At 44.7% G+C, this 144,179-nt stretch overlaps 4 protein-coding genes and 1 long non-coding RNA gene across 5 annotated transcripts; 4 read left to right on the top strand and 1 right to left on the bottom strand.

Moving 5' to 3' along the window:
• The first annotated feature begins 14,934 nt into the window (after positions 1-14,934).
• On the top strand, positions 14,935-32,007 carry LOC128331051 (vomeronasal type-2 receptor 26-like). Its single transcript, XM_053264414.1, has 6 exons — positions 14,935-15,077; positions 16,240-16,531; positions 16,945-17,790; positions 25,468-25,695; positions 28,554-28,680; positions 31,103-32,007. The coding sequence occupies exons 1-6, from the start codon at positions 14,935-14,937 to the stop codon at positions 32,005-32,007; spliced, it is 2,541 nt and encodes an 846-aa protein (XP_053120389.1).
• A 26,818-nt stretch (positions 32,008-58,825) lies between these two features.
• Positions 58,826-59,513, bottom strand: LOC128330193 (uncharacterized). Its single transcript, XR_008310001.1, has 2 exons — positions 59,391-59,513; positions 58,826-59,298 (listed from the first exon to the last, which is right to left on the bottom strand). It is a non-coding gene; the product is annotated as an uncharacterized LOC128330193 (long non-coding RNA).
• Positions 59,514-59,970: 457 nt separating this feature from the next.
• Positions 59,971-68,430, top strand: LOC128331050 (vomeronasal type-2 receptor 26-like; the record flags this gene model as incomplete). Its single annotated transcript, XM_053264413.1, has 4 exons — positions 59,971-59,982; positions 62,315-62,441; positions 64,363-65,220; positions 68,414-68,430. Coding segments are annotated over exons 1-4 (1,014 nt in total), but the record flags the coding sequence as incomplete, so codon positions are not given.
• A 14,766-nt stretch (positions 68,431-83,196) lies between these two features.
• Positions 83,197-112,085, top strand: LOC128331049 (vomeronasal type-2 receptor 26-like). The gene is made up of 6 exons (XM_053264411.1): positions 83,197-83,333; positions 86,159-86,450; positions 93,400-94,257; positions 102,267-102,494; positions 108,881-109,007; positions 111,181-112,085. The coding sequence occupies exons 1-6, from the start codon at positions 83,197-83,199 to the stop codon at positions 112,083-112,085; spliced, it is 2,547 nt and encodes an 848-aa protein (XP_053120386.1).
• Positions 112,086-129,509: 17,424 nt separating this feature from the next.
• On the top strand, positions 129,510-144,074 carry LOC128331048 (vomeronasal type-2 receptor 26-like). Its single transcript, XM_053264410.1, has 6 exons — positions 129,510-130,019; positions 131,555-131,833; positions 133,991-134,854; positions 137,655-137,882; positions 140,677-140,803; positions 143,170-144,074. The coding sequence occupies exons 1-6, from the start codon at positions 129,510-129,512 to the stop codon at positions 144,072-144,074; spliced, it is 2,913 nt and encodes a 970-aa protein (XP_053120385.1).
• Positions 144,075-144,179: the final 105 nt, after the last annotated feature.

Genomic DNA, 144,179 nt, shown 5'->3' with positions numbered 1-144,179 from the left:
TGGAAATGTCTATTTGAAGTTTAAAGGATTGTGGGGTAAATTGGCCTTGGAGGCCAACTTGCCACCTTCCATTTCATTCTAATGAAATCATTTATCACCTCTCACCCAAAAAACCTACAGATGTCCTCTTATGGCACAGTGGGGAAGTAACTTGCCTAGGGAGCCAGAGGTTGCTGGTTTGAATCCCCACTGGTATGTTTCCCAGACTATGGTATGTTTCCCAGATTTATGAGACTATGGGAAACACCTATATCTGGCAGCAGCATGACAGGAAGATGCTGAAAGGCATAATCTCATACTGCATGGGAGAAGGCAATGGTAAACCACTCCTGAATTCTACCAAGTAAAACACATGGCTCTGTGGTCGCCAAGAGTCGACACCGACTTGACAGCACAACTTTAATTTACTTATATCTATATATTGACACAACACAGGCAGGCTACCATGCTATAACATTAACATATGCACTAGGCTTAGATCCATGTGCTTGGGCTAATTTTATATGTATTGAATCAGATCTAGGACTGACAAGGAGGCATGATATGACAGATGTAGGAAAACACTGATGTTCCCATCAAGAGTTTTGGAAGTTCAGGCTTCAGTTGCTTTTCTCCAAGATGTAGTTGAAGATCCGTGATGAGACCAAGAGCAGAAGCACTATTATGGAGCGGAGAATCCAGACATAGGCAGGAATTGCTAGGCAAAGATTAAAAATAAACCTATTGCATGTGTATGTATTTTGCAAATACATGATCAAACTATTTGATGAAATCAACACTGTTTTGATACAAAATTTGAACATTTGAATGTAATGTTTGAATTCCAATATTGTGATGCATGTATCTGAATGCAATTTGAATTTTCTCAGTGTTCCTATTTATTAAGGTAAATTTTGACAAAAATGAATGTCAAAATATGTTCAATCCTGGAATAGTCATGATTGAACCTTAGTGCTTGCATAGGTGTTTTTACAATTGGATGATATAAGACCACTTACTACACGGAGATCAGTTTTTCTTTCCAGTGCTTTTGGCATTAATAATTGAGTAAATATAGCTAATGTCCAGCCTCATATCTTTTGGTATATCACCATACCACTTATCAGATTCCTTTAGCTCATTCCTATAAACTAGCTCTTTTCCATTGGAATCTATGGACAATTATAGCAATTTTCACCATATCATGAAAAATGTTGTTGCATTTATGGAGCAGTTTGTGCAGGGTCTATAGATGTCTGTAAACTCTGAACAATACTCCAGGAGATTACAAACTTGGAGAAGAGCCATATTCTTAGATATAAAAGGGACTGTTCCTCTCACACACTCTAGGTAATGGGAGAAAAGCAAAGTGTGTTACAGTGGAACAGATTTCTCCTCCTCCTGCTGTACCTACCGAACTCGATCCATTTCTCCTCATCTTCCTCATTGTTCAATGGCCCAAGCTGTGAAGTTGTTCCTTTGGGCAGAGGGGATGCAACATCTGAAACCAAGAACAGCAAATGGGGGCCCCTTTTTCTGGTAGATCCACAAGCTTTGTTGAGCAGCAGGAGGAGTTGTTTACCCTTTTTCTTACTATAAATAAGCACTAAGAAGACACAATGATGAGACAGAGAGAAATGAAAATTCTACTCTAGTAATATACAAAATTTGACTCAAGGGTACAGACAAACAGTATAGGGAGGAGAAAGCCTTACCCTATACACACATCCTTACACTTAAAATGTACAGTCTTAGGTAGGAGCAGCTCAGGCTTGCTCTCCACTTTGACCATGAGAGAGTTCATTCAAAGACTAACAAAAATACTGGGTTTAATCTTGGGTTGTTCCCCCCCCCCCCAATGAACCTTGTTTGAAAGTTTCTAATGAAGCCGGCCCAGACCAGAACTAAATTCAAATTACTAGCTCAAAAGCAGAATTCAACTAAAATACTGGTGTGGTGGTACATTGATTAACCTCAAACAGAACAAACTGTGAGAATATAAAACATATATCAGGGCAGAATTGCACACACCCCTGAGTCTGTCTTCTTAAAAGACAGAACATGGACCTGCTGTTTTATGGATTAAATCCAATTTAATTGATTAGCCCACATTAAAACATGTTATACAATTACTATTGTATTCTAATTATTTTTATTCCTGCGTTCTTAATTATGCTTATGAATTACTGTTGACACTTACATATTAGACCCATGCGCTTGCTCTACCTGCTAAAGCAATCTGAGATCCAGAGTGATGCTGAAGAAAGTTACCAGACCTTTATCGCAGGGGCTCTCAAACTCAGGTCCTCAGATGCTGTTGAACATCCGAGGACCAACAGCCATCATCCACAATGGTCAAATGCCACTGTGGATGACAGGAGTTGTAGCTTTGTTTGAGAGCCCCTGCTTTTATTGGCTTGCAGCAAAAACAGACCAGGATCACTTTACTCACTGCTAAAACCAAAGTGAAACCAAATGGAAAAAAATGTTTTAGTTTGACTCCCTGCTTATTATCCAACAGTACAGCCAGACTGCAAGGAGAACTGAGAATTGATGTTTTCTTTTCTTCTGGTTATTGTCATACTTTTCCTCATATCCACAGGAATAGAGGACAGCTAGATTCAGGCTGATGATTTCTTCAAGAAAATGCCTCAGATATGTTCAATTATTCTACATGATTGTTTAAGGATTGTTATTAATAAATATTTGTTCAATAAACCTGAAGTATCCTGCTATGTTGAATGCTGACAACACTATAACATCAAGCAGTTAGACACTTGTTCATTATGCTACAGTCATCCTTGGGTCTGTCATTATGCACAGCATAAACAGCCTTCACCAAAGGAATTAGACAAAAACCTGTCCTTTCAATTTATGCACTGTGAAAGGCTTCAAAATGGAGAGAAGAGCTGTACGTGTGGAAAGTAATCTACCCTATGTTGCTAGCAAAGAGTTTCTCTAACAACTGGCATCTGAGAATGAGATATTTAACATACATATTTAAATATGTATTTTTATTTTATCTTTCTGGGATATGAATCTGGAAGAACTTTCTTCAGAGAGCAGGCTCGTCTTATGCATATATGCATATATCACCTCCTCTGATGCTCTTATTCATTTTCCCTTCTAGAATTGTGCCTGCCTTAGCCAGAATATGCATGTGTTCATTCTAAAATGGCTGCAGAAAACCAAGTATAGACATAGATAGTATAGACAAAACCAAGTATAGACCAAGTATAACTGGCTTCATGAAAATCACAATTCTCAGTGATATTAGCAAGAAATAGCAAACAGCAGTAGCAGCAGGAGATGGAGCCATTCTAATTACAGGACATGGACAAAAAGATACACAGCCTAAGCAACAAGAAAGGGACAGAGTTTCATCACTCAGTTATGGACCGTATACATTTTCACACATCTGTTCTGTCAGTGGAGGAATTCAGCACCATGAGATACCACCATGATGCTAAGAAGGCACTCCCCTGCTTACTCTGCCAAATAAATAATCCATGCACCCTCTAAAATGCCCAGTTCTATGAAATGGCAACTCATGATCCCTTCCCACTCTGATAATTTCTACAGACTTACTTGGCAGGACAATCAGTTTCTGAGCAGAACTGAGGGCAGAAGTCTTCTCTTGGTTATTTCCATACTTTTGTTGATATCCACATGAATATTGCCCTGAACTCTCCTGGGAGACATGGAATGTGTCCGTATAAGTATTGGATGTTGCTTTGTGAGATGAGATGGGATGTCCATTCTTACAGAGAAAAAATATGGTCACTAACAAGCCTCCGGGAGCTGTACATAGCACAGAGACTGATTCTTCCTCTTGAACAGAAGCTTTATTCAGGAAAATTGTAGGGGCAGGAAGTTCACCTAGAAATATACAAGGAGAGAATGTGAAGGTAGTGAGTACTTAAATATAGTGGAGAATTATAAGAAACTAGCTGGGCCAGGCGCAGAGCATGTGTGCTTCTAGTTCTCCCCGCCACCTTCTTCCCCCACCCGCCTACCATCATTTTCTCCCCCAGCCACCTGCCACACCACCATTTTCTTCCTTCCCCTACCCGCCTGCCCACCGCCGCTGTTTTCTTCCTCCCCACACCATCATTTCCTTCCTTCCCCGCTCACTGCCATCGCCATTGCCATTTTCTTCCTTGCCCGCCCACCCGCTACTGCTGCCATTTTCTTCCTTCTCCACCTGCCCAGCCGCCTGTCCAGTGCCACCACTTTCCTCTCCCCCCGCTGGCATCTCACTCGTGAACTCTCACAAGAGCTGCCACGCATGGGATTAGCGACAGGTACACCTAAGGGAAATATATAGAGAGATTATGGCCAAACCACCATGTTCTTTCCCCAAGTTCTATGGGAGCAGGATTAATTGTCATTATTAATTTTATCTCACTGGTTTGTTTGCATTTCTACTTGTTCTAAAGGTTTGTATATTGTTTTTATTGGTTATGCACCGAGTGATTTATTTTGGAAAATTGGTGAATAAATTATATTGACTAGTAATATTAATATTTTTTTTAAAACCCTAATATGTGCGGCTATTAATGCCAAGGTCTCAGAGGACTAGGCTGTGTACATGCACCACAGGAGCTATATCTACAAAAAGATAGCTGGGGAAGCAATTAATTGCTCATGTATTCATTTAATAAAACAATGTTAAACATTTATTCCCAAACTTCATCTTGAAACAGAAAATGGCTTGCTTTTAAATTGAGTATTGAGAAATGCTAAATTCTTAAGTGCATAAATTATTGTACATTTAAAAAATTACAGGGGCAATATGCTGCCTGGTGAAACTGACATTTGCCTACCCCATCTCTTATTCAGACTCACCTGCAGAGTTGCAGAATGCTGGGTTTGTGTCAGCTTTGCCCAAACTAGAGTGAGTTGCAAACAAAGCCCCTGCAATGACAAGGGACAGCACTGAAGTTTCTACAACTTACTGAAGAGGCAAACAGTATTTCTGGTTTTGCTTTAAAATGTATATGGTAAAGTAATTAGCTTCTGCAGCAGTACAAGCATTTGCAACAGAATATCAAAGATCTCTCCAGCTGTATGAATGGTTTTCAATATGAGAGCATATAGCTATGTGGAGTCCCTGTCACAGATGTAGCCTCTGGTGTTAGTTTTCCAGTTGGAAGACAATTCAAGAGTCTCCATATGCGTCTGTAAGACAAGTCAAAAGTCTGTAAAGAAAATGGTCCTCAACCCTACAATGTTAAATAGCACCTGCTCTGTTACACAGCAGGAAAAACATTGCAGGAAGAATCCCTTGTCCAAGTTCTAGCCCATCTTTCTAAGGGATTTAATTTCACCAGCGGCTACTGAAACAACATGGAAAAAGTTTGTGTATATATCAAAATTTCAATCTCGAAATTCATTCCTCTGCTACTTTTTAGGACAATATTCACATACACAGACACTTTCACACAATTAGAAAAAGAATGAATCTATGTGCTTTCCCCAGACCTTCCCAGACAGACTATCTTCACAAGTTGCTTTCACCCAGTACCCAGACTCACAGAAAAGGCAGAACGAGTTCATCAGGAAGTAAGTGTTGGTATGTCAGTGTGATATTCCTGCAGAAGCAGTTGATCTTCTCTTCCCCGCCACTCTCAGTTCCTTTCACCTTGCTGACAGAACTGCCAAAAATAATCAGGACTCTTGTAGCATGCGTGTCTCCATCCCCTCCCCCAACACAGCCATCATGTGGCTGTGGTTAGGAGACAGATGTAAAACGTTGACATGGTTCCTTCTAGTAAGCCATTCTGTGTATTTTGAGCTGCATTTTGGGTAAAAGGGAGACCATTTTAGTATCAAAGTGACAACCTTGCTTTCTCTTGCTCCCAAAACACCACCTCTTGAAAAATCAATGCTAAATCGATTGGGTGGCTGGGGGAAATCAGACATGAAAAACTATTTCTAATGATTTCTGGGAAAGAAATGACTAGACCTACTGTTTCATTTGGTTAATGCAAGCCCTTGGAGGGAGCAGGCAATGGGGGCAATTAGCCTCACACATGGAAGGGGTCACATCACCTGTGGCAAACAGTACCTTCCAACTGAGGGGGAGGGAGAAAGGGGGTTCCAATGACTATATAGCCCCTCGGCCTCCTAGAGTCTTTAAGAGGTCCTGGATTAATAGACCTATTCCTTCTTATTATTTATTTCTTTATTTATTTATCTTATTTCTATGCCTCCTGATTAGGGTTGTCAAGTCCAGGTGGTTAAAATAGTCTAAATCTGCCACCAAAAAAGTAGAAATAGTTGTTGCTGTTCACCAAAAAAGTCTCTTCAAAGTCTTCATTTTGCATTTAAACAATTGCATAACATTTACATATGCTTACATATTAATCCTGTGGGACGAATGGTGCATTTTCTTTTCATTTTCAAGGAGGAGGGAAACCACCACATAACCCTTTCAACACAGTTCAAACACCAGTAACCTCTGAATCACAGAATCCTATAGGGCAAATGGTGCATTTCCATTCCATGGGTGCATTTCAATTTCATTCACCTTCTCCACAGTTCAACATTAGCCTCCCTCCACAATGGTGCCATTCCCCAGATCCAACACCCAAAAGTTCCTTGTGCTGTACTCATGAATTACAGAAGGGCTTCCCCAGACACTGGAAGAGAAGGCACCTATGTCTACTATCCCCATGCAGAGAGACTTGCTGATCTGGAGCTTGCAAGAGAAAATGAATCTTCTAGCACTACTACAACAAATATTTATATAACGCTTTTCAACAAAAAATTTCCAAAGCGGTTTATAAAGAGAAATAATAATTACATTAAATTAAACAAGCAACGATGCATACCGGTCCCAAAAGGGCACACATTCTAAAAAAAACCCATAAGAGATCGGGCCCTCTCTGCAGCTGCTCCTTTGCTATGGGGTGCACTCCCAGCAAAAATTCATAGTTTGGACTCGTTGTTGGCCTTCAAGAGAGCTCTGAAAACCTGTTTGTTCAGTCTGACCTTCCTAGATTTTTAAATTGTTCTTAAATGTTTTTAACTGGTTTTAAACTGTAAATTTGTTTTTATATTGTTTAGACTGATGGTTTTAAGTGGTTGTTTGTTTGTTTTGTTTGTTGGCCCAGAAAAAGATAATACAAAAAGGGAAATAAGTAAACTTGGTACAGTCATTTTTCCCCTTGCAGCCATGTTTGTTAACACTTCAGAACTCTATTAAACATTTACTAATTGTACTAATTACGTTCCTTTCTAACCAGTTTGTCCCAGGAACTAATTGGTACATTTATGTTATTTGCAATTACATCAAATAAATAAAACATACAATTGTGATTAGCAAAATTACATTTATAACAAATAAGGGATGAAATATAAATTATGAATAAGCCTGATTCACAAATCTGACAACACCCTTTAGATTTTTATGTGGCAGAGGTCCAAATGCCAATCCTGGTGAATCAACATATGTTTGCAGATGGTGTTCCAAGATAAGGCCTGTAAGAGATGTAGCTCCACTGAAAGCTCTAATTTGGATGAAGCCCATAATTGGGAAAAGTGCAATGGTATTATCTTATTACAAGACATCTTTGCTATTTTTCAGCCAAACTCTTACAAAAACTGCACAATCAAATCAAATCAAATTAAAATCTCACTATGAAACTCCTGTGGCCAGTGAAGACATATCCATTTGGGGTCCTAAATATTTTCTAATAGATGTCAGCAATCCATTCACTTAAGCATACAGAATTTTTATTTGCATTGTTTATCTGCTATTATGATTTGATTTAGAACAATTTACACACTGCTTTTCAACAAGAAGTTCTAAAAGTAGTTTACATAGGGAAAGTAAAGTAAAGATGGTTTCCTGTCCCCACATGGCCACATTAAATAACATCTGCTTCATGTATGATTTTCAAAAATGGATCTTAATGTATGTATTTCTTCCAATTAATTTCTTAAAGTCACCTGCATTTAGTTGGGAAAGCAGAGGTAAGTACATGAAGTTCTCAAAAATGCCTTTTCAGGATATTATAGAGCTGGCAAAGATACAGAAAGTGGCAACTAAATGATCGGTGGGGGGGTAGAGGTGGTGGCAGGACTCGGTGGCAGGCCATATGGCAGGCCTCGGTGTTGCTCTGGTGGCGGCCCCTGCTGTGGGGACGAGTCCAGACTCCGGACTAAGTTGCTCCCGCCCCGCTCATGGCCATCCCTCTCACCCGCTCGCGGACAGGACAGCAGGTTCCAAGGGCGCACCGTGGCCCAGGGAAAGAGGAGGAGGAGGGGGGAGGGAAGCCGCCGCTCTCTGCCCGCCACTCTCTGCTCTCTGCCCACCGCCCATGCACGGCGCCACTACCGCTTTTTCGGGATGGAGTGGGAGGCCACCCGCACCCGCCACCCACCCTCCACCCAGCCGCTGCTGCCCACCCGCCACCCCCCCCCGGCCACTGCCGCCCATCCCCCGGGCCCCAGCCAGGAAGAAGCCAACTCTGTCTCTCTAAGCAAGCCCACCATGCCCCTATATTTTAAAAAATTCAAACATTAATTTAACAACAACAACAACACACACACACACACACATACCTTGATCCTCCTGTGTCTGATTCTATTGCACAATTTTTGATGAAGGTGGTGGTGGTGGTTTGAGGGAGTGAGTCCAAAGCAGATCCTAGGCGGGAGCCACACACAGCCAGCAGCAGCAACACCGATGCTCCTCGCTCCTCGTAGCCTCCCTCACTCTCAAAGGAGCACGTGCGTCAGCAGATCTACTCACGCATGCCCGCGAATTGGGGCTGGGAGTACAGAGGAGGTCATCATGCGGCCAACAATGCCGCAGGCAGCGAGGGGTGCCTGGCCCAGCCCAGGTCAGCTGGAGGGGGGGTGCTGCTCCGGTGCCGCTGCCAGTGTAAACTCATCTGCACCGACCCAGCCGGGCTAACAATGCTGCACGCAGTAGTACAGCAGCGAGAGGCGCCCAGTCTGCCATCCAGACTTGGAGCCAAGCGCTTGTGGGGGGGGGCCACGTTGGTGCAACAACTTGGCGGGGGTGGGGGGGTCATGGCAGTGAATTGCACCCCCTCCCAAGTGGCGCCCAGGGCACGTGCCCTGCCTCCCCCCCCCCCATCGTTATGCCTCTGTATGTAGCTTGGAAGAGCTCCTGGATCCAAAACTCTCTCTGGTTTCTCAGGTTGAGGCAGTGTTCAGGAGGGCTTTTTATCAGCTTCGGTTGATACATCAGCTATGCCCATATTTGGAGGTAAATAACTTTAAAAGTGTGGTACAAATGCTGGTAACCTCCAGGCTTGACTACTGTAATGCACCCTATGTGGAGCTGCTCTTGTATCTAGCCCAGAAACTACAATAGGTAGAAAATGTGGCAGCCAGACTGTTCTCTCGGACAACCCGAAGGAACTACATATCACCGATTTTAGAAAAACTGCACTGGTTGTCAATATGTTTCTGAGCCATATACAAAGTGCTGGTTGTTTCTTATAAAGCCCTCAATGGCCTGGGCCCAGGGTACTTAAGAGAGTGCCTTCTTTATCATGGACTCTGCCACCTATTAAGATTATCTGGAGAGATCACGTTACAGTTGCCATCGCCTCATTTGGTGGCTAGGCCTTCTCTGTGGCTGCCCTGGGGCTTTGGAATATGCTCCTTGTCGAAATAAGAGCATCTCCTTCTCTGAATGCTTCTAAAAATACCCTCAAGACACACCTGTTTTCTTGGGCTTTTAAATGAAATTAATTTTAACTTGTTTAATTGTTTTTATCCTGTGACATTTTTAAACTGTTTTTATTATGTGTAACTGTTTTAATCATTTTTATTCTGTTTTATATTTGTTGTATTTTAAACTGTGTACACCACCTAGAAATCTATATCAGACGGTACATAAATACGGTGAGAGAGACACGGAGTGGGCGCCGGGCGCCATGTTGGGCGGGTGGAGGAGAAGCGAAGCCGCGGGCCGAGGAGAAGTGGCCGACGCTGACGCCGGGCGGGGGGAGGAGCAGCGGCAGGCCGAGGAGAAGCGGCCGCCACCAGGCAGGCAGACCGAGGACAAGTGGCTGACGCCGATGCCAGACAGCCAGGCGAAGCTAGGAGACGGAAGCCGGGCGAGGCAGCAGCGGCCCCGGGTGGCACCGGCCCTGGCCGGAGGAGGCAGTGGGCCCGGGTGGGAGGAGGCGGCGGGAGAGGGCGGAAAAGGCGAAGGGCCCGGGGGAAACCGGAGCCCGGGGGAAGCGGGCCCGGGGGAAGCCGGAGGAGGCGGCGGGCTGGCGCCCAACACGGGCTCCGCGGCGGCGGTGGGGAGACCGGCCCGATGGCGGTGGCGGACGCACACGGCCCAGCGGAAGACAGGGGGGAAGAGATAAAGTTAGCTGGCCCCAACGGTCTACTACCACCCGTTAATTTAACGGGCTGAAAGTTACTAGCAAAATAATAAAAGCATTGGCTGCCACACAAAGCAAAGAAGCACTAAGGTAGTTAGACAGCAGCCTAACAGAACTTCCCCATTAACTACACTAGTACAATGGGGAACAGGGGTGTAGCTAGGGGAGAAGGGGCTCATGTGCACCCCTCTCTCTGGCGGCCCCTCAGAGTAAGGGAAAGAATGAAGAAAATAAGGCGAGGTAGAGCTGCGGGGCCCTCAGGAGGCAGGAGCTGGGGGGCTGGGTTCTTTGAAGTTTTTCACTCAATTACAGCAACACCCCTGATGGGGAAGTAGCAATTTTGACACTCTCCCCTTCTCCAAGAAGTCCTTTGTGTCACTTTAAAATGTGTCCCTCACAGCTGAGCAGCTCGTAGGGACATATTTTGGGGTGGCACAGAGGGATCCCTGGGGAAGCGGAGGGTGTCAAAACTGTGGCTTCCCCACTGCACTGGTGTACTTTGTTGGGAAGTTCTGTTAGGTTGCTCTTTCATTGCACCAGTACATCCTTGCTTTGCATGTCAGCCATTGCAAAAAAATGCAAAATACACCATTCTAAGCCAACAGTAAAATAAACAATAACAACAACAAACAGCAGATCAGCCCCTGACAAGATCAATCATCCAGCAAAGGGTGGGTTTTACCACCTTCCTGAAAGTCTCAAGGGATGAAGCCAGATGGACCTCCCAGGGAAGGGAGTCCCATAACCTGGGTGCAGCAATAGTGTTGTGCACGGAACCGCACCTCCGTGGTCCAGCACTGGGGAGGGGGACTCTTTAAGGGCAGAGGAGGGTGTATTTACCCCTCCCACCGCTTTTCCCCCTCCAGTGCTCTTGAATTTTAAGGTATTTGGGGTGGCAGAGTACCTCCCTGCCGCCCCTTCCCCTGTTCCTTTGCTAAAAGCTTCAAAGGGCGGACTGCGCGTGTGTACGCCGCACATGCGCGTCACATCCGTGCATCCTGTGCAGCGCGCACATGCACATGTCTGACACATGCATGCACGGGATGCACGGACATAGTGCACGTGCGGCATGCACACGCACAGTCCGCCCTTTGAAGCTTTTAGCCAAGGAACAGGAGAAGGGGTGGCAGGGAGGTACCCTGCTGCCCCAGATGCCTTAAAATCCGAGAGCACTGGAGAGGGAAAAGCAGCGGGAGGGATAAGTACACCCTCCCCCACCCTTAAAGGTCCACCACCACCACCACCCCGCCGGCGTCGAACCACCGAACCGGCCCCAGGTCCAGACCAATTCAGAGGCCCTTAGAATGAGCTCCAGACTGGTCCATGCACATTCCTAGGCAGCAACTGTTACCAAAACTGCACCAAAGCACTGGCTAGACGCTTCAGCTGCTTTTTGGTTACATGAGGAAATTAACTCAAATCGGGGTGCAGTTCTGATACAGTATCAGTTTAAGCAAGTCTGGTGTATTGGAAAGGATGAGGAGGCATATTCATGGCTTCAAAGATTTACAGGAGAAACCTCTTATACGTGTATTCTATAACTGTGGGTTTACATATTCACGGGTGTCTAATTGACACCTGATTTTAATATCCACGGGTATGGAAGGGTTAAAACCTACATATCCATGGATCCTAGAGGGCTGGAAGTGACTGCAGAGGTCACTTCTGGCTGCCATTTTGTCCACAGGAGCTATTTTATGGTTCATTTCTGCAATAAAATGGGGGAAATCCCCCATTTTGGGGACCATTTTGGACTGGGGGCATTTGGGGGTCATTGCTGGATGCCAGGGGACCCACGGAGCAGGGTAGGGCACTTTATTTGACCCATTTTGGTGGTGGTGGTGGTGGTGGTGTGCATGTGTGTGTGTGTTTGTCTGGGAACCGAACCCACGTGTTCCCATAGACTCGATTACTCATTATCAGCAGTTTCCTTACCCATGGTAATCTGCGGAAATGGAACCCCTGCGGATAATGAGGTCTACCTTTATTTAAGGTTAAAATGGGGAGTTACAGAAGGCAAAAGAGTTTGGTTAGGAAGTTCAATAACTTGGCTAGCATTTCTAAAAGAAGAGTCTACTTAGAGGTTTATAACACTGAAAAGTGCCTGGAGAGCAGGGAGGGAGGCAGGGAAAGTAGTGAGAGAGATAGCTTGAGGTGTGAGTGTTTACCTATCCTTCTGAGTGCATCTGTCGCTCGAAGGTTGGGTAGGATGCTTCCTGGGAGAAGGGAGTGAAGCAGAGTGGAGAAGGGAACAAGGGGGCAAGGGGCAGCAGCCGCAGCTCACTTTTGTTAGAGTCTGTGTTCAAGTGGAGTTCAGGACTATTGTAATTAGTCAGGAACAGCTTTTCCTTTTTCCCTAAAGAGGGAACCGGAAGTGAGCACTTTCCTGTCAGGCAGTGTCCTCTAGGGATCAGTCACTCAGCACACAGTGACCAGGACCTAGGAGGCCTTGAGGCAGGAAGTGAAGGGGTTATTTGTTGACTCAGAAAGAGCCAGGCAGGACAGGCAGAAGGCTTAGTGGGGAGCAAGGGAGTTTGCACCTCATGGTAAAAGCTAGCCTGAAGAACTTTCACATGGAAAGGACATCTGCAGATCCTTGGAAGACAAAATTATAGGACGCTTGAATTCACTCCTGGAGTTTGGAGTGAGTTTCAAAGGCGAAAGAAGCCAAGGCTTCTGAGGGGTTTAGCAAGGGAACAGTTTGTTTGCTTACTCACATTAGGTTTCATTTTGATTAGGAACATAGGAACATAGGAAACTGCCATATACTGTGCATTGCAAACCCTTACAACTGGTTTGTTGTATTTATGTTCTACGCAACTGAGTAGCCACGATTTTTAAAGTGTGCCACTCCAAACAAACCAGCTGGAGTGCTTTTTGGAAGTATTCTTGCAAGTACTGAGTGTCTCTGTTACCTGTAACTGAAGCTGCTAGAGCATGAGACTGAAGCAGTCTGTAGTCTTGAATAAAGCTGTCTCTTTTTATTCTTTTTAATTTCACCTGCCTCTGAGTGGATTTTTAACTCAGGGAAAGGGGGTCTTTTGAGGTGTGCATACACACTTCAAGGTTCATTGTTCAGCTACCTACCACGTTTTCTCCTCACGCATAGGCTACATGTAGGCTACACCCATGACAATTTCCTTTTGATGGGTCTACTAGCAGTTTGCCTCTGTAAAGGAGGGGCTGGGAGTTATTTGCACGGGGTAAACATTGAGCAAAGTCACTTTGATGTATACTTGCGACATTGGGGGAAGCAGCCCCCCCCGCCCCGTCCTCAGTTTTCTTTCAAAACAAGTCCACATGGCAAGTGTCAGTGTTTTCCTTCTACCCAAGGAGCGGCGGGGGGGGGGAGAGTTCCTTGAAGAGATAGATCTGCATTTCTGAAGGAAGCATGCTTCTTATCATGCTAATGATTCTATATCAGTTCCTCTCCCATTTGCTCCAGCATTTTCAGAAACAGTAGTTTAAAACCAGAATTTTAAAAACCCAGACATAAGTCGAGATAAGTTAGAGTTTGCATCACAAAGCCCAGTTTATGTGTGGAGTAGGTACAAAAATCTCGAAGGGACTTCGAGGTAAGTTTGGCTGGTGTGTGAACATACACACTCTCTTCTGAAGGAAATTTGGGGCAAAAGACCTGTGTGTAAAGCCTCCTGGCAACATCCTCTTACAACTCTTACAATCTTTTGAACCTCTAATCTGGAGGCGTGTTGCCGAACCCTTCCTGTCCTAATGGCCAACATGAGCCAAGTTGCTAGAGCTGCACAAGATGAAAAGTTCATTGAAGGCTTTTAGCCTGTTAACTATATCATATAAAGAGGGGTGCTTTTCTGTGTGACCCCAAAATACTGCCTCTGGCAACACACCCAAGAATGTCCTGTTCTCAAACAGTGTCGAGACCCAGAGTAGAGACTCCCCTGATGACCTCATGTATCAGCGGATTCATACAGGGCCTTTCCAACAAGCGAAACTCTTCTATCTGTAAAATGGGCAGCAAAATGTTTAAAGTAGAAATATTCACCGGTTCCTAGCAGACAGCATGAATTAACCAAACAATTCATCACCTGCTACCTGTTATTCCACAAAAAGATTGGGGAGGAGTCTGGTACAAGACATAAGAAAAACAGCATTCCTCACAACTCATTTTACTCTACATTGTCTATCAGTAAGATTATCTATATCAGGTGATAACTGGGATTGTGCATCAGGTGATTATCTTCCCCTATAATTTATGAAATCATTGATTCTCCAGAGCCCTCCAGTCTCTCTGGCTCTCCAGGCCCCTTATGCCATCTGTGAAAGGCCTATAAAGGACTCTTGGGCTTCTCAGATCTAGAAAAGCTAGGCTGCATTCTAGTCATCTGATCTCAGAGTTTCTCCTCATTGGACAGGCTTCAGACTGCTCTGTTATTATCCAGGGAAGGATGTGGTAACTAGGCAGATGTTCAGATCAATACTGGAAATGGAAATGGGAAGTTCTGCCATACAAGAAGGGTGGTGGTGGTGTCTCTTGATCTGTGCAAGGCATATACTATGGCCTCACGCTATGTGTATGGCAGTTTCCAGAAAGTGCACCATGGATACCTATCGTCCTTTTCTTCACAACTCTTATCAGCAAGGAGACATCATCATTGGTGGAATAACGTCTCAGGTGTACTCTGTGGCTGACACAGTTTCCTTCCGAGAGCACCCCACTGTGGAGCTGACTGAAAATCCTATGTATGCATGCAGTCACCTTGCCTCATAGGGCGCAATGGCAAATCTTGAAGTGCTGCAGGTGGAAGTGGTCCCCACTTCCATACCCTGCTTGTTAGCTTCCATGGACATCTTTGGTCTGATTCAGCAAATTGCATCTTATGGGAATAGACAATATCAGTTAACACATGTGATAGCTTCCTTTATAATGTGAAAATAAAGTGCCATAAGGCACTTTTGCTCCTTTAAAAGGGTATTTTACCTTGCCTTGTGTATGATATCCTTCTTTGATGTATTGTTTCTGCCCATTTTTCCAACATACTAATGGTAAAGCCCAACACTGAAAAGTTAGTGACCCTTCTCTGACCCTTTAATTCCATTTCTTATTTAATTAGAATGATACACAAATGTATTTATCACCATTATGGGTCATAAAACTGAATGTACAAGACTATTGCCTGAAGACAAGACTAAAAGATTTCCCGAGTTATTTGATGTTAGAAATTGCAGGAGGGTGGTGATCATCTGAAATACAGAGTGTTGTTCCTTTTGGATAAATACAGGTATAACCTGTATTTAATCTCTACTTTTAAGGGGAAGTGTCTTAAATTCAGGATCATCTTCTATTCAGGTTAATACGATAACATTTACTTTCTTCTTATATACTCACAATTTTACTGTCTGTAATAGATTTCCCAGGCAAATGAATGAAAAAACAGTCTGGTCTGCTTAATCTAAAGAACTCACCAGGTAGAGCTTGCCTTTCACAAGAGCACTATCCTGTGATGGTGTCTCCTGACCAAACTGCAATTAAAGGTGTGGGAACAGAGAGTGATTAATAATTTGGCAGGCTGTGTATCTTAACTGTCCATATTTATAACTTCACCTCCTTCACTTTCCATTCACAGGTGCCTTCCTTGGTGCTGGCATGTATATATTTTGCTTTTAAATTAAAGTGAATGTATTTAACCATATAAGCTGTGATGCCTCTTTATTATTTGTTTATTTATTTATTTATTCTATTTCTTTACCGCCCTTTCAAAAATGGCTCAGTGCGGTTTACACAGATAGATAGATAGATAGATAGATAGATAGATAGATAGATAGATAGATAGATAGATAGATATGGCTCTTAGGCTTGATCCAGGCAGGCAATTATGTTCTTAACCTGTAGCTCTTCTTGCAGTGCTGTGCTAAAGAATTACCAACATGCCCTGGCCTTGGAGTTTGCTGTAAAGGAAATCAATCAACATCCCAAGATCTTACCCAATATCACTTTGGGCTTCCATATCTATGATAGCTTCGATAATGCAAGAACTACCCATGAGAGCACTCTGAGAATGCTCTCCACACGGCATAGATTTATTCCCAACTACAGTTGTGGCATCCAAAGCAATCTGATATCGATCATTGGTGGACTTAGCTCTCAAACCTCCTTTTATATGTCTACCATCTTAGGTATCTACAAGATTCCACAGGTAAGATGCTCTGCAGGAGGGGTTTCCACACTCTGATGTACTACCATGGTTTTTCTTCTTTAATGGCTTTGTAGTTTAAAAAGAGAAGTTGATGCATAGTGGACATAAATAGAAAGGTTTTATCTATTGTTGAAGCCCAGGATAAAACAACAAAACAGTTTCCTCACTTCTGGAAAGTGAGCTGCCAGGCAGGCGTGTTCACAACCATAGACCTAAATTCTGAGAGAGGGAAAGGATATGAGTTTGGGTGAGACTGTGGCCAGAAAACAGGCAGAAGGACTGAACAGCCTTGGAATGGGAGCTGAATGAAGGGCCAGAGCAAACAAAGAGAAGGAGGAACAATACAAATCATACTGTGTTTTGTTGCAGGTTCCCACTTGTTGTTTCTAATGTGTTCATATCTTGACTTCTAGCTGACTTATGGTTCATTTATATCAATGCTGAATGAAAAAAGAGAATTCTCTTCCCTCTACTGGATGATCCCAAATGAAACCCATCAATATAAGGGGATTGCCAGCCTACTGCAGCATTTCAGATGGACGTGGGTCGGGCTTGCTGCTCTGGAGGATGACAATGGGGAAACCTTTTTGCAGATGTTAATTTCAATTATTTCCCAGAATAGCATCTGTGTTGCCTTTGCACAAAGAATCTTTCAGTCGAGTAATATAATTGACTACACTAGCATGATAGAAAAGTGGTATGAAGTATACATAGTTCTGATTCCTAGCAAAGCCAATGCAATAGTTGTCCATGGAGATCCTCAATGCATGCTATCACTGAGATGGGTACTATATACAGGAGAAGTGGAATCATCCACAAAGACTCTTGGAAAGGTGTGGATTGTGGCAGCCCAGTGGGATTTCTCATCTGTGACTTATCAAAAGGGATTAGATATACAAGTCTTCTATGGGACCTTTGCTTTCCCAGTTCAAACCAAAGAGATATTAGGATTCCGATATTTTCTCCAAAACAGGAATCCATCAGTGACACAAGGAGACGGTTTCATCCAGCACTTCTGGCAGCAAGCATTTGAGTGTTCATTTCCAAATTCTGATGCAGGTACAACAGGTGAAAAAATGTGCACTTTGGAGGAGAAGCTGGAGAGTCTTCCTGGGCCCCTATTTGAAATGAGCATGACTAGCCACAGCTATAGTATCTACAATGCTGCCTATGCTGTGGCACATGCTTTACATGCCATGGATGCATCCAGAGCCATGCACAGGGTCATGCCAAATGAAGGGAGGCTGCACTCATGGCAGGTAATTTTCCCCCAGATTCAGGCAATGCTGTCATAAACAGCCTGAGCAGAATATGCTACGATTACCTTACACTTTTGTTGATTTCAATTGTTGTTCATACCAGAAAGATATATCAGCATATAAATGTTCTGTTTCAGGAATTTGCAGGGTATTGCCTCCCATCAACAAATCTCAGTAAAGCATTGCAGCCCTCATCTTCTCTGGCTCATCTTTTCAAAGCCAATATTGTGTGAGTATTAGACTTGGACCTAAAGGAGCTCAGATAAACCCCCTCCTCAGCGAAGAGGCCCACTAACTAGTCTTGAGTGAGACACTTTTTTCAGTGTCAGCTACCTCAGAGGATGGTTGTGAAGACATAATGGGCTAACCATACAGGCCACATTGAAACATATACAATCTACCATGACAAGAGAGTCCAATTTCAAAACCTGACTTTTCCCTTCCAGTGTTCAATAGTTGTGCTGAGCTCATAGTTAGCTGATATCAGTTCATTTCTTCATAAACTGCCACTAGTTCAAGTTCCTCATCAGTCATGAAGTCCATTGACTGTCCTTGAGTAGGACAGTATTTAGCCATTTTGTCCAAAATAACATATTCCACAATTAAGATTTTTTAAAAATTCAGATCTACACACACACACACACACACACACATTCCGTCTTCCTTATTCATACAATGCGGTCATTCACACATTCAAAAACTGTGTTCTACCCAGGTTTGGGAGCTGTGCGTACTGCCAGTTTTCAGTTGTTTGGAAGCAAGGTAGGAGGAAAACATGCAGAGAAGTGATTGAGTGGAAGCAAGGTAGGAGGAAAACCTAGGTAGCTTTTTCCTCCTACCTTGTCTGCACACAATCACTCCTACCCAGGTTTTCCTCTTACCTTGCATCCACACCATTGAAAATTGGTAGCACATACTGCTCCCAAACCCAGGTAGTGCACAGTTTTTGATAGTGAGGATGACCTCATTATGCTCCATATGATCTATACACTGACATACTGGCCAAATTCACACGTACTGTGAAACCCGGAGTTGACTTGAATCACATTGAGGAGATTCTCACGATCGGGCAAAAGTGGGCTAAGGGAGCCTAGCTCGCTTTTGTCCAATCGTCTGCTGCCACGGGAACCGTGTGGCTCCTGGCAGCAAACCCTCCTAATTCCCCCTCCCCTTAGACAAGGTTAGCGGAGTGAGGGCTCCTCTAACCCCGTCTATTTGATTGTGTATTGCCACGGTGTGGCTCTGCACCACGGCAACCCATGAGGAGACTCCCGCTGGGATGCTTAAACAAGCCTCCCGGTCCTGGGGTTCTCTCCAGAATGCCCCCCGCGCTCACACGGGTCATCCTGGAACTTCCGGGGGACGTGCAGCCCCCAATCCCCACCAGCTCCATGACAAAGCCAGCAGTCGTGTGCGTGGCTGATCCAGCCACCCAGGGCTGCTGCCTCGATCGTCTGTGGGGAGAGTGGGCTAAGCCCGCTTTTCCTGCAAACCCCATGCAGGTGAGTCTCACTGATCGTGAGACTTGCCTCACTGTCATCCAAATATGGTTCAGCAGCCTCCTGTTTCAAGTCAGGGTGGCCCCTTCCTACTCCTCAGCTGCCAAGGCCATATCCCAGGCAACCCTGCACCGCTCATGTCGCCAGACTGAGGGCAGGGCGTCATAAAGGCATCTGGGTGTTTGGCATTGGCCATGATCCCCGAGAGGACATGTTGATAGCACTCGGCTCTCTCCAGCTTTGCCAGACCAATGACAGTTAAACCCCTTCCTCACTGTACTACCAGTTATGTTCTCTCAATAAAACTGCCACTGAACATTGAATCATTTTCTGATTACTTGACAGCAGAGAGGCACAGCCACTTGGGTGTGTGTTGAGGGGCACTCGTCTGGGTGGGGGTGCTTTATTCTTTGATACCCCTGGGTATTTTATTGGATATGGACAGCATTGGGATGGGTGGCCAGGGGAGGCCTGCTTGCCATTCCTCCCTCCATGGTTACAAAAAAACTTGACTTACCCTCCCACTTTGCTCCCTCCGCTCTCTGAACCCAAGGACTCAAGTATTGACACCTCACTAGCTTGAATACAGGAGAGCCATGTGCACACCATGTACCCCCAGGACAGTCTGTGCTGTACACGGTAAATCGTGGGGTGGGGATCCCATGTCCTTCCCTGCTCCATCCAAGCACCCAAACCAAACTGGCCCGGTGTAAAGGGGGAAATTTGCACTTACATTTTGAAAAAAACCCCACAGGTTTATTTGACTGCTTTCACTTTATTTGACAGCAATAGACTGGCAGCCTTTCCATTAGTGCAGCGGGGACAGGTGTTTCCCATCTCTGATCCTGCAGTTTCTGCAGGTGTGGCTAATGACTCTGTACTAACATCACCAGTTTAAAGGGCAGCACGCCCTCCCAACACCACACACTTGCCCACCTTGGCTGTGGGCCTGGAGAAGATGCTCCCATGCGTGTCTTGCAAAGGCAGCTCTCACCACCTGTGCCTCCCTGCTGTTGCCAGTGACCCTCAGGGCCATGGGGCCCACCAGCACAGTATCCCTGTCTCCACCAGCTGCCCCTTTGCCTCTGGATGTGCAGGTGGGTCCACAGGCTTCTCCATCAGGACATCCCCCCTGGACTCATAGATGCTTGGCATGATGCAGCAGGCCACAATCACCTTGGGCACTAGCTCCTCCTAGACATCAAACAAAATATAGAGGGTGGTGCACCACCTTCAGCCTCCCGAACACCTGCTCCACGACAATCCTCATGCTGCTATTCCTGAAGTTGAAGTTCCTCTCCAAGGCACCTCTGGGTACACGATAGGGAGTGACCATCCACTCCTGGAGGCTGTATCTCTGATCCCCAAATTTTACTGCCTTCACCCATCACCTACGTACAAGTGTAATATTCACTCAGGTCCTGCATGCAACTTCAAGGCGAGTGGGGAGGTCCAGAGAATGGGGGTGTCGTGGCTTCAGCCTGACATCCCAGGGTAGACATCCATGAAATGACCCGTCAAGTCCCCCACACCTTACAGGGTCATGGTGTAGTAGAGCTTCTGCCCAAAGTACTCATTGTGGCATCAGGGGTGGGCTCTAAAATCTCCATATGTGTGCCATCTATAAAGCCGAGGACACCTGGGAACCCCTTCTCCTGGATCCCCAGCATCACCTCCTGCGGGTCAACCATGCAGATCATGTCCTCTAGGATCATTTCCACCAGGAGGTATAGGGGAAGAATGGCAGTTCAGTCTCCATATAGCAAAGAAAAACCAGTTTGGTGAGAAAGCAGCAAAGCAAGAGGTCTTGAGACAGTTCTTTAGTATTGAAGAACTACAAGGATTTATTTATTTATTTAGTTTACAGAACAAATATGAAAGAATCTGCCGCTTATTTCAACTGTAGCTCATGCCTGAAGAGAGAGACCAAAACAAACAGCCATGTCTGGAGAGATAAAGTGGAGACTAACACTGGAAGAACAAAGTGGGGAGGAGTCCAGCAAATTTATCCATGACTCTAAAAAAAACCCAGTGGTCACTATGAGACATTGCAGCTGAGAGCTAATGCTTCCAGGGTCCTAGCCCCAACACTCCTTCTCATTGGCTCGTGCTGCTGTCTATAAGTCCCAATTTTTCTCTCAAGGTTTTGAAACGATCCCTGGGCAACAGCTTAGTTAGCACATTTGCTACCATTTTTTCACTTGTACAATACATCAATTTTACAGGTCCTTTTTTCTTGTGCATCCTGCATATAATGATATTTTGTTTCAATGTCTTTTTTTCTAAATTTAATTTTCTCCATTTATGAGATCTGGATGCAGCTTTGATTATCCTTGAACATCTCAGTGGGTTTTGGTTCATCTATGTTAAAATCCAACATTAGCTTGTGCAGCCACGCCACCTCTTGACCAGCTTGAGTGGCAGATACAAATTCTGCCTCAGTAGATGAGAGAGCAACTATTGATTGCTTGTGGCTACACCAACTGACTGCTCCACCACCATAAAAGAATACATGACACTGGTTGACTTCCGGTCTATTTGATCCTCAGCCCAGTCTGCATCCATATAGCCTACTAATTTGGGTCCACTACAAGCAAGCAACTAGTTTTAGATGGATTGTCCCTTTTAAGTACCTGCCTAGTCTCTTTACTGCAGTCCAGTCATCTTTGCTGGGTGTGCCTACTTTCCTACTCAAGATTCCCACAGTTGCAGCTATATCCGGTCTTGTTATCATAGCTACATATAAAAGTTTTCCAATTCCTGTCCTGTAGTCACTGTTGTCTGGCAGATGTTCACTCTACTCCTTCTGTTTTAGGTAACCTGTTTCCATAGGTGTAGTTGTTTCTTTGGCCTCTGTAAGTCCCAAATACTCTAGTAAATCATTTATTTTCTGTTTTTGGTTAAGCAAATAGCTTCCATCCTTCTCTCTCTGTGTGTGTACCCCAAGATAGCATGAAATAGGCCGAAGTTCATTTACTTCGGCTAGTGCACCAGCTGCGTCCCTTTCTTGAGAAGGCAGATCTGGCCACAGTTACCCATGCCTTAGTCACGTCAAGGCTGGATTACTACTGTAACACACTCTACATGGGGCTGCCCCTGAAGAACATCCGGAAACTGCAGCTAGTGCAAAATGCGGCACCTAGGGTTTTATACGGAGCTGCCCGGTGGGAGCACATCACACCCATTTTGAAAGAGCTGCACTGGCTACCAGTTTGTTTCCGGGTCCAATTCAAGGTGCTGGTTTTGACCTTTAAAGCCCTAAACGGTTTGGGCCCGGGATACCTGAGGGACCGCTTGCTCCCAAGGGTTGCTGCCCGCTTGGCAAGATCATCTGAGGGGGCTCTGCTCCGGGTGCCGACAATGGGAAAGGCTCGGTTGTCGTGCACATGGGACAGGGCCTTCTCTGTTGCTGCCCCCAGACTCTGGAATGCTCTCCCGGTGGCTATTCGCTCCTCAGTTTCCATCACAGCTTTTAGAAAAAAATGTAAAATCTTGGCTTTTTGCCCAGGCATTTATTTTATTCTCTGCTGCTGCTCTTTATAATCTTTATTGCTTTTATGCTTTTTGTTTTAAATTTTTAAATCAGATTTGTTTAATTTTTTTCCCCACTTAATATTTTAATTGTGTCTTTTTTACCATCTTGTGTTAAAAAAATTTTTGCTGTAAACTGCCTTGGGATTGCTTTAATGAAAGGCGGTATATAAATTTAACAACAACAACAACAACAATAATAATAATTTCACTGTTTAGATGCTTTATTAAGTATATAGGTCCATCTGTTGTCTTTGAGCCTCGAGTACAGGCAAGGATCAGCCATTCCTTGGGTAAATCTCTCATTGACTAGCAACTGGTTTAATTTGATGTTCCAGGCTCTTGCAGCCTGCTTAGTCCATAGATACTTTTCTGCAGTTTACATACAAGTTTTTCTTTACCAGGTTCTACAAATCCTGGAGGCTGTTCCATATCTTCTTTGATATGGAAGAAATGCAGTTTTCACGTCTATGTGATCCACTTGCATTTTCTGTGCTGCCACTGTGCTTAGGAGTGTCCTTACTGAGGTGTGTTTTACAACAGGAGTAAATGTTTCATCATAATCTTCCCCATAGATTTGCAAGAATCCCTTTGTCAACAGTCTCGCTTTGTAACACTGGACATCTCCTTCTGCATTTTGCTTAATTTTAAAAATCCACTTGCACCCCACAGTCTTTCTTCTCTCAGGTAGCTCTGTGAATAGGTCCAAGTGTTATTTTTGTGCAATGCATCCACAATGGCAGCCCACAGGAATTCAGCCTCACATTGGCATGGTGGCACTTTGACAGCAGAGAACTAATTCCTAGATGCTTCTGGGAGAGCACAGTATTGGCCTCCTATGTCCCCAGTTTTTGACAGCAGCAAAGTATTTGCTTCACCATCTGTTGAGTGCCCTTGCTGATGGAGCATTAGCACCCCACTTGTGCCACCTTACATCTGCCTGGGATCCTGACAATGGGAACTGGTGTTTCTCTTTTCCTATGCCAGGCTGCCTATGTTGGAGGTGCACAAGAAAATGGCACGGGTTACCCTACGAGGGGCATCATTGTGTTAGGGACACAAGCACACAGGAATTTCTGTCGAGCATGGTGATCCAAGAGAGGGGGTGCTGTGCTGCTGTGCTATGATGTGTTATGCGCACCCGTGCTTCTGGGCAGACAGCCTCCTCTATAGCTGGGATAGCGAGAGATTTGCAGCTGCGGGTGAGACTGCCTCTCCCCTTTTCACTGCCCCCATCTTTCCCACACACACATTGGGAGGGGCACATAGTCCCGCTTGACAGCAGCAGAAAGCTGGGAATACTTGAAAGGGTAATGTCCCTTTAAATTCTCCAGATGTATCACTGTTGCCAGGCAGAATGAGGAAGAGTAAGGAGAATGGCAGGGGCATGGTGCTTTGGCTGAGAGGCAGCCATTGAGAGCCATGGTGTGCATAGAGCTACCGCATCCCTGGGCAGGTCTGGGCTGCCCTCTCTATTATTGCACAGTTGTGGTGGCACCTGCATTCAGACGTAACGCTACAGCAGCCAAACCTCAGATTTTGGTGGCAAACCTTACTGCATACTGAAGGTTCAAATTGGAGTTTGGTGAGGCAAACCACAGGTTGCTTTGGGCTCAAAACTGTAGTTGTGTGCATTCAGATGTAATGGAGTTCCAACCTCTGCCTGTTTAACTCCAGTTTCATGTTACATCCAAATTACATCCATACAGTTATTCAAGCATTATGTTTGGCAAAGCAACAATAGTACACTTCTTATCTGTACATTCCATTTGAAAGAGCTTGTGCCCAGCTTCAGTTTTATAATGAATAAAGTTAATCACACAAATCCATGATATAGGCACCTGCATGCATGTTCAACATAATGGGCTCTTATGACCAGAAGTGGAGTCATTTGGGGTTGGGAAAGGTTCTTACCCTTGTAAGGCAGACAAGCAGCAGAGCCTCCAGTCAGCTCTGCAAGCCCCACTCCCAGACAAGCTGTGCAGCCATGTATTCCCTTGCTGTAGCCAGGAGTTATATTTTAAAGGAGCCTCCAAGCACAAGGGAAGCTGCCAGGTGAAGGGAAAACCTCCTGACATCATCATCTGCCCTCTGATTGGCCACGAGGGGGGGGAGGCAAGGCAAACCCCATTTTAAGCATGTGATCATAGAGTGGTCTATACAGAGCAGCACATTAACAGATCACATCCCCACCCCCACCCCCAGCCACAGCACTCTCTAACAAACATGATGGCCACCTTCCGGGACCTGCAAAATTCAGGTAAAGTGGGCAAACCTAGGTACCGAGGGCCCTGCTCTGCACTAACCTGGGTTAAGAGCAAAGGTTAGAAGTAGGGTTACCCAGATCAGGTACCCAGACTACCAGTGCTTGGGGGTTTCCCCTGATTCACAAAAGCATGCAGCCCTGGCATAGAGGAAGATAATCCAGGTGTCAGTGCTCATGTGAAGAGGCTTAATGACTAAATGAACTTTCTGTCCTCCTTAAATCTGATTTGGTGTGTGAGCTTCAGCATTAGTAAGGTATTTTGTACTTTTTTTTAACCATTCTGTGACAAAAAACCCATATCCATCAAGAAGAATTTGCTGTTCTCAGTGTGAAGAAGCTTACAAAGTCCTAATCTGGTCCTTTTGTCTATCCTCAATATAGCTCCACCCCTTTTTAAGGAGCATCTCATTCAACAACAGTGCTGGAGACACAGTCTCTTTTGACGAAAATGGAGAATTAACAACTGGGTTTGATATTACCAACCTGGTTACTTTTCCAAATAATTCCTTTGCTAGACTAAAGGTTGGGAGGCTGAATCCTCAGGCTCCTGCTGGCAAAGACTTTACCATTAAAGATGACAAAATCTTCTGGCATAGAAGTTTTAACCAGGTGAGTTACAACTACAGAACCTTGGTCTCATGATAGAATTGGGGTTTGGTTTGGTTTTTAGTGCCTTCAGGTTCATTTCCTGGCTTTTTAGTCATTAGTCATATCAAGTAAGATTAACAGTCATTTTTGTTTCATGTAAGCCTCTGTAAAGAGCAGGAAATATTTCAGGAGGTCCAAGGTGTTTTTCTTCATCTGAATTTCCCTGCTTTCATCCTTCATAAGACTGTATATGCATCAAGTTGCATTTTGGTTGATTTAGGATTCTGAGTTGCACTAGACATTGATTAATAGAGCTGGCCCTCTTTTCAGCCTACTTTCCAGTGGGCACATGAGATCACCTGGCATTCTATCCATGTGTCTGTCCATGTGTCTATCCCCCACACCCATTAACTTGGCAATGCCTGGACCAATATGATCCAAATTGTGTACAGTTGTAGGGAACACTTCAGTGGTGTAGCTTGTGATGATGTCATCCACCTTGATTCAAGATGGCAGATGTGTTAACATTTGGGGCACAAGTGGACTAACTTGTGGACTGCCTAACCGATAGGAACCAAATTTGCTACAGCTGTAGGGACACATAGAAACATCTCAATAGTGTAGTTTGTAATGATGTCATCCACCCCAATTCAAGGTGGTGGGCAAATGAAAACCCAAGGTACAAGTGGGAACCAATTTGGACCAATTTGGTACAGTTCTAGGGACACATAAGGGACACCTCAAACACTTAGTTTGTGATGATGTCATCCACCCCAATTCAAGATGGCAGATGCATGAACATTTGAGGCATAAGTTGTCACGCCCTCTATCTCAGACAGCGAAGAGGAAGGGGATGCTGTCAACTTTCCAACCGATGCAGGAGAGTCTGAGGGGCAGAGCCTGGCTGTCAGTGTTCACGAAACGGCTGTGGTAGATCCAGCTAATGATTCAGAGCAGGCACAACAACCTGAGACAGCAGAAATCGTGAAGGACCAATCCGAAGAGGAGCTCTGCAATCAACCTCCACTGACTCCACAACAGCAGCGTCTTATGAGACACAGGACTCAATTAGAGACTATTAGGAGGAGCAAACGCCTCTTGCAGAGGGCTGATAAGCCTTGAATTCCTGCCAGCTGGGAGCTCTCAGCTTGCACTATAAATTACATCACCAGCTTTCTACTCACTGCTGGAAAACAACATTTGTCAACTTCCGTGTCAACAGCGTGCAGCCAAGTCTGGTCAAGACGAACTTTCCGAGCCATATCCTGTTGCAGCAGCTCCATTTTGTCCCGTGATCTTCCCTGGCAGTCGGCCAGACCATGACATAAGTGAGCTAACTTGTGAACTGCTGAACCGATTTGGACCAAATTTAGTCCAGGGATAGGGAAAGGAACGTAGGCAGATTAGTTCTTACTAGAACAATTTGTTTCTCTTCTGTAACTATAATATAGATGACTTACTGGCTCTCTTTTGGCAGGTGAGACAGAAAATCTGAAAGGCATGCACTTAAAATATAGTTTTATATTTCAAATATATAATATAAAGTTTATATTTTATAATATTATATTATGTTTATATATAATACTAGCGGATCTGGTGCAGAGCATCTGTGCCCCTAATTCTCCCTGACTCTCCCCACTTCCCTTCAGTCATTCTCCCCTCTCAGCCCCAATTCATTCTACAGCCCTAGTTTGTTCTCCCCCCCCTTCACCCCCAGTTCATTCTCTCCCCCCCCCCCTTCAGCCCCAGTTCTCCCCACCAGGCCAGCTGCCAGGTAGTGAGAGGAAGCGGCTGCCGGGCAGGGAGAACAAACTGGGGCTTCCCCTCCCTGCCCACCTGCTGGCCAGCCTGGCTGCCGCTTCCTCTCACTGGCTGCTCGCCTTCCTCTCCCCCTCCCCTCACTCGTGAAATCTTGCGAGAGCTGCCACTCATGGGATAAATGATGGGTACGCTTTAGAGAAATAGACAGATAGATAGCCGTATATTTAAACATAAATATAATGCTAAAACTGAACTTGTGCTTGGATGCCTACTAGGTGTGTGAGAAGCTTTGGAAACCATTTTGATTTGGAGGACATGTGACCCAATTTGTCCATCAAAGCTTTGGTTCTGAACCAAACCACTGCACAGCTGGTTTCATCCAAATTTAGACCCTTGGAAAGCCTATTAGGAATGACAGAGTATGCCATGGATGTGCAGGAAGAAGTGGAGAAGGAGAAGGCAGCCAGGATGGCGGCAGCAGTAATGTGAAAGGCCCAGATTTATTTCATTTTTTAAATTATAATTTAGGCTTATATACACATAAAGGTGGCTTATATACTCTTGTCCTAACTCATGCTAAGTTCAGCCACTTTCCTCTGCAGTAAAGATGGCAGTCTGGAAAAACTACAAAGGAGGATATGAACTCATGAGAGGTCCTGTACCTATTTCCCCCCTTTTATTTCCAAGTTAAACACGACAACATACTGTAGAATAATCAAAAATAGCAGAAGAAAAAAAGGGGGGGAGGTAAACAAAACAAAACAAAAACGTAATGACTAATACATGTAAGATAATACATTGTTAAAATTTCTGCTAAGGATGGAATTCTTCATAATGCAAACCGTTCATTAAAGTTTGTTCAAATTGCTTTAAAAATCCTCTTCTTTGTAATTCCACTGAAAAAGAACCAGTTCAAAGATTTACATGGGTCACATGTCAGTTATCCACTGCAATCAGGTGTAAACTAAAACAAATTCAGGTCCTCTACAAAGAGCCCTCTGTGATCATAATGACAATATTATATTCCTTGCTATCTACCTCATATAACAGCAAATCAAACCAACATTCTAGAAGTCCATTTTCTATCCACCATTCACTCCTCTTATTCTTCTCAATAGGTGTTGCCCCTTTCTTTGTGTAATGAGAACTGCCTTCCGGGTTTCAGAAGGAAAAAGAAGGAAGGGGAGCCATTTTGCTGTTATGATTGTTATCCATGTCCAGAAGGGGAGATTTCAAGTCAAAATGGTAGGAGATATTGCTTGTTTACAAAGTATTACCACATCAAGGTCATTCACAAAAGCAATTATATACTGTACAGTCAAACCCTTAAATAAAAAGTGCATTTTATGGTCTTCTTAAAGGCTGAAATACTCCACATCTCAACAGCAGGGTTACAGCTACTGCTATTCCAATGTGTTCCAGGAACACAGGCCACTCCATCCCCTCTATTGTATCCCTCCCCCTCCAGCCCACTGACTGGTGTCACCTCCTGCTGCTCACCACCACCACTAGCATCCACCCACTTGTCCCACCCTCCAGTACTGCCTTCTCTTCTGGCCCACTGGTTGCTCTGGCCACCCACTCTTCCTGTTTCTGGCTCCCAGCCAGAAGCAAGAGGAGCAGGTGGGCAGCCAGAGCAACTGGTGAGCTGCCCAGCAGCCTGGTTCTACACTCGCCGCTGCTGCGCCTCCTCTTCTCCTCTATCCTGCCCTCCTCCTTCTCCTCTGAGAAGGAGCAGCGAGGGCTGGGGGCAGGAGGAGGAAAGGCTTTGTGGTGGTGGCCCCTACCACAAAAATAAAATGTAAATATAATAAAAGGGGGGGTTGTGGCACTGTTAAATTGAGGGGGGCCCTGTTCATTTATTGAACACTGGCCTCTTCCAACCTCATTATGCCACAGCTCAGTGTGGAGTCCTTTCCAGAGTTCAGGAAGAGCTATTGAAAAAGCCTGACTGAGTGGTTGCCAGTTGAACTGGCAGCAACTGTAGATGGACCTCTCCAGATGTCCTCAATAATTGGTGGGGTTTAAATAGTAGATGTACACTCTTGGGTATCTGGGACTAAAGTCATCTAGGACTTATATGATCACTAGCACTTTGTATTTCATCTGGAAACATATTGGTAGCCAGTGTAGCATTTTTAAAATCAGGGTGATGTGGTCTCTTCAAATTGTTCCAGAGACCAGCCTGACTGCCAAATTTCACATTAACTGAATTTTCCAGACTACGCACAAAGGTGAGGGAGCCCAAGATAGAGAGCATACCTAGAGGTCAACCCTAGAGGTCACTAGCATGTGCACTACTGTTTTTGAGGTCATGCTCTTGCACAAATGGATGCAGTTGCTATATCACCTGAAGATGATAAAAAGCATTCCTTGTTGTTGTCTCAGTCTGAGAAACCAGAGAGAAGTTTGCATCCAGAAGCACTCCAAAACTACATACTTGTTCCTTCTGGGGGAGTATAAACCCATCTAGGACAGGAAGTTCTATCATGTCTCCTGCATTACAACCCCTTACAATAAGCACCTCTGTCTTGTCTACATTTAGCTTCAATTTATTGTCCCTCATCTAGCCCATTACCACCTGTACACAGGCATTTAAGGAAGTTATGGCATTTCCTGATGAATAACATAGAGACTTGGATTTGGGTATCATCAAATATCTTGATGATCTCTCCAGTGGTTTCATGTAAATGTTAAAAAGCACTGGAGATAGAATGGTGTTCTGACAGATCCCATGCAGTAGATTCCACATTGAGAAACATCAATCTCCAAGTGACACTATCTGGAATCTGTCTAAGAGATACAGTAGGATCAGAACCATTGCAAAGCAGTGCCTACCACTCCTGACCCCTTCATGAACAGAGTCACACATATCAACAGATTTACACTTGACTGTCAGTTCCCAGGTGAAGATCATCAGGCTGACCCCATAGCCTGCCCTAATGCTAATTTGAAATGGGTCTAGATAATGATACTTGACAGGTCTTTTACTATATTAAGAACTCTTACGATTGAGGGGGTTTTGATCCAGTGATAACAAGTTTCATGTCCTGAAGTGTTTCTGGACTCAGCATTACCTCTCAGATATCACGATGTGGGAATGGCTATTGATATAGTTCATAATGTTTCCCACTCCAAGTCCAACACTCTAGAATGTGGGGAGAGAATGCTGGTGTGTGGTTGGTTGGTTTGACATGGAAAACAATGCTTGGCTATAGTTCTACATCCCTTGAACACCACATATTTCACTACATTTCTGAGCAATCTCTGCAATTCAAAGCATTATTTACAGTGCTATAAGCAGTTACAGTGTTATCTATCTCTTCTTAACAGTGAAATTTGCAGACGAATCTGAGCCTGTTTGTACAGAAGACCTCTAAGTGGCTCCTTCACAGTGATAGGACTCCCTTCCACAATACTTTTGCCATTGCATGTGAGAAATAACTAGTAATTGTCTGGCCTAAAAAGAGCTAACTTCATTAATTGTTAGATGCTAATGACTATAGTAAGTGTTCTGTATGGTAAAAGAGAAGCTCTGATAAAGGTTTGATAGACATGACCAGTATTATTAAGGCATCACTGTTAAGAAATTTAACCCTCTTCAGGTCAGACTAGTCCACATTCTGAGATATTCTTAAACAATATCTTCTTTTTTAATTTATGACAGACATGGATTTCTGCATCAAATGTCCAGAAGATCACTATCCAAACATGGACCAAGATAAATGTGTCCTCAAAGTTGTCACCTACCTATCTTACAAAGACATTTTGGGTGCAAGTCTTGCTTTTTCCTCCATTGCTCTCTGTCTGGTTACAACACTGATACTGAGAATGTTTGTTAAACACCGGAACACTCCCATAGTCAAAGCTAACAACCGGAATCTCACCTTCACTCTCCTCATCTCCCTCCTGCTCTGCTTCCTTTGTCCATTGCTGTTTATTGGCCAACCACAGAAGATGACCTGCCATCTTCGGCAAACTGCTTTTGGCATTGCCTTCTCAGTGGCCCTCTCCTGTGTATTGGCAAAAACCATCATTGTGGTCCTCGCTTTCATGGCCACTAAGCCAGGGAGCTGGGTGAGGAAATGGGTGGGGAAAAGACTGACCTACACCATCATCTTTAGCTGTTCCTTTATACAATTGGGCATTTCTGCTCTGTGGCTTGGCACCTCTCCTCCATTCCCACATTTGGACTTGCACTCCCTTTCAGAAGAAATCATAATGGAATGCAATGAAGGTTCCATCCTCATGTTTTACATTGCCTTGGGCTACTTGGGATTTCTGGCCATCCTGAGCTTCATTGTGGCTTTCTTGGCCAGGAAGTTGCCAGACACTTTCAACGAAGCCAAGTTCATTACCTTCAGCATGTTGGTGTTTTGCTGCGTCTGGCTGACTTTTGTCCCAACCTACCTGAGTACAAAAGGAAAGTATATGGTGGCTGTGGAGATCTTCTCCATCTTGGCATCCTCCACTGGGTTACTATGTTGTATCTTCTTCCCAAAATGCTACATTATTATACTGAGACGTGAAATGAATACTAGGGAGAGGCTTACAACAAGAAGGATTGTGTGAATTTTGAATGTTTGGATACAGTTCTCTAGTGCATGCTTTTGAGGAGCTTGGTTTTTATTTTATTTATACCTATGATTTCACAGTGGCTACAAAAATCTTCTGTATCTTGGCCTCACACAGATGGGTTACTATGTTGTATCTAACCAAACCAACCCCCCCGCCGCCCCCGCCCGATAAATGTTTGATATAGTTGTGAGGCCTGATCCAAACACATGGGGGAGCTAACCAATAATAATAATAAATAAATAACCAAAAAGGTCTGAATCTATGTCTCCCATTCACACAGTTTTTTTCTGGGCCAAGAGTACTATTCTCTAGTAGTGGTAAATAGAGCTTTAAAGCTCCCCTCTCTCATCCTGCTCTGAAAGGGAGGGGGCAATTCAGTTTGTTTATCTGCACTAAGCTCCACTCTCCTATTCAACTTTGCAAGCAAATGCTTGCAGAGCACATGAGCAGGATGTTTAACCCAATTGTGTTATGCTTGAATGTTATTCATTGTCCTTCGCTGCCTGGCACCATATTTGAGGATCACTGCCTAGAGTCAAGAGGTGTCTGGCAGAAATGCAGAAATTTAGCTTCTTGAAACTTGGGGATGTTGCCAAAGCCTGTGGAATGGCACCTGCAGGGTGAACAATCTGAACATTAAAATGTTATGTGCACTTTGTTTTAACTCATCTCCTCAAAAGGCCCCAAAGGGAGAAAATAAGGAGAGTGGTTTATCCAAGACAGGAACCAGAATATAGAGACTGTTCCATTTATATCAGGACAATTGGAGCATATGTTTCAAACTATTGATGTAGTCACTATGTAGGTTAGAATATTTATGATCCAATGTGTGTCTCAGTGTAACAGTCCAGATGCACCGGTATGATATTGCCCTCTAAAGGCTTGAATGAGAAATTCAAGTAGCAGATTCCTGCAGGACAATATCCCTTGAAGCCATTGGCATTGTTAGCACTGAACACAAGGAACATGTGCCCACATTATTTGTCTAGGTGCCCCAAATCTATTGGCTGCTTGCCCTCCCCCCCCCCCACGCCTCCACCACCTTCTACTAGGAATAAGCAGGAGCAGGGGCATGCTCTGGCTTGAACTGAAAATATTTGATCCAGCCAGTGTGTCCCATCAATACCTCATCTCCTCTGTCACCAAATCTCCATCCTCCCCACTCCATGTAATTGTAAGGGAAAGGGGATAGGACAGCATGGAACACTTTCTCCCAATTTCCTCTGCCTCTGTCCCTCTGTGGGCAGCCCTCTGTGGCACCCAGCTGTCATGCAACTGAAGACAACAGAGGATGGTCTGGCCTTTGTACCTAGTGGCAACCCAACTGCCAGGCACAATTGAGGAGACATCAGGGACAGTGCAGGGAGAAGCAGGGGTAGCAGTCTTCACATTTAGCAGCAACCAAGCTTTGTGGTGGGTGCATTGGGTAGCCATCACACCCAACAGCAACCCAGCTGCTGCAGTCAATGGAGGAGGAAGCAGAGGAGGAGCGGTGGGCAACATCATGCCTAGAGGCAACTCAGTTGCTAGGCTCAGTGGAGGGGGCAGCAAACAGTTCTTGTGCCCAGCACGCAGCAACCTACCTGATGTGCACGGTGGAGGGGGCGAGGTGGCCATTACATCCAGTAAGCAATCCAGCTGCTGGACCCAATGAAGGAAGTGGTGGCACTATCCCATGAGTAGGAGCTGGCTTATCTCCCCAAAAAGGACTGTTTACTCCCAAAAAAGCTTTTTTAACACACTGTGCGGCAGCAAAGCCAACACAAAGAAAACAAAATAAAGTATGAGAGGTAAGATAAAAATGCACAGTAAACTCCCCCCACCTCCCAAATTACATGTGGTGGGAAAGCTACTGTGGTTGCAAAAGGAAGTATTGTGGGCCCAGGACCCAATCCTAATACGACCTAGGAATGCCTCTGATCCAAACACACCAGATAAAACAAGAATGTCCTGGTGATTAATGGCTTCTAGACACAGCCTGTCACCTAGAGCACCAATTCTGGGTGGGGGAAACTACATGCCGCCCTCTCCCTCTTAATGCAAACACTGACATGTCTAACATGCTGTAACAGATTTACCCAGCCTTTGTCTGAGAGCGAGCTCACGTGAGGGGAAGAAAAATGCTGGATTATCCCCATGCTTTCCAAACAAAGAATGCTCCCAAAAACATTCCTGGTAGATAATACACTGCTACCACAGCCACTTATCAACAGAGTTTATCCCCCCGTCCTAGCTTGGGTGAATTTCCAAGAAAACGCTCCTTCTCTTACTATTGGAAAAATACAAAAACCTCCCATGTGCAAGCTTACACATGGTGAGAAAACGTGATAGCTGAATGACCAAATTGAGGCCTGTTGCACCAGGGTAGACCCCTTTCCAGCACCAGCACCCCCTTTCCTGGGTTAAAAATCCACTCAAAGAGGCTGGTTAAAATTGCAAAGAACAAAAAGAAAAATACACTTTATTCAAAATACTACAGACAGTTTCCATCTGAGGCTCTCTCAGCTTTTTGTTACAGGTAGAAGAAACACTCAATAATTGCAAGAATACTTCAAAAAGCAATTACTGGGTAAATAAATAAATAAATAGCACCCCAGATGATATTTGGGGTGGCACACTTTTAAATTCGTGATTACCCACTTGCAAAGAACTGGAATGTAAGGAAACACAAAATTACCTTTAAAAGCTTATAGAGTCTGCTACACCACCCTGGGTGGATGGGCGCAGGCTATTGTTCCTTAGCTTAGTTGCGTTACATTACATTACGTTACGTTATGTTACGTTACAAGTACTAGTTGCAAGGATATACAGGGCTCATGAAAGGAAAATAAAAGTCTAACGCAAACTGACTAACAAACTGTTCCCTATGATGAATCCCCTTTTCCTTGAAAACTCACCCATCACCTGATGAGAATCAAGCTTCCTGCAATCTTGTCTCTGAAAGATCTGCAGTTGCTCCTACAGCCAAACTCCATGGCCACACATCCTGTTGCAACCCCAGCCTAGCTTCAACTGCACAAAGAAACCCTTCTCTTTCTGCCACATGGCCCTCTAGGCCCTACTCATCTGGCTGATCCCTGGAGGTCACCAACATATCAGTCAGAACAGGGTTCATTTCCAGTTCACTCTTTAGGGGAGAGGAAAGGCTGTTACTTAGGGATGTGCAAAAAATTTTGGGCACAGATCGATCTGTGCCCAAAATGAGCAATTTTGGGTGATTCGGGGCTGAACCGAATCACCCCCAATGCCCCCCGATATTTTTCGGGGCTGAGCCAAATCACCCGAATTTTGGGGCCGAAAAATTCGGGTGATTCGGCTCATGACCGATTTTTGGGGGAATTTTTGAAGTTTTAGTGACTTTAGGGCAGTTTGGGGGCATAGCATGGGATCTGGGCAAAAAGAGTGGGGTGGGTTGTAGTAGTGCCTAATGGGTGCAGGCTACCACCCCAATTTCAGGGGGATTGGGCAAAGGGCTGATTTGGGGGGAATTTCTGAAGTTTTCGTGTCTTTGGGGCAGATTGGGGCAGAAAGTGGGGCCCGGGGCAGAAGAGTGGGGTGGGGTGGTAGTGCCCAATGGGTGGAGGCTACCACCCCAATTTCAGGGGGATTGGACAAAGGGCTGATTTTTTGGGAATTGATTATAGATGTCTGGCTGGTTGATTTTTCTGTATAGGATGTTTCCATTCATATGGAACTGCAACTCCCAGCATACCCCGCCAGAATAAATTATGGCTTGGGATGCTGGAAGTTGTAGTTCAGCAATTATTGCTGGTCTACGACCAAAATAAAGTTTTACAAGTAGTTCAGCAAAATCTGGAGGACTGCAGGTTGGGGAAGTTACCCCACAAGTTAGCCCACTTGCTCACAAGTTAGCCCACTTGCAGAGCACTTCAAACATTTATGCATCCACCATCTTGAACTGGGGTGGATGACATCATCACAAACTATGCCATTGAGGTGTCCCTGTGTGTCTCTACAACTATACCTGATTTGGTTCATATTGGTCCAGGCATTGTGAAGTTAATGGTGGGGTCAGACACACACACTGAATACTAGCTGATCTCATAAGTCTACTGGAAAGTAGGCTAAAATGCTACCATCTCTTATGGGGAGACACATTTTGGGGGTAGAGAAACATTTTCTTATATCTATGCAAACTGATGTGTGAACATTTTTGTTGAAAAGTGGTAAATCTACACATGTCAATAACAACAAAGCAAAGACACAAAAGGCAAAAACTCCAGTCAGACTAAGTTAAAACCAGCAAATAATTAATCAAGGATTGACTCCACCCCCATAGAAACCCATATGGTACGAAATGTAGGAGAGAGAGAATGCAATGGGGAGACCAATTTGGCACCAAGAAACCATTAATCTAGGATTGTGCACTTTCCCACCCTGAAGACAGAATTGTGAACCCAGATGAGCAGTCATCTTCTATGTGGCATGCAGCTCATGTGCCCACATGACCCGAGCTTCTCCAGAATAGCACAGATCTCTGGAGGCTGGGGAAATGAAGCCCCCAAGTATTTCTAAATGGGAGCTAGGTGTGTAGTGTCTTGAGGGATTTCCCCTCAAGCCAGATGCTCTAGGTGCCCAGTTCTGTGTCTGCTAGGACTGCGTGCAGCTCGAGCATACACACGACCCCCTGCCCCAGTACCTGAGCAAAAGGGCACTTTTCCCCAAGTAAAAGGGTGGGTAAAAATCCTGGGCTGTCTGAGAAAGCAGTGCCAAGATCAACCTCGATCCTGGCGTCTCACATGAGCAGCCCTACCCAGGTAGGGCTGTGAACAGCCTCTGTATCTGCTTGTTTGTGTACACATCCACACATTCACCTCTCTCTCTCATGAGATATTACAGGTGAAACTCGGAAAATTAGAATATCATGCAAAAGTCCATTAATTTCAGTAATGCAAATTAAAAGGTGAAACTGATATATGAGACAGACGCATTACATGCAAAGCGAGATAAGTCAAGCCTTAATTTGTTATCATTGTGATGATCATGGCATACAGCTCATGAAAACCCCAAATCCACAATCCCAGAAAATTAGAATATTACATGGAACCAAGAAGACAAGGATTGTAGAATAGAACAATATCGGACCTCTGAAAAGTATAAGCATGCATATGTATTCAGTACTTGGTTTGGGCCCCTTTTGCAGCAATTACTGCCTCAATGCGGCGTGGCATGGATGCTATCAGCCTGTGGCACTGATGCTTCATTAGCGGCCTTCAGCAATTCTGCATTGTTTGGTCTCATGTCTCTCATCCTTCTCTTGGCAATGCCCCATAGATTCTCTATGGGGTCAGGTCAGGCGAGTTTGCTGGCCAATCAAGCACAGTAATCCCATGGTCATTGAACCAGGTTTTGGTACTTTTGGCAGTGTGGGCAGGTGCCAGGTCCTGCTGGAAAATGAAGTCAGCATCCCCATACAGCTCATCTGTGGAAGGAAGCATGAAGTGCTCCAAAATCTCCTGATAGATGGCTGCGTTGACCCTGGACTTAATGAAGCACAGTGGACCAACACCAGCAGATGACATGGCTCCCCAAATCAACACAGACTGTGGCAACTTCACACTGGACTTCAAGCATCTTGCATTGTGTGCCTCTCCATTCTTCCTCCAGACTCTGGGTCCTTGGTTTCCAAATGAGATGCAAAAGTTGCTCTCATCAGAAAAGAGGACTTTGGACCATTGAGCAACAGACCAGTTCTTTTTTTCTTGAGCCCAGGTAAGACGCTTCTGATGTTGTTTGTTGTTCAGGAGCGGCTTGACAAGAGGAATACGACATTTGAAGCCCATGTCCAGGATCCGTCTGTGTGTGTTGAATGGCCTTTTCCTGACAATCCTCTCCAGGCTGCGGTCATCCCTGCTGCTTGTGCACCTTTTTCTTCCACATTTTTCCCTTCCACATAACTTTCTATTAATGTGCTTTGATACAGCACTTTGGGAACATCCAACTTCTTTTGCAATTACCTTTTGAGGCTTTCCCTCCTTATGGAGGGTGTCAATGATGGTTTTCTGCACAACTGTCAAGTCAGCAGTCTTTCCCATGATTGTGATTCCTAATGAACCAGACTGAGAGACCATTTAAAGGCTCAGGAACCCTTTGCAGGTGTTATGGATTGATTAGCTGATTGGAGTGGGACACCTGGAGCCTACTGTTGAACCTTTTCACAATATTCTAATTTTCTGGGATTGTGGATTTGGGGTTCTCATGAGCTGTACGCCATGATCATCACAGTTATAACAAATTAAGGCTTGACTTATCTCGCTTTGCATGTAATGCGTCTATCTCATATATCAGTTTCACCTTTTAATTTGCATTACTGAAATTAATGAACTTTTGCACGATATTCTAATTTTTTGAGTTTCACCTGTACATCAAAAACAATTAGCAGAAACATTTCATACATATTGCGAAGATATAAAACAATAACTCCATTTAACTATTTGACTTTCCAATTCTTTCTCACCCACAACAACAAGTGGCTGTCCAGAGACCTTCCTTCTCACTCAGTATTCGGAGTGAGGAGACCAGACTCTGGTCATAGTCTACCTTGAGCCCGACTCCACATAGGAAACACTTTTCCGTGCACAGTCTATACAAAAAGAAAAACTTAAACAAAGTCAGAGGAACCTAAGAGCCCCCTCCTTCCCCTTCAAAGAGATATACCAGCTTGTGTAGGTTAGAGTGTATACACATACACTCAAGCAATTTCATGCAATTACCATCAAGCAATATCATTACAACCATAGGCCATACAGAAAACATAAAGAACAGCACAAATATATCTTTATACTAAGCTTTTCCCCAATCTCCCATTGGCTCAAGAAAGTATTACAGGTTTGTATAAAGAAGTCACTAAAAGCCAATACCACCGTGTAAGATTACATCTGACAAAAACCATTGCATTCTGAGTGACAAGGAGGACACACGCAATCTGACATTGGGAGAATGGAGTAGACAGAACTCACCCTTTCTTCTGCATATACATTTGTATCCCAGCCATTTAGCAGCATTCCCCCCTCCTTGCAAAAGGAGGAAGACCCATAAGGAAGTAATACTGTCATTCAGAACCCGTTTCAAGACTGGGGTGCTGCGATAGTTCCTTCTGTTGCTAAGACCATGGCTACTAACTATACCATCAATCTCAATCAAAATCAATCTCAGGGCAAGTTTCCTCTGTAACAACTCTCTGCATTTTAACAAAATGTGGAATCCCACACAGAACATAATAGAAATAAGGTTCTCAGGAATGGAATCTTCACAGAAGCATATCTGGGCTCCCATATAAACATACACACACATATGCACACCCACAGCTTCCCTGGAATTAACATAAGACGCAGTTAACATTCAAACAAAGTTCTTGAAGGGAGGCAGATAAGTTCACATGTTAGTGATACAATCAAATACCATTTAGAAAACATAATAAAATGAACAGCTACATATTTCAAACTGCATTGAAACATAATAAAACCGCGGTATTACATTTAAGCATCTTTACCCATGAGCAAGTTAACCAGTTAAGCAGAACACACACAAAAAGTGTGTAAACACAGTCATTAGCAAAATAGTCTATAAATCAACATTCTTCTCCCAACCTATCTCAGATCGCATTCCTTCCACCTCACAACCCACACTACACACATTTCATTCTGTTCAAATAAAAACTTCCCTTTTGTCCTTCAAACTACAAACCACATAGCAATACATTCCATTCAAAATTCATTTTCTCACCTAGAAAAAGGACACCTTCCTCTCTCCTAGGCAGTGCGTGATGACAATCACAGCAGAATAAGCGAAGTTTTCATAGTATTCCAAACAGCTAATCAAGCAACTACAACAACAACAACAAAATCCGAGAGGGGTAGCATGCGCTTCCACCCTTGCTCCCCCCTTTTTCCCAGCTGACTGAGCTTGGAGACAAAACACAGACAGCCTAATTTCAACAAAACACAGTCATCGATTTCCTCTCTTAATTCCATTACATAAACCTTAGTAAAACATATGGAAATCCTTACAGTGGGCTGGCAGGTACCTTGCCAACAGCGACCAATGTGGTCTTCCAGAACCCACAACCCTTCATCAGCTTGTCTCGAGACCATAACTCCACAAAACCCCGAGCATATTGATGCCCCTCATATCTACCCGTCTAGGTACAAAACAAAAGCAGCTGCAAAATATTTTGGTAGTCCATGGACAAAAATTAATCATTTTCTTCTTCCCCAACGGGTCGCTGCCCGTAAGAACCTGCCAGTTCATTAAAACACATTCCAAAGGGGTGCATGACTCCACTCTCAATTTGTTCTGAGCTTTCCCCATCACTATGTGGGGCTTGGGACTTGAACCTCGTGGGCGGGACTAACCCAATGAGTGGGACTCAAACCAAGTGGGACTCTAAACCACCTTGTGCACCTGGACTATAGTGTCTAGGCTTGCACAACACTCACTCGCTCCTTGCAACCTTAATCCTTGCAACCTGGGATTCTAAACCTTGCACGCTTAAAACACATCCCACCGGCCGGACTGCACCCAGTGATCCGCCTCTCTGGACTCACACTTGTGGTGGCCACTCGGGGGCTGCTCTGCCTGTGAAAAAGGACCCGGGAAACTTCCCGGTAGCCGGCATGCCTTTTCACCCAGCGAGAGCCCCAGAGGGGACGCACCACCCAGTGGGGTCCCTAATTGCACCCCAAATCCGAGTCACGGCCCCACTTGATGTATTGGGGTAGCCTTGACCCAATAGGGGAGGTTCGTTCCTGAGCAGATGGAGCCCAATAGTCAATAGCCCCAAACCTAAGCCTTTATTGCTATGAATGGAAGATTGGGAATAGTGGGGGGAGATTTTTAAATAGTGGGAAAGGGAAAAGGTATCCTTTCCCCTTTCCATAATCCTCTTTCCTAAAATCTCTCCATAAATTCGGAGGAAGGGAGGTTTTTAACCTCCTGAAGCATATCTACTCAACCCCAATACCCCCACAGACACACCGGATCACTATAAATAATTTGGGGCGCTCAAGCAGAACAATGATCTCTCCTTCCCTCCCCTAGAATACTATTGCAGTGCAGGCAAAGCATTCTTTGCATACCTAATAACAGTCAAGCTGGGATCTGCTAACAGGGACATTGCGGGCCAAACTACATGCTATGCTCCATTTGCCCCCATTTGTCCTCAAAGCAAATGGGCGCTCCCCACCACCACTCCCATACACGATAATAAATTCTTCACATTTCTGTAATGGGTTCACATTGCTCAAGTTGAAGATGCACATAGAAAATGCTGTTCAGGACAGGAGGCTGAAACACATGCAAACACACGCCATTGAATTGGGAATCCTGACCAAGAGGTGACTTGGAGGCCAAAGCAGAGTTATGAAAAAGAAGACACATTCTGTCTATGAAAAATGTGACCAGGGTGAGGCCATTTATTTATTCATTCATTCATTCGATTTCTATACCGCCCTTCCAAAAATGGCTCAGGGTGTTTTTCACAGAAAAATAATAAATAAATTAGATGGCTCTAGTTATCTCTGGCTCTTAGTAGAGACACCATGAATTCAGAGTCATATATAATATATACTCATAATATATACTCAAAGGTCTCTTTGGCTGCATTATGCAACATGAAGGTTAGCGTACTGTGTCGATTATAATTAGCTTAACCTGCAATTTGTGAGATTGCAGAGGCTGACTCACTAGAGCCCTGCAAATCTCTGGACACTATAAAAGAGTTTTGTGCTATTAAGAGTTGAGAATTAGGGACTAGGAAAGGCAGGCAGGATTCTGTCCATCTGAGTTTCCCCTTTCCAGGCTAGGCTTCAAACCACTGTGTTGCCAGTCTCAGCCATCATTCAAGACAGGAGGTCGTAACTAGGCTGATGTTCACCATAAGATAAATAGTGATGGAAATATTTGTTTCTCAAGAGGAAGGTTTGTTATCAAGAGGGTGGTGTGTTTGGCACTGTTGCCTGTTGAGATATGCATGGAATGTTCTATGGCTTTCCTTTGTGAGTGAGGCATTTTCCAGAAAATGCATCATAGATACATCTCGCCCTTTTCCTTATGAGTATTATCAGCAAGGTGATGTCGTCGTTGGTGGAATGGCTTCTGAACTCTTCCCCATTAGGGACAGCGTTTTCTTCAGTGAACAGCCTTCCTTGGAGCTGACTGACTATCCTGTGTAAGCAGTTTCTTTCCCCCATAGTGTACAATTAGACAGGTGACAAAATGCTGAAGAAAGACAAAAAGGTGCTGGGAAGTGTATTTGGCCACCATCTTCATGTCCTGTTTGTTAGCTTCTAGATACATCTGGTCAGCGATTGGGAACAGAACACAGGACTAGCTAGCTGGACCTTTGGTCTGATACAGCAGGGCAATGCTCATGAGAACAGACCACCTTGTGCGGCTCCTGCTCCGGGCTGTCTTTATCCCTTAAAGATAAAGTGCTCCTCCTCTTCTTAGGGGCAGGGGAAACAACGCATCATTTTGGTGCAGGTACAATTTCTATATGCTCATAATGAATTCAAGTGGTTGTATGCCTATGAAACTGGAAGCAAAATGAGGCCACCTGAAAATAAGGTAGTGGTTTCTACCTACTCAGGGGTTTCCCTAGTTTGACAGAAGTAGGTACATTTTAAGTTAACAGGAGGAGGAGAACAGCCTGATGATGACTGGATTTGTTTGGTGGCCCTCAAGAGCCAGGGAATGTTGATGAATTCAGGGAGTGGGGAGAGAAGGGGCCGCATAAAATATTAAAGAACATTCATATTGAATAAAATGTTAAAGAATAAATGTTAAACAACTCTGCAAAAGAGAGTTGAGGCACTTACAATTTTCACTCATGATGCTTGTTGTGAGGATAAAAATAAGCATGTACACCACTCTGAGCTCCTCGGAAGAAGAACAGGATATAAATATTAATTTTTTTAAATGCATGGGCAGACATCCTGACTAATGAAGCACTTCTCAATGAGCAAATTTGCACTAGTGCAAGAAGATCATAGTTGCTCTAAAAAAACCCCAGGGATTTTCACAATTGTGCTAAAGTTCCTATGGAAACAAATGAGACATGCTGCAGTGTGCACTATTGTGCAAGCACATTTGCAGTGGCACCAAACTAGTCTGGAACACAAGTTTAAGATTTAATACATGTGGTACATGTAGCTACATGACTAGCAGGCAAAGATACACTTTCCATTCTGTTAGGTCAAAGTGCTTCCCTAGGAACAGAAGAAGCTGCTGCCTACTGAGTCAGACCATAGGTCCATGGCTGCCTACAGAGTCAGACCATAGGTCCATTGTATACTCTTACTGGCAGTGGCTCTCCAGGACTTCAGGCAGTATTTGGGTTCCTCCCTCAGGGTTCACAATGCCCCCCACTCTCCCACATATTGCAGGGGAGGGAGTTGCTTCACTCACTGGCTCCTCCTGATGGGCTGAACTTCTCTTGGTCTGGCCTCTCACCAGAGGACACAGACCCCACCTAACCACTGTGATGTGGGCAAGTAATATACTGGTTGTAGACTCCAGTTTGCCATTTCTGCTTGCCATCTAAGCCATTATCTTGGTACATTCACTGGCAGGTGAGTGAGGTTCAGCAAACAGTCCAGTTCCACACATCCCACCTCCACATCTTCTTGCTCTCTCCACCTGGTACCAAACTCCAAAAACCCCATTCTGGGCTGTATCCCAGGAGGAGAAATGGGGAAAGACCAGAGATGTACTGCAGATGGTTGAATCATTGATACCAGGCTTACTGGAGCAGACATGTTGTGGATGCTGCTGTTATGATCCCATTCTCTTTGTCCTTTGGGCTAAAATCCCTGCTTTTGCAAAGTCAGATGCCTCTGAATGATTAACTTGTACCAAACATTAGGTCTGACATTGTGGGAAGGGCTGGTTCCATCTGCCATAACTCAGGAGCACAGAACTATACAGAGGCTAGTTTTGAGATGCTATCATCATCTGGGGAGACAAGACTGAAGTTTCCCTAAACTGAAGAGAATGAAGGTGTCCTCCCCCATTCCAAAGAGCTTAAAAGGGGCAAAGCAGGACCATGATACAGCAAGGTTGTGGTCCAGCAAACAATTGTGAAGTTCTTAATCTGTAGCTCTTTTTGCAGTGTTGTGCTAAAGAACTACCAACATGTCCTGGCCTTGGTATTTGCTGTAAAAGAAATCAATGAACATCCCAAGATCTTACCCAATATCACTTTGGGCTTCCATATTTATGATAGTTTCCACAATGCAAGAATTACCTATGAGACCACCCTGAGAATGCTTTCCGCACAACACAGATTTGTTCCCAACTACAACTGTGTCATCCAGGACAAACTGATATCGGTCATTGGTGGACTTAGCTCTGAAATTTCTTTTTATATGTCTGTCATCTTAGATATCTACCACATCCCACAGGTAAGATGTATTTCAAGAGTGCAGTGTATTTCCAACTTATTTTTACTTTGCTTTACTTTTACTTACATTCTCCTGTGGTTGAAAGAGAAAGAACGGTGCATGTTAGACATCAACAGAAGGTCTTTGTCTACTTTTGAAGTCCAGATGGAAAAGTAAAGTAAAACACCACCATCACTCTTTGGAAAAATGATATCCTAGGTATATCTGTTCACACAACCATAGATCTGAATATTGAGGACAGGTGAAAAGAGCCAAATTGGGATAGACACATTTGGATGGACAGGTGAGAGCCAGCGTGGTATAGTGGTTAGAGTGCTGGACTAGGACCGGGAAGACCCAAGTTCAAATCCCCATTCGGCCATGATACTTGCTGGGTGACTCTGGGCCAGTCACTTCTCTCTCAGCCTAACCAACTTCACAGGGTTGTTGTGAGGAGAAACTAAAGTATGTAGTGCACCGCTCTGAGCTCCTTGGAGGGAGAGCGAGATATAAAATGTGAAATAAAAAAATAAATAAATTTGGGCATTAGGATGGTCAAAGAGCGAAGCAACAGCAGAAGGGGTTCTGGTTTGGAAGTTAAGAACATAAGAACATAAGAACAACCCTGCTGGATCAGGCCCAAGGTCCATCTAGTCCAGCATCCTGTTTCACACAATGGCCCACCAGATGCCACTGGAAGCCACAGGCAGGAGTTGAGGGCATGCCCTCTCTCCTGCTGTTACTCCCCTACAACTGGTACTCAGAGGCATCCTGCCTACTCAGTAGCCCTCCGACTAGTAGCCAGTGATAAACCTATCCTCCATAAAGTTATCCAAACCCCTCTTAAAGCTTTGGAAACTTATGCTGAAAAGCAATATATAAATATTTGTTGCTATTGTTGTGTTTAGATTAAGAGCCCTGTGGGAAGAGGGGGAGGAGGATAAGGTGAGGGTGGAAGAGGAGGGGAAGGGGGAGAGAGGAAAAGAGTTGAATGAAGTTGAATGAAGAGCAAGAACAAGATGAGAAAGATCAACTATTCAGATGAAGCAGGCTAGCCCAGTGATGGAATCACACTCAAAGCGCTCCAGACCTAAGTGATTGGTGAGGTAGCCAGCTGCCCTTTCCGGCTTCCTTTTACAGGAGATACTACGTGTCTGAGATGCAGCTCCAGTTTCATCATCTATTTGCACCTTCTATCCTAGCGACCACCAGGGGCATTAGGAGTAGAGACAGTGAACACAAGCAAATAATGTAATAGATAGCCCAAGAAATGGATAACCCAAGGCCTATCTGGTTCAGCATCCTGTTTCACACAGTGGCCCACCAGATGCCTCTGGGGAGCCCACAGGCAGAATGTATGTGCATGCGTCTCTCCGGCTGTTGCTTCCCAGCAACTGGTATTGAGAGGCATCATGCCTCTGAGGCTGGAGGTGGCCCAGAGCTACCAGACTAGTAGCCCTTGACAGACCTGACCTCCATGAATTTGTCTAAGCCCCTTTTAAAGCCATCCAAGCTGGTCACCATCACTGCATCCCGTGGCAAATAATTCCATACATTAATTATGCACTGTGTGAAAAGGTACTTCCTTTTCTCTGTCCTAAATTTCCCAACCTTCAGTTTAATGTGATGACCTCTGGTTCTAGTGTTGTGAAAGAGAGAGGGAGATTTCTCTCTGTCCACTTTCTCCATTGAGGATGGGACTTCTTTATGCCCCCTCTTATCTCTCCCACTGCTCCGGCTTTCTCTGATTGGTAGACTGATACTCTCAGGGTCTCTCACCTTCCCTTTCTTGCTCCCTGCTCCAATGCATTTTCTATTAGCCATGAGGCTTCTTTCTCTCCCTCTCTGCTCTTCACTATGAAGATAGAAAGCTCAGGGACTTTGGCTTTTCTATCCCCAATAAGCCTTACTTGCTTTGGAGCCTTAAATGTCTGTATCAAGATACTCTGTAATAGTCTTGCTCTTCTCACAAACACACACACACACGCTCTGCTGCATCCGAGGTGAACTAAACTTCTCCCTCCAACATTAAGAGACTGAAGCCCAAAAGAAGAGGGAATTTGGAGCTGATATAAATATTCACAAGTATTTAAAATTTGATGACTTCTCTCATGTTTCCATGTCAGTTGGGGGTAAGAAATTTACATGTTTTATATGGAGTCTTTATAAATGCTTTTGACTATGGCCTGAAGATACATATGCATCAACTCTGCTGAAACTAAGGAGGTCTGGGTCTGGGTCTGATGAGTGACCCCATGTACATTTGAGTTCTATGAAGTAAGGGGGGGATAAATGTGTGATATGTTTGTCTGTCTGTCTATCTATCTATCCATCTATCATATTTCTATACCACCTGATGTGCAACCCTAGGCCATGTACATAATTTAAAATACAACAAATATAAAAACAGGATAAACTGGTTAAAATGATTATGATATAAAACCAATTAAAATTAATTAAAAGCCTGAGAAAATAGATGCATCTTGAGGGTCTTTTTAAAATACCAAAATGTCAACAACAACAAAAAGGAGAGACTCTGATTTTAACAAGGAATGCATCCCAGAGCCCTTGGGCAGCCACAGAGAAGGCCCGGCCCCAAGTAGCCACTTAACAAGCCGGTGGTAGCTGTAACTGGACCTCCCCAGATGAACTTGGGAGGTTGGCTAGTTCATGGCGAAGGAGGCACTTTCTTAAATGCCCTGGACCCAAGTCATTAATGGCTTTATAGGTAATAACCAGCACTTTATATTTCACTTGGAAACATAGCAGCAGCCAGTGCAGTTATTTTAAGACTGGTGTTATATGGTCTCTTCAGGGTATCAAGGAAACCAGTCTGGCTTCTGCATTTTGCACCAATTGTAGTTTCTGAACTATGTACAAAGGCAGCCCCATGTAGAGTGCATTACAGTAGTCAAGCCTGGAGGTTACCAGCATATATACCACTATTTTAAAGTTATTTACCTCCAGAAATGGGTGTAGCTGACGTCTCATCCGAAGCTGATAAAAAGCACCCCTGGTCATCACAGCCTCAAACTGACAAGCCAGAAAGAGTTTTGGATCTAGGAGCATTCCAAAGCTACATACTTGTTCTTTCTGGGGGAGTGTAACCCCATCCTGAAAAGACAGATCTAAACCATCTCTTCAGTTCTGACCCTCCGTAGCTCCATCTTATTTGGATTCAATTTCAATTTGTTATCCCTCATCCATCCCATTACTGCCTCCAGGCAGTCATTTGGGAAAGTTATGCCATTACCTGATGAATTTGATATGAAGAACTAGATTTGGGTTTGATCTGCATATTGATAATACCCTGCACCAAATTTCCTGATGATCTCTTCCAGCAGTTCATTTAAATGCTAAAAAGCACTGGAGGCAGTATGGAGCCTTATGGAACTCTATACATTAACTCCCACTTTGCAGAGCAACAATCTCTAAGCGACACCATCTGGAATCTGCCAAGAGGTAGGAACTGAACCTCTGTAAAACAGTTCCACCCAATCCCACCTCCCTAGGCGACCCAGAAGGATACCATGGTTGATGATATCGAACGCCACCAAGACACCCAAAAGGATCAACAAAGTCACACTCCCTCTGTCAATACCCAATTGGAGATTATCCATCAGGCCGATCAAGACAGTCTTAACCCCATAATCTTGACATTTCTTGATTGTTTTGATTTTGGCAGGTTGCAACATTATGTGTCAAAAGCTATCATTTGTCTTATATTAATTGTCATAGCATGCCAAATGCTGTCCTATACTACATATAATTTCAGGTTATCTGTCAACTAAAACAAGAAGTTCTGGTAAGAACTACTCTGTTTACTTTCCTTTCATTATAATCTTAATTGATCATTACCATCTTCAAAGGTTAGCCCACTTCCACCACCACCTCTTGAATTGGTGTGGATGACATCATCACAAACTATGTGACTAAGGTGTCTCTATATATGAACCTATGTCTGTACCAAATTTGGTTCAAATCAGTGCAGGCATTGCAAAGTTTATGAGAGAGAAGGAGAGGGTGGGAGGGAGGGATGTAGAGATGGGTGATCTCATGAGTTTAGTTTCGTCAATGAAGGTATGCTGAAAATCCATTACAACAGGTATTAAATATGGTGAAATATTAAATACTATCTATCTGTCAAGGCACACTGCAACATTTTATCATGAGTCTTTCCATGTTTCTAAATGTTTGTTTCTAAAATGTCCATATCTGGATTTGTAGCTTTCCTGCGGTTCATTTGTCACAATACAGAGTGAAAAAAGAAAATTTCCCTCCCTATATTGGATGATCCCAGATGAAACCCATCAGCACAAGGGAATTGCCAGCTTGCTACTGCATTTCAGATGGTCATGGGTTGGGCTTATTGCTCTGAAAGATGACAATGGGGAAACCTTTCTGCAGAGCTTGATATCAACATTTTCTCAGAATGGAATCTGTGTTGCTTTCATACAAAGACACCCAGAAGTAAATATTATATCTGATATCACTGATGTGCTGGGAAAGTGGGTTGAAATGTATTTAGTCCTCCTTCAAAGCAAAGCCAATGTCATCATTGTCCATGGAGAGCCTCAAACCATGTTTTCACTGAGATGGGTACTGTATACAGGAGAACTGGAATCACTGGCAAAAGACTCTCATGGAAAAGTGTGGATTGTGGCAGCCCAGTGGGGTTTTGCATCTGTGACATTTCAAAGGACAAATGATATTCAAGAATTCTATGGGGCCATCACTCTCCCAGTTCATACAAAGGAGGTGCCAGGATTCCAAAAATTTCTACGAAACAGGAATCCGTCTGTGACAAAAGGAGATGGTTTCATCCAGCACTTCTGGCAGCAAGCATTTGAGTGTTCATTTCCAAATTCTGATCCAACTAATGAAAATATGTGTACTTGGGAGGAGAGGCTGGAGAGTCTTCCTGGGCCCATATTTGAGATGAGCATGACTGGCCACAGCTATAGTATCTACAATGCTGTCTATGCTGTGGCACATGCTTTGCATGCCATGCAAGTATCCAGAGGCAAGCACAGAGTCATACTTAATGAAGGGAGGCTGCTGAATCAGAAGGTGAAGTCATGGAAGGTAATTCCTCCCACTCCCAAAGTCAAGCAATACTATCATAAGCTGCCTGAGAGGAATGTGTTAACATTACGGTTGGCTTTTTAAATTCCCAGTATAGTTCCTACAAACAAAAATTTAAAAAGAGGTTTTCTGGATGTCAATTAATACCATCTTGACTGATGATTCCTGCAGGCATTGTTGCTGGATGGCCCTATGACATATTGCCCTTCCTACATTTGATCTTCACAGTTAGCCCTCTAATCCGTGAGACAGCTGTACTTTTTCAACAATACATTTCTACTGTCTTGAATGTGCATGGATCCTAAAGCTTCCTTGCTTCCAATTTCACTGCATCCAATGACGTCTCTATTGCAGTGATTGACAAGTCAGATAGTGGACAGTGTCTCACAATCCGTGAGACCCGGTTGGGGGTAGTGAGCGGGAAGAGCAAATTAAGCCTGCTCTCCCCACTCACGAGCAGGGAGGGAGCCCTGGGTGGCCGGATCAGCTGCCCACACAATTGCCAGCTCCAAGATGGAGCTGGCGGGGGCTGGTGAGCTGGAGGGCCACGCGGCCCCCAGAATCCAAATATGCCCTGCACGAGCGCGCCGGGCATACTGAGGAGACCCCTGGAGCTACTCCCGAGCAGTTAGGCCGGGTTTGCGGAGCACTCACTCTGCAAACCCAGGCTATGGGCAGGGGTTCTTGAGCAGGTTACTTGCTCTAGAACCACCAGGTTCACAGCTGAGCCCGGTGGTTCTGACGATCTCCTAGCCCGATTTTTGAAGATCATCATAATAGTCCCAGTGTGTGTTCACCAGAGTTAAAATGTTTGGCTATTGCTTAGTCTAAGTTTTGTGTTCTAATTGTAGACCTGTGATTATCAAAGTGTGTATGTAGGACATTTGTTGTCATCACTCATATGCCGAATATTGCATCCTGGTCATTTGCACTCAGTCATGTAGATCACATTACAGGGTCTGCAGCTGATGCTCTGTTTGATTTCATACGTTCTTCCAGTCATAGTACTCTTGAAAGTAGATGTATCACAGAGATAGATACAGGCAAGACATCACTTTAAATCACAGTGGTGTGACCCTGGATTCCTGACTGGTGGTTTAATTATAGTTCTCCCTAGCAATCTACACAGATTTGGTGGCTGACAAAATGCTGCAACAGGTGGTTTGCTGGTTGCTTTAGAAAGATGTTCAGAGTTGGCTAAAAATTGGTAGCTTTCTCTTAGTGCTCGGTAATAATCAGGAGCTGCAAGATGGAAATCGACCACAAATGGGATGCATTGGGCTTTGTTGGTGGTTATGTTGCCATTGTGGAGAAAAGTCTCTCTGGTTACAATGGATGCTCGGTGGATGTTCAAGGTGATGATATGTGCAGGATAGCCTCTTTGCAGAAGATGTCTTTTAAATTCTTTGGTTCTTTTTTCATAATCTTATTTGTAGTTACAGATTGATTCTTTGAGCCAAGCTGTAGATTTATTTTTATTATTAGTACTAAAATTAATACTTTTTAAAATTAAAATTAATTATAATTATTTGCTGTTTGGGATGACAGGATTTCCAGTTAAGGTACTTACAGATATCCATAGTTTTGTTGTGCAATCTCCCTGATTTAGTGCAAATGACTAGGATGCAATATTCAGTTTGTGGGTGAGACAACAAATGTCCTATGTACACACGTCTGTAATCACAAGTCTGTAATTATAACAAAAAAAAAAACCCACAAGTTGTTCTGGTAATAACTAATCTGCCTACTTTCCTTTCACTATAATCTTAATTGCTAATTGCTATCCTCACAAGTTAACTGACTTCACCCTTAAAACATTCACAAGTCTGCCATCTTGACTCGGGGTAGATGACATCATCACAAACTATGCCGTTGAGCCATCCTTATGGATGTCTCGATCTATAGCTGCGTCCCTACAGCTGTAGCAAATTTGGTTCAAATCAGGCATTTCACAAGTTAGCCCACTTGTGCCTCAAATGTTCATGCATCCACCATCTTGAATTGGGCTGGATGACATCATTGCAAACTATGCCATTGAGGTGTCCCTACAACTGTACCAAATTTGGCCCCAATCGGTTCCCACTTGCACCTCAAATGTTAACTTGTCCACCATCTTGAATTGGGGTGGATGACATCAGCACAAACTATGCCCTTGAAGTGTCCTTTTGTGTCACTCACTACAACTGCACCAAATTTGGTCCAAATCAGTTAGGTGGTCCATAAGTTAGCCCAATTACGCCTGAAATCTTCATGTACCTTGAATAGAGGCGGATAACATCATTACAAACTACACCAATGTGATGTCTCTGTGTGTCCTACAACTGTAGCAAATTTAGTTCCTATCAGTTAGACAGTCCACAAGATAGCCCACTTGTGCCCCAAATGTGCCCTCAATGCCATTGAGGTGTTCCTATGTGTCCCTACAACTGTACACAATTTGGTTTGTATTGGTCCAGGCATTGCAAAGTTGATGGGGGGGGAAGGCACACATATACATGGACATACAGACATACAGACTAAAAACAGAACAATCAGTGGCCAAACATTTTAACACTAGCAAACACACACTAAGGCTCTGCACACGAGCAGTGTGGCGAGCCAGAATGGGTTCTGCATGGAGAGCAGGCTTGACCCGCTCTCCCCACAGAAGAGCACAGAGGCCACCCACACAATTGCCAGCTCCGTTACGGAGCTAGTTGGGGCGGGAGGGATCAGGAACCTTCCGGCACCCTGCACCTGGAAGTCCCAGAATGCCCCATGCGAGTGGGGTCCCAGAACTCCCCTCGCTGGAAACCTTGTTGTATCCTCTCCTCATGAGTCAACTCATCATCAAGGAAATGGGCTCCCAATTTGGCACACAACTGCACAAAACAGGGCTGAGCTCCCTTAGTCCTGTTTTGTGCAGTTGTGAGACTAGCCTCACTATCTGACTGCAGTAGATACTCCATTAGATGCTGTGAAGTTCGAAACAAAAGAGAGGTTTTGCAACCACGGCCCCCGGACACTAGCCCCAGCAGGCCTCAACCTAGTAGACAGCACAATCTTAGACTGCTGAATCCTCCGTCATGGACATTATATTACCGTCACTGCAGCCACTGTACCTTTCATATAACATCAGAGCAACTGAAGAAGGTGGAAGTTGAAAATGTCTTGCACATTATATTTCTGTTTGTTAATCAACAACAAATTTATACTGTTCTTTTTGATTAACTGTATTGTTCTGGGATCCAGAAAATACTTGTATGGAGTTCTGTTTGCAGCTTTTAAAATCCTCTGTTTGTGTGTATGTTGGGGTGTGTGTGTGTGTATATATACACTAGTAAAAATGCTTGAAGTATGCAAGCCCATGAACATCTTATCTCTCTGTTAACTCTCGGCTTTACCTAGCTCTATGAGGTCTCATACCCCATGCTTGCCAATGGAGATGTTTTTGCACATTTTCTGGGAAAGAAATGGATTTTTCCAGAATTTGGGATTTCTCAAATTTAATTAATTAATTAGTCTGGGCAAGGTCTGGAACCTAACTGCAAATATGGCATGTTTCTGTCTTTCGTGGTTTGGTCTGGGAGTTTCATGTCAGTGAGTGAGACCCTCTGGCACCCACTTCAGTGGCTCGGCATTCTATAGCACGAAAATCTTGGGCTGCTATTTTGTTTGTTTTAGGCCTGGGGGTTTTTCCCACCAGTTGCTTTCCTTTGGGCTGATCAGAATTAGTTAGCAGTAGTTGCTATTAGCTTCTCCTATCTCTGCTTACCTCTCCACACACCTGCACGGACATCTTTGGAGCCCTTTGTTTTGTTCATTAGTTGCTCTTTGGTTGGGTTCCCTGACAATGGATACTGGAAGGAGGGATGGGAGGGTGGATCCGTAGTTGTACACATTCCTGAAATTTGCCCTGTGCATCATAATGGTCAGCCAGCTGTCCAAGCTCCCAAAGGGACCTCAGTGGGGATACACAGGGACACAATGGGGCTATTCTCACTATCTGCAAAAATTGGACTAGGAGAGCCTAGCACGATTTTTGCAGATCATAAGAACCACCGGGCTTGGCTGTGATCCCAGTGGTTCTAGAGTGGGTAACCTGCTCAAGAACCCCTGCCCTAATACCAGGTTTGCAGAGTGAGTGCTCTGCAAACCTGGTTTTGTAGATCATGAGTAGCCATGGCACGGCTTCACACTGCACCTACTTCGGAGGAGACCCCCAGAGCGGAGGCAAAAAGCCGCCTCCCCGCTCCAGGGGTCTTGCCAGAATGCCCATCATGGAGCTGGCAATCGTGTGGGCAGCTGATCCGGCTGCCCAGGGCTCCCTTCCCACTCGTGTGCAGGGATAGCAGACTTAGCCCACTCTCCCTGCGCACTCAAAGAAACCGGGTCTCACTGATTGTGAGACTCAGTCCAATGTATCATTCAGGTTGTATAATCAAGGGCTGTGTATACTGTACACTAAAGGAGTCAACATGCTGGATTCTTAAGTGTGTTGCTCAGCTACATAAGAGACACACCTCATCACATGTTGCCACTATGGCGGCAGAATCATCCTTATTGCCAGCGGATAGAACAAATTGCGTTCCCCACCCCTCCCATCTTCCCACTCCAGGGTACAACACCATGCTGTGGAGTGCATTATCACATGTGCATCCACAAGCAAAACAGCAGCAGATGCAATGCAGTGCTTGAGAACAGTGATAGAAGTGAGCAAGAATGCAGTGGAGTTGAACTTTTTGTTTAAATCTGAATGTTCTCATGTGGCTTGACAACACAATGTAACACAATCAATCAATCAATTTATTGTGGCCGTAGGCCATACAGAAAACATACAAGAATTAAAAGAAAATTAAAAACAGAATATGCCAGCAGTAGTATGGTACATAATAATGAACAGTAGCTCCTAAAATTTAGATCTTAAACAGGATCTTAGTCTAATAGCAACATAAAAGAATTTCGCCACCACCTTGGTAATTTCATTGTCTAGATCCTCAAGACAAAGATTCAAATAAAAGGGGTCAGCTCTTCCTGGAAAATGCTCCACTAGAGGGAATATGAGTTCTTTTCTGGTATCAGAATACAGGGATCAATAGAGCAGCAAAAGCGAAACAGTTTCAGGAAGGCCTGCACCACAGGGGCATAGGCCATAATCTGAAGATCCCTTGCGAAATCTTTTTTCCAGAAGGGCTGAAGGCAACACGTTCATGCGGGCCCTAGTAAAAGCTATCCTAAACTTAGGAAAGTGTAGGGAAGCTAAATACTTAGCACCTTTATTCCCCAAAGGGGGCATAATGCCAAAAAATAGGGGAGAACAGGTCCTGTTTCCCCCAGAAACAAGATTTTGGTGCTCAATATCATGAAGGCGTTGTATAAGTGTAACCTTCGCCTTCTCAATTCCCATGAGTAGAATTTCAGAGGGAGATAGGCCCATTTGCATTATTTTGTTGTTAACATATGACAACCAAGGGCTAGGAAAGGAGTCTCTCCATAGGAACAAAAAATAGGAGCGCTCCTGGGTATCCAAGCAGAGTTTGATCCATTTGGTAAAAGTAAGTTCCCATGCTTTAGCGAGAACAGTAAAAAGTCCAGATTCCAAACACAATGCAGAGTAAGGTACACACCTAGGAACCCCAAAGGTAGCCCTAAGAAATAATGACTGAACCGTTTCCATCTCTGATGTGACTCCCTGAATCCAAAGTGGGACGCCATAAAGTAATTGGGCTACAATCTTTGCTCGAAAAACTTGGATGGCCATAGGCATATACTGGCCTCCTTTAGAATAGTAAAATCGCAAAAAAGCGTTGAGGGTTTTACGGGCAATAGAGATAGAATACAATCTTTGAGATTTCCAGTTGAGATTGTGTTGGAAATGTATACCAAGATATTTAAATTTATAAACCTGCTCAATATTTTCCTTATTAATCACCCACTTATAAAGTTTCCTAGCTTTAGTAAAAACCAGGACCTTAGATTTCTCATAATTAATGGATAAATTGTTGTCATTGCAATATTGGGCAAAGGCTGTCAGCAATCTACCAAGACCGAGTCGAGTCTGGGATAATAGCACCGCGTCATCCACGTACAGCAACACTGGCACACGAATATCAGCCAGCTTTGGGGCGTGTGAATCTACCTTTTCTAAGCACTGCGCTAGATCATTGATGAAAAGATTGAACAAGGTAGGGGCCAGAACACAGCCCTGCCTAACCCCGCGAGTGACAGGGATTAAATCAGTTAGTGCCCCATTAGAAGCATATCTGACTCGGATAGAGGAGTTAGCATGAAGCTGCATAATCAAAAACAGCAGTCTTTTGTCCATCGAAGATTTTCCAAGCTTCTTAGATCATAATAATTCCCTAGAAATAAGGTCAAAAGCAGCTTTTAAATCCATGAAAGCTGCAAAAAGTCTACCCTTGGGCGCGCTAGAATATTTACAAGCAAGATGGTTCAGAATCATACAGTGGTCAAGTGTAGAGCGACCAGCTCTGAAGCCTGCCTGTTCGGTCCCTAGGATCTGCTGGTCAGAAATCCATGTTTCAAGTTTGGATAGCAAACAAAGGACATATACTTTGCCCACTACTGAAAGCAGGCTAATGGTTCTGTAATTAAACGGGTCAAGATGGGAACCCCATTTAAAAAACGGAACCACTATTGCTATTCTCCACTTAGCAGGGAAAATACCTGTAATGTTTATTGAGGTGAACAGATTGGCTAAGACAGGGGCCCACCATTCCACATTGGCTAGCAAGACCTCAGGAAGAATAGCGTCAGGGCCTGGGGCTTTACCAGATGGCTAAACAGATCAACTATTTCATCTGGCACAACCGGGGGCCATAAGGGTAACTTCTCAAATGAGGGTGACGCAGAAAGCTGCGTGGGTTGAGCATCATTATAAAGAGCATAAAAATGGGATTCCCAAGTTTCAGCTGGGATCCTACACAACATATTAGGATGGTTCATCATCGAAACAATATTCCAAAAAGCACGACTGTCTTTTTGGTTTGTAGCCAATATTAGCTTACCCCAGGTATTTTTTAATGCCTGAGTCTTGGCAGATCTAAGGCTCCTTTTGTAGGCCTTCTTAATCAAAAAATATGTTGGTGGGAGATTGTGATCTAAACTCAATCTATAATCTCGATAAATGCCTTTCAACTGATCACGCAGCCTCCTGCAATGCGAGTCATACCAGGTATTAGGTCGTTTTCCATTATACACATAAGAAGGGTGTGGGTATCTAGAAGACAAAATCTTTTGAAACACCATACCTTCTAGGTCCTCATATGCAGTAATTGCTTGTGGACCCGGTTGATCTAATACAATTAAGTTATACAAATTGCTTCCCTCAGGGGAATCATATAAGGTATTCAACTCGTTTTCAACTTTCTTAGACCACTTGATTTTACAACCCAGCTTAGCTGATCTTTGCTCATACAGGCAAGGGAAAGGGGTATCCCCCCTCACCTGAGGTAGAGCTAAACAAGTGAGCATCGGAAGATGGTCACTAAAGATTTGCTTGCCCACCTCAAAAGATGTAACCAGGGGGAGCAGGGAGCGAGAAAGCATAACATAGTCAACTACACTACTCCCACGCGAAGAAATGAATGTATATTCGCCTGGAATATCTGGCGAAGACAATGTAACACAATGAATGCCCCATGCATATGCACCCATCAAGATGTGAAAAGGAGAGAAAGTGTTACAGTACTGTGCTGGCAGTGCAATTATAAAATATAAATTTTATTTATATTTTATATTATATTTTATAAATATATAAAATATAATTGGAAATGGCAGGAATTCTGAAGGGGATAGATAATGATGAGTGAGGAAAGGGGAATGTATGATACCCACAGTATTTCCATGCAGAAAGGTTCCTATGTGGATAGAGCAAAGGGGGAGAAAAGCAGAGAAGCTGTGCAGTTACTCCTAGTATCATGAATCACTGATGCATGATAAAGTAAAGTTGTGCCATCGAGTCAGTGTCGACTCCTGGCGACCACAGAGCCATGTGAAAACCACCCTGCCTGGAAAACGTAAAAAAAAACCCCAAAACCCAGCATAGCACAGTAATAAGAAAAAGGACTTACAGATGCAGTAAAATATCCCAAGATCAATTTTGTCTATAATGCCACACATTCCAAAATAAAGATTCAAAAACATATTTCATAGGATCAAAGAATCCTATTCTCTCTCTCCTCCTTAAAACTAACTAGGTGTTTAAGCTTCAGTATTAGTAAAAGATTTCATGTTTCTCTTAACCATTCTGTGACAAAAAAAACCATATCCATCAAGAAGGAGAATTTGTCATTCTCATTGTCAAGAAGATTAAAAGGTCCTAATTTGGGGTTTTTTCCCCATAGCTGCATCCCTTTTTAAGAAGGATCACATTCAACAACAGTGCCGGAGATTCAGTGTCTTTTGATGAGAATCAAGAATTAGCAACCGGGTTTGATATAATCAATTTGGTCACTTTCCTGAACAACTCCTTTCTTAGAGTAAAAGTTGGGAAGCTCAGTCCTCAAGATCCTTCAGGCAAAGACATCACCATTCATGATGACAAAATCCTCTGGCACAGAAGCTTTAACCAGGTGGGTAAGATCTAGACTCTCAGGTTCATTTCTTCAGGGGATTGTTAAATAAGTTTCATTATGTACCTTTCAGGTTCATTCCTGGCCTTTACACATTAGTCATATGAAATAAGATATAACATTTTCAAAAATTCCCATTTCATACAAGCCTCTATAAAGAGCAGGAAAACTTTCATGAGATCCAAGGTGTTTTTCTTCCTCCCAATTGCCCTACTTTCCCAATTTCCTACTTTCATCCTGCATCAGACTGCATATAAATCAGGTTGCATTTATTTATTTATTTATTCTCTTACTTATTTGATTGATTGATTGGATTGATTGATTGATTGATTGATTGATTTCTATACCACCCTTCCAAAAAAGGCATCCTAAGTTTTGGTTGATTTAGGACTGAGTGGTACTAGAAATTATCCATGAATTGAGCTGGCCCCCTTTTGCCAACTGAGGCAGAAAATCTGAAAGGCATGCCCTTGGCATATATGGATTGTTATTATTTTAATATGAAACTCAAATGGTTGGGTGCCTAATAAGACTGTTAGAGCTTTGGTAGCTGATTCAGTTCAAAAGACTTACAGTCCAATTTGGACACCAAAACTTTGCTTCCAGACCATGACTGGTGTGGTCCAAATCAAAGTAACAATATTCAAATTTTACTGAAGTAATTTGGCTGCTTCAGCCACTCCCTGCCCCCTGCTCCATTTCCAGACATTCTCTCTCATTATTCAATGATGCTAGTCAGACATATCATCCAAATTGATTGAATATCATTAACTATATTTTGTTGGTGCATTAAATCTACATGAAAAAACAGGGTCACAGGCACAGAAACAAACAAATGAAGAGAACCCATGTGAAATAGGCAAGGTATTAAAAAAAAGCAAGGGCACAGTGTAGAATGAAGAAATACTGTATATATGATCTCAAAATAAAGGCATCCAGAGATAAGCAGCAACAAAATACAACAATGTAAACTATAACAAACCCTCCAATGGCAAAAACACACTCTCAGAGAAACAATGGTGCAATAGAGCAAACACTGGTAATATAAACAAACTAATATGAAGCTGCTGGTGCCAGTTTGCTGAAACCCCTGGAGTCTTAAAGTTTAAATGAAGACTTGAAGACTTTCTTGTAGCTTGATCAAAGACTGGAAACTGAAGAATTTGAAGAACTTGACAGACTCCCTAGATGATAGTCTGTTTCACATGTATCTTCATCAGAAGTTCCTAATGTCCATACATGAATGAACATAAAATATACCATCAACAGTGCTAAGAACATCATGACAAGTATATAATGCAAATGTAACCACACCAACCTTATTTGAGGAAAAGCCTTGTCATAAGAGCAGCACACAAGTGCCTGCAAAAACATGCTATGAACCTTCTCATTTGAGGGGAAAACCTTGTCATAAGAGCAGCACACAAGTGCTTACAAAAACATGCTATGAACCTTCATAGGTCAAACTCAAACTGGGAGTTAAATACTCTCTACAAAAACTCAAACGATCACATGAGGGATGAAACTAATTAGCCAGCTGGGCTCATCTTCATCCCATTGATCTTAAAGAAACAACCATTTCCAAAAAGCCATAAAAATGCATCTATTGGGCTCTTAAATACTATAAGGTACTCTTCAAAAGAAGATCCTACCACATATATAAAAGCCTTATCACTCAACGCAGCACCAAAGTGCCTGCTTAAACATGCTAGACCCTCTTAATAGACTTAACCAAGGAGTAAAATACTCTCCACATAAATAAGTAACTTAATGGGTGAAAATGTGAGGCCAGCTGGACTAATCTAGATACTCTCTGGTTATGAGCCAAACACCATCACAACACACCTCCCACAATGATACATGTAATGGGCCCATATGTAAAGTGAAAATACTCTCAAATGGAGAATCCTGTAAGTATCCCTTAAAACAGCACAGGGAGATCAAAGTTACATTGGAATAAAACCTAAGGTGAGAGGATTCTGCCACAAAAAATAGAACCAATAGGGCAGCCCAACTACTATATGAGGACCTGGAGCACCTGAACTACAAGATCTTTAGCACTAAATATACACCTCAATATGGGTGTAGCTAAATCAGGAACCAATGGCGGTGATTCTCCAGACAAAACTGCTTTTCATCAGTCTCAGGGTCCCTTGCTCTTGTGGAAAGAATGGGAGCTCCTAAACTGCCTCTAGAGGCCCTATCCAAACATAGTCTCTCCTCTTGAATATAATAATAATCACTGACTGCACAACATGGAGAATTCCTCCTTATCTATATCCTCAAAATATGATGTGCTAATGGACTCCTTCCATCTAGCCATAGTATTAGATGTATTATACGGGGTATCTAAAGCAGTGAACCAATAATAAACATGGCCTGTTTGGTGCTGTAAATCTATCACTAATCTATGCTTCATGGTAGGACGGGTGCTCTATGAAATGGCTAGGAAATGCCTCCAAAGCCAGAGCAGGATATTGTCATAATCCCAGGCTCTGAAACCCCCTAACAGGAGGGCAGACATGGACAGTTCAGCGATGAGTCTGCATGGGAAATCCCTACCTCAACACCTCCTCCATTAAAGCCAGAGGACATTCCCTTGTCCTGCATCTTCAGACTAAGAGAACTCTTCTGTCAGAGTGGCAGGGCCATCAGCAGCAGTACCTGGAGATACAAGTCCAAAAGCTCATGTAAAGCATAAAACCAGATCTGTAATCAGGAGACAGAGGAATCCAATCGGTAGCAGGTGTCACAACAAGTCAGGAGAAATAACTTGGAGATGCACACCAGATCTGGTGAACCTGACTACTGAGGCAAGGGTAGCTTCCAACAGGAAGTCTTTTATACTTCCTCATGGAAGAAAGGGTCAATCAGTGATTCCAAAAGGTGTGGCCTGTCAGGGTTTCAAATGCCTGGGAGTTTTCGGCAATATAGCAGGTACCACAAGGGGCAACAACATTCAGCGCCCCAGGGCCAGGACATGACATCTTCTGAGGACCAGCCTGCTGACATGAAGGCTTATGGAAACTTGCATCCCATTGAAGCCTACACCTATGAAATTGGGCACTGCCACTTTAATTCCAGCATACTGTAGGGATGGGGGGTGGAGCCAGAAGCAGGAGTCAAACAGCTGGATTATATCAAGGTTCAATAGAGCTCTGTCCCTTGCTGAAACAACTTTGTTAAATGAATCTCTCTCTGCTCCTGCATAGACTGGATTCTCCGGCACTTAACCTTCCCTTCTGCCGGCTCCTTGTTCAGCTCCTTGGTTCCTGTCCTCAGGCTGCTTGGCCTTCTCTTTTTCCTGATTCTTTTTTGATACTTGGCTCCTGACCTTTAATTGCTTGACCTCGATTCCTCCTTTTCACTTGTAGACTGTGACTTCCGGGTTCCTGACCTCAGCCTGCTGACCACAGCTACACTTGACCCTGCACAGACCACCCCTTGCAGCCTGACCTGCATATGGGGAACTAGCCCGGCACCTGTGGGGAAATCTGTGCCAGGGAACTCATGTGCCACATTGCAGTGGGACTTGATAGACATGAACCCGTGTGAGTTTCTGTAGCTAGAAATGAATAGCTACATTTGAAGCCCAAAGGCCAGTATATTTATGGGTAAAATCCAAAATGAGGTCATTCACATAACCCAAAACTGGGTAGGACATGTGTCCTACTCAGATTTGGGAGTGTGTGTGCTCTGAATTTTCAATTTTGTGGCAGCAAACCGCTAGATAGGAGGAGGTAGAAGTTATTGCGTAGAATCAAGGTAGGATGAAGAGTTGGGTAGGACAGCGCTATCCTACCCAGTTTTCATACCCAGCATTTGATCAAGGTAGGAGGAAAAACTGTCCTATTCAGCTTTTCCTCCTACCTTGATTCCAATCAGTTCTCCCTCCTCCTACCTAGTTGTTTGCCCCCACACAACCAAAAATTGGGAGCACATTCAGCTCCCGAACCTGGATAGGACACTTGTCCTACGCAGTTTTCAGTTACCCAAACATTGAATGACCTCAGTGTCTGCCATTGCTTCAAGTGTGTTTCAATATTCCACGTGTACTCTGAAACAAACTTGGTTCTGCCATTTATCAGGCTTCAGAACGAAATAACACCCCCTGCAAAGAACCATATGTGATCATAATGATACCATTATATTTCTTGAGATCTGCCTCATATACCAGCAAATCAAACGAGTGCTTTGGAAATATATTTTCTATCCATTATAAGCTCCTTTTATTCTTCATAGGTGTTGCCCGTTTCTTTGTGTAATGACAACTGCCTTCCTGGTTTCAGAAGGAAAAAGAAGGAAGGGGAGCCATTTTGCTGTTATGATTGTGATCCATGTCCGGAAGGGGAGATTTCAAATCAAAATGGTAGGAGAGATTGTTCGTTTACAATGGGCATCATATATGTGACAACACATCCAGATCGAGGGAATGTTACTTGACAGGTCTTTGGCTATCCTGAAAACTCCTACAATTGAGGAGAGTTGGCATGCAGTGCTAACAGCATTTATGTCCTGCAGTGTTTCTGGACTCCTCACTGCCTCTTGAATGTCAGGGAATGGGAATTGCTATTGGTACAGTTCACAAATGCCGTTTGTAGAGAAGGCTATAAATGATTTCCACTCCAAGTACAACACTCTATAGTCTAGGGAGGAAATGCTTGTGAGTGGTATTTTTACATAGAAAACCACACTTCACTATAGTTCTACATGCTTTATACACCACATATCACTACATATTTTGCTATTTACTATATTTCTTTGTGATAGAAATAGAAATGAATGGTCAATTGAAGCCCAAAGTCCAAATTATTTATTTGTGAAATCCAAAATGAGGTCATTCACACAACCGAAAACTGGGTAGGACAAGTGTCCTCCTCCGGTTTGGGAGCTGTCTTGTGGTAGCAAGCATGAATTGTCTCCTTTGCTAAGCAGGGTTTGCACTTGAATGGGAGACGACATGTGAGCACCGTAAGATATGAGGCCACTCTGGGAAGAGTATCTGTATGCTTACATTGTAAACTGCCCTGAGCCAATTTTGGAAGGGCAGTATAAAACATACAGAAATTAATAAACAAACAAACAAACAAACATGCAGAAGGTTCCAAGTTCCCTCTCTGGCATCTCCAGATAGGGCTGAGAGGAACTCCAACCTGTAATCTTGGAGAAGGCACTGCCAGTCTGTGCAGACAATACCGTGCTTGATGGACCAATGGTCTGACTTACATAGGAAGCTGCCATATACTAAGTCACACCATAGGTCCATCTCGCTCAGTATTGTCTACACAGACTGGCAGCAGCTTCTCCAAGGTTGCAGGCAGGAATCTCTCTCAGCCCTATCTTCGAGATGCCAGGGAAGGAACTTGGAGCTTAGATGCTCTTCTCAGAGCAGCTCCATCCCCTGAGTGGAATATCTTACAGTGCTCACACTTCTAGTCTCCCATTCATATGCAACCAGGGCAGACCCTGCTTAGCTTAAGGGGACAAGTCATGCTTGCTACCACAAGACCAGCTCTCTTCCCAATTTTGGTATAAGGCTGTGTCCTATGTTCCTATGATTCCCTATAATCAAGACCAATAGTTATAGGCTATTTGTTTGTTTATTTATATAATTCAATTTCTATACTGCCTTTCATAAAACTTATCCCAAGGCAGTTTACAATTTTTTAAAAAATGTAAGAAAATCACATTAAAACATTAATATCCTTTAAAACAATAAAAACCATAAAACACCAAAAAGCAACAAACATGAAAAAGACAGATTGAATAGCAGGAGAGCTGAGAAACCAATTAAAAGACTGAGCAAATGAAAAGGTTTTTAGATTTTAGTTTTTTTAAAAGAAGACACAGATGTCAAAGAGCGGACACAGAAGAACCTGTCCCGTTGAAAAATAATGTAACCTCCCTCAGTGCCAATATTAACAGTTGCAGTGCTATCTATCTCTAGTTATAGTGCTATCTGCAGACTAATATGACTCCATTTGAACAGAAAGCTTCTCAGTGACTCCTTCACGATGACCGGACTTGTTTCCACAATACTTTTGCCATAGCTTTGGGTGGAATACCTAGTCCTGGTCCAGCCTGAAAAGGGCTAACTTCATCAACACTTATATGATAATGATTTTATTGAGTGTGGTAAAAGAGAAACTCTGGTAACGATTTGATAGACAGAGCATCGTGTCACAGCCAATATTGTCATTAACTCTTAGCAAATTCCACAATTTTCAGGCCATGCTAGTCCATATTCTGAGAGGTTCTTAAACAGCATCTTCCATTTTAATTTATGGCAGACATGGATTTCTGTATCAAATGTCCAGAAGATCACTATCCAAACATGGGCCAAGATCAATGTGTCCTCAAAGCTGTCACCTACCTATCTTACAAAGACTTTTTGGGTGAAAGTCTTACTTTTTCTTCTATTTCTCTCTCTCTGGTCACAATACTGATTCTGAGAATCTTTGTTAAACACCGAGAAACCCCCATAGTCAAAGCTAACAACCGGAATCTCACCTTCGCTCTCCTCATCTCCCTCCTGCTCTGCTTCCTTTGTCCATTACTGTTCATTGGTGAACCTAAGAAGGTGACTTGCCTTCTTCGACAAACTGCTTTTGGCATCATCTTCTCAGTGGCTCTCTCCTGCATGTTGGCAAAAACCATCATTGTGGTACTCGCTTTCATGGCCACCAAGCCAGGGAGCTGGATGAGGAAATGGGTGGGGAAAAGACTGGCGTACACCATCATCTTTAGCTGCTCCTTTATACAGTTGAGCATTTGTGCTCTTTGGCTTCACACCTCTCCTCCATTCCCACATTTGGACTTGCACTCCCTTTCAGAAGAAATCATAATGGAATGCAATGAAGGTTCCATCCTCATGTTCTACATTGCCTTGGGCTACTTGGGATTTCTGGCCATCCTGAGCTTCATTGTGGCTTTCCTGGCCAGGAAGTTGCCAGACACTTTCAACGAAGCCAAGTTCATCACCTTCAGCATGTTGGTATTTTGCTGTGTCTGGATTACTTTTGTCCCAACCTACCTGAGCACAAAAGGAAAGTATATGGTGGCTGTGGAGATCTTCTCCATCTTGGCATCCTCAACTGGGTTACTATGTTGTATCTTCTTCCCAAAATGCTACATTATTATATTGAGACCTAAGCTGAATAATAGGGAGAGACTTGCAACAAGAAAGATGCTCTGAATTATTAATGTTTGACTACAGTTCTCCCGTGAAATGCTTTGGAGCATTTCATCTTTGTTCACATTATCAATTAGAAAGAATATAACAGTCAATTTTAGATTATCAATATGAATTTGTATCTTTAAATTTCTTCTTGCAAACATTTCAATTTGTTTTCACTGTTTAATTGTATCTTTTCCACAAATCACGGTCCTCATGCACTTTGTGAGTCCATGTTCTCAGTAATCCAGCAACACTGAAAAAATACTGAATCACACACACACACACACACACACACACACACACACGGTTGTTGCACTTGATTCCCCAGCAACTGAGGATGCACATTTAAATGCTCTTTGGGAAACAGAGTAGGGAGGCTGAAACACATACGACCGATTTCCAATATGTTGGATTGGAAAATACTAACAATTTCCAAGATGTTGGATTGAAAATTGTGACAACATTGTGATTGGAAAGTCAGGCAAGAGTTATGAAAAAGAAGTACCCTTCTGTCTGTGGAGGACTTGGCAAAATAAAGCAGGGTGAGATTATTTCTGGCTCTGATCAAAAACTATGAATTGATTCATTCACCACCTCCTCCATGTTATTGCACTACGAAAAGGTGTGGGAAATAATTGTAATCAGATATGGGGCGGGTAACATCCCCCACAGACCTTTTATCTGTATTATGCAACATTAAGGTTAACATGCTATGTACCACTAGCTTAACATGTAATTTTTAAGATAGTTGGCTCACCAGAACTAGGGATGTGCACAAAACCGGTTTGCCCGGTTCAGTTCAGATTCGAACCAGGTTCGAACCGGGGGTGGTGGTTCGGTTTTGGTTTTGTCCGAACCACCCCCTGGTTTGGTTTGAATATGAACTGGTTCAGACTGGTTCAGACCTCGAAAAGTACCTAGAATGAAAGCTGACCTTGTGTTCCACCTACCACCCAAACTTCAAATCGATTGGACCTCCCTCTGATTTTTTACAAATTTTTAAAATATTTTCAAGTTTTGCCCATAACTCCCTATGTGGAGCACTTAGGGGCAAAAAGCTGGGGTGGGTGGTAGGCACCCATGGGTGTCCTCCACCCCCAAAATCCCAAGGCAATTGGTTACTCCTAGTATTATTGGTGAATTTTTTGGTGGGGGAATCCCATTGGATAGAATGGGGATTTTGGGCAGCCCCGGATCCGCCTCTGTGGGCTGTCAGCACCCCCAAAGTGGGTCTGGGGCCATGGCAAAAATGGCCTCAGTCCCTCCCGAGCATCCCCGGATAGATAGGAGTGATGGTTTTTTTTATTAAGATTTCCTAAGGCATTAAATAACTATCTCTCTCAGAGCTTGCTGGCTTTACCTTTCACCCACTGACACACATTCTATTCTTTCCAATTAGATATTATTTAATGCCTTAGAAAATATTAATTTAAAAAACCATCACTCCTATCTATCCGGGGATGCTCGGGAGGGACTGAGGCCATTTTTGCCATGGCTCCAGACCCACTTTGGGGGTGCTGCCACCCCACAGAGGCGGGTCCGGGGCTGCCCAAAATCCCCATTCTATCCAATGGGATTTTTCTTTTCTTTTCAAAAAATCCACCAACAATACTAGGAGCACCCATCAATTGCCACCCCAGCTTTTTTGCCCCTCTCTGGGCTCCCTAACATGTAACACCCAGTCAGTCCACCTTACCTACCGCCTACCCAAGCAACTCAGATGACACACAGAGAGACACCAACTATTGACTCTCTGATCTAGCAAAAAGGCCACTGCTGCTGCTGCCTGCCAGCAGCAGTGGAGCAGCACAGCACAGCACACACACAGAGAAGAAGCAGGAGGCGGAGCAGAGCAGCAGACCTGCTGCTCTGCATGATGGATGATGTGATGCCCAAAGAAACCACCGCCTCACTCAGTGCCTGCCTGAGGCCACCACAGACAGACAGAAGCCAGCCAACCTGCTCTGCTGTGCTGCTCCTCCCCTCCATGGATGATGCACACACACCCTACATCCGAGTTTTGATCTGAGAATGAAAAGGCCAAGAAGGTGTCCAGGCAGGCCAGGGGACCGATCCAAACCAGACAAAGCGCAGAGTCAGCACAGGCCAGCAGCCAGCCAGCCAGCCCAGCAACAACTACTACTACTACTACTAACAGTACCAGTGCAGTGCTACACCAACATTGCCAGTCACACGCACCACAGCCTGAGCATAGCACACAGCCAACAGCTGCTGCCAGCCAGTGCCTAGCAAGCCAAGCCAACAAGAGGAGAGCTAAGTAGATGGTGCACGCACGCCAACCCGTGATGACGCAACGGCAAGGGGAGTGGGCACAATTACAGGCAGGAGGAGGAGAGGCAATTCTAGCACAGATTTGAAAGTTAAAATTCAGGACTACCACCACCAGTGTGTCTATAGTGTCTGTCTACATAGTTCAGTGAGTGCAGCTGAGCTGAGCTGCGCTGCATGAGGATGCTAGTTAGTTACAGCAGACTCAGAGCATTGAGCATGGGCAATGGCATTGGCAAGCAACACAATACTCACCTGCTGCCAGTTCAGTACTACTAGTAGTTGTCTCTTGTCTTCATCTCTTCTTCATGTGCACAGTGAGTGCATGCCTTTTGCCTTACTTGGGGAAAGAAATGGTTCTCTGGTCCACCACATATTTGCTCTAGGACACAGAGAGGCCCAAGGCAGGTGGTGGCACCAGTGTGAATGCATGTGTGCTGGTGTTTGCCAGGTGTTGTGTGTGTGTGCTGCTAGCTAGGAGGGGGGAGGAAAGGGGAGGGGGAGTGGGAGGGGGAGAGGGATGTAGCAGAGGGGATTGAAGGGGCAGGAGGGTCCGGCTCAGAGTTGGTCAGCCACATATTATGCAGACGTGTGATGTGTGTACTTCGATGGGAGAGACCAGATTCTCATCAGCTTGCCAGACCATGGGCAGGTGAGGTGGGTGTGGAAGGGAGGATGGAGGGTGATGAAGAAAGAGGAAGGAGGGAGGATGAGGGGAGGGATGGAGGGAGGGATTGGGGGGAGGGAGGGTTGGAGGGGGGAGGGGAAAAACATGTAGACAGACACACACAGCACAGACAGAAGACAGCACACTACACAGCAAGCACCCACACACATAGACAGTGCTAGGCATCCATTCACACAGACAGACACAACAGAAAGAAACAGCCTGCACCACACACACACACACACACACACACACACACTCACCCAATTCCCTCCCCTCCCCTCAAATAACCCAGACACAGACAATCAAAGCAAGCAATACATAGTTATCAATCAATATGTTGTGTTGGCAGCCAGTTCATTGCTATTATGATGGTTTGTGGTTTTTTCGCCATCAGCCAACATCAACAGTGACCATAATCAAGAACATAAGATGATAATTCATTCGTGAAGCAAGGAAGTGGGGTAGCATTAAAAAGATATTAAGCTCATTTTTCATGTAAACCAACCCCCCACACATGATTTTTTTGGTAACCTTTTCCAGAAAATCAATTTATTCAGCAGTCATTTTATTATTCCTTTGTTACCAGTATGATTTTTGCAAAATTTTGAGGGTTGATTTTAACATGAGATTTTTTTAAAAAAATATTTACATATTTATTTACATATTTATTTACATATTTACAGAACGTATACCCGCTGCTGCCGCTGAAAGTCTAGTACTATTAGGGCTGTGCTACTTTTGGTATGTGTGCCGTGCCCATGCCAGGTCCCCAAATTCTGACAGGTGGAGAGATAAGGGCCTGTGCTGGTCAGCATTGGGTTTCTTTTTAGGTGGGCATTGTAAACGTTTGGCCAGTTGCAGCACTACTACTACTACTACCACTGCATTTGTGTGGGCACTGTACGCTGCGACTTGGCTGGCACGGCTCAGCATCCGTTACGTCAGCTCAGCTAGAGGTGGAAGGGGGGAGGGGAGGGATGAGCGCAGAGGTTGAGCCAGGCAGGTGACCAACCATGGGGCAACCACGGTAATCACTCACCCAGCTCAATCTCCAGCTTGGGGTAGCCCAGCAGGGGGAGGTTGATCTTGAGGAAGACCAGATGCTCCACCAGACCAGCATCCAAGCGGGAGCGAGAGGGTGTCACCACATCCCCGGCACGTGAAAACACCCACTCACTCTGGACACTGGTTGGGGGGCAGGAGAGGAGGCGCACAGCAACCACCGCCAGGTCCGGCCAGACTTGGTGGTGGGTCGCCCAGAACTGTGCACAGTCCACACCATCTTCCTCCACAGGCTCCTCCAAGTACTGCGCAATGCATTGCTCAGCACTGGAGGGGGGCCTGGCAGGTCGAGCCTCCCGCACACCAGGCAAGGCACCAAGACACACCCGCTGAAACCACTGGGCGGATTTCGAGGCAGGAGCAAGTGGCTGCTGCGTTGGCGCTGCCTGGGATGCCACGCTGCTGGACTGGGAAGAGGAAGGTGAAGCTGATGCTGGCTGGCCGCCCACGCTGCTGCTGGGTGCAGGTTGGGCGGCGGGGGCTGCCCCCGCACCACTAACAACCTCCTGGTCTCTGCGGGCCCTAGCGGCCTCCTCCTCCCTCACCTTCTGTACCAGGAGGTCCCTCCACCCGGGCAAGTCGCCGGCACTAACAACATTGCCCTTGATGGCTGGGTTGCAGAGACAAGCGAGGACATACTCCTCCCTGCTCCCCAACTCACCAACAGGCCACTTGGCCACCCCAGACTTCAGCCTCCCAGCCAGAGCACGACCCTCTGGCGTGGTCAGAGAAGTCTGAAGTTCGCCCATCAGCTTCTCCAGACCCAGAGCTGTGGGCAGCGCCTGGCTCAAGGGAGTGGTGTCAGCACACAAGCCCTTCGTGGCAAGCTAGAAGGGCTCAAGTGCCAACACTGCCTTGGACATCTGCTTCCACTCTGCGTTCGAGAGGTCGCAGACGGCCAAGGACTCGTCCCTCGCCAGGGTGCCAAGGGCTCTCTCCTGCTCCAACAGGCGCTGGAACAGGAGGAAGGTGGAGTTCCTCTGCGTCTCCACATCCATTGGGATGAGATGGCGAGGAAGCCCAAGGTCATCCTGCTTCTGTTGAAGCAGTATCCTGGACTTCTCGCTGCGGTGGAAGTGGGTGGCCAGCTTGCGAGCCTTCTTGACAAGCATGGCTGTGGCAGCAGCAGCACCTGGGGGGGGGGGGCCTTCTCCTGGGACACCTTCAGCTCCTTAAGGCCGAGGGTGTCCCTGACGGTCAGATGGAGCATGTGTGCCATACACCGTATGTTCACACAGCCCATGACAGTCTCGACAGAGGAGGTAACGTTGGATCCATTGTCAGTGACAATGAATCCCCTGGAGAGGTGTGGACACCCGCCAATCCACTCCTCTATCTGGCGGTCGAGTACGGCCGCCACCTCCTCCATGGTGTGCCTCGTGTCCATCGTCTCCATGTGCAGAACAGCCCACCTGTGCCGTAGTGCATTGGGAGCCGCGCCGGACCCAGAAGCATCGCCCGAGGAGGTCCCCTCACTCTCCGGTCCCCACCAGTGGGCAGTGAGGGCCAGGAAAGCAGCGTGCATCCCACTGACACTGGTCCAGAGGTCAGTTGTGAAATGCACGCTGGTGCCCGCCGGAGCCGCATGCAGCCCGGCTGACACGAGCTACCTGCACTTGCGGTACAGGGAGGGGACCACGTTCTGGCTGAACGTGGTCCTTGAGGGGATGATGTATTCGGGCACCATGTACTGGAGTATCCGGCAGAAGCCGGAGTTCTCGACCACCTGAAACGGCTGGTCATCGGTGGAAATCATCTCCCCTATGAGGCAGGTGAGGTGATGATGATCCACACGAACAGTACGCTGGCTGCCCGACACCTGTGTCCACTGCTGGACTGGCAGTGTAGCCTGCTTTTTGGCTGGCGCAGGCACACTGCCCTTGTCCGCCCTAGTGGCAGGTGCACAAGGCGCACTAGCGCTGCCAGCCTGGCCAAGGAGACCTGGGTGGTGATGCACCATGTGCCTCCACATGGGTGTCGTACCCAGGTGCTTTGGATCCTTGCCATGGCTGACCTGCACCCTGCAGTGGACACAGCAGGCATGGTATGGGGCATTTTCAGGGACCTCAAAATGCTCCCATACACCGCTGCCCTTGGCCTCCGTTGCCCTGGGTGCTGTATTAGGCCTCTTTTGGCTGGGTGGCTGCAGTCCTATGGGGGGGACTGCCCACTGCAGCCTGCCCACTGCTGCCACCCAACCCGCCCCTTCCACCCTCCACGAGAGAGGAAGGGCCCGGCTCCACTGGGAGAGGAGAGGCAGGCCTCTCTTCCACCACCTCAGCAGACCATTCCTCAGAGTGGTGGGCTTCACAAGGGGGGGACCCAATGAGCAGCGAAAGGATAGGGGGAAGGGCCCCAAGAGGGAGGGAGAACCTGGCTGCATCACTGCCAGCCATAAGATCCTCACCACCCACACCAACAGTCTCCTCCACCACCACCACTGGCGGTGCCCCAGCAGCACCTGGTGCCACCAAGGAGGGACCCGCCACATCCCTAGTGCCTCTGCCTCTGCCGCGATTGCCGGCAGCAGGCTGGGGGAAATCGAGCCTGTGGACAAAACCCAGAGCTGGGGGAAAGATTTGTGCTATGGGGAGGACCGGGGTATCCTCAGGCTCCCCACGTCCTCTCCCTCCTATCTGCGCCACAGCCGCCGCAGTCACAGCCCGCACCTGGCCTCTCCCACCTCTGCCTGGCAACCTTTGGCGAGCCCTGCCCACAACACGGTGCTCGCGTTGCTCAGACATGTTAGGTTTTTTCTAAAGAAGGGAGACTTTACGAGGAAGGCCAGAAAGGGGCAAAAAAATAATTTGGAAGGGGTGGGAAGGGGCCAAAAAAGCCAATTGATTGGGAGGCGGTGGGAGGAAAATCTGATTAGAAAAAGCCAATTGGGGGGAATGGAAGACTTTTTGTGAGGGGGAGGGTAACCTTTTGAAATTGGGGTGGGTCAGGTGTTAAGCAAATTGGGGATGGGGATGGGTGTTGTTTTTTTAATTTGGGGAAAGGGTGGACCCCTAGGTGGGGGGTGGGGGGCACAGGCAGTTAGGTGGAGTAGTTGTGGGGTGGGGGGCAAGTCTCTGTAGTATTATGGGGAGAATGGATGGGGGGAGGGACACAGTCAAAGCTTGGGAACCTGAAAATCAAAGGAAACCCTTCTTTAGTGAACTGAACACAGTGTGTGGATGGATTGGGTTGGGGGGGTGGATTTCAAGTAATGCTGGGGTACCAAGCATTAACCTTGCAGCCTATTTAAGAAATTGCACTTTCACAGAACCCACCCAAATTGCACTTTCACAAAACCCACCCACTCAACCCAAAGCAAGCAAGCAGCAAACACATGATGGCATGGCACATCATATATCTTCAAAACAACAACAATGACCCAAGGAAACCCTTCTTTAGTGAACTGAACACAGTGTGTGGATGGATTGTGTTGTGGGGGGGTGGTTTTCAAGTAATGCTGGGATAAGCATCAACCTTGCAGCCTATTTAAGAAATTGCACTTTCACAGAACCCAAATTGCACTTTCACAAAACCCACCCACTCAACCCAAGGCAAGCCAGCAAAAACACATGATGGCACATCATATATCTTCAGAGCATAACAACAATGACCCTGGGAAACCCTTCTTTAGTGAACTGAACACAGTGTGTGGATGGATTGGGTTTTGGGGTGGTGGATTTCAAGTAATGCATTGCTGGGGTACCAAGCATGAACCTTGCAGCCTATTTAAGAAATTGCACTTTCACAAAACCCACCCACTCCTCCCAAAGCAAGTGAAGCAAGCAAAACACATGATAGCACATCATATATCTTCAGAACATAACAACAATGACCTGGGGGGGGGGGACCTGTTTAAAACAAGAAACAACCTGCAAGAAAAGCATGCAACACAACACAGCAATAATTTCTTCATCAAGACACAACAACAGTACATCTCCAAGTGTCCCTCCCCACACCCAAATGCATTTTGAAATACAGGTGTCCCTATTTAAAACCGCCAACTAGGGAGGGAAAGGGGGCAACAAAAGTTGCACACAATTGCCACGCACACTAACCCCTCTTCTTGCGGTCCTTCTCCTGCCGCACACTGCTGGTCACGGATGCGCCAGCCAGTCACCCCTGGGCTGAGACACAGACAGGGCGGCCGCACGGGGCACAGGCAGCCAGGGTGGGTCAACAATGGAGGGGCAGAAATGAGGAGACAACACTATTTGTCCAATATAGAACCAAAATAGATAACCCAAACTGGCAAATTTAACCAAAAAAGCCCAACTCAGGTGGGCAGCAACAGCAGCAGGGAGCGTGGGACCGTGGGTGGGGGTGGGGAATCTGGATGGGAGGGGGGAGGGTGGGAGCAGATGGGGGGCAGCAGGAGTGGCGTGGGGTGGGGGTGGGGTGGGCAGGACCCAAGGGGGCAGCAGGAGCAGCAGGCAATGGACACACAAATTAATTAACAATTCAACCAAAGCAGCAAATATATAAATTAACAGTAGCAGCAGAAGCAATAAATAATCCAATTGAATGAAAATCAAAGGTGGAACAAAAACAAGGCACAAATAATAACAGCAATAAATGAAAGCAATGTGGGGGAGGGGAAGCCAAATGATACCGTATTTTATGGACTATAAGACGCTACAGACTATAGGACGCACCTTAATTTTAATCCAGTTTTTCAGGGTTTTAACATATTAAACTGTTATCAACTGTACCTAAAAGTCCTGCTACCGGTAGCGCCAGGAAAGGACTCTCAGCCTTGCTTCAGTTTGTTCTCCTTTCTTCTTGCCTCAGATAAGTCCTCTTTCAATTGCTGCTACTCCACTCCTTGTTTTCTCTTCAACCTGCTTCTGACTCTATTAAAAAACAACAACACCTCTTTCGTTTCCCAGCTCTCCGCTCCTCACCAGTATGCACATACCAGATGAGGGAGCTCTGCTTTCTTAATTCTTTTCACTTTCTTCATTCCTGCTAGCTCCAGGAAAGGACTTTCAGCCTTGCTTCAGTTTGTTCTCCTCGCCTCAGATAAGTCCTATTTCAATTGTTGATACTCCACTCCTTGTTTTCTCTTCAACCTGCTTCTGACTCTATTTAAAAAAAAAAAAACACCACCCTCTTTCGTTTTCCAGCGCTCCGCTTCTCATCAGTATGCACATACCAGAGGAGGGAGCAGCTATCACTTCGGCTTTCTTAATTCTTTACACTTTTTTCAGCTGAATATGCTTGCAGAAAGTAAAACAGAAAGCTGAAAACAATGGTGTTGCTGGTGGTGATGTAATTGCACGATCGGGGAGTTCACAGGCCTAGCGGCGGAGGGTGAGCTGGAGCGGCAGTCCCCAGACTGCACAGAGTTAATAGCATCATTTAGCATTGTTTGCTGGGGGATACCCCTCCCCCTCGGGCAGGCTTGCGAGTAAAAGACGCACCTGAATTTTGGTGGCTATTTTTCGAGTGAAAAAATGCGTCTTATAGTCCGTAAAATACGGTAAAGGACGAGGAATGAGAGAAAAAATGGAGGATGAGGAAAGGAGGCCAACAGAAGAAAAACAACAGAAATATGGGGAAAGTTGAGGAAAAAGTAAAGAAAGAAAAGTAACATAGAGAAGAGACAGACAGACAGACACAGGGCAGATGGACAAAAGAAAGCACAGCACAAGGAGGTGGGTACACTCAGACACACAGACACTATAGGAAGGACACACAGTCAGGGACTCACAGACACCAGCAGCAACGAAGCAAGCAAGGGTCTCAGATGATGATCCCACAACTGCAGCCAAAGAGAATTTTCCAGGCAAAAGGCTTGGTTTTAATAGGTTTGAAACTCCCTCCTTTGGGAGCCCCCACCTTTGCACACACACACACCCCAGCCAACAGGGTGCCAGCTCTCAACAGTGCAACAGCCAACAGCCTACCAGAGCGCAAGACTCATTCTGGCCAATCAAAGGATCAATAGCGCAGCCAATGCAATGCCTGAAAAATAGCCTCACAAAATGGATGCCAGGAGCAAAAGTTGCAAGAAGGAGCCACAAAATGGAGGACACACTTTAAACAGAACCAAAAGTTTCACACTTTAAACAGAACAACAGGACACACTTTAAACAGAACCAATAGAGCCCTATGGCACATCCGAACCGGTTTGAAACGATCCGAATCGGTTCGGACCGAACCGGTTCGGATTCGGTTCGGGTTCAGAACAGCTCAGTCTGGTTCGAAATCGAACCGCCGAACCGAGCCGGTTCAAATTTAAACCGGTTCGCACATCCCTAACCAGAACCCTGTAAATCTCTGAGGGATGCTATAAAAGATGCTTGGCAAAGGCATTTGGGACTAGGAAGGGCTGTAGCGGGAAAATCCTCTGGGACCTTGCCCTCCTATTTCAAACAGGGCCAGGTCCCCGGAATAAGACTTGCTGCCCAACAGTTTAAGTCAAACAGCAAGGGTATGTGTTCACAATAATATTTATTAGTCATGATCATGGGCCCCGTGCAAGTCCAGAGTTTCTGCCATGCACTGAGCACTGAGTTTTTTCAGCTCGTCAACCAAGCAAATCAGACAGGCTGATTTGTCATAAAAATAGATCTATTCACACATTGCCAGCCAACCTTGGCACATACTATTGTTTTTCTCTTTGGTTTACTTCTTATCAGTCTGAGTGAATAAACAGTGTATTCACAAGGTGCCAACTAGCTAAGCTACCGTCTGGATCATCTTCCCTCCCTTTGTTCCTTATAGGCATCCTTTTGTATTTGCTATCTCTTTGGCTGAAAGCCTCACATTTTTTACTTGAACAAAAACACCATCCTGGCCTGCCTGACATCCTCTATTAGAAGCCTGAATCAACTTTACATTCATAGATTATTGATAAGCTTGTAATTATTTATTATTATTATTATTATTATTATTATTATTATTATTAATTTGATTTCTATACTGCCATTCCAAAAATGGCTCAGGGCAGTTTACACAGACAGTTCTGTGTAAGACAATTCCCCATCAGTCCCCCCTTTTTGACCCTGCTCCATTATAAGGAGTAATAGGTCGATCACTTATATATACTTTGTGCAGCCCAGCCTTCTGCTGTTCAGTAAGTACTTAGGCTAACTGCCCCCTGGAGTTTTGTGTCCACATTTTCCACAAAGTACATAAGCATTGAAGGCAGCAACATCCACTAAATATAATTATAGCACAAACAATAAGCATTAAAATGAGTCCTTTTAGCCAACCCAGGTTTGGTAACCATGTCCAAAGGTTGTCTCATCAACTCTTTTTGTTTGCAGATAACTGCTTAGTAATATCTTCCCATTCCTACAGTTTCTTTTCTACTGGGATTTTGTTATCTGTGATGTTAAAACAACACAATCTCTGAAAATGTTCACAGTCATAGTTGTTCCTTAAAAGCAAATAATCAATATCAACCCTGTTTTGCAACACTGCAGTTCTATCCTGATCCCATTCTTCTAGCAAAAGAGATATAGCCTCAGAGGTTCTGTTGACCATCTGCTGCAAAAGAGAGGCTAGGCCATTTGCAAGTCGGTGCAGACAAATGGGGGACCCAGGAATTCCCACAAGGGAGGAAACTAACGCAATATATTAGAGTTTATCTGGAATTGTGTCCCTCACAAGGAACACAAGGCCCAGCCAGAGGCCCAGAAACCCCATTCTGTTCTTCAAATAGGCATGCAATGGTCCAGTCCTCTGAATCTCCTTGTCTTCTTGACATGATGGGCAGCACAATGGGGCTGTGGTTCACAATGGCAGGTTTCAGATGAGAGTGATGAATCCACGCAGTCTTTTCTACTACTTTCACAGCCGTATGGGTGACCAGGAGAGGCTGGAAGGGTCCCTCCCACTGTGGTTGGAGTGGTGAGTCCTTACAAAAATTCCAGATCCACACCCACAATCCTGGTTCGTAGAGATGCAGGTGACAGTCCAAAGGCACTGTTTGCTGCAGTGTTCCCACCTTCTTGAACTGGTGAACCTGCTTACTAAAAGAAAGAAGATAAGCAAGTAGATCATCATCCACCCCCTGTAGAGATAGTGTCCTGGGATCAAGTGGCTTGGTAGTACATGGGGGTGTGTGGCCAAACAACATTTCATATGGAGAAAGACCACAATCCTTCCTAGGTTTCGTTCGCAAGGTAAATAACACAACAGGTAAGATCTGAGGCCACTTCAACTGGGTCTCCTGGCATAGCTTTCCCAATAATGATTTTATCTCCCAGCTTGACCTCTCCACTCCCACTGAACCCTATCCCCAAAGTCCAAAACAGGGGACGATGTCCTTCATCAGGGCCCACAACAGCTGTTGCGGCATGTACTGAAGGAAAAGGCTTCAATCCAATGGGTCAGCTGGTTTGGGATCACAAGGACAAATGATAATCCTGGGCAGGGGCAAAGCAATAAAGTCAAGTTGCAAACATTCAAAGGGAAGGAATGCCCATGTTTCCCCCACTTTGTGAACTTGTGGCTTTGAGGAGGCATTAGTCAGACATGGTCTTGTCACTTGGGGGGCGGGGGGGGGTCTCAACATAAACTCCAGGAGCGAACCACTGGGCTTATACAGCATTCCACAATGGCCTTTTGAGTGTAACTGCTGACAAAGTACTGTGAGCAGGGCTCTCTGAGCAATGGGGCGAGCATCTGGGACAATCCAGAAATCATCATCCTGTGTGACCTCATACAGTCTTTCCCAGGTAGAGGGTTCATTCAGATGTAGAAAAGTCAGGTATGGTTGCTCAGGCCCCACAGTGAAAACAGGAGCAAAGGTTGGGATAATGAGCCAGGTCTCATGATCAGTCTCACGATTGGGGCGCTGAGCGGGGAGAGCAGGCTAAGCCCGCTCTCCCCGCACATGAGCATGGCAGGAGCCCTGGGCAACCAGATCGACCACCCACATGATTGCCGGTTCCGTGACAGAGCCGACGAGGGCTGGGGGGAACAGGGGCCAATTGGCCCCCAGAAGCTCCAGCATGCCCTGTGCAAGCACGCAGGGCATGCTGGCGAGACCCCCGGAGCCAGCTTTTTGCCTCCCCTCCATGGGTCTCCTCGTGAGTAGCCTTGGCGCGGAGCTGCACCGCGGCTACTCACAATTTTAAAAACCAGGTTTGCGGAGCACTCGCTCCACAAACCCAGTTTTTGGGGCGGGCTACTTAGGTGGGTTAACCTCCTGGGAGCCACCAGGTTCTCACAATCAGGCAAAATCGGGCTAGGCTCTCCTAGCCCGATTTTGCCTGATCATGAGAATAGCCCCACTGTGTGGCTGTTTAGCGGCCCACTTCGCTACAACATCTGCAAAAGAGTTTCCCTTGGTAACACATGAGTCATCATTCTAATGAGCTGAGCAGTGGACCACAGCTATCTTGTTGGTCTGCTTTGAAGGTGGGAGGAGATGTTGCCCCCCCCCCCCCGCCTCATTCTCTCGGAATATACAGTCTTTCCTGAAATGGTCTGTTTCATTGTGGTGAAAACAAAGGGTTTGATTTATGCTTTCTGTTCTCGCCTGTCCTGAGCCGAGCTTGTTCCGTCCTTCATCTTTTTGCTGTCTGCAATGAACTCACCTTTAAAACCTCCCACTATTTGGGCTGTTTCTCCTAGGGCTTTGAACAGGGTTCCCTCTGCACCCTCCTTTTTTTCCTTAGCCATTTGCAGGCGTTTTCTAACTGCTTTTTAGCTCTGCTACCCAAGACAATTATAGCTTTGTTTCCAACTCTTCCCTGCTTTTAATACTCCATAAGTATTACAAATAGCATATCCTGCAGGTGACCCTACGAATCTCTGAGGAAAGAGCCATCCATTTATAGTTCCAAGTCTGGGTTTTGTCAAAACTGTTGGGAATTCTTTCTGGTAACACATACCTTTCTATTACAGCAGAGTGCACTGAGGCACAACACAGCAGAGTATGCCTAGGCATGTGTGTATGCTGAGAGTAAAAGAAACTTGGAGCCAATTCATAGTTTCAAATCAATATAAAGAGTCTTTATTGGTGAACTCCATTCTAGATAGGAAAGTGGAGAGATAGGATCTCTAATCTATCTACCTAACTGGATCCAGAGGGATGGTTTCTACATCTCTGCACACATGGTGCAGAGAGAGAAGAGTGTGTGTGTTGCAAGGGAGAAGCAAAGGGGAAGAGGAAGAGGCAGGCAGGAAGAAAGGAAGTCTTTGAGAGTAGCAATCTACATATCAAAGGGATAGTGTCAGAGCAGTAGAGAAGGGATGACCAATGCCTTGACCCCTCTAGTCCTCTGACTCACTAATCTGTTCCCCTCTGATATTGAGACATGAGACAGTGCAGAGTCCTTCACTTCCAACAAAAACAAAACAACACAAAACAAAACACACACACATACACTTAAACAAACAACCTGTAAATCTGCACATATGCTCACATCAGGCATAGCAATTCTTCTTCCACCCCTTCCTCTTTTGCTCCATCTCTCCCTTTTTGCAACTTTCAAGTTTATTTTGATTTCATACACATTCTCTTCCCAACTTTAAAAAAAACCAAATTTTCCTTCTACCCTTTAAAACTCTAAAACATTGTTGCATTTCATACTGTTTGATTTCTATGCACCCAAATATTTAAAAACTCCTCTTTAAACTCTTTAATAAGACTCCTAAGTTTCAGGTTTTCCCCTCCTGTTGCCTCCTACCCCTTGCAATCAGCTGGGAAGAAGGTGTACAATTACACTGAAAAGCACTCTTCTCCTTTTGCATATCAGAGCTGGGCAGAAAAACCTCTGTTGCTGGTTTCAAAGAAGAGAATGAGACTGTTTTTCAGGCATTTGTTTAGCAGGAAGTTCCATGAGATCTTCCTCTATTTTCGGACGCTCCTTTTACTCTGAAGGAGAGTCCTGACTGGGTGTGAGTAAGTGATATCCAGGGAAGGGGGAAGGAGCCGAGGTGGGGGCGGGGGTTGTGCTGGGTCTCCACTCATTCTTCTATTTAGAAAGACAGGGAGGAGGAAAGGGGAACGGTGGCCACCAATTTGATTGCTGTTAAGTCTGGGAAACTGCCCTGCTCTCTTCTCAGCAGAATCTGCCCAGACGTATCAGTAATCCATTTGCCAGGGTTTGTGGGGGTCCTCCAGGAATCCTTCGCAAATAGCTGAGACAATCATGCTCAAATGACCCAGTCGCTGGCCATTGCTTTGCAGGAGTCTCAAAGGTAAATACTGGCCAAACAGAGGTACAAAAAGTGACCATCAGTGGCCGAGACATACCAACAGTCACCAGGGTAGTTCCTGGGACTAGCCCTTTGCTCTGTCCCATCCCCATCATTCCCAAGGTATCTTGAACCCGGAACACACACACCTGATTCTCAATGTGGAATCTTGGAAGCTGTCCTCATTGCCTTGACCAACCCGGGGGGTCCCATCGAGTCCCAACAATCAGTGAACTCAATGTGTGGTGACATGGTTGTCACTGGAACCTCCCGGGTTCAAGCAGACACGTGGACAGTCCCATCTGGGGTGCCAGAAATTGTAGTGGGAAAATCCTCTGGGACCTTGCCCTCCTATTTCAAACAGGGCCCGGTCCCCACAATAAGATTTGCTGCCCAACAGTTTAAGTCAAACAGCAAGGGTGTGTGTTCACAATAACCTTTATTAGTCATGATCACGGGCCCTGTGCAAGTCCAGAGTTTCTGCCATGCACTGAGCACTGAGTTTTTTCAGCTCGTTGGTTTTATAGATTATAAATAAAGCAGCCAAGCATATCAGACAGGCTCCACATACATATCATTGTCATAAAAATGTTATAAACCTGTTGGCACGGCTGACCCGACAGGATTTATGATCCCTTCAGCTCTATTTGTGTGAGTCAAAATAAAGTTCTGTAGCTAAGAGAAGGAGCTTAGCTGCACGAATGAAAGTGAAGAATGACTCTCAAGATAAAGTATTATAAACAAAAGAAAGTCCCTTGAAATTAAACTAGCTACCCTCTCTACAATAACTGAGTATTATTGTAAGCAAGGAAGAACAGAACAAGGACAGGCTGAAACAGGGAAGATTGAGAAAGTACAAATACAAGGACACTGTCTGCGAAAAAAGGAAAAGTTGCTGACAGTGCTGACTTAGAAACCGTGTCAGCTTGATATAGAGCTTGAGATAACCGGCAGCCAATCAGGCTTTCCTGACTCAGCATTTCTATTGCCTCTCCTGTGAGATCTTGAGCCTGCATGTCTCCCACTGAGCCTTTCTCTTGAGACGTCTTCTAAACACAGGTGAAATTCTAGCTTCCTCCTGATCAGACTCCTCAGCCCTCATCTCCGTCAGCTATCCAGATTCCCCTGTCTGTTGCCGACCCTGCTCAGCTTCAGCATTTGTTCTCATAGCCAAATCCTCCTGCTGTGCTTCTGAGTCTCTTTTCCCAACCAAGTCCTCCTGTTCCTCCTCTGACACTTCTGACTCAAAGGTCTAAGCCATGACAAAAAATAGATGTATTCACACATTGCCAGACAACTTTGGCCCTGTAAATCACACTGCAGACATTAGTCAAACCACAGCCCACCAACCTGCAGTTCCAAGAGAAGAGAGTCCCTCCCTCCTGCTCAGCCTCTGAGGCCAATCCTAGCAAGCTCCATGGTCAGACTGTGGGCAAATTGTTGGCACATAAGCAGAACGGCCATGATTGGCTAAGATCCTGCATAGGAGACAGGAGGGGAGGGGTTGGTACTCCGAAATGCAGCCACCGAGAAGCACCACTGGCATAGAGCTCCCACATCCCTGAGTGGGTCTGCACTGCCACCTCTATGATTGGGGTCTGTTAACAGGGACATTGAGGGCTACATGCTATGCTCCATTTGCCCCCATTTGTCCTCAGAGCAGTGATTTGCTGTAAATGCTGTAAAGAGTCCCTCAAGGGACAAACAGTCACTTTCAACTATTGGGGGGGGGTGTCAACAGGCAAGGGAAAGCTGCTTCCCACACACCATGGAGATGATCCAGATTGGGCCTCCCTGAGACTGCTTTCTGACAAACCCAATTGCCGGTAGGATTTATCATAACATGGATTTTGGCCAGGAGGGTCATTATAGCCTTTCTCCTACAAGCCCCTGAAACATATGAGCCCACCACACTGCCATTCCCACACATAATAATAAATTATTCACATTTCTGTAATGAGTATACATTGCTCAAGTTAAAGATGCACATAGAAAGTGATGTTCAGGAGATACAATATGGAGGCTGAAACACATGCAAACACACTCCATTGGATTGGGAATCCTGACCAAGAGGTGACTCGGAGGCCAAAGCAGAGTTATGAAAAAGAAGACACATTCGGTCTATGAAAAATGTGACCAAATAAAAAGCAGGGTGAGGTCATTTATTTATTCATTCGTTCATTTCTTCAATTTCTATACTGTTATCTCTGGCTCTGAGTAGAGACACCATGAATTCAGAGTCATTCACCACCTGCTCCATTTTATTGCACTAAGGATAGGTGGGGGAAATCACTATAATAAGATAAGACAAATAAATATTTTTCCTCACAGGTCTCTTTGACTGCATTATGCAACATGAAGGTTAGCGTACTGTGTAGATTATAATTAGCTTAACCTGCAATTTGTGAGATTACTGACTCGCCAGAGCCTTGTAAATCTCTGGACACTATAAAAGAGTTTTGTGCTATTAAGAGTTGAGAATTAGGGACTAAGAAAGGCAGGCAGGATTCTGTCCATCTGAGTTTCCCCTTTCCAGGCTAGGCTTCAAACCACTGTGTTGCCAGTCTCAGCCATCATTCAAGACAGGAGGTCGTAACCAGGCTGATGTTCACCATAAGATAAATAGTGATGGAAATATTTGTTTCTCAAGAGGAAGGTTTGGTATCGAGACGGTGGTGTGTTTGGCACTATTGCCTGTTGAGATATGCATGGAATGTTCTATGGCTTTCCTTTGTGAGTGAAGCATTTTCCAAAGAGTGCATCATAAGTATGCCTCGCCGTTTTCCTTATGAGTATTATCAGCAAGGTGATGTCGTCGTTGGTGGAATGGCTTCTGAATTCTTCCCCATTATGGACAGTGTTTTATTCAATGAACAGCCTACTGTGGAGCTGACCGACTATCCTGTGTAAGCAGTTTCTTTCCCCCATAGTGTACAATTAGACAGGTGACAAAATGCTGAAGAAAGACAAAAAGGTGCTGGGAAGAGTATTGGCCACCATCTTCATGTCCTGTTTGTTAGCATCTGGTCAGTGATTGCGAACAGAACACAGGACTAGCTAGCTGGACCTTTGGTCTGATACAGCAGGGCAATGCTCATGAGAACAGACCACCTTGTGAGGCTCCTGCTCCGGGCTGTCTTTATCCCTTAAAGATAAAGTGCTCCTCCTCTTCTTAGGGGCAGGGGAAACAACGCATCATTTTGGTGCAGGTACCATTTCTATATGCTCATAATGAATTCAAGTGGTTGTATGCCTATGAAACTGGAAGCAAAATGAGGCCACCTGAAAATAAGGTAGTGGTTTTACCTACTCAGGGGTTTCCCTAGTTTGACAGAAGTAGGTACATTTTAAGTTAAAAGGGGGTGGGGGACAGCCTGATGATGACTGGATTTGTTTGGTGGCCCTCATGAGCCAGAGAATGTTGATGAATTCAGGGAGTGGGGAGAGAAGGGGCCGCATAAAATATTAAAGAACATTCACATAGAATAAAATGTTAAAGAACCAGCTTCAAATGAGAGTTGAGGCATTTACAATTTTCACTCATGATGCTTGTTGTGAGGATAAAAATATGCATGTACACCGCTCTGAGCTCCTCGGAAGAAGAGCAGGATATAAATCTTAATTTTTTTAAATGCATGGGCAGACATCCTGACTAATGAAGCACTTCTCAATGAGCAAATTTGCACTAGTGCAAGATGAACATGGCTGCTCTCAAAAAAACACCCCAGGGATTTTCACAATTGTGCTAAAGTTCCTATTGAAACTAATGATACATGCTGAGTGTGCACTACTGTGCATGCACATTTGAAGTGGCACCAAACTAGTCTAGAACACAAGTTTCTATATTATTAATTCTCCATGATGGGCCATGTGTGGGGACGTGGCAGAAAGGAGGCGATTAGCTGTTAGAGGGGGGGAAGAGGTGATTGGCTGACAGAGGGGGAGAGAATTCAGAGCAGCAGGGAGTTTTGTGGGGTGGCTGGAAAGCAGTTTGACAGTTGGTTCAGGAGCGCCATGAAGCGGCAGGGTGCTCAGAGGCTGGGGGTGGCTTCGGGAGCTGGACAGTTGGCTTTGGGGGCTGCAGGCAGTAGACGGTTTGCTGAGCTGAACCGTGAAGCAGAAGGGAGCAGGGAGCTCAGAGGCTGTCAGGTGAGCGGGCAACAGTCCCTGGCAGTGGCAGGGGGAAGCAAGGACTGCAAGACAGAGATAGAAAGACAGAGAGCGGAGAGAGGGGGGCTGTGGGGAGAGCGAGAAAGAGAGTTGCGGGGGGAGAGAGTGAGTGACAGAGTTGGAGGTGAGAGTGAGTGAGAGGGTTGTGGGGAGAGAGCGAGCAAGATGGTTGCAGGGGTGGCGAGAGCGAGTGAGAGAGTTGCGGGGGCAGCGAGAGCAAGCAAGAGCATTGCGGGTGCAGCGAGAACGAGGAAGAGCGTTGCGGGTGCAGCGAGAGCGAGCAAGAGCGTTGCGGGTGCAGCGAGAGCGAGCAACAGCGTTGCGGGTGCAGTGAGAGCGAGCAACAGCGTTGCGGGGTCGGTGAGTGCGAACAAGAGTGTTGGGGTGGCGAGAACGAGCGAGAGAGTTGGAGTGGCAACAGCAAGCAAGAGAGTTGTGAGGGCGGCAAGAGCGAGTGAGAGAGTTGGAGGGGAAGCAAGAGTGAGCGAGATAGTTGTGGGCTGACAAGAGGGAGCGAGAGAGTTGGGGGGGCAGCAAGAGCCAGCGAGAGAGTTGTGAGTGCGGCAAGAGCGAGCAAGAGTTGTGGGGGTGGTGAGAGCCAATAAAAGAGTTGGGGGGGTAAGATATAATACATGTAGTACATGTAGCTACATGACTAGCAGGCAAAGATACACTTTCCGTTCTGTTAGGTCAAGGTGCCTCCCTAGGAACAGAAGAAGCTGCTGCCTACTGAGTCAGACCATAGGCCCATTGTATACTCTTATTGGCAGTGGCTCTCCAGGACATCAGGCAGTATTTAGATTCCTCCCTCATGGTTCACAATGCCCCCACTCTCCCACATATTGCAGGGGAGGGAGTTGCTTCACTCACTGGCTCCTCCTGATGGGCTGAACTTCTCTTGGTCTGGCCTCTCACCAGAGGACACAGGCCCCACCTAACCACTGTGATGTGGGCAAGTAATATACTGGTTGTAGACTCCAGTTTGCCATTTCTGCTTGCCATCTAAGCCATTATCTTGGTACATTCACTGGCAGGTGAGTGAGGTTCAGCAAACAGTCCAGTTCCACACATCCCACCTCCACATCTTCTTGCTCTCTCCACCTGGTACCAAGCTCCAACACCCCCATTCTGGGCTGTATCCCAGGAGGAGAAATGGGGAAACACCAGAGATGGTTGAATCATTGATACCAGGCTTACTGGAGCAGACATGTTGTGGATGCTGCTGTTATGATCCCATTCTCTTTGTCCTTTGGGCTAAAATCCCTGCTTTTGCAAAGTCAGATGCCTCTGAATGATTAACTTGTTCCAAACACTAGGTCCGACATTGTGGGAGGGGCTGGTTCAATCTGCCATAACTCAGGAGTACAGAACTATACAGAGGCTAGTTTTGAGATGCTATCATCATCTGGGGAGACAAGACTGGAGTTTCCCTAAACTGAAGAGAATGAAGGTGTCCTCCCCCATTCCAAAGAATTTAAAGGGGGCAAAGGAGGACATGATTCGGCAGAGTGGTGGTCCAGCAAACAATTGTGAAGTTCTTAAGCTGTAGCTCTTTTTGCAGTGTTTTGCTAAAGAACTACCAACATGTCCTGGCCTTGGTATTTGCTGTAAAAGAAATCAATGAACATCCCAAGATCTTACCCAATATCACTTTGGGCTTCCATATTTATGATAGTTTCCACAATGCAAGAATTACCTATGAGACCACCCTGAGATTGCTTTCCGCACAACACAGATTTGTTCCCAACTACAACTGTGACATCCAGAACAAACTGATATCGGTCATTGGTGGACTTAGCTCTGAAATTTCTTTTTATATGTCTGTCATCTTAGATATCTACCACATCCCACAGGTAAGATGCATTTCAAGAGTGCAGTGAATTTCCAACTTGTTTATACTTTGCTTTGCTTTTACTTTCATGGTTTTGTGGTTGAAAGAGAAAGAATGGTGCATGTTAGACATCAACAGAAGGTCTTTGTCTACTTTTGAAGCCCAGATGGAAAAGTAAAGTAAAACACCACCATCACTCTTTGGGAAAATGATATCCTAGGTATATCTGTTCACACAACCATAGATCTGAATATTGAGGACAGGTGAAAAGAGCCAAATTGAGATAGACAAATTTGGATGGACAGGTGAGAGCCAGCGTGGTGTAGTGGTTAGAGTGCTGGACTAGGACCAGGAAGACCCAAGTTCAAATCCCCATTCGGCCATGATACTTGCTGGGTGACTCTGGGCCAGTCACTTCTCTTTCAGCCTAACCTACCTCACAGGGTTGCTGTGAGGAGAAACTAAAGTATGTAGTGCACTGCTCTGGCCTCCTTGGAGGAAGAGCGGGATATAAAATGTGAAATAAATAAAACAAATAAATTTGGTCAGGATTACGGTCAGAGAGCAAAGCAACAGCAGAAGGGGGTCTGGTTTGGAAGTTGAATGAAGAGCAAGAACAAGATAAGAAAGATCACCTATTCAGATGAAGCAGGCTAGCCCAGTGATGGAAGCACACTCAAAACTCTCAAGACCTAAGCGATTGGTGAGATGGCCAGCTGCCATTTCCGGCTTCCTTTTACAGGAGATTCTAGTATACTACGTGTCTGAGATGCAGCTCCAGTTTCATCATCTATTTGCACCTTCTATCCTAGCAACCACTAGGGGCATTAGGAGTAGAGACAGTGAACATAAGCAAATAATGTCATAGATTGCCCAAGAAATGGATAACCCAAGGCCTATCTAGTCCAGCATCCTGTTTCACACAGTGGCCCACCAGATGCCTCTGGGGAGCCCACAGGCAAGAAGTATGTGCATGCGTCTCTCCTGCTGTTGCTCCCCTGCAACTTGTATTGAGAGGCATCGTGCCTCTGAGGCTCGAGGTGGCCCACAGCCACCAGACTAGTAGCCCTTGACAGAACTGTCCTCCATGAATTTGTCTAAGCCCCTTTTAAAGCCATCCAAGCTGGTCACCATCACCACATCCCGTGGCAAATAATTCCATACATTAATTATGTGCTGTGTGAAAAAGTACTTCCTTTTCTCTGTCCTAAATTTCCCAACCTTCAGTTTAATGTGATGACCTCTGGTTCTAGTGTTGTGAAAGAGAGAGAGAGATTTCTCTCCGTCCACTTTCTCCATTGAGGATGGGACTTCTTTATTCCCCCTCTTATCTCTCCCACTGCTCTGGCTTCCTCTGATTGGTAGACTGATACTCTCAGGGTCTCTCACGCTCCCTTTCTTGCTCCCTGCTCCAATGCATTTTCTATTAGCCATGAGGCTTCTTTCTCTCCCTCTCTGCTCTTCACTATGAAGATAGAAAGCTCAGGGACTTTGGCTTTTCTATCCCCAATAAGCTAGGGGTGTGCAATGCGGGTTTTTGGTGATTCAGTTTGGGACCCGAACCGAATCACCCCCGATCTGTTCTGTCCCCGAATCTGGGCCACCCGAATCACCCCTGATTTGGTTCGGATTCGGATTAAATCCAAATCTGAATCTGAATAGATTCTGGAAGGAAAAATGGGTCCCAGAGGCAAAACAGTGGGGTGGGTTGGTAGTGCCCAATGGATGGAGGCTACCACCCAAATTTCAGGGGAATTGGGCAAAGGGCTTATTTTTGGGGAATTGTTGAAGTTTACGCATCTGTAAGGTTTTCCCCCCTAGAGAAGCATTGAGGTGTCAGCAAATGGATAGCTTCACGCGGGGGGCAAAGGGGTGGCCTAGAGCAGTGTGGGGTTGGTGGTAGTGCCAGGTAGGGTCAAGGAAGCTACCTGGATTTTTTCAAAGGATTTGGGCAGAGGGATGATTTTTGGGGAATTGTTAAATTTTACGCGTCTTTAAGGTTTTTCCCCATAGAGAAGCATTGAGGTGTCAGCAGCCCCATAAGTGCACTTGGGGGGGTGCTGGGGTGGCCCTGAGCGAGTGGTAGTGTAGTGCACATAGGGTGCCAACCACCCCCATGGGTTTCTAACCCATGGGGTACAGGGTTCTGTTGTTTCAGAGTGAAAACCCCATGGGTTTCTAACCCATGTGGTACAGGGTTCTGTTGTTTCAGAGTGAAACCCATGGGTCTTGAGGATCTTGAGCATCTTGAGGATCTTCTTAAAATATCAAAATTTCAAAAAAAAAATTAAAATTATAAAAAACAGCCAGAGATGGCGAGACTCTGATTTTACCAGGGAATGCATCCCTGAGCCCTGGGGCAGCCACAGAGAAGGCCTGGTCCCAAGTAGCCACCAGACAAGCCAGTGGTAGCTGTAACTGGACCTCCCCAGTTGATCTTGGGAGGTGGGAGATTTCATGGCGAAGGAGGTCACACTTGCCCAGAAGGAACAGGTACGCAGTCTGGGGGTGCTTCTGGACACAAAACTCTTCCTGGTGTCCCAGGTTGAAGCAGTGGCCAGAGGTGCCTTCTATCAGCTTCGGCTGATACGCCAGCTGCACCTGTTTCTTGAGATAGACGACCTCAGAACAGTAGTACATCTGCCGGTAACCTCCAGACTGGATTACTGTAATGTGCTCTATGTGGGGCTGCCCTTGTATGTAGTACAGAAACTACAGTTGGTTCAGAATGCGGCAGCCAGGCTGGTCTCTGGGGCATCTAGGAGAGACCATATTACTCCTGTATTGAAGGCGTTACACTGGCTGCCGATATGTTTCTGGGCAAAATACAATGTGTTAGTCATAACCTACAAAGCCCTAAACAGCTTGGGCCCTGGGTATTTAAGAGAACGTCTTCTTCGTTATGAACCCCACTGCCCATTGAGATCATCAGGAGAGTTCCGTTTGCATTTGCCACCGGCTTATTTATTATTATTATTATTATTTCTTGTTTACACAGTCAGACAGGTGTTATTGACTGGTTTGTTTTATCCAGACATCGAGTCCTTCCCAAAGACCTGGGATGCCAGAATTTTATTGTCAATTGTTATAGATATCGTCACAGAATATAGGCTGTTCCTAATAAAGCTGCTTTTTGTAATTGGCTGATGGTGATTTCTGTGGCCCCTATGGTGTTGAGGTGCTCTTCAAGGTCTTTTGGAACTGCACCCAGGGCACCAATTACCACTGGGATTATTTTGGTCCTTTTCTGCAACAGCCTTTCAATTTCCATTTGTAGATCTTTGTATTTGGTGATTTTTTCTATTTCTTTTTCTTCTATTCTGCTATCACCTGGTATTGCTATGTCGATTATTTTGACTTGTTTTTCTTTCTTCTCGACTACAGTTATAGCTGGTGTATTGTGTGGCAGATGTTTGTCTGTTTGTAGTCGGAAGTCCCATAATATTTTTACATCTTCATTTTCTTCAGCTTTTTCAATTTTATGGTCCCACCAATTTTTGGCTACAGGTAGCTTGTATTTTTTTGCAGATGTTCCAGTGTATCATCCCTACTACCTTGTTATGCCTTTGTTTGTAGTCAGTCTGTGCGATCTTCTTACAACAGCTGATCAGGTGGTCCACGGTTTCATCTGCTTCTTTACAAAGGCGGCACTTGCTGTTTGTTGTTGACTTTTCTACTTTTGCTCTTATTGCATTTGTTCTTAGTGCCTGTTCTTGTGCAGCCAGTATTAAACCCTCTGTTTCTTTCTTCAAGTTGCCATTCTTAAGCCATTTCCAGGTCTTGGTGATGTCTGATTTTCCACTTATATTCTGATTTTCCTATTATTATTATTATTATTATTATTATTATTATTATTATTATTATTAATTCGATTTCTATACCGCCCTTCCAAAAATGGCTCAGGGTGGTTTACACAGAGAAATAACAAACAAATAAGATGGAACCCTGTCCCCAAAGGGCTCACAATCTAAAAAGAAACATAAGATACACACCAGCAACAGTCACTGGAGGTACTGTGCTGGGGGTGGATAGGGCCAGTTTCTCTTCCCCCGCTAAATAAAGAGAATCGCCACGGTAAAAGGTGCATCTTTGCCCTGTTAGCAATTTGATGGCTACTCAGGGACGGGCCTTCTCCGTTGCTGCCCAGAGGCTTCGGAATGCGCCCCCTAGTGAAATAAGAGCCTCCCCATTTTTGACAATTTTTTAAAAGTCCTTAAAGACGCATCTGTTCACCCAGGCTTTTAACTGATACTGTTTTGATTGTTTTTAATGTTATTTTAGAATATTGTTTTTAAAATTCTAAATTGTAATTTTTAAATTTCTTGTTTTTGTATTTAACTAATGTTTTAATGTTTTTATTTTGTTGTAAACCACCCAGAGACGTAAAAATATGTAAAATAAAATAATAAATAATAAATAATAAGAATACCAAAAAAAATCACAAACTTTCCAAATAGAATATCTCGATATGTAATCATTTTAAAACTATAATGTCATATAATAGAATAAAGTAAAACACCAGTGATCTTATTCCTTAAATTTAAAAATATTATCAGTATTGCACACACTTATTTCTAAAGGTTAATTCTAGAGATCCACTCTCACCTAATTCCCCCATTCTTAATATATTTTCATTTCTTCCATAAAAAGAAAAGAAAAAACAAAAAGAAACAAAAGACAGAAATATGTGGCAGTTCCTTAAGTCATTAGAACATTCGGGTATATCATAAAGAATCTTCGTTTTTGAATAGGTTGTTTCAGTGTTAAACCCTATATAGAGCTCCCTAAAATCTCAATGATTAAGAAAAAAGGGGGGGGGGCAATTAACACTGGGAATACATTGAAAAGCCAATTAATAAGGTATATTATTTAATTCTACTCAAAGTTAAAACCTGTATATGAAACCCTAAGTTAATCACATATCAAAAAAAACACAAGAAAGGAAGGAGATGAAAGGAGAGAGAGAGAGAGAGAAATCAGCATTAATATCATAAGCTCAGAGGGAAAGAGATAAGAGAGAAAAGATAATTCCATTATATTAAAAATATAGCAAGGAGAAATAAAATGCTGATAGATACACCACTAAAAATGTCGAGCATTTCATATGTCCCAGCACGAAGACAAAAAAAATGGTTAATAATAATAATAATAATAATAATAATAATACATCTCAGCTGCAACTCACATAACATAGAGTTAATGTAAAATCTTAACAACAGTGTCCAAGGACATTCTCTCGTTAAGAGGGAGACTAAACAATGCCAGAACTTTGACTTCTATGCCTGGGGGGAAAGGTTATCAAGTTTCTATAAAGTGAAATTCCTTCAGTTAAAATCCTTCCGCGTAAATCTCGCCATAGCCGCTTATCTAAAAGCCAAATAGTTCTAATAAAACACATCCAAAAGACATACAACTAAGGCAAATAAACTTTCAAATAAGATTTAAATACTCACACCCATTTTAGTGAAATCTTCTTAAATTCTCTTAAAGTAAAACACCAGTTAACAGTCCCCCCTTACCAATTTCACCTCCCTGTATTTAACAAAATACCATGATTGCAATATCAACACTCAATAAGAACAAGAGTAATAAATCATCACCACTCCAACTCAGCTGAGTAACAAGTTTAGGAATTCTTCAAAGTAAAGTCAGACTCCCAATACAAAATGCTGATTGATATTAATTGCTATTAATGTCTAAAACTATTAAGGTCACTAGCTATTAAATCAGTGGTGTTAAATTAACAAAAGATAGGAAAGTCCTGATTCCGATAAAGAAAAAAAGAACATGGAAAGATGATCTTCCTCTGCCAAAACAGCGAGTTCTCTCCAGTCATTTTCATTTCCCCAATCAGAGCTTCAGATAGTTGGCAATGGGAAGATAATTATCCAGTCATAAAACACTTTGTCAGCCATACAAACAGAAGGGGCTATAAATCAAGGAAGATCTTTCAAAGTCCCAGCAAGCAGATCCTCCCAAGACTCAGATAAACTAGATTTTTCCAACTAGGACTTAATAAGTAAAACATAAGTTGGTAAATATGTGGCATTGCAAAACAATTTTTAAAAACAGATCCATTAAAAAGCTGTTTTTCTCTCCAAGCCAATCTTCTTCTCCATTCCTCTTCTCCATTACAAATGCTGCACATTCCTGCTGAAAAGTTCAAGAGGGGCTCTCAGAAAATATGAAATCCATAATCATCTCCAACGAATACTACGAGTGGATTAGAGATCAAGATAAAATAAGTAATTGCTGGAGCCTCAAACGTTTTAAAAAATTCTTCAAAGTAAAACTGAAAGCTGATAACATTGGAATGCTGAGCTCTCTAGTGAAGTCCATAGAAAGATTCAAAAATAGAAGATAGCAGAAAATAAACAAAAAAATTACAATTAAAAAGCCATAGTTCTGACAAACTCACAGCCGTAATCATCTCAGAGATTTATTAGAGGAAAGTGAATAGGAGTATATGTAGTCTTATATTAATTGTCATAGCATGCCAAATGCTGTCCATCGGCTACATATAATTTCAGGTTATCTGTCAACTAAAACAAGAAGTTCTGGTAAGAACTGCTATGATTACTGTCCTTTCACTACTTAATTTATAATTACCATCTTCAAAAGTTAGCCCACTTCCACCTCCACCTCTTAAATTGGGGTGGATGACATCATCACAAACTATGTCATTAAGCTGTCTCTATATGTGCACCTACAACTATCCCAAATTTGGTTCAAATCGGTCCAGGAATTGCGAAATAGATGAGAGGGAGGGAGAGAGGGGGGAGAAAGAGATGGGTGATCTCATAAGCTTAGTTTTATCAATGAAGGTATGCTGAAAATCCATTACAACATGATTTAAATATGGTGAAATTTTAAATACTATCTATCTGTCAAGGCACAATGCAACATTTTATCATGGATCTTCCCATGTTTCTAAATGTTTGTTTCTAAAATGTCCATATCTGGATTTGTAGCTTTCCTGCGGTTCATTTGTCACAATACAGAGTGAAAAAAGAAAATTTCCCTCCCTATATTGGATGATCCCAGATGAAACCCATCAGCACAAGGGAATTGCCAGCTTGCTACTGCATTTCAGATGGTCATGGGTTGGGCTTATTGCTCTGAAGGATGACAATGGGGAAACCTTTCTGCAGAGCTTGATATCAACATTTTCTCAGAGTGGAATCTGTGTTGCTTTCATACAAAGACACCCAGAAGTAAATATTATATCTGATATTGAAGATGTGATGAAAAATTGGATTGAAATGTATTTAATCCTCCTTCACAGCAAGGCGAATGTCATCATTGTCCATGGAGAGCCTCAAACCATGTTTTCACTGAGTTGGGTACTGTATACAGGAGAACGGGAATCATTGGCAAAAAGCCCTCTTGGAAAAGTGTGGATTGTGGCAGCCCAGTGGGGTTTTGCATCTATGACCCTTCAAAAGAAAAATGATATACAAGAATTCTATGGGGCCATCACTCTCCCAGTTCATACAAAGGAGGTGCCAGGATTCCAAAAATTTGTACAAAACAGGAATCCGTCTGTGACAAAAGGAGATGGTTTCATCCAGCACTTCTGGCAACAAGCATTTGAGTGTTCATTTCCAAATTCTGATCCAACTAGTGAAAAAAGGTGCACTTGGGAGGAGAAGTTGGAGAGTCTTCCTGGGCCCCTATTCGAAATGAGCATGACTGGCCACAGCTATAGTATCTACAATGCTGTCTATGCTGTGGCACATACCTTGCATGCCATGCATGTATCCAGAGGCAAGCACAGAGTCATACTTAATGAAGGGAGGCTGCTGAATCAGAAGGTGAAGTCATGGAAGGTAATTTCTCCCACTCCCAAAGTCAAGCAATGCTATCATAAACTGACTGAGATGAATATGTTAACATTACGGTTGGCTTTTTAAATTCCCAGTATAGTTCCTACAAACAAAAATTTAAAAAGGGGTCTTCTGGATGTCAATTAATACCATCTTGACTGATGATTCCTGCAGGCATTGTTTCTGGATGGCCCTATGACATACTGCCCTTCCTACATTTGATGTTCACAATTAGCCTTCTAATCCGTGAGACAGCTGTACTTTTGCAACACTACATTTCTATTGTCTTGAATGTGCATGCTTCCAATTTCACTGCATCCGATGACATCTCTATTGCAGTGATTGACAAGTCCGATAGTGGGGCTATTCACATGATTGTAGAAAATCAGGCTAGCCTCCGCTGCAAGCCCGTGGTTCTTGAGCGGGTAACTCGCTCAAGTAGCCTGCCCCTTAAACCGGGTTTGCAGGGCGAGCGCTCCACAAATGCAGTTTTTAAAATATTGAGTATCCGTGGCGCAGCTCCGTGCCGCGGTTACTCATGAGTAGACCCCCGGCAAGAGGCTGAAAATCAGCCTCCTGGCTCGGGGGTCTCCCCAGCATGCCCTGCGCGCTCACGCAGGGCATACTGGTGCTTCCAGGGGCCGCGAGACCCCCGAACTCCCCAGCCCCCGCTGGCTCCATCATGGAGCCGGCAATTGTGTGGGCAGCCAATCCCCCAGGGCTGCCTCCCTGATTGTCTGCAGGGAGAATGGGCTTAGCCCGCTCTCCCCGCTGAGCTTCCCAAACTGGGTCTCATGATCAGTGAGACCCGACTCAGTGTGTGTTCGCCAGTGTTAAAATGTTTGGCTAGATCTCATTACAGGATCTGCAGCTGATACTCTGTTTGATTTCATATATTCTTCCAGTCCTAGTACTCTTGAAAGTAAATGTATCGCAGAGATAGATACATGCAACACATCACTTTGAATCACAGTGGTGTGACCCTGGATTCCTGACTGGTGGTTTAATTATAGATCTCCCTAGCAATCTACACAGATTTGGTGGCTGACAAAATGCTACAATAGGTGGTTTGCTGATTGCTTTAGAAAGATATTCAGAGTTGGCTAAAAATGGGTAGCTTTCTCTTAGTGCTCGGTAATAATCAGGAGCTGCAAGATGGAAATTGACCACAAATGGGATGCATTGGGCTTTGTTGGTGGTTATGTTGCCATTGTGGAGAAAAGTCTCTCTGGTTACAATGGATGCTCGGTGGATGTTCAGGTTGATGATATGTGCAGAATAGCCTCTTTGCAGAAGATGTCTTTTAGGTTCTTTGGTTCTTTTTTCATAATCTTATTTGTAGTTACAGATTGATTCTTTGAGCCAAGCTGTAGATTTATTTTATTATTATTATTATTATTATTATTAATTTTAATTTTTAAAAGGTATTAATTTTAATTATAATTATTTGCTGTTTGGGATGACAGGATTTCCAGTTAAGGTACTTACATGTATCCATAGGTTTGTTGTACAATCTACCTGATTTAGTGCAAATGACTAGGGTGCAATATTCAGTTTGTGGGTGAGAAAACAAATGTCCTATGTACACACTTCACAAGTCTGCAATTATAACCCAAAAAAACCCCGTACAAGTTGTTCTGGTAATAACTAATCTGCCTACTTTCCTTTCACTATAATCTTAATTGCTAATTGCTGTCATCATAAGTTAACTGACTTCACCCTTAAACATTCACAAGTCTGCCATCTTAACTCGGGGTAGATGACATCATCACAAACTATGCCATTGAGCCATCCCTATGGATGTCTCAATCCATAGCTGCATCCCTACAGCTGTAGCAAATTTGGTTCAAATCAGTTAGGCAGTTCGCAAGTTAGCCCACTTGTGCCTCAAATGTTCATGCATCCACCATCTTGAATTGGGATGGATGACATCATCACAAGCTACGCCATTGACGTGTTTCTTTGTGTCCCTACAACTGTACACAATTTGGTTTGTATTGGTCCAGGCATTGCAAAGTTGATGGGGCGGGTGGCACACATATAGAAGGACACACGGACATACAGACTAAAAATAGAACAATCAGTAGCCAAACATTTTAACACTAGCAAACACACACGAAGGCTCTGCACACAAGCAGTGTGGAGAGCTGGAATGGGTTCTGCACGGAGAGCAGGCTTGACCCGCTCTCCCTGCAGAAGAGCACAGAGGCCACCCACATAATTGCCAGGTCCGTTACGGAGCTAGTTGGGGCGGGAGGGATCGGAAGCCTTCCGGCACCTGGAAGTCCCATGCAAGTGGTGTTCCAGAATGTCCCTCACTGGAAAGCCTTGTTGTATCCTTCCAGTCAGAGGTCTCCTCGTGAGTCAACTCATCATCAGGGAAATGGGCTTAGCTCACTCCGCTAACCTCATTTAAAGGGGGGCAATTAGAAGGGCTAGCAGCTGGGAGCCACGTGGCTCCCAGTTCGGCACACAACCGCACAAAACAGGGCTGAGCTCCCTTCGTCTATTTTTGTGCTGTCGTGAGACTAGCCTCACTATCTGACTGCAAAGGTTGGGCTGCACTGTATTCAGTTTGACTGTTTGAGGAGTTACAGCAGTAAGTGTGCCAGCTTTGTCACTGAGATTGCGTAATGTGTTTGGGTCTGCCTGGAGATGGGGAGACAGGGGGCGCCCTCATTGAATGTGGGGCAGCTATTCTGGTGGTGGTGGGGAATAGAAGAAGTAACATTGGCAGGTCAGCCAGCCATTCCAGGGGAAGGGTAGTCAGAAATTTAATAACTGTCTCCCCTTCCAGCTGTCCTGCCAGCTCTTTGACCACAGTGAGCATTGCAAACAACCTGCATAGCCTCACCTGGCTCCTGTGCAATGCCAGGTCAATCCAAAATAAGCCAGAGCTCATCTGAGATTTGATTATGGATGAAGGGGCCAACCTGGTATGTATTACTGAGACTTGGTTGGCGGAAGCTAGTGGTCCAGTTTGATCCCAGCTTCTCCCTACAGGATATTCTGTAGAAGAGCAGGTGAGGGGACGTGGGTGGGGAGGTGGAGTGGCTGTGGTCTATAAGGATGACATTTCCCTTACCAGGTTCACTGTTAGGGTATTGGAACATATTGAATGTGTGTACTCAAGTTTGGGGACCAGAGATAGGTTGGGACTTCTTTTGCTGTACCGATCACCCCGTTGCCCAACTGAGTCCCTTACTGAGCTCACGAACTTGGTCGCGGGACTTGCGTTGGAGTCTCACAGACTTCTGGTGCTGGGGGACTTCAATGTTCATTTTGGGACTAATCTGTCCGAGGCAGCTCAGGAGATCATAGTGGCCATGACAACTATGGGTCTATCCCAAGTGGTCTCTGGACCGACGCACAATGCAGGTCACACGCTTGATTTGGTCTTTTACTCTGATCAGGGCAGTGTTCCTTGGGTGTGGACTCCTGTGATCGACCATAGTATCCTTCTGGAGTGTCTGAGGGGGTTGGGGTTGGGAGGCACTGTTTTACAGTGGTTCCGCTCCTACCTCTCAGGTAGGAGAGGTTCCAGATGGTGTCGAATGGAGATTGTTGCTCTTCAAAATCTGAGCTTAAGTATGGTGTCCCTCAAGGCTCCATACTCTCTCCAATGCTTTTTAACATCTACATTAAACCACTGGGAGAGATCATCAGGGGATATGGAGCTGGGTGTTATCAGTATGCTGATGATACCCAGATCTACTTCTCCATGTCAACTTCTTTAGGAGATGGCATATCCTCCCTAAATGCCTGCCTGGAAGCAGTAATGGGCTGGATGAGGGAGAATAAAATGAAGCTGAATCCAGATAAGATGGAGGTACTTATTGTGCGGGGTCAGAACTCCAGAGACAGTTTTGATCTACCTGTTCTGGAGGGGGTTACACTTCCCCAAAAGGAACTGGTCCACGGTCTGGGAGTACTCCTGGATCCACACCTCTCCTGGGTTTCTCAGGTTGAGGCAGTAACCAGGGGTGCTTTCTATCAGCTTCGGCTGATAGCAATAGCAATAGCACTTACATTTATATACCGCTCTATAGCTGGAGCTCTCTAAGCAGTTTACAATGATTTAGCATATTGCCCCCAACATTCTGGGTACTCATTTTACCGACCTCGGAAGGATGGAAGGCTGAGTCAACCTTGAGCCCCTGTTCAGGATCGAACTTGTAACCTTCTGGTTACAGGGCGGCAGTTTTACCACTGCACCACTAGGGGCTAAGCCAGCTGCATCCATTTCTTGAGATCAATGACATCAAAACTGTGGTACATTTGTTGCTAACCTCCAGACTTGACTTCTGTAATGCACTCTATGTGGGGCTGCCTTTGTACGTAGTCCAGAAACTTCAGTTGGTTCAGAATGCGGCAGCCAGGTTGGTCTCTGAGTCATCTTGGAGGGACCACATTACTCCTTTGCTGATGGAGTTACACTGGCTGTCTATAGGTTTCTGGACAAAATACAAAGTGCTAATTATAACCTATAAAGCCCTAAACGGCTTAGGGCCTGGGTATTTAAGAAAGCTTCTTCTTCATTACAAGCCCCACTGCCCATTGAGGTCATCTGAGGAGGTCCGTCTCCAGTTACCGCCAACTCATTTGCTGGTCATACAGAGACGGGCCTTCTTGGCTGCTGCGCGAGATTGTGGAATGCGCTCCCTGCTGAGTTACGATCCTCCCCATCTCTGGCTATTTTTTTAAATTAATTTTTTATTAATTTTAACAATATCTTAACATTCACAACATATTGAACAAATATGGACTTCCCACTCACACCTCCTTGTGAATCACCAACTATAGAATTAACCCTTGCTATAATAATAATTTAAAACATAGATCTAAACCTTACAAACACAATTTTGATCTACCCAACATGCTAATATTACTAGATTTCAAACCCTGTTGTAAAATCAATATTAGGAAAATAGTTCTTTAGATATAATAAGAATGGTTTCCAATCTTCTTTAAAGCATTCCAAATTTTGGTCTCCAGTACTGTAAGTTTTGCCATCTCCGCATATTCCAAAATTTTTATCAGCCAATCTTCTTTTGAAGGCAGTTCATTACTCTTCCATTTCTGTGCATATATTATTCTGGCCGCCGTGGTAGCGTACATAAAAAATGTTAAATTAGTTGTAGAAAACACTCCTTGTGTTATTCCCAGCAGGAAGGATTCTGGCTTCTTAGGAAATGTCATTTTAAATATTTTCTTTAACTCATTATATATCATGTCCCAAAAGGCCTTAGTCTTCCTACAAGTCCACCACATATGAAAAAAGGTTCCTTCAGAGTGTCCACATTTCCAACATTTGTTTGAAACATTTTTATACATTAATGCCAGTTTTTTGGTGTCAAATACCACCTATACATCATTTATAATAATTTTCTTTTAGAACATAACATGCAGTGAACTTTAAATCAGTTTTCCATAATTTTTCCCAGGCTGCCATTTCTATATTGCACCCCACATCTTGAGCCCATTTTACCATAGTCGTTTTAACCACTTCATCTCTTGTCTCCTCCAAAAGCAAGAGCTTATACATTTTAGAAACTAATTTTTCATCATTTTCACACAGCTCCTTCTCAAATCTCGACATCTGATCCTCAAATCCAACTTTAAGATCCTTCTTATAAACTTCATTTAGCTGCTGGTACTGAAACCAATCACTAACCAAATTTTGTACTTCAGTCAAACTTTTTAACTTACAATCCTTTTCTTGAAAATATAACAGATCCCTATAAGTACCCCATTGCAATTGCATATTTACCTCTTTACGTGCTAAAGCTTCAGTCGGAGATGCCCATAATGGAGTTTTAGGTTCCCACCATTTTTTATATTTTACCCAGACTCTCATTAAACTCCTTCTTATATAGTGGTTAAGAAAGTCTTTATGTACTTTACTTTTTGTCATACCACAAATATGAAACACATCCAAACCTTCTGTCAAATCCCTCCAGATAAAGTAATCTAGAATTTCTTAATGTTATCCATTCTTTTAACCACGTCAAACAAACAGCATCAAAATACAACCTTAAGTCTAGTAGGGTAAGACCACCTCTTTCCTTTGCATCTGTTAAGTTTTTAAAATTAATTCGTGTTCTTTTCCCTTGCCAAACAAATTTAGTTATGTCCTTTGTGTTGGGGAGAGGGAGGCGGAGGTCCCAGCGGCAGTGGGGAGGCAATGGCAGCGGCTGGCAATGGCTGCTGTGAGGAGGCGGCGCAGAGGAGGTGGAGGCGGCGGCAGGCCCAGGCGAGGCGGTGGCTGGCAGGCTCAGTGAGGAGGCGGGCATCAGGAGATGGGGGCAGAAACTGTGGGCGGGGAGTGGGGGGAGGCGCCTGGGGGAATGGGGGGGAGAAGGAGGCAGGCGGGCATTGGGACCGGAGACTGGGGTAGAAGCTGGGTGGAGGGCTTGGGGGGAAAGGGAGTGGGGCTGAATGTGCGACACCCGTTGGAGGCTGGGGTGGAAGGGAAACGGGCAGTGGGGCTTCCCTCTTCGCCGCCCAGGAGGAGGAACGGCGGCGGCGGGGCCCTTTTTGGCCTCCCGCTCAGAGATGCTCTGTGCAGGTGGTGGTGGGGAGGGAGGAGAGGAATGGAAGCTGGGGAGGGCAAGAGAGACCGGGGCAGGAGTGAGGGGGGGGGAAGAGCCGGCCCCAAAGAGCGCACAGATGCTCTGTGCAGAGTTGGCTAGTCTGTTTTTATTATGCTTCTAACAACATTATTAAAAACATTTTTACAAGTTGATCATTTGTTTTTTACACAATAAATTTGAAGGTCTTAAAGAAATACTTGGGAGTCCTTTTAAATATGTGTGTTGCATCGCCAGCCTACCAATTAATACAAGAAAAGATGGTTAATTCAAAAGGCAAATGTGGGTGTGTCCGCATCCTCCTCCAACCACCAGACAACTATTGCTTTGCATCCAGTGGTTGTCCTGTGCACCATAATGGTCAGCCAGTTGTCCAAGCTCCTAAAGGGACATCAGTGGTGACATACAGGAACACAATGTATCATTCAGGTTGTATAATCCAGGGCTGTGTATACTGTACACTAAAGGAGTCAACGTGCTGGATTCTTAAGTGTGTTGCTCAGCTACATAAAAGACATGCCTCATCACATGCTGCCACTATGGCGGCAGAATCATCCTTATTGCCAGCGGATAGAACAAACTGCGCTCCCCACCCCTCCCATCTTCCCACTCCAGGGTACAACACCATGCTGTGGAGTAGATTATCACATGTCCATCCACAAGCAAAACAGCAGCAGATGCAATACAGTGCTTGAGAACAGTGATAGAAGTGAGCAAGAATGCAGTGGAGTTGAACTTTTTGTTTAAATCTGAATGTCCTCATGTGGCTTGACAACACAATGCAACACAATGAATGCCCCATGCATGTGCACCGATCAAGATGTGAAAAGTAGAGGAAGTGTTACAGTACTGTGCTGGCAGTGCAATTGGAAATGGCAGGAATTCTGAAGGACATAGATCATGATGAGTGAGGAAAGGGGAAGGGAGTATGATACCCACAGTATTTCCATGCAGAAAGGTTCCTATGTGGATAGAACAAAGGGGAAGAAAAGCAGAGAAGCTGTGCAGTTACTCCTAGTATCATGAATCACTGATGCATGATAAAGTTGTGCCATCGAGTCGGCGTCGTCTCCTGGCGACCACAGAGCCATGTGAAAACCACCCTGCCTGGAAAACCTAAAAAAAAACCCCAATAACCCAGCATAGAACAGTAATAAAAAAGATTTATAGATGCAGTAGAATATCCCCAAATCCACACATTCCAAAATAAAGATTCAAAAAAAATTTCACCTCTCTATCAAAGAATCCTATTCTCTCTATCCTCCTTAAACCCGATTAGGTGTATAAGCTTCAGTATTAATAAAAGATTTCATATTTCTCTTAACCATTCTGTGACAAAAACACCATATCCATCAAGAAGGAGAATTTGTTATTCTCATTGTCAAGATTAAAAGGTCGTAATTTGGTTATTTTCCCCCATAGCTGCATTCCTTTTTAAGCAGGATCTCATTCAACAACAGTGCTGGAGATTCAGTGTCTTTTGATGGGAATCGAGAATTAGCAACTGGGTTTGATATTATAAATTTGGTCACTTTCCTAAACAACTCCTTTCTTAGAGTTAAAGTTGGGAAGCTCAGTCCTCAAGATCCTTCAGGCAAAGACTTCACCATTCATGATGACAAAATCCTCTGGCACAGGAGCTTTAACCAGGTGGGTAAGATCTAGATTCTCAGGTTCATAAGGGAATTGTTAAATAAGTTTCATTATGCACTTTTCAGGTTCATTCTTGGCCTTTACACATTAATCATATGAAATAAGATATAACTAGCTGAACCCGCACAGAGCATCTGTGTGGTAGTTCACTTCTTTTTGGGGGTTATTTGGGAGAATTTGTTTGGCTGGTCCTCCCACAGCTCTCTCGCTCGCTCTGTCTCTCCCCTGCACGCCTCGCTCGCTTGCTCTGTCTCTCCGCCGCGCGACTCACTCGCTCGCTCTGTCTCTCCGCCGCGCGACTCACTCGCTCGCTCTGTCTCTCCCCCGCGTGCCTCCCTCCTGTCCCACTCTCTCCTGCCTTCCCTCCTCCCCCTCCCCCACTCTCTCTTGTCCTCCCCCTCCCCGCACTGAGTTCTTTACCTCTGCTGCCACAGGCCTTACCGGGTGGCGGGTGGCCGCGAAGGGCCCCGCCGCCGCTGCTCCTCCTCCCAGACGGTGAACAGGGAAGTTTCACCGCCTGGTTCCCTCCCGCCCTGCCCTCCCACGGATGCCTTGCCTCCACGGGCAAGCTGGCCTCCGTGGCCCACTGCCTGGCCTCCGTGGTCCGCTGCCTGGCTTCCAAGGGCAAGCCGGGCCCACTGCCGCCTGGCCTCCACAGGTGGGCCAGGCCCGCCGCCTGGCAGGCCCGCCGCCTGGCAGGCCCGCAGCGGGGCCAAGTACCGGCTCCGCGGCCCAACGCTTGCCTCCGCAGAACACTCCCCCCTGCCTTCAGCCCCAGTCTGCTCTCCCCCCTGCCTTCAGCCCCATCCGCTCTCCCCCCAAGCCTTCTGCCCCAGTCCCCTCCCCCAAGCCTTCTGCCCCAGCTTGCTCCCTCCTCCATTTTTCCCTCTTTCTCTCTCATTTTCTCTCTCTTATTCATGCTTCCACCCCACCCCGCAGCTTTCTAGGCTGCTTGTGTTTTCCCAGCTGGCCGTTGCCACCACCTCCTTGGGCAGCCAAGCGTTCAGCCAGCTCCTTCCTGCATGGCCCTCCCTCGAAGCAGCCACTCCACCGCTTTCTCTCCCCACAGCTTCCCCCCTCCCCCACCCCAGTCCATTCAGTTCTCCTCTCTGCTTGTCCGCTTTCCTTCTTTTCCTTTCCTCCACTTCCCTTGCCCAGCCAATCCGCTGGGTTGCCGGGACGCATCCCCACAGAGTCACGTCTATGAGAATTAATATAATAGATGTTTTCAAAAATTCCATCTCATACAAGCCTCAATAAAGAGCAGGAAAGTTTTCATGAGATCCAAGGTGTTTTTCTTCCTCCCAATTTCCCTACTTTCATCCTTCATCAGACTGCATATAAATCAGGTTGCATTTTATTTATTTGATTGATTGATTGATTGATTGATTGATTGATTGATTGATTGATTGATTTCTATACCGCCCTTCCAAAAATGGCATCCTAAATTTTGGTTGATTTCGGACTGAGTGGCACTAGAAATTATCCATGAATTAAGCTGGCCCCCTTTTGCCAGCTGAGGCAGAAAATCTGAAAGGCATGCACTTGGCATATATGGATTATGATTATTTTAATACAAAACTCAAACGGTTGGGTGCCTAATAGGACTGTTAGAGCTTTGGTAGGTGATTGAGTTCAGAAGATTTACAATCCAATTTGGACAACAAAACTTTGCTTCCAGACCATGACTGGTTTGGTCCAAATCAAAGCAATGAAATTCAAATTTCACTGAAGTAATTTGGCTGCTTCAGCCACTCCCTGCCCCCCCCCCCATTTCCAGATATTATCTCCCATCATTCAACAATTCGAGTCACACATATCACCCAAATTGATTGAATATCATTAACTATATTTTGGTGGTGCCATTAATCTATCACTAATCTATGCTTCATGGTAGGACTGGTGCTCTTTGAAATGGCTAGGAAATGCCTCCAAAGCCAGAGCAGGATATTGTCATAACCGCAGGCTCTGAAACCCCTCACAGGAGGGCAGACATGGACAGTTCAGGGATGAGTCTACATGGGAAATCCCTTCCTCACCACCTCCTCCATTAAAGCCAGAGGACACTCCCTTGTCCTGCATCTTCAAACTCAGAGGACTCTTTGTCAGAGTGGTTGAGCCAAAAGCAGCAGTACCTTGAGGTACAAGTCCAAAAGCTGGGACTCAAGAGTGTCATAGGACACTTGTCCTACCCAGCTTTCGGCTACTCAATCATTGAATGACCTTAGTGTCTGCCATTGCTTCAAGTGTGTTTCATGTGGTACCAAGACCAAATGATACCAAGACCAAAACTATGATCATCCACGTGTACTCTGAAACAAATTTGGTTCTGCCATTTATCAGGCTTCAGAACACAATAACACCTCCTGCAAAGAACCATATGTGATCATAGTGATACCATTATATTTCTTGATATCTGCCTCAGAGAAGCCCAGCAGAGAGAGAAAGGGGAGTCCATCTAGCTCCCACCCAGTGCTGCCTGAAGTGAGAGACCAGGTGGGTCCTGGGGTTCCTTCTGCTGTTGCCTGCCTGCTTTTGCTTCCCCTGTGGGGCTGCAGCCTCAGGTTAACATGTGTGGGAAGTGTGGGCAGGATTGGGACCAGCCCCTGAGTGACTCAGCTGTTCCTCGGGTCACCTGCTCAGTTTTGGGGTTTATAGGAAGGCTCCTTGTGGCGGCGGGCCCGCCACTGGGGGGGTCGCCACCGATGGGGCGACACCAAAGGGGGTCGCCCCTTTGGGGGGAGCCACTTCAGGGGAGAATGAGGGAGAGGGCTAGAGGGCTTCTGTTTAATTAGTTTTAAGCTGTTTTAGACTTGGGTTGAAATTGCTGTAATGTGTTTGGGTTCATCTGAAGATGGGGGGACAGGGGGTGCCTTTGTTGACTATGGGGCAGCCATCCCGGTGGTGGTGGGGAATAGAAGAAGTAATGTTGGCAGGTCAGGGTAGTCAGAAATTTACCATTCCAGGGGAAGGGTAGTCAGAAATTTAATAGTGGTCTCCCCTTCCGGCTGTCCTGCCAGCTCTCTGACCTTGGGGAGCACTGCCAACAACCCACATAGCTTTTCCCTGCTCCTCTGTAATGCCAGGTCAGTCCACAATAAATCTGAACTCATCCATGATTTGATCATGGATGAAGGGGCCGACCTGGTATGTATTATTAAGACTTGGTTGAGGGAGGCTAGTGGTCCAGTTTGGTCCCAGCTTCTCCCCCCAGGATATTCTGTAGAGGAGCAGGTGAGGGGATGTGGGCGGGGAGGTGGAGTGGCTGTGGTCTATAAGGATAACATCTCCCTTACCAGGGTCCCTATCAGGGTATCGGACCATATTGAATGTGTGTAGTTGAGTTTGGGGGGCAGGGATAGATTGGGACTTCTGTTGGTGTATCGATTGCCCCGCTGCCCAACAGAATCCCTTACTGAGCTCACGGACTTGGTTGCAGAACTCGCGTTGGAGTCTCCCAGACTCTTGGTGCTGGGGGACTTCAATGTTCCTTTCGGGACCAATCTGTCCGGGGTAGCTCAGGAGTTCATAGCAGCCATGACAACTATGGGCCTATCTCAAATGGACTCTGGACCAATGCATATTGCATGTCACACGCTTGATTTGGTATTTTACTCTGATCAGGGTGGTGTTCCATGGGTGGGGACTCCTGTGATTTCCCCATTGTCATGGATGGAGCACCATCTGGTTAAGGTTGGAATTACGACCACTTCCCACCTCCGCAGGGGCGAGGGGCCCCATTAGAATCGTCTGCCCAAAGAGGTTATTGGATCCATTAAGATTCCAAGAAGTCTTGGAGGGATTTAACATTGGCTTTGCTGGTGATCCTGTTGATGCCCTGGTTGAGAATTGGAACAACATGCTCACCAGGGCAGTAGACACGATTGCTCCCAAGCGTCCCCTCCGACCCACTTCAAAATTGGCCCCTTGGTATATGGAAGATCTACGGGGGCTGAAATGGCAAGGTAGGTGAATGGAGCGCAAGTGGAGGAAGACTTGACTCAAATCTGACAGATTGCGACATAGAGCACATCTAAAGATCTATGCTCAGGCAATATATGTGGCAAAGAGGCGGTTCTTTTCTGCCCATATTGCCTCTGCTAATTCATGTCCAGCTGAGTTGTTCAGGGTTGTGAAGGGATTAGTATCTGTCCCCCCTCCCTTGAACCAGAATTTGGAGTCATCAGTTACCCGCTGTGATGTGTTTAAAGAGTTTTTTGCAGATAAAATCTTTTGGATTCGGGCCAACCTAGATGGAGACTCCACAATTAATTTGTTGTCTGAGCTGGAGGTGCCCAACGACTAGTCTTGCATGATTCAACTGGATCGGTTTCGGTTTGTGACTCCTGAGGATGTGGACAAGCTGCTTGGAGCGGTGAGGCCTACCACTTACTTGTTCTCTTGACGCTTGTCCAAAATGGCTTGTTCGATCTAGCAGGGAGGTTGTTGTAAACAGCCTGGTGGATATCATAAATGCTTCTCTGAGGGAGGGCAGGATGCCTCCTTGTCTTAAGGAGGCAATCATTAGACCTCTTTTAAAGAAGCCTGCATTAGATCCCTCAGAGTTGAGCAATTATAGACCTGTTTCCAACCTCCCATGGCTGGGCAAGGTAATTGAGAGGGTGGTGGCCTCTCAGCTCCAGGCGGTCTTGGAGGAAACTGTTTATCTAGACCCATTTCAAACTGGTTTTCGGGCAGGCTCTTTATTTTATTTATTTATTTATTTTTGCATTTTTATACCGCCTTTCGTTAAAATATAGCCCCAAGGCGGTTTACAAAAGTTAAAAACATACAATAAAAACAACATGCTAAGAGTATAAAAACATATAAAAACAGGCATAAAACAATACAACAAATAAATTGTTTATTTATGGGGTGGAGACTGCCTTGGTTGGCTTGATGGATGATCTCCAATTGGCAATTGACAGAGGAAGTGTGGCTCTGTTGGTCCTTTTGGATCTCTCGGCAGCTTTCAATACTATTGACCATAGTATCCTTCTGGAACGTCTGAGGGTGTTGGGGTTGGGAGGCACTGTTTTACAGTGGCTCTGCTGCTACCTCTCGGATAGATTCCAGATGGTGTCAATTGGAGACTGTTGCTCTTCAAAATCTGAGTTTAAGTATGGTGTCCCTCAAGGCTCCATACTCTCTCCAATGCTTTTTAACATCTACATGAAACCGCTGGGAGAGCTCATCAGGGGATTTGGAGCTGGGTGTTACCAGTATGCTGATGACACCCAGATCTACTTCTTCATGTCAACTTCTTTAGGAGATGGCATATCCTCCCTAAATTCCTGCCTGGAAGCAGTAATGGGCTGGATGAGGGAGAATAAACTGAAGCTGAATCCAGATAAGACGGAGGTACTTATTGTGCGGGGTCAGAACTCTAGAGACAATTTTGATCTGCCTGTTCTAGACGGGGTAACATTTCCCCAAAAGGAACAGGTTCGCAGTCTGGGAGTACGTCTGTATTCACATCTCTCCCTGGTTTCTCAGGTTGAGGTGGTGGTCAGGGGTGCTTTCCATCAGCTTCGGCTGACACACCAGATGCGCCCATTTCTCGAGATCAATGACCTCTAAACTGTGGTACATCTGCTGGTAACCTCCAGACTGACTTTTGTAGTGCACTCTACATGGGGCTGCCTTTGTAGGTAGTCCGGAAACTTCAGTTGGTTCAGAACGCGGCAGCCAGTGATGACCCTCTGGGTCTTCTTGGAAAGACCATGTTACTCCTTTACTGATGGAGTTACACTGACTGCCAATAGGTTTCTGGACAAAATCCAAAGTGTTAATTATAATTTTCAAAGCCCTAAACGGCTTAGGCCCTGGGTACCTAAGAGAGCGTCTTCTTCGTTTTGAGCCTCACCGCCCATTGAGGTCATCTGAGGAGGTCCGTCTCCAGTTACCGCCAACTCGTTTGGTGGCTACACAGAGATGGGCCTTCTCGGTCGCTGCCCCAAGATGGTGGAATGCATTCTCTGCTGAGATACGATCCTTCCAATCTCTGGCAATTTTCAAAAAACACCTGAAAACCCTTCTTTTCACACAAGCTTTCCTAGCTTTCTAAATTGTGGGGGTTTTAATTTCTGGTTTATTTTAAAATTCAAAACCCAATTTCGGGGTTTTTAATCAATGTAATTGTTTAATTGTTGTTTTAAAATGTTTTTAAATTGTTAATTGTTATATTGTTTTTTAATTTGTTCTAGCTCTTTACTGTTTTAGTGGTGTGTTTTAATTGTAAACCGCCCTGAGCCATTTTGGAAGGGCAGTATACAAATCAAATCAAATCAATCAATCAATCAATAATAAATATGCCAGCAAATCAAACCAGTACTTTAGAAATATATTTTCTATCCATGATAAGCTCCTTTTATTCTTAATAGGTGTTGCCCATTTCCTTGTGTAATGACAACTGCCTTCCAGGTTTCATAAGGAAAAAGAAGGAAGGGGAGCCATTTTGCTGTTATGATTGTGATCCATGTCCAGAAGGGGAGATTTCAAATCAAAATGGTAGGAGAGATTGTTCATTTACAATGGGCATCATATATGTGACAACACATCCAGATCGAGGGAATGTTACTTGACAGGTCTTTGGCTATCCTGAAAACTCCTACAATTGAGGAGAGTTGGCATGCAGTGCTAACAGCATTTATGTCCTGCAGTGTTTCTGGACTCCTCACTGCCTCTTGAATGTCAGGGAATGGGAATTGCTATTGGTACAGTTCACAAATGCCATTTGTAGAGAAGGCTGCAAATGATTCCCATTCCAAGTACAACACTTTAGAGTCTAGGGAGGAAATGCTTGTGAGTGGTATTTTTACATAGAAAACCACACTTCACTATAGTTCTACATGCCTTATACACCACATATCACTACATATTTTACTATTTACTATATTTCTATGTGATAGAAATAGAAATGAATGGTCAATTGAAGCCTGAAATCCAAATTATTTATTTGTGAAATCCAAAATGAGGCCATTCACACAACTGAAAACTGGGTAGGACAAGTGTCCTCCTCAGGTTTGGGAGCTGGCCTTGTGGTAGCAGGCATCAGGTGTGGAGCCAGACAAGCAGTGGCCTGCATCCAGGCCTGCTCAGCAACCCCCTCCAATATGCCCGTGTATGTGATGTCACGCACATGGGGGCATGGCCCGGACTCCGGAAGAGCCCAGAGTGAACTCCCCCCTCCCACGACCGTGCTGCTGAGAGCGCAGGTGAACTCTTTGCCAATTATTTCAGGCAGCTCTGACTGCCCGATAGAACATTTTTCCCCTCCTCTCCCTCTCTGGAGGGAGCGAAAGAGGGAAACGTCCTATCAGGCAGATAATACTGCCTGAAATGATGAGCTGAAAGGCCAAAAGAGCTTGGCTTCGGCTGCCAAGAGCCCAAACGAGCTCTCAGCTCATCCTTTCAGGCAGTGTCAGCTGCCTGATAGGACATTTTGCCCTTTCTCTTCCTCCATAGAGAGGGAGGGGAAGGGGAAAACGTTCTATCGGGCATTCAGAGCTGCCTGAAAAAATTGGCAAAGACTGGGCTATTGGTGGCCCAGGCATGGGAGGGGAGAGCAGCCTTTCCCCATTGGCGGCCTGGGTTCTTTGAACCCTTTTGCTCAATGGTGGATCCGCCCCTGGTAGGCATGAATTATCCCCTTTTCTAAGCAGGGCCCACCTTGGTTTGCATTTGAATGGGAGACTACATAGGTGAGCATTGTAAGATATTCCCCTTAGAGGATGGGGCCAATCTGGGAAGAGTATCTGCATGCTTATATGCAGAAGGTTCCAAGTTCCCTCCCTGGCATCAACAAATAGGGCTGAGAGAAACTCCGACCTGTAATTTGGAGAAGCCACTGCCAGTCTGTGCAGACAATATTGAGCTAGATGGACCAATGGTCTGACTCGGTATAAGGCAGCGTCCTATGTTCCTATGATTCCCTAAAATCAAGACCAATATGATTCTCTAAAATCACGGCCAATAGTCGTAGGCTATTTGTTTAATTATTTATATATTTCAATATCTATACTGCCTTTCATAAAACGTATCCCTAGGCGGTTTACAATTTTTTTAAAAAATGTAAGAAAACGCTATAAAAATCACATTAAAACATTAATATCAGTTAAAACAATAAAAACCATAAAACATCAAAAAGCAACAAACATGAAAAAGACAGACAGAATAGCAGGAGAGCTTAGAAACCATGTAAAACTCTGAGCAATTAAAAAAATTAGTTTTAGGTGTGCAGCCACAGATGTCAAAGAGCGGAAACAGAAGGCCTTGTTCCTTGTGAATGATCATGCAACCTTCCTCCATGCCAATATTAACAGTTGCAGTGCTATTTATCTCTAGTTATAGTGCTATCTGCAGAATAATTTGACTCCATTTGAACAGAAAGCCTCTCAGTGACTCCTTTACAATGACCAGACTCGTTTCCACAATACATTTGCCATAGCTTTGGGTGGAATACCTAGTCGTGGTCCAGCCTGAAAAGTGCTAACTTCATTAACTCTTATATGATAATGATTTTATTGAGTGTGGTAAAAGAGAAACTCTGGTAACAATTTGATAGACAGAGCATCGTGTCACAGCCAATATTGTCATTAACTAAAATTCACAGTTTTCAGGCCATGCTAGTCCATATTCTGAGAGGTTCTTAAACAGCATCTTCCATTTTAATTTATGGCAGACATGGATTTCTGTATCAAATGTCCAGAAGATCAATATCCAAACATGGACCAAGATCAATGTGTCCTCAAAGATGTCACCTACCTATCTTACAAAGACTTTTTGGGTGAAAGTCTTACTTTTTCTTCCATTTTTCTCTCTCTGGTCACAATACTGATTCTGAGAATCTTTGTTAAACACCGGGAAACCCCAATAGTCAAAGCTAACAACCGGAATCTCACCTTCGCTCTCCTCATCTCCCTCCTGCTCTGCTTCCTTTGTCCATTACTATTCATTGGCCAACCTAAGAAGGTGACTTGCCTTCTTCGGCAAACTGCTTTTGGCATCATCTTCTCAGTGGCCCTCTCCTGCGTGTTGGCAAAAACCATCATTGTGGTCCTTGCTTTCATGGCCACCAAGCCAGGGAGCTGGATGAGGAAATGGGTGGGGAAAAGACTGGCGTACACGATCATCTTTAGCTGCTCCTTTATACAGTTGAGCATTTGTGCTCTGTGGCTTCACACCTCTCCTCCATTCCCACATTTGGACTTGCACTCCTTTTCAGAAGAAATCATAATGGAATGCAATGAAGGTTCCATCCTCATGTTTTACATTGCCTTGGGCTACTTGGGATTTCTGGCCATCCTGAGCTTCATTGTGGCTTTCCTGGCCAGGAAGTTGCCAGACACTTTCAACGAAGCCAAGTTCATCACCTTCAGCATGTTGGTATTTTGCTGCGTCTGGCTGACTTTTGTCCCAACCTACCTGAGCACAAAAGGAAAGTATATGGTGGCTGTGGAGATCTTCTCCATCTTGGCGTCCTCAGCTGGGTTACTATGTTGTATCTTCTTCCCAAAATGCTACATTATTATACTGAGACCTAAGCTGAATAATAGGGAGAGACTTGCAGCAAGAAGGACTCTCTGAATCCTGAATGTTTGACTACAGTTCTCCAGTGGATGAACATTGTGAGCCCATGTTCTCATGGACTCATGAAGGGAAATAAGGCACTATTCCTCCATGACATTAGACCAGGGCTGCATGACTTCAGCCCTCCAGGAGTTTTTGGACTACATCTCTCAAAGTCCCCAACCATGGTGGCCAATATTCAGAGCTTATGGGAGTTGTCTGTCAATATCTGCATGAGGGCCAAAGTTGTGCAGCCCTGCATTAGACTGATAGACTACACATTTTAGACTGTCTCTTAGAAATTCCAAACGTTTCTCAATGTATCTGCTATATATTATATATCATTTATTTATTCATTTGATGTATTTATATTCCACCCAAAATTTACATCTCTGGGTGATTCACAATAAAATACAAATTACAACAAAATTAAAAGGCTAAAACCACAGTAATTTAAAATTTAAAACAATGTTAAAAACTATCAAAACTGTATCTAATGAAAAGCCTGGGTGAACAAATGTGTCATATATTAAACTCAAAATTCTTCCCTTATTCTCAGTCAGTTTCATAGTGGTCCAAATAATATCACTGATGTTGCCAATTGCAGGTTTAATGCAATGTGATCCTGCCAGGAGGGAGCGCCAAAGCTTACAAAGGAGAAGAAGTGTTAAGGGATGTCATGTGTTTGTGTGTGTATGTGTATGTGTACACTGAGGTAGAGTTTTTGCAGCTCAAGCAAAGCTAATGCAGTATAGAAGCTGTTCCTCTTTCATCTGAGTCATCATCGTTCATTGCAGCAGCAGCATTCATCATCATTCCATCATCATCATTCATCATCATTCCATCAGCAGCAGCAGCTTTCATCATCATCATTCCTATCAGGAACAGCAGCCTCCATATTTTTCATCAAATAAGCTACAGGTCATTTGATTAAATAGTCCACAATGTATTGGTTGCCAGGCATGAGATCAAGCACACAGCACAATCAGGGCCGGACCGGGGGCAATGTGGGGAGGAGGGCACCAGATTGATTGATTGATTGATTGGTTGGTTTGAATTTTTTATACCACCCTTCCGAAATGGCTCAAGGTGGTTTACAATTTTTTGAGCAGAATGGGTGGGTTGCACCATACTTTTTTGGTTTCATTTAATAATTATTTTTTTCTGTTAACTTTTGATAACCGACCTCTGTTTTCTGTTACTTATAGGTTAAAATAAATATTTCAAATGAAGTATCACTTGTAACTGTTAAGAAGCACAATTCTATACTAATAAAATAGTTTGCATATATGTGTTCCTATGTAGTCCAGTTCCTGCAAGATTGTTAGAAACTGAAGTGGATGACATCTTAATAGCACTACAATAGCAGGGTTTTAAGTTCTCTCTCCCCACCAATTTCCACAAGATGCCTGCCCCCTCAGCCCTATACACCTACCCAAGAGAGGAAAATTATTTTCAGTTCCTAACAATATATATAGCGTCATAGAATTTCAAAGCATTTAAGCATATCATTACAGAGAAATGCGGGTAAAGAGAAATGACGGGGGGTGGAGAAAATAAATAACTGGTGGAAGGGAGTGGATAAAAGTGTGAGACAAGGGCAGCTGGGCTACAGGAGGTAGCCTGGGTTTTTTGCGGGGGAGGGGGAGAGCCTCACATCATGGCCAGGTGCCCCAACCAGGCCAACCAGCTCTGGCTCCTTCCCTCTCCAAGTAGGGACTCCTCACCAGCCTTCCCCATCCAGCAGGAGCCCGAGACACTACAGAAAGAAAAGACACCATTTTGATTTCAAACAGCACAGCAGAATGTCATATATGGAGTAACCCCAATTTTGTAGAGTTTAAAGACAACCAATCATTTCATAAGAACATCAGAACAGCCCTGCTGGATCAGGCCCAAGGCCCATCTAGTCCAGCATCCTGTTTCGCACAGTGGCCCACTAGATGCCACAGGCAGGAACTGAGGGCATGCCCTCTCACCTGCTGATACTCCCCTGCAACTGGTACTCAGAGGCAAAGGAGTTTCATGGGCAAAGGAGTTTTAAAAATGAGTTTCTTATGAACTGATTTGCAAAGCCTTGTTTTGAAGCAAGTGTACAAAAACAAACTTTTGGTGGGGTAGCCTGTTACAAGCACAAAGCAAAATAAAATAAAAATGTTTAAAAGGGGAAACATGTTAAGAGAGCCATTTTCTCCTATTTTGCTATTTAAGCCATTTTGATAACTCTGTTGCTAAAAACAGCTGCATATCAATATTTTTAATAAGGGTGGGGGGGGGCGGGGGGAGAAAGAAACCCACACAGAGAGACCAGATTAGAGATAGGGACAGGAACAAAAACAACAGATCCATTTTTAAAATTTTATTATTATTATTTATTTACACAGTCAGACAGGTGTTATTGACTGGTTTGTTTTATCCAGACATCGAGTCCTTCCCAAGGACCTGGGATGGGTGAATTTTATTGTCAATGTTGTTGCTGTTGTTATAGATATCATTGCAGAATATAGACTGTTCCCAGTAAAGTTGCTTTTTGTAATTGGCTGATGGTGAAGTTTGCACTCAAACAGTTTTTGCATACTTTGAAAATGGTTTTTTTTTTAAAAGCTTAAAACTCTCTCTCACACACACACACCACTCACACACAATGGGACTTCTCTAGCCTGTACAAAACAAACACAGTTCCTGCGGGTGGGTGGGGAGAGAGAGCCAACACTGTAGCTTGACTAAGGGGAACAAGTCACACACAAAACAATCAGCAAATGGTTGTTTTTTTAACCAAATGTGTTGCTTTCCTTCTTGAAGGAGACCAGCAGCAGGCAGCTTGGCTCTGTAGTTCCATACAATCCAAGCGGGGGAGGAGCACAAGGAGAACCAATTGGGCTGGGAGAAACGTTAACCCTTTCTTTACTCTCTGGTACTGCCGATCTCCAGGAGTCTCTCAACATTCATTCAAAGGGAGTGCAACTGCACCCTTGCACCCTCCCTGGCAGAATGCAGAGCAGACCACAGCATTAGCAGCAGGGAGGGAAGGGAAAGCCACCCGATCAAAGCAGCAGCCTGTCTGGCTGCAGAGATTCCCTGCCCTGCAAGAGAGAGGCAGGCGCCACAGGAGGAAGCGCGGGATGAGGGCGAGGGGGCACAAACCCGGAGGCAGCAGGATGCAGAGGCAAGAGGTGCACCGGGCATATGGCTTACTGCCCGGCGGGCCAGTTCGAGCCTGAGCACAATGTTTGATTTGGGCATCAACAAGATACTGCTATATTGAGGTCGTTCCCTATTTGAGTGCTCTTTGTTCCATAAAATGAACATAAAGAATGTCATATGATTTCTTTGGTGGGATGTTGAATCTAGGGGACAACTGAGGCACTGTGATGTAATCCCTGTTAAAGTGCAAATACTGTCAGTAAGAATCCAGTACAGTTCTTGATCCAGTACCGACTGATCAGCAAACTATCACACTAGGACCCATATTTTGGGTACACATTGTACTGATATATTGAGATAGATAGATAGATAGATAGATAGATAGATAGATAGATAGATAGATAGATAGATAGATAATTTCATTACATAAAGTTAATGCCATATGTGATTTCATCATATGGGATTGGCTTGAATTGGGTTGCCTAGGACTGAACGTGGGACCTTGTGTCAGCAAGTCATGTGCTCTCCCACTGAGCTCAAATGTGGCCTGACAACTTTGATCATATACACAGTCCCGAATTCCAATTCTGGGTCTCAGCTATGGCTCCCATTGTGTTTCATAAACAGAAGTCTTCCTTTTTAATGCAAATTGTGTTCCTGCTGTGATCCAGGTAAGATACCATTGGCCCGGTTCATACGTAACAGAGAACCACAGTTCCGCGCTCCCCTCCTCCCGTTCGTGTTCAGACGTTGGGGAGAGCTGCCTCTCTGCAATCAGTGAGCCTGAAGAGAGGCAGGGGAGCTGGGGGGTTCCATCTTGGCAGAAGAACAGTCCACACAGTCAATCAGGCCAGAGTGAGGGAGGAGTTTCTTCCCTCAACTCCACTTCCGTCCTGCCCAAACTGCAGTGCCAGCATTCGTATGTAAAGCTGGCACTGCAGAAATTGAGTTTGCAGTGGTGAAACTCCACTCTGACCAAAGGCTCAGAGTGTAGTTTGAGGCTGGAAACTGCAAGTCCCTTTCCCCCGCAGATGCCATTCCCCCAAATTCGGATGTGCATCTTGGGAAACTGGAGGTGAGGGGACCTCCTATTTCCCTGTACATCCAAACCCAGCCACAATCTCTCTAGTGTTTTCCTTCTCTGAAGCTTCTTTCCTAAATAAACATCACATTTTCTGAATCAATTTACTTCATTCTTCACGCCTTTAAGCCGAGAAATACTCCCCCATCTTTCATTTTGGTTCCCCCTCCCAACATGTTCAGAATTCTACGTGTTCAGAATTATGTTCATAACATATGGGGACCTGCAACAAAATGTTGTAGCATGTCCCTAGGCCCTAACAGGAGTGCCTCCATTCAAAGTTCCAATCAACCTGCAAGAAGGCCTTGCACTTGAGACTGGGGCTTGCAGAGGGAAGAGGAAGTTCCCAGAAATAAAGGAGAAACCTCTTTTCTTTCCCACTCTCCTTATATCTTTCCACTGCTCTGCTATGTAAAGCTAAAGGACTAAAGAGTCACCTCAGTGCCATTTCCAAATTTGAGCCCTTTTTTGCTGTGTAGGAGCTCTGGGGACAATGAAGTGGGAGAGGAGAAAAGTGTCCATTGTCCTTTCTGCCTTATGATATCTCCCCATATCGTGTGGGGGGAGGGTGTTTTTTTTTCCCTTCCCTGTAAGCAAACTGGATTTGTTTATTTGTTTGTTTGTTTGTTTGTTTGTTTGTTTTGATGTTTTTTGATATTTTGTATTTTACATACATCTTTCCGTATTTCCCCCCATCCCATCCCTTCCCTCCGCCCCATCCCGGATCCCGACCTTCCCTCCCCTAGCCAGCCTTTGCCTGCTGCACTGGTTGTGTAGAGGTGAGAAAAGAAAGGAGAGATAGAGGGAAAGAGGGAGAGGGGTATGGAGAAGCTGACTGGTGGCCAAGAGATTAATACTGCAGCAATGGAAATCTCCCACTTCCCCTAGGAGTGAGGAATGGGCACATGATCTGCTCGAGTTAGCAGCACATGAAAAATGGGCCCTCATAAAAGTAAATTAACTGGATAAATGGTCAGAAATCTGGGATAACTTTATGAACTATTATAATTAAAAACACACACACACAACAAAACCTTTCTGATCTATTGGTGCAACGGGGAAGTTTGGTAGCCACGTGGAATGCATCTCCCAACCCTAACTTCTCTCACAGGATACTATATGTTACTTTGGGAGCTCAAGCAGACCAATTCTCTCTCTCTCTCATTCTATGGCAGTGGAGGAAAAACCTTCTTTGTATACCAGATAATGGGAAGATTGGATTTTCAGCAGGAGAATGGAGCAGAGAAAAGATATTATGCCCCCTCCCATGCACCATGGTGATGATCCAGATTGGGACTCACTGAGGCTACTTTTTGTCAAAAAAAAAAAAAAAAAAAACCCAAAGAACAGGCATTTACCCTTTTTTTAACCCCTCATTTGTTTTGGATTTATCACAATATGTAGTTTGGTCCAGAAATTATAGCCATTCCCCTGCAGGAACTTGAAACATATGGGCCCTGTCCACCATCCCCTGCCCCTGCCATGGTAATAAATTCTTCGCATTTATATAATGAGTTTACCATGCTTGAAGTGCTTTGCATACATGGTCTCATTAATCCAGCGAAACTGAAAAAATATGGGATCACACAGACACAGACACAAATGGGTGTTGCACTTGATTCCCCAGCAACTGAGGATGCACACAGAAAAAGCTGTTTGGGAAATAGAGTAGGGAGTCTGAAACACATACGACCAATTTCCAATATGTTGGATTGGAAAATACAAACAATTTCCAACATTGATGACGGATAACAAACTGTGACTGAATCCAGACAAGATGGAGGTACTCATTGTGCAGGGTTGTCACTCAGGAAGCGATATTGATCTACCTGTTCTAGATGGGGTCACACTTCCTTAGAAGGAACAGGTATGCAGTCTGGGAGTGCTTCTGGATCCACACCTTTCCCTGGTTCCTCAGGTTGAGGCAGTGGCCAGAAGCGCTTTCTATCAGCTTCGGTTGATACGCCAGCTGCGTCCTTTTCTTGAGGTTCATGATCTCAGAACAGTAGTACACTTGCTGGTAACCTCCAGAGTTGATTACTGCAATTTGCTCTATGTGGACTGCCATTGTACATAGTCCGGAAACTATAATTAGTACAAAATGCAGCAGCCAGGTTGGTCTCCGGGTCATCTCGAAGAGACCATATTACTCCTATATTACAGGAGTTGCACTGGCTGTCAATAAGCTTCCGGACAAAATACAAAGTGCTGGTTATCCTATATAATAAAACCCTAAGGTACCTGCGTCCGTGTCTCTGGTGGGTGTTCTGCGCATGCGTGGTGCACGAGGAGAACCAGCGGGCCAGGCTGTGGGCGGCCATGGCCAAGGTGAGGAGGCGGCAGGGGAAGCTGGGCGAGGCGACGGTGGGCCCGGCCGGAGCCGCGGGTGGCGATGGGCGGCGGGCCCGGATGGAGCTGCGGTGGGTGGTGGGCCCGGCCGGAGCCGCGGACGGTGGCGGTGGGCCCGGCCTGAGCTGTGGGTGGCGGTGGGCAGCGGGCCCGGCCCGAGCCATGGTGGGTGGTGGGCCCGGCCGGAGCCGCGGGCGGCAGTGGGTGCTGGGCCCGGCCGGAGCCTCTTCTAGCACCCGTTAATGGAATGGGCCTAATGACTAGTAACCTATAAAGCCCTAAACAGCTTAGGCCCACAGTACTTAAGAGAGCATCTTCTTCTGCGTGATCCCCATCGTCCACTGCGTACAGCAGGGGAGGCTCATCTGTGGCTACCTTCATGTCGCCTGGTGGCCACCCAGTTGTCACCCTGAGACTTTGGAACGTGCTTCCCATGGAAATAAGAGTCTCCCCATCTCTTAGCGGCTTTTAAAAAGTGTCTGAAGATTCATCTTTTTACCCAGGCCTTTTAACTTTTTAACTTTTTAAATTCTAGATTGTTTACTGATTTGTTTTAAATTGTTTTTAACACTTAATTGATTTTAATGTTTTGTTTTGTTGTGAACAGCCCTGAGACCTTGGGTTGGGGCGGTATACAAATACGCTAAATAAATAAATAAATAAAATGGATTGAAAATTGTGACAACATTGTGGTTGGAAAGTCAAGCAAGAGTTATGAAAAAGAAGTACCCTTCTGTCTGTGAAGGACTTGGCAAAATAAAGCAGGGTGAGATTATTTCTAGCTGTGATCAAAAACACAATGAATTGAGTCATTCACCACCTGCTCCATGTTAAGAACATAAGAACATAAGAACAGCCCTGCTGGATCAGGCCCACAGCCCATCTAGTCCAGCATCCTGTTTCACACAGTGGCCCACCAGATGCCGCTGGAAGCCACAGACAGGAGTTGAGGGCATGCCCTCTCTCCTGCCATTACTCCCCTGCAACTGGTATTCAGAGGCACCCTGCCCTTGAGGCTGGAGGTGGCCCACAGCCCTCTGACTAGTAGCCATTGATAGACCTCTCCTCCATGAAGTCATCCAAACCCCTCTTAAAGCCATCCAGGTTATTGGCTGTCACCACATCCTGTGGCAGAGAGTTCCACAAGTGGATCACGCGTTGTGTGAAAAACTACTTCCGTTTGTTGGTCCTACACCTCCTGGCAATCAATTTCATGGAGTGACCCCTGGTTCTAGTGTTGTGTGAGAGGGGAAAGAATCTCTCTCTCTCCACTTTCTCCATGCCATGCACGATTTTATAGACCTCTATCATGTCTCCCTGCAGACATCTTTTTTCTAAACTAAAAAGCCCCAGGTGTTGTAGTCTTACCTCATAAGAAAGGTGCTCTAGGCCCCTGATCATCTTGGTTGCCCTCTTCTGTACCTTCTCCAGTTCAACAATGTCCTTTTTAAGATGTGGTGACCAGAATTGTACGCAGTACTCCAAGTGTGGTCGCACCATAGTTTTGTATAAGGGTATTATAATGTTAGCCGTTTTATTTTCATTCCCCTTTCTAATGATCCCTAGCATGGAATTGGCCTTTTTCACAGCTGCCGCACATTGAGTCGACACTTTCAACGAGCTGTCAACCACAACCCCAAGATTCCTCTCCTGGTCCGTCACCGACAGCTCGGATCCCATCAGCGTATACTTGAAGTTGGGGTTTTTTGTCCCAATGTGCATCACTTTACACTTGGTAACATTGAACCGCATTTGCCATTTTGTCGCCCACAACCCCAGTTTGAAGAGATCCTTTTGGAGCTGCTCAGAATCCGTTTTGGATTTCACTACCCGGAAGAGTTTGGTATCATCTGCAAATTTGGCCACATCGCTGCTTACCCCTGCTTCTAGATCATTTATGAATAAATTAAAAAGCACCGGTCCCAGTACAGATCCCTGGGGGACCCCACTTCTTACTACCCTCCATTGTGAAAACTCTCCATTTATACCTACCCTCTGTTTCCTGTCTTTCAACCAGTTAGCAATCCACACATGTACTTGTCCCCTTATCCCATGACCGCTAAGTTTCCTCAGGAGTCTTTGATGAGGAACTTTGTCAAAAGCTTTTTGGAAGTCCAGGTAGACTATGTCAACTGGATCACCTTGATCCACACACTCGTTGACACTCTCAAAGAAGTCCAAAAGGTTGGTGAGGCAAGATTTACCTTTGCAGAAGCCATGCTGGCTCACTCCCAGCAGGACCTGTTCTTCTAGGTGCTTTACAATTTTATCCTTGAGGATGCTTTCCATCAATTTGCCCGGAATGGACGTTAGGCTAACCGGCCTGTAATTTCCCGGATCGCCCCTGGATCCCTTTTTGAAAATTGGTGTTACATTTGCTACTCTCCAGTCCTCTGGTACAGAGCCCGATTTCAGGGATAAGTTAAATATTTTAGCAAGGAGGTCGGCTAAATTTCTGTTATTGCACTACAGAAATGTGTGGAAAATAATTGTAATCAGATATGGGGGGGGGATAATATCCCCCACAGACCTTTTTTTCTGCATTATGCAACATTAAGGTGGACATGCTATATACCACTAGCTTAACATGTAATTTTTTTAAATAGTTGACTCACCAGAACCTTGTAAATCTCTGAAGGATGTTATAAAAGATGCTTGTCTGGATGGAACAAAGGGGGAGAAAAGTGAAAGAGAAGCTAAGTGTGGATGCCCCACATTTATCCCAGTATCATTACTCACTGAAATCACCCTAGCTAGATGACTTCAAAGAAACACCACATAGCAGAAATATATCGAGTACTGCTTCCCATTCAACAAATCTCAGCACAGCATTTCCACTTATCAGCTTCTCTCATCTTTGCAAAGCCAATATTGTGGAGGGGAGAGAGCATTGGACTTGAACCAGAAAGTGCTTGCACTGAATCCCTCCTCAGCCATTATCAGATAAGAAGGTATTCATGACTAAAGTCCCTTGTGAGTTAATATTGTCACAACAAACTTGCCTTTTCCTTCTTGCTTAGTTCTTAATAATTTTCTTTGAATCCCACCCAGTATAATTAAGATAAATACCTCCTGATAAATTTTGTCCCCTACTAACTGGGCAAAGAGGCAACTTTTAATGTGGTGATTCTCTTTATTTAGCAGGAAGAAAGTAACTGGCCCTATCCACCCCCGGCACAGTACCTCCAGTGATTATTGCTGGTGTCTGTCTTATGTTTCTTTTTAGATTGTGAGCCCTTTGGGGACAAGGTTCCATCTTATCTGTTTGTTATTTCTCTATGTAAACCAACCAGAGCCATTTTGGAAGGGCGGTATAGAAATCGAATGATGATGATGATGATGATGATGATGATGATGATGAAGAAGAAGAAGAAGAAGAAGAAGAAGAAGAAGAAGAAGAAGAAGAAGAATGATGCAATAGAATATTCCAAGATCTATTTTGTCCATAACTACACATCTTCCAAACTTAAGAATCAAAAACATTATTTATGTTCTCCACCAAAGAATCCTATTTTGCTCTCCTCCCTAAATCAAATTAGATGTGTAAGTTTCAGCATTAATAAAGTATTTCATATTTTTCTTAACCATTCCCTGAGAAAAACACCATGCCACCATGAAGAATTTATCATTCTCAGTGTGAAGAAGCTTACAAGATCCTAATCTGGTTCTTTTTCTAGGTTTTGCTCTTTTTGTATGTCTCTGATTTGGTTCTTTTTCTATGTTCTAACATAGCTCCCCATCTTTTTAAGTAGCATCTCATTCAATAACAGTGTGAACATACAGTTTCTTTTGATGAAAATGGAGAATTAGCAACTGAGTTTGATATTACTAATTTGGTCACTTTCCCAAATAACTCCTTTGTTAGGGTAAAAACTGGGAAATCCAATCCTCAAGCTCCTTTGGGCAAAGACTTCACTATTCATGGAGACAAAATCCTCTGGCACAGAAGGTTTAATCAGGTGGGTAACAAATAGAGACTCATAAGAATTTTTTTAAAAAATTCATTATGTACTTTTCAGGTTTATTCCTAACTATTAGACACACCAGTGGGTTAACAGAGAGGCAGTAGAGGTGACTGCCTATTGCAGAAAAATTCTCCCAGCAGCAAATTTTGTTCTTTGCACACACACAAATCTTAATATTTAAAACTGCCACCACGCAGGCTGCCACCACGAGAGCTCCGTCACACCCACCAGCCTACCTTCCAAATTATGATGGCAGTGGGTCGGGGCAAGACAAATTTGCGGGCAGTCGGCCCCGAGAGAGGGGTGATACCCCTCCTAGCCCAAGCCCTCCCACCTCCCAAATGACTGCAATCACCCAACTTCGGGCTTTTCTGTGCACATACACACATACCAAAAAGCCTGAAACCGGGCGATGGAGGGAGGAAGAGGGACTGCATGTCCTTTCTGGTGAAATGCTGAGAACTGAGATGGTCAGGTAAGAATCCTCATTAGTGTGTGGGGTTTGAAATTTTCATTTTTATTTGCTAAAAGCTCACATTTTCAGTGAGTAGTGCAGTCGCATTGGGTTCCAGGCTTGAGATGTGGGGATCACTGCCGGACTCCTCTGGAGTAAAATGTTAAATTATTGTGGATTCTGTGGCTTGAAAAGGTTGGGGACATCCAATGGAACTATTCAGGAGTAGGATGTGTGTAGAAAAGACACACAGGGTAGACTACAGGTTTTAGATTGCGAGAAATTCCAAAGGTTTCTCCGTTTGTCTGAAATATATTGCAACATGTTCAAAATGCTTCCCTCATTCTCAATCCTTTCTTTAGTTGTCCAAATAATATTCCTGATGTTGACAATCACAACATACAGACTTTTCATCAAATAAACCACAGGTTATTTGACTAAACAGCTTGACAGCGTGTGTGTGTGTGTGTGTGTGTGTGTGTGTGTGTGTGTGTGTGTGTTACCAAGCATGGGCCCAAGCACACCAGCAGCAAAATGATCAAGTGGGACATCAACAAGATACTTCCATATTGAAGCTGTTCCCATATATGAGTGCCTGTCTTTGTTTCACATAAGCAAGAGTTTGAATCCAAGGGACAACTGAAACACTGTGACTTAATTGCGGTTAAGTACAAATGCTGAGTCATTCAGAAAGAATGCTTATTGCTTCAGAATGGATATTATCATTTTTCATTTGGTGTGAAGATTTTCAGCAACTTGATTTATTCGATATTGCAGTAAGACCCATATTTTTGGTACACTCTATGTTGACATAACCCTGGAACAGCAGGTCATCCAGACCCAATGAATATCCTGCTCCACTGCCGGCTTGCTCGCAGTGAGCTTGCCCTCTCATGAGAGGGTCAGTCTACTGGAGAGGACCATGGGGTGTGAGCCCTAGGTCTCCCTTTGAAGTATGTGATCACGAGTTGAGCCAACCCACCTAAGGGTGCCTCGCTAGTGTGGGGCCTCCAACTCTCCATGGTAAAAGATAGAACAAAATCTCCACAACACTCCCCCAGTTCACTGTGAAGCCTTGCATGCACCCAAAGTAGATTTTGATGCTCCATGTGCTATAGCTTGGCTGTGTGCGTGGTCGTGGGAGATACTGATAGACCTTTAGACCCATTCCATATTCCCAGTTTGCTCCGGCATTACACCATATGCAGATTGGCTGGCACAGGAAATTGCAGGAGAGAGCAGCCTCCATTTTCCAGCAACACCATGACAGTGGGGTTGCCATTTTGGGAAACAGGAAGGGGTGCACATGTCCACATGAGTGTGTGGGCTGACAGGGGGCATGGTTTGACAGCAACGTGGCCACAGCAAAGCCGCCAAACAAGGAAAGCATTCTCCAGGGTACCTGTCGCCACGGCTTTCCTCCACACATTGACATGGCTCAATATAGAGCTCCTATGGCCTGTCACTCTTGTGAGAGAGCAGTCTGTGGAAGAAGGTGATGTTTTGCTGTCAGGCATCATTAGAGATTATTCTTGGCATTTCTTTCCCCTCCCATCTGATGGTTCTTCTTATAAGTTGTGTGTGGGTGTCGCCATGGTCTAGCACTCATGTGAGTGAGTGCTACATCCTGGGTCGGCCAAATCTGTCTTCACAGTAGTGGGCAATCTCCTAAGACTGGAGCACTACTGACCCCGGTGACCGACCTTGCCCATGATTAAGCCTAGGAAGCGCAAACCCCCTTCCCCAACCTTCCAGTGAAAAAAATAAGCTGCTCAAGAATCCCTGCTTAGGGCTGCCTTCTAAAACTGGCCAAGAGCACACCTACCCAAACCGTTTGCTCCCCTCCCGGCAATGGGCTGCCATCTCATGTTGGCTATCCCTCCCATAAGAGGGCCAGTCTACTGGGGAGGACCAAGGGGTGTTTACCCCAGGTCTCCCTTCAGAATCCACGTTCATGGGTCGAGCAAATCCCTCCATAAGGGGGCCGCTTGTGGGGGGCACCCAACTCTCAATGGCAAAAGAGTGAACTCAAGCACTGCAACCCCCCCCCCCCGTGAAGCCTTGTGCAAAATATAGTTGATTCTGACACATGTGTCAGAGCCTGCCCACATGCATGGATGGGGGAGACACTGGGTTCTAGGACAGACCTTTAAACCCATTCAAAATTTCCAGGTTTGGTCCAGTGTTGAGCTGTATGCAGATCTTCCAAAGCAGGGAGCCTTGGGAGAGGCAAGCCCCAGTTTCCAGCAGTCCTAGGGCAGGGGGGTTGCTATTTCAGAGCACAGGCAAGGGTGCACAAGTCCACATGGATAGACAAGCTGACAGGGTGCAAGGTTTGACAGCTACTTGGCAGCAGTCACCCAGACCAGGACAGCACTTGCTGAAATAGCCCACCCCACAGCTTTCCTATATAGAGCATCCTGGCTCGATCTCAAGCCCCAGAAGCCTGGCACTCTAGTGAGAGTGCAGTCCATGGAAGAATGGGTGGCAACTACATGAATGTCACCTAGTAAAATTGAGATTATTCCTCACAGACGGTTCTTCTTATGAGCAAGTCTAGGGACCAATAATCCTCCAGGGGCTGAAGCCCCCTTCCCCTACCTGTCTGTGGAAAAAACAGAACTTGAGCTGCTTGGGGCTGCCTTTTAAGCCCAACCACAGGCACACACACACACCTCACAAAATGGAACAAATGCCCTGCTTCTGTTGTCGTCAGGAGTTTCTGTATTTGTGGACATACATCTCTGTCTCTTCCTTCTCAGGGAGCAAAGCACTTAGTGCCTGTCCTGTCACCCTGTCCCTCCTGCTTGCACGGTTTGGGGTGCTGGGAGAGAGCAGAGTAGGAAGAGGGAATGCCCTGTGTGACTGTGCTGAGGATGACAAGCATCTAATGGGATGTAGCAGCATCCCTGTTGCCAGGCAATTCTGTAGCTGCATAGGAGGCAGGAGAGACGGGGTTAGTTCTCTGAGAGGCAGTCAGCAAGAGGTGCCACTGGCATAGAGCTCCCACACCCCGAGTGGGTCTGCACTGCCACCTCTATGACTGGGGTTTGGAAATTGGTGAGGAACCGCAGTTATGGCAGCGTCTGGAGTCAAATGTAACACTTTGGCGGCCAAACCAGAAGTCTCAGAGGCAAACCTTTGTGCTAACGGAAGATTCAATTTGGAGGTTGGCGAGGCAAACTGGAGCTCACTTTTGCCACAAACCGTGGTATCACGTGTTCGGACATACTGAAGTTCCAACCTCTGACCCGTTTAACTCTGGTTTGGCATTACATATTAACCCAGCCCTATTCTCTCATATTCCACCTCGGGGTTTTCTACCCAACTCCAAGCTGTTCTACAAGTTTGGAACTATGTCATAACCACAGTTCCCTCTAAGGCGTGCACATATGAGAACGCTCACACAGTTTCTGATGTCCACTCAGTTAATTTTAGATCTTCCTCCGGAAGGCCCCACTCTGAATGCATGTGCACACAAACTGCATTGATACTGCCACCCAGAACAAAACCCATCCCACACACAGATGAAGAAAAGTAGAGAGAACACTGGTCATAACAAGTGGGGTCCTACAACAAAAGAAGGTAGTGTATCCTTGGCCCCTAATTAAAGTGCTTCAATTCAGAACTCCAACCCACCTGAAACAGAGACTTTGTACTGCAGAAATCCTCACCTGCTGTGCTATACAATGCTAAAGGACTCCAGTTTCAGGTTCAATGCTAGCCCCAAACCTAAGCCTTATTGCTATGAATGGAAGATTGGGAATGGTGGGGGGAGTTTGTTGGATAGGGGGAAAGGGAAAAGGCATCCTTTCCCCTTTCCTCCCTCCTAAAATCTCTCCATAAATTCTGAGGAAGGGGGGGTGGTTAACCTCCTGAAGCATATCGACTCAAACCTAATACCCCCACAGACACACCGGATCACTATACATTGATTTGGGGGCTCAAGCAGAACAATGATCTCTCCCTCCCTCCCCTAGAATACTACTGCAGTGGAGGCAAAGCATTCTTCGCATATCTGATAACAGTCAAGCTGGGATCTGCTAACAGGGACATTGCGGGCCAAACTACATGCTATGCTCCATTTGCCCCCATTTGTCCTCAAAGCAGTGATTTCCTGTAAATGCTGTAAAGAGTCCCTCAAGGGACAAATAGCCACTTTCAATTATTGGGGGGGGGGTCAACAGGAAAATGGGGCAAGGGAAAGCTGCTTCCCACACACCATGGTGATGATCCGGATTGGGCCTCCCTGAGGCTGCCAACCCATTTGCCGGTAGGATTTATCATAACAGGGATTTGGGCCCAGAGGGTCATTCTAGCCTTTCTCCTGCAAGCCCCCAAAACATATGGGCCCTCCCCACCACCACTCCCATACATGATAACAAATGCTTCACATTTCTGTAATGAGTATACATTGCTCAAGTTAAAGATGCACATAGAAAGTGATGTTCAGGAGATACAATATGGAGGCTGAAACATGCTGCAAACACACTCCAATGGATTGAGAATCCTGGCCATGATGTGACTTGGAGTTCAAAGCAGAGTTATGAAAAAGAAGACACATTCGGTCTATGAAAAATGTGACCAAATAAAAGCTGGGTGAGGTGATTGGTTGATTGATTGATTGATTGGTTGGTTGGTTGGTTGGTTTAATTTCTATACTACCCTTCCAAAAATGGCTCAGGGTGGTTTACACAGAGAAATAATAAATAAATAAGATGGCTCTGGTTATCTCTGGCTCTGAGTAGAGACACCATGAATTCAGAGTCATTCACCACCTGCTCCATTTTATTGCACTAAGGAAAGGTGGGGGGAATCACTATAATTAGATGAGAAAAATATATATAGATATCCTCACAGGTCTCTTTGGCTGCCTTATACAAAATGAAGGTTAGCGTACTGTGTAGGTTATAATTAGCTTAACTTGCAATTTGTGAGATTACTGACTCGCCAGAGCCTTGTAAATCTCTGGACACTATAAAAGAGTTTTGTGCTCTTTAGAGTTGAGAATTAGGGACTAAGAAAGGCAGGCAGGATTCTGTCCATCTGAGTTTCCCCTTTTCAGGCTAGGCTTCAAACCACTGTGTTGCCAGTCTCAGCCATCATTCAAGACAGGAGGTCGTAACCAGGCTGATGTTCAGCATAAGATAAATAGTGATGGAAATATTTGTTTCTCAAGAGGAAGGTTTGTTATCGAGAGGGTGGTGTGTTTGGCACTGTTGCCAGTTTAGATATGCATGGCATGTTCTATGGCTTTCCTTTGTGAGTGAGGCATTTTCCAGAAAATGCATCATAGATACATCTCGCCCTTTTCCTTATGAGTATTATCAGCAAGGTGATGTCGTCGTTGGTGGAATAGCTTCTGAACTCTTCCCCGTTATGGACAGTGTTTTATTCAATGAACAGCCTACTGTGGAGCTGACCGACTATCCTGTGTAAGCAGTTTCTTTCCCCCATAGTGTACAATAAGACAGGTGACAAAATGCTGAAGAAAGACAAAAAGGTGCTGGGAAGTGTATTTGGCCACCATCTTCATGTCCTGTTTGTTAGCTTCTAGATACATCTGGTCAGCGATCGGGAACAAAACACAGGACTAGCTAGCTGGACCTTTGGTCTGATACAGCAGGGCAATGCTCATGAGAACAGACCACCTTGTGAGGCTCCTGCTCCAGGCTGTCTTTATCCCTTAAAGATAACATTCTCCACTTAGGAGATATCTCTTAGGGGTAGGGGATATAATCCATCATTTCGGTGCAGGTACCATTTCTATATGCTCATAATGAAGTGGTTGTATGCCTATGAAACTGGAAGCAAAATGAGGCCACCTGAAAATAAGGTAGTGGTTTCTACCTACTCAGGGGTTTCCCTAGTTTGACAGAAGTAGGTACATTTTAAGTTAAAAGGAAACAGCCTGATGATGACTAAATTTGTTTGGTGGCCCTCAAGAGCCAGGGAATGTTGGTGAATTCAGGGAGTGGGGAGAGAAGAGGCCCCATAAAATATTAAAGAACATTCATATAGAATAAAATGTTTAAGAACCAGCTTCAAATGAGAGTTGAGGCACTTACAATTTTCACTCATGATGCTTGTTGTGAGGATAAAAATAAGCAAGAACACCACTCTGAACTCCTTGAAAGAAGAGCGGGATATACAGGTTGAGTAACTCTTATCCGGACTGCTTGGGACCAGAAGTGTTCCGGATTTCGGATTTTTCTGGAATTTTGAATATTTGCATAATGAGATATCTTGGGCATGGGATCCAAGTCTAAACACAAAAGGTTAATCTATTTTATTGTCTGCTCAAAATTTTCCCTCACTGACCCTCAGTCCAGATCTTTTCCCCTCTCCTTACTCCTTGGCTCTTGCCATTTATTTTTCACCTTTCTTCCTCCTTTGATCTTCCCACACTTGGCCTCCAGCCATCTCTTCCTCCTCTCCCCTTGCCTAACATGGAGCGCGCTCACACCACAGAGGCTCGTCTGGGCTCTCTGTCAGAAGAGGAGCAAGGCAGGCAGCCGCACAGCCACGATAGGACACGTACCAACGCCCTCACAACCAGGGTGAGTGCGGTGCCAGCAAACAAGCATAAAAAGAAAGTGAAGACGGTAAAGAAGGCGTGGCACGCAGAACACATGGTACGCAGCTCGGAGCCCCAGTGTACTGCCAGGAGCCACCAGAGAGTTACCAAGCCGCCGGTGGCACATTTGAGTGAGCGGCTTCTCCTACAAGTGGTCTGTCAGCAGCAGCAGCCCCGCAAGATTCCCTCTCCACGCCTCTTGGGTCACCAGGGCGAAAAGCCGACTGATGCGGCAACGGGCGCCATCTTGCCGCCCATGAGCCTGGAGGCTGCCACGCTTGTAGGGAGGGAGGACACTGAGCCTCCCCAAACACCTACCACCCTTCCAGCAACGGAGTCCCATCTGGTGGGTGAACTTGGAAGAAACTCCACTCCGGTAGTGGTGAGTAACCCCCTGAATGGGCAGGGCACGGTGGATCCTGCTATCTTGGAGGATGGGACCACGTGGTTGAGGGAATTTATTACAAGATAGTTCAGGGCCCTGGTACCCTCTCTGGCGGAGGAGGGCAGAGCACTTCTGGCCCCAATCAGGATGCAGCGTAAGCTTTGACTGCATGTTTAAAAGCAGCAAAATTGGGAATCTGCGAGCGAGTGACCTGAGGCATTATGGTTTTGGTTTTTGTTACGGTGTGGTGTCTGGATTTTGGAGCATTCCAGATTTTGGATGTCCAGATAAGGGATACTCAACCTGTAAATATAAATATTAATTTTTTAAAAGGCATGGGCTGACATCCTGACCAATGAAGCACTTTTCAACGAGAAAATTGGCACTAGTGCAAGAAGATCATAGTTGCTCTAAAAAACCCAGGAATTTTCACAATTGTGCAAAAGTTCCTATTGAAACAAATGAGACATGCTGCAGCATGCACTATTGTGCAAGCACATTTGCAGTGGCACCAAACTAGTCTGGAACACAAGTTTAAGATTTAATACATGTGGTACATGTAGCTACATGACTAGCAGGCAAAGATACACTTTCCATTCTGTTAGGTCAAGGTGCTTCCCTAGGAACAGAGGAGGCTGCTGCCTACTGAGTCAGACCATAGGTCCATGGCTGCCTACAGAGTCAGACCATAGGTCCATTGTATACTCTTACTGGCAGTGGCTCTCCAGGACTTCAGGCAGTATTTGGTTTCCTCCCTCAGGGTTCACAATGCCCCCACTCTCCCACATAGTGCAGGGGAGGGAGTTGCTTCACTCACTGCCTCCTCCTGATGGACTGAACTTCTTTTGGTCTAGCCTCTCATCAGAGGACACAGACCCCACCTAACCACTGTGATGGGGGCAAGTAATATACTGGTTGTAGACTCCAGTTTGCCATTTCTGCTTGCCATCTAAGCCATTATCTTGGTACATTCACTGGCAGGTGAGTGAGGTTCAGCAAACGGTCCAGTTCCACACATCCCACCTCCACATCTTCTTGCTCTCTCCACCTGGTACCAAGCTCCAATTCCCCCATTCTGTGCTGTATCCCAGGAGGAGAAATGGGGAAAGACCAGAGATGTACTGCAGATGGTTGAATCATTGATACCAGGCTTACTGGAGCAGACATGTTGTGGATGCTGCTGTTATGATCCCATTCTCTTTGTCATTTGGGCTAAAATCCCTGCTTTTGCAAAGTCAGATGCCTCTGAATGATTAACTTGTTCCAAACACTAGGTCTGACATTGTGGGAAGGGCTGGTTCCATCTGCCATAACTCAGGAGCACAGAACTATACAGAGGCTAGTTTTGAGATGCTATCATCATCTGGGGAGACAAAACTGAAGTTTCCCTAAACTGAAGAGAATGAAGGTGTCCTTCCCCATTCCAAAGAGCTTAAAGGGGGCAAAGGAGGACATGATACAGCAAAGTTGTGGTCCAGCAAACAATTGTGAAGTTCTTAATCTGTAGCTCTTTTTGCAGTGTTGTGCTAAAGAACTACCAACATGTCCTGGCCTTGGTATTTGCTGTAAAAGAAATCAATGAGCATCCCAAGATCTTACCCAATATCACTTTGGGCTTCCATATTTATGATAGTTTCCACAATGCAAGAATTACCTATGAGACCACCCTGAGACTGCTTTCCGCACAACACAGATTTGTTCCCAACTACAATTGTGACATCCAGGACAAACTGATATCGGTCATTGGTGGACTTAGCTCTGAAATTTCTTTTTATATGTCTGTCATCTTAGATATCTACCACATCCCACAGGTAAGATGCATTTCAAGAGTGCCATGTATTTCCAACTTATTTATACTTTGCTTTGCTTTCAGTTTCATGGTCCTGTGATTGAAAGAGAAAGAACGGTGCATGTTGGGGTAAGAAATTTACTTGTTTTATATGGAATCTTTATAAATGCTTTTGACTATGGCCTGAGGATACATATGCAACTCTGCTGAAACTAAGCAGGTCTGGGTCTGATGAGTCGATGGATGATCGCCTGGTGATGCCTGTACATTTGAGTTCTATGAAGTAAAGTGGGATATATGTGTGATAAGTTTATCGATTGATCGGTTTATCTATCATATTTCTATACCACCTGATGTGCAACCCTAGGGGCCATGTACATAATTTAAAATACAACAAATATTAAAAACAGGATAAAGTGGTTAAAATGATTATGATATAAAGCCAATTAAAATTAATTAAAAGCCTGAGAAAATAGATGCATCTTGAGGGTCTTTTTAAAATACCAAAATGTCCACACACACAAAACATTACATAATTTAAAACACACACACACAGCCAGAGATGGAGAGACTCTGATTTTACCAGGGAGTGCATCCCTGAACCCTGGGGCAGCCACAAAAAAGGCCCGGTCCCGAGTAGCCACCAAACAGGCTGGTGGTAGTTGTAACTGGACCTCCCCAGATGATCTTGGGAGGTGGGAGATTTCATGGCAAAGGAAGTACTTTCTTAAATACCCTGGACCCAAGTCATTAATGGCTTTATAGGCAATAACCAGCACTTTGTAACCAGTCTGGCTGCCGCATTCTTGACCAATTGTAGTTTCCGAATATGTACAAAGGCAGCCCCATGTAGAGTGCATTACAATAGTCAAGCATGGAGGTTACCAGAATATATACCACTGTTTTAAGGTTATTTACCTCCAGAAATGGGTGTAGCTGTCGTCTCATCCAAAGCTGATAAAAAGCGCCCCTGGTCACTGCCTCAACCTGACAAGCCGGAAAGAGTTTTGGATCTAGGAGCATTCCAAAGCTACATACTTGTTCTTTCTGGGGGAGTGTAACCCCATCCAGAAAAGGCAGATCTAAACTATCTCTTCAGTTCTGACCCTCAGTATCTCCGTCTTATTTGGATTCAATTTCAATTTGTTATCACTCATCCATCCCATTACTGCCTCCAGGCAGTCATTTGGGAAAGTTATGCCATTACCTGATGAATTTGATATGAAGAACTAGATTTGGGTTTGATCTGCATATTGATAATACCCTGCACCAAATTTCCTGATGATCTCTTCCAGCAGTTCATTTAAATGCTAAAAAGCATTGGAGACAGTATGGAGCCTTATGGAACTCCGTACATTAACTCCCACTTTGCAGAGCAACAATCTCTAAGCGACACCATCTGGAATCTGCCAAGAGGTAGGAACTGAACCTCTGTAAAACAGTTCCACCCAATCCCACCTCCCTAGGGGACCCAGAAGGATACCATGGTTGATGATATCGAACACCACCAAGACACCCAAAAGGATCAACAAAGTCACACTCCCTCTGTCAATACCCAATTGGAGATTATCCATCAGGCCGACCAAGGAAGTCTTAACCCCATAATCTTGACATTTCTTGATTGTTTTGATTTTGGCAGGTTGCAACATTATGTGTCAAAAGCTATCATTTGTCTTATATTAATTGTCATAGCATGCCAAATGCTGTCCTATACTACATATAATTTCAGGTTATCTGTCAACTAAAACAAGAAGTTCTGGTAAGGACTAGTCTGTTTATTTTCCTTTCATTATAATCTTAATTGATCATTACCATCTTCAAATGTTAGCCGACTTCCACCTCCACCTCTTGAATTGGGGTGGATGACATCATCACAAACTATGTGACTAAGGTGTCTCTATATATGAACCTATGTCTGTACCAAATTTGGTTCAAATCGGTACAGGCATTGCAAAGTTGATGAGAGAGAAGGAGAGAGTGCGAGGGAGGGAGGGAAGATGGGTGATCTCATAATCTTAGTTTCGTCAATGAAGGTATGTTGAAAATCCATTGCATCAGGTATTAAATATGGTGAAATATTAAATACTATCTATCTGTCAAGGCACAATGCAACATTTATCATGGATCTTCCCATGTTTCTAAATGTTTGTTTCTAAAATGTCCATATCTGGATTTGTAGCTTTCCTGCGGTTCATTTGTCACCATACAGAGTGAAAAAAGAAAATTTCCCTCCCTATATTGGATGATCCCAAATGAAACCCATCAGCACAAGGGAATTGCCAGCTTACTACTGCATTTCAGATGGTCATGGGTTGGGCTTATTGCTCTGAAGGATGACAATGGGGAAACGTTTCTGCAGAGCTTGATATCAACATTTTCTCATAGCGGAATCTGTGTTGCTTTCATACAAAGACACCCAGAAGTAAATATTATATCTGATATCATTGATGTGATGGGAAAGTGGGTTGAAATGTATTTAGTCCTCCTTCACAGCAAAGCCAATGTCATCGTTGTCCATGGAGAGTCTCAAACCATGTTTTCACTGAGACGGTTACTGTATGCAAGAGAAGAGGAATCGTCGGCAAAAAACACTCTTGGAAAAGTGTGGATTGTGGCAGCCCAGTGGGGTTTTTCATCTGTGACCTTTCAAAGGACAAATGATATACAAGATTTCTATGGGGCCATCACTCTCCCAGTTCATACAAAGGAGATACCAGGATTCCAAAAATTCCTACGAAACAGGAATCCGTCTGTGACAAAAGGAGATGGTTTCATCCAACACTTCTGGCAGCAAGCATTTGGGTGTTCATTTCCAAATTCTGATGTAGATCCAACTAGTGAAAAAAGGTGCACTTGGGAGGAGAAGCTGGAAAGTCTTCCTGGGCCCCTATTCGAAATGAGCATGACTAGCCACAGCTATAGTATCTACAATGCTGTCTATGCTGTGGCACATGCTTTGCATGCCATGCATGTATCCAGAGGCAAGCACAGAGTCATACTTAATGAAAGGAGGCTGCTGAATCAGAAGGTGAAGTCATGGAAGGTAATTTCTCCTGCTCCCAAAGTCAAGCAATGCTATCATAAGCTGCCTGAGAGGAATGTGTTAACATTATGGTTGGCTTTTTAAATTCCCAGTGTAGTCCATACAAACAAAAATTTAAAAAGAGGTGTTCTGGATGTCAATTAATACCATCTTGACTGCTGATTCCTGCAGGCATTGTTGCTGGATGGCCCTATGACATACTTCCCTTCCTACATTTGATCTTCACAGTTAGCCTTCTAATCCGTGAGACAGCTGTACTTTTGCAACACTACATTTCTACTGTCTTGAATGTGCATGGATCCTAAAGCTTCCTTGCTTCCAATTTCACTGCATCCGATGACATCGCTATTGCAGTGATTGACAAGTCAGATAGTGAGCCAGGACTCACAATAAGTGAGACCCGGTTTGTAAGAGTGAGTGGGGAGAGCGGGCTAACCCCGCTCTCCCCGCACACGAGCGGGGCGGGAGCCCTGGGCGGTCAGATCGGTCGCCCACTCGATGCCAGCTCCGTGACAGAGCTGGTGGGGGCTGGGGAGTTCGGGGGGCGCATGGCCCCTGGAAGCTCCAGTATGCCCTGCGCAAGCGCGCAGGGCATAATGGGGAGACCCCCCGAGCTAGGAGGCTGCTTTTCAGCCTCCCGCTGGGGGTTTACTCGTGAGTAACTGTGGTGCAGAGCCACACCGCAGCTACTCACGATTAAAAAAAACCTAGGTTAGGTATGTTGGTGTGTGTGTATATACACTAGTAAAAATGCTTGCAGTCTGCAAGCCCAAGAACATCTTATCTCTCTGTTAACTCTAGGCTTTACTGAGTTCTATGAGGTCTCATTCCCCAAACTTGCCAATGGGAATGTTTTTCCACGTTTTCTAGGAAATAAATTGATTTTTCCAGGATTTTGGATTTTTAAAATTTATTTATGTATTTATTTAGTCTGGGCAAGGTCTCGAACCTACCTGCAAAAATGGCATGTTTCTATCTTTCGTGGTTTGGTCTGGGAGTTTCATGTCAGTGAATGAAGCCCTCTGGCACCCACTTCAGTGGCCCGGCTTTCTATAGCTGGAAAATCTTGGGCTGCTATTTTGTTTGTTTTAGGCCTGGGTTAGTTTTTTCCCCCAGTTGCTTTCCTTTGGGCTGATCAGAACTCATTAGCAGTAGTTGCTATTAGCGTCTCCTGTCTTTGCTTACCCCTGCACACACCTGCACTGACATCTTTGGAGTCCTTTGTTTTGTTCATTAGTTGCTCTTTGGTTGGGTTCCCTGACAATGGATACTGGACGGAGGGATGGGAGGGTGGATCTGCAGTTGTGCACATTCCTGAAATTTCTTCTTTAAAGATGTACCTAAGTAAAGATGGACCCCCGCCTGCCCGCCCCCCCATTAACCTCACTTGTTGGTTGAAATTACTGCCAGAGTGTGTGTAATTAAAACTGTGAACAATATAAGCTGGTGGTCCACAGAAGAATTAGGAACAACACTGAGGTTGGTGTTTGATGCTGAAACATCTGTTTTTATTATGCTTTTAACCACATTTTACAAGTTTTATAATCTGTTTTATACACATTACATTGGAAGGTCTTAAAGAAATACTTGGGAGTCCTTTTAAATATGTGTATTGCATCGCCAGCTTACCAATTTATAAGAGAAAAGATGGTTGATCCGAAAGGCAAAAGTGGGTGTGTCCGCGTCCTCCTCCAACCATCAGACAACTATTGCTTTGCATCCAGTGGTTGTCCTGTGCACCATAATGGTCAGCCAGCTGTCCAAGCTCCCAAAGGGACCTCAGTGGGGACATGCAGGAATACAATGTATCATTCAGGTTGTATAATCCAGGGCTGTGTATACTGTACACTAAAGGAGTCAACATGCTGGATTCTTAAGTGTGTTGCTCAGCTACATAAGAGTCATCCCTCATCACATGCTGCCACTATGGCGGCAGAATCATCCTTCTTGCCAGCTGACAGATCACATTGCGCTCCCCACCCCTCCCATCTTCCCACTCCAGGGTACAACACCATGCTGTGGAGTAGATTATCACATGTCCATCCACAAGCAAAACAGCAGCAGGTGCAATACAGTGCTTGAGAACAGTGATAGAAGTAGCAAGAATACAGTGGAGTTGAACTTTTTTTTTAAATCTGAATGTCCTCATGTGGCTTGACAACACATTGCCAAAAAAAGCATATGCACCCATCAAGATGTGAAAAGAAGAGGTAGTGTTACAGTACTGTGCTGGCAGTGCAATTGGAAATGGCAGGAATTCTGAAGGGGATAGATCATGATGAGTGAGGAAAGGGGAAGGGAGTATGATACCCACAGTATTTCTATGCCGAAAGGGTCCTATGTGGATAGAGCAAAGGGGGAGAAAAGCACAGAAGCTGTGCAGTTACTCCTAGTATCATTAATCACTGATGCATGATAAAGTAAAGTAGTTGTGCCGTTGAGTTGGTGTCGCCCCCTGGTAACCACAGAGCCATGTGAAAACCACTCTCCCTAGAAAACCTCCCAGTAATAAGAAAAAAGACTTACCGATGCAGTAAAATATCCCAAGATCCATTTTGTCTATAATGCCACACATTCCAAAATAAAGATTCAAAAAATCATTTCAGCTCACTACCAAAGAATCCTATTCTCTCTCTCCTCATTAAACCTGATTAGATGTACAAGCTTCAGTATTAGTAAAAGATTTCATGTTTCTCTTAAAACATGTGACAAAAAAAACCATATCCATCAAGAAGGAGAATTTGTCATTCTCATTGTCAACAAGATTAAAAGGTCCTAATTTGGGGTTTTTTTCCCATAGCTGCATCCCTTTTTAAGCAGGATCTCATTCAACAACAGTGCCGGAGATTCAGTGTCTTTTGATGAGAATCGAGAATTAGCAACTGGGTTTGATATAATCAATTTGGTCACTTTCCTAAACAACTCTTTTGTTAGAGTAAAAGTTGGGAAGCTCAGTCCTCAAGATCATTCAGGCAAAGACTTCACCATCCATGATGACAAAATCCTCTGGCACAGGAGCTTTAACCAGGTGGGTAAGATCTAGATTCTCAGGTTCATAAGGGAATTGTTAAATAAGTTTCATTATGCACCTTTCACGTTCATTCCTGGCCTTTACACATTAGTCATATGAAATAAGATATAATGTTTTCAAAAATTCCCATTTCATACAAGCCTTTGTAAAGAGCAAGAAAGCTTTCATGAGACTGAAGGTGTTTTTCTTCCTCCCAACTTCCCTACTTTCATCCTTCATCAGACTGCATATAAATAAGGTAGCATTTAATTTAACTTATTTATTTGATTGATTGATTGATTGATATACCGCCCTTCTTGATTGATATACCGCCCTTCCAAAAATGGCATCCTAAATTTTGGTTGATTTCGGACTGAGTGGCACTAGAAATTATCCATGAATTGAGCTGGCCCCCTTTTGCCAACTGAGGCAGAAAATCTGAAAGGCATGCCCTTGGCATATATGGATTGTTATTATTTTAAAATGAAACTCAAATGGTTGGGTGCCTAATAAGACTGTTAGAGCTTTGGTAACTGATTCAGTTCAGAAGACTTACAGTCCAATTTGGACACCAAAACTTTGCTTCCAGACCATGACTGGATTGGTCCAAATCAAAGTAATGATATTCAAATTTCACTGAAGTAATTTGGCTGCTTCAGCCACTCCCTGACCCCCACCCCATTTCCACACATTCTCTCCCATTATTCAACGATGCTAGTAAGACATATCACCCAAATTGATTGAATATTATTAAGACTCGTTCTCTATGAGATGGCTAGGAAATGCCTCCAAAGCCAGAGCAGGATGTTGTCATAACCCCAGGCTCTGAAACCACTCATGGGAGGGCAGACATGGACAGTTCAGGGATGAGTCCACAAGGGAAATCCCTGCCTCACCACCTCCTCCATTAAAACCAGAGGACACTCCCTTGTCCTGCATCTTCAAACTCAGAGGACTCCTATGTCAGAGTGGCTGGACCATCAGCAGCAGTACCTTGAGGTACGAGTCCAAAAGCTGGGACTCAAGAGTGTCAGGGACACAGATCCAGCAAGGTAGAAAAAGCAGGTCTCAAAGATCAAGACAGGAATCAAGTACACAGGAGTCAAGCCAAGTAAGCCATCAGGAATCAGAGCCAAGGGTCAGGAGAGTGCAAATAGTCATCCAGTCCAAGTGTCAAGACAGAAGCCAGGATGCAAAGCCACAGCAAGGGTAAAAACCAGGTCAGTAATCAGTAGCCAGAGGGATCCAATCGGTAGCAGGAGTCACAACAAGCCAAGTGTCACACCAAGCAGTCAGGAGAAATAATTTTGAGATTCACACCAGATCAGGTGAACCTCCTTGATACTGAGGCAAGGGTAGCTTCCGACAGGAAGTCTTTTATGCTTCTTGATGGAGGATATGGTCAATCAGTGATTCCAAAAGGTGGGGCCTGACATGGTTTCAGAAGCCTGGGAGTCTGCTGCAATATAGCAGGTACTACAAGGGGCAACAATATACAGGGCCCCAGGGCAGGCAGAACAAGACATCCTCTGAGGACCAGCCCGCTGACATGAAGGCTCATTGAAAGCTGCACCCAATTGAAGCCTACACCTATGAAATAGGGCACTGCCACTTTAATTCCGGCATCCTGTAGGGATGTGGGTGGAGCCAGAAGCAGGAGTCAAACAGCTGGACTATATCAAGTTTCAGTAGAGCTCTATCCCTTGCTGAAACAACTTTGTTGAATGAATCTCTCTCTGCTCCTGCATAGACTGGATTCTCTGGCACTTGTCCTTCCCTTCTGCCGGCTCCTTGTTCAGCTCCTTGGTTCCTGTCCTCAGGCTGCTTGGCCTTCTCTTTTTCCTGATTCTTTTTTGATACTTGGCTCCTGACCTTTAATTGCTTGACCTCGATTCCTCCTTTTCACTTGTAGACTGTGACTTCCGGGTTCCTGACCTCAGCCTGCTGACCACAGCTACACTTGACCCTGCACAGACCACCCCTTGCAGCCTGACCTGCATATGGGGAACTAGCCCGGCACCTGTGGGGAAATCTGTGCCAGGGGACTCATGTGCCACATTGCAGTGGGACATGATAGACATGAACCCGTGTGAGTCCCTGTAGCTAGAAATGAATGGCTACATTTGAAGCCCAAAGGCCAGTATATTTATAGGTAAAATCAAAAATGAAGTCATTCACATAACCCAAAACTGGGTAGGACATGTGTCCTACTCAGATTTGGGAGTGTGTGCGCTCTGAATTTTCAGTTTTGTGGCAGCAAACCACTAGGTAGGAGAAGGTAGAAGTGATTGTGTAGAATCAAGGTAAGAGGAAGAACGGGGTAGGACAGTGCTGTCCTACACAGTATTCATACCCAGCATTTGATCAAGGTAGGAGGAAAAATTGTCCTATTCAGCTTTTCCTCCAACCTTGATTCCAATCAGCTCTCCCTCCTCCTACCTAGTTGTTTGCCCCCACACAACCAAAAATTGGGAGCACACAGCTCCCAAACCTGGATAGGACACTTGTCCTACCCAGTTTTTGGTTACCCAGACATTGAATGACCTCAGTGCCTGCTATTGCTTCAAGTGTGTTTCATGTGGATTTTAAAGACATAATACCAAGATGAAAATTAGGATCATCCACGTGTACTCTGAAACAAACTTGGTTCTGCCATTTATCAGGCTTCAGAATACAATAACACCCTTGTGTTCTTATGTGGTCTTACTGATACCTTTATATTTCTTGATATCTAAGTCACATGCCAGCAAATCAAATGAGTGCTTTGGAAATATATTTTCTATCCATTATAAGCTCCTTTTATTCTTCATAGGTGTTGCCCGTTTCTTTGTGTAATGACAACTGCCTTCCAGGTTTCAGAAGGAAAAAGAAGGAAGGGGAGCCATTTTGCTGTTATGATTGTGATCCATGTCCGGAAGGGGGGATTTCAAATCAAAATGGTAGGAGAGATTGTTCGTTTACAATGGGCATCATATATGTGACAACACATCCAGATCGAGGAAATGTTACTTGACAGGTCTTTGGCTATCCTGAAAACTCCTACAATTGAGGAGAGTTGGCATGCAGTGCTGACAGCATTTATGTCCTGCAGTGTTTCTGGACTCCTCACTGCCTCTTGAATGTCAGGGAATGGGAATTGCTATTGGTACAGTTCACAAATGCCATTTGTAGAGAAGGCTGTAAATGATTCCCATTCCAAGTACAACACTCTATAGTCTCGGGAGGAAATACTTGTGAGTGGTATTTTTACAAAGAAAACCACACTTTACTATAGTTCTACATGCCTTATACACCACATATCACTACATATTTTACTATTTACTATATTTCTATGTGATAGAAAAAGAAATGAATAGTCATTTGAAGCCCAAAGGCCAAACTATTTATGTGTGAAATCCAAAATGAGGTCATTCATACAACCGAAAACTGGGTAGGACAAGTGTCCTCCTCAGGTTTGGGAGTTGGTCTTGTGGTAGCATGCATGAATTGTCCCCTTTGCTAAGTAGGGTCCACCCTGGTTTGCATTTGAATGGGAGACTATATATGTGAGCACTAAGATAGTCCCCTTATGGGATGGGGCCACTCTGGGAAGAGTATCTGCATGCTTACTTGCAGAAGGTTCCAAGTTCCCTCCCTGGCATCTCCAGATAGGGCTGAGAGAGATTCCTGCCTGCAACCTTGGAGAAGCCGCTGCCAGTCTGTGCAGACAATACTGAGCTAGATGGACCAATGATCTGACTCAGTATAAAGCAGCTTCCTATGTTCCTTTGATTCCCTAAAATCAAGACCAATAGTTATAGGCTATTTATTTATATAGTTCTTCTATACTGCCTTTCATAAAACGTATCCCAAGGCAGTTTACAAATAAAAAAAAAAAAGTTAAAAAAAACACCCACTATAAAAATCACATTAAAACATTAATATCAATTATTATTTCTTGTTTACACAGTCAGACAGGTGTTATTTAATGGTTTGTTTTATCCAGACATCGAGTCCTTCCCGAGGACCTGGGATGGCTGAATTTTATTATCAATATTGTTCTTGTTGTTATTATAGATATTGTCGCAGAATATAGGCTGTTCCCAGTAAAGTTGCTTTTTGTAATTGGCTGATGGTGATTTCTGTGGCCCCTATGGTGTTGAGGTGCTCTTCGAGGTCTTTTGGAATTGCACCTAGGGCACCAATTACTACTGAGATTATATTGGTCTTTTTCTGCCACAGGCTTTCAATTTCAATTTGTAGATCTTTGTATTTTGTGATTTTTTTTTATTTCTTTTTCTTCTATTCTGCTATCACCTGGTATTGCTATGTCGATTATTTTGATTTGTTTTTCTTTCTTCTCGACTACAGTTATATCTGGTATATTGTGTGGCAGATATTTGTCTGTTTGTAGTCGGAAGTCCAATAATATTTTTGCATCTTCATTTTCAATGTTATGGTTCCAACAATTTTTGGCTACAGGTAGCTTGTATTTTTTAAAAAATTATTAATTTTTATTAATATTATTAATTCAATTTCTATACCGCTGTTCCAAAAATGGCTCCGGGCAGTTTACACAGAGAAATAACAAATAAGATGGATCCCTGGCCCCAAAGGGCTCACATTCTAAAAAGAAACATAAAATAGACACCAGCAATAGTCACTGGAGGTACTGTGTTGGGGGTGGATAGGGCCAGTTACTTTCCCCCTACTAAATAAAGAAAATTATGACATTAAAAGGTACCTCTTTGCCAAGTTAGCAGGGGATGAAACAATAAAAACCATAAAACACCAAAAAGCAACAACCGGGTAAAAGACTGAGCAAATAAAAAGTTTTTTTGTTGTTTTTTTAAAGCAGCCACAGATGTCACAGAGTGGACACTCCAGAGCCTGGGGCAAAACCAGAAGGCCATGTCCCATGTGAATGATCATGTAACCTCCCTCAATGCCAATATTAACAGTTGCAGTGCTATTTAACTCTAGTTATAGTGCTATCTGCAGACTAATTTGACTCCATTTGAACAGAAAGCCTCTCAGTGACTCCTTCACGATGACTGGACGCATTTCCACAATACTTTTGCCATAGCTTTGGGTTGAATACCTAGTTCTGGTCCAGCCTGAAAAGGGTTAACTTCATTAATTCTTATATGATAATGATTTTATTGAGTGTGGTAAAAGAGAAACTCTGGTAACAATTTGATAGACAGAGCATCGTGTCACAGCCAATATTGTCATTAACTCTTAGCAAATTTCACAATTTTCAGGCCATGCTAGTCCATATTCTGAGAGGTTTTTAAACAGCATCTTCCATTTTAATTTATGGCAGACATGGATTTCTGTATCAAATGTCCAGAAGATCAATATCCAAACATGGACCGAGATCTATGTGTCCTCAGAGTTGTCACCTACCTATCTTACAAAGACTTTTTGGGTGAAAGTCTTACTTTTTCTTCCATTTTTTTCTCTCTGGTCACAATACTGATTCTGAGACTCTTTGTTAAACACCGGGAAACCCCCATAGTCAAAGCTAACAACCGGAATCTCACCTTCACTCTCCTCATCTCCCTCCTGCTCTGCTTCCTTTGTCCATTACTGTTCATTGGCCAACCTAAGAAGGTGACTTGCCTTCTTCGACAAACTGCTTTTGGCATCATCTTCTCAGTGTCCCTCTCCTGCGTGTTGGCAAAAACCATCATTGTTGTCCTCGCTTTCATGGCCACCAAGCCAGGGAGCTGGATGAGGAAATGGGTGGGGAAAAGACTGGCGTACACCATCATCTTTAGCTGCTCCTTTATACAGTTGAGTATTTGTGCTCTTTGGCTTCACACCTCTCCTCCATTCCCACATTTGGACTTGCACTCCTTTTCAGAAGAAATCATAATGGAATGCAATGAAGGTTCCATCCTCATGTTTTACATTGCCTTGGGCTACTTGGGATTTCTGGCCATCCTGAGCTTCATTGTGGCTTTCCTGGCCAGGAAGTTGCCAGACACTTTCAACGAAGCCAAGTTCATCACCTTCAGCATGTTGGTATTTTGCTGCGTCTGGCTGACTTTTGTCCCAACCTACCTGAGCACAAAAGGAAAGTATATGGTGGCTGTGGAGATCTTCTCCATCTTGGCATCCTCAGCTGGGTTACTATGTTGTATCTTCTTCCCAAAATGCTACATTATTATACTGAGACCTAAGCTGAATAATAGGGAGAGACTTGCAACAAGAAGGACTCTCTGAATCATGAATGTTTGACTACAGTTCTCCAGTGGATGAACATTATGAGCCCATGTTCTCATTGACTCATGAAGGGAAATAAGGCACTATTCCTCCATGACATTAGAC

Source organism: Hemicordylus capensis, chromosome 6 (assembly GCF_027244095.1).
Source record: "Hemicordylus capensis ecotype Gifberg chromosome 6, rHemCap1.1.pri, whole genome shotgun sequence".
Classification (NCBI taxonomy): Eukaryota; Metazoa; Chordata; class Lepidosauria; order Squamata; family Cordylidae; genus Hemicordylus; species Hemicordylus capensis.
This window is presented reverse-complemented; position numbering and strand designations above follow the sequence as displayed.

What these genes read in the sequence shown, in the direction of transcription:
- LOC128331049 (XM_053264411.1), top strand. Translation starts at nt 83,197, where the DNA reads ATGCCTCGCCGTTTTCCTTATGAGTATTATCAGCAAGGTGATGTCGTC. An exon ending in AGAAGGTGAAGTCATGGAAG is followed by an intron (nt 94,258 to 102,266) that starts GTAATTTCTCCC and finishes TTTCCCCCATAG; the next exon opens with CTGCATTCCTTTTTAAGCAG. An exon ending in GGCACAGGAGCTTTAACCAG is followed by an intron (nt 102,495 to 108,880) that starts GTGGGTAAGATC and finishes TATTCTTAATAG; the next exon opens with GTGTTGCCCATTTCCTTGTG.
- LOC128331048 (XM_053264410.1), top strand. Translation starts at nt 129,510, where the DNA reads ATGGAGCGCGCTCACACCACAGAGGCTCGTCTGGGCTCTCTGTCAGAA. An exon ending in ATATCTACCACATCCCACAG is followed by an intron (nt 131,834 to 133,990) that starts GTAAGATGCATT and finishes CTGGATTTGTAG; the next exon opens with CTTTCCTGCGGTTCATTTGT. An exon ending in GGGGATTTCAAATCAAAATG is followed by an intron (nt 140,804 to 143,169) that starts GTAGGAGAGATT and finishes AATTTATGGCAG; the next exon opens with ACATGGATTTCTGTATCAAA.
- LOC128331051 (XM_053264414.1), top strand. Translation starts at nt 14,935, where the DNA reads ATGGATACCTATCGTCCTTTTCTTCACAACTCTTATCAGCAAGGAGAC. An exon ending in GTATCTACAAGATTCCACAG is followed by an intron (nt 16,532 to 16,944) that starts GTAAGATGCTCT and finishes CTTGACTTCTAG; the next exon opens with CTGACTTATGGTTCATTTAT. An exon ending in GGCATAGAAGTTTTAACCAG is followed by an intron (nt 25,696 to 28,553) that starts GTGAGTTACAAC and finishes TCTTCTCAATAG; the next exon opens with GTGTTGCCCCTTTCTTTGTG.